Here is a 112,219-nt window from a genome sequence, read left to right on the forward strand (position 1 = left end):
GTGTTTTACTGTTTACATTTTGCCTGCAGGTTCCAATTGTGACAACATGCCCCGCTATTGGAGATGTTTTCTATTTTTAAATAAATAAATTTAATTTAATTTAATTAATTTAAATAAATATAAAATAGATTTTTATAATAATTATAATAATTATATTTATGATACTTATTATATTTATTTATATTATTGTTAATATACATTTTCAGATTGACTATATTGTAAATATAAATGTATTAAATATAATAGGCCTATTTAATTAAACATCTAAATAACAAAAATATCTGTCAATGGGGTAGGAAAAATAAAATTTATTCAAAGGGAAAACTATGATTTTTCAAACCCCATTGACATTTTTTCTTGTTTTAAGCAACAACACAATTCAGAAAATACGACTTATGTCTTAATTTAGCTTCTGAAGTAAATGTATCTTTATTTAAAAATGTTTAGATGTTTGTACTGGAAAACAAAAATACTGACTAAGAAAATATATTTTGCTGTGTATATCGAAATTGAAGCATTGCCTGATAAACATGAACTTTATGAACATTAAATATGAACATTAAGTTTGACAATTAGCTGCGTTATATCCTTCCCACTAGGAAAGTACATACAAATTAGGATCGAGCGCTTCAGAGAATGATAACCTGGATAATAAACTCCTCTTCGATTTCCACTCGGGTCCTGTGAGGCGCTTCATTGTTTGAAGGCAGATCTTTGAGGCATGAAGGGCTGTACTGTGAACGCTGAGATCTGAAAACCTTTGTGGTTCCACAGCAGAGAACGAGAACACAGGCGGCGTGTGCCACCACACACTGTCTGTACTGGTTCCCACTGGTAGAACTGGTGTGCCACATTGCAGCGTGCAGCAGGTAATTAGCCATCATGGGAATATGTGTGGGACTGAGATAAGTAGATGGATCCTTTTGCAGGGTCTGTCATCAATCTTGAAAACCCTCCAACCATCCCGAGAGCCAAAGTCAGACTCTTTTTGAGGACTAAACGTGCAGGAACATCATGTACTCACCAGTTGACATGGGGAAGACAGATGGTATACATGTACAATATTTGAAGAGGAAGATGCCCTGCTGTTTATGGGAGAGATGCAGCATGTGAAATCAACAAGATTTGCCACACAATTGATTGTCGAGGAATGCAACATTTATTTTTGAAAAATTTAATTTAAAAAAAAAATGTATTTAAAACTTAATTAACTTTTTTTTAATGATTTGATTTAATAATTTTAGTTTTGTTTCTACTTTCCAGTATTGGAAAATAGGAATATTTATAATCAACATTTCTATCTGGCATCTTGGATTAATTTTTTTTCACTAAGCTTGTCAAAGTGCATTATGGGATTACGCAGTATTTGAAGACCGAGATGACCTACAAATCATAGGCAAGAACCCTGCTTGCAAAGAGAAAAAGAGATTCGACTGATTTAACAATTGATTGGTGAGAGGAACAAAGCAATACGCAATAATAATAGTATTATTTATTACAGTATTTATTAAGATTTTTTTTTTGGTAATATTTTTACTGTTACTGCCAAGCCCAACATTTTCGGACAGGAATGTTGTTTCAGGATCAACAAAATATGATGACTCGGGAACGCATCTAACTTTGCAAAATCAGGATGTGTGTCCATGGGCGGGGATACTAAAATGCGGAAATATAATCAGAGCCCGTCTACGGAGAGCCTGGCCACTCTCTAGTAAGTCCTATTGTACCGAATTCTGGTTGTAGTTCCACCAGAGTTCCACTGGGGGCGATCGCCCGAGTGCAAAATGAATGCGAGTCTATGGAGCTAGACGGCTAAATTTGTCTCTTTCACCCGATTGCCGTTGAGAAATCTCAGATTTGATTGTAGGTTTTGCAAGTTCAACATGGGTTATAGGTCGAATGTTGAATGAACGAGTACTTATGTCCTTTCGATTTCTTACATATTGAGTTGTTGTTGCCCATAACACGCTAGCACTCTGCTAATGAACGCTGTTTGGTCAGTGAAGGACTGATTACGACCAGAGATACCGCTTAATGGCATCGTGGCATCCGAAGCGGGACCAGAATGTCTTCTAGCATAAAGAACATGTACCTGGGAGGCTGATTAGGCTAAATTAACATAAACTAGCGAGTCCAACAAGCAAGTTACCGGTAAGCAAGTTCACCAAGCTCCCGCGATCTCATTCCACAACACTGAATTCTTCATCCTCGGTGTCGCTTCTGAACAACTCCGCTAACTAGAGCGCCCTCTCGCGGCTGTAGACGGTAATGTTCTTCTCAGGCAGTATGAATTCATTTTGATATATAAGTCGCACCTGACTATAAGTCGCAGGACCAGCCAAACTATGAAAAAAAGTGACTTATAGTCCGGAAAATACGGGTACATATACTACCAACATTGTAACATTTCTCTTGGTTCATCTCCTTTTTGGATAATTTTTTTTCACTGAGAGTTATGCTGCAATGCATTAAGGGATTACATGCTTTGCTTCAACTTTTCCTCTTTGCATATCTCACAAACATGAAGGTTCTTGACCAGTCATCTTGCCAGCATCAATCAGATGTTTGAGCAGTAGAAGATGGACAAGGCAGTGTTTGTAACACCAGGTATCACTTGTATCTGAGTACAGACAATCAGGTTCTCAAGTCTTCAGATTTCATGCCATGTCTGTTAATCGACTCTCCAGTTCTCTTCTCTCCGAAGGTAGCGGAGATGATGGTCTTCAGAGAAAACAGGATAACTGTAATTGAGCTCAATCACTCATGGACATCCGACGGTCAATCAGTGGGTTTCTTTGGAGACCCGGAACATGTCGGCCTCATCAGAAGCACCCGAGAAAAGAGCTCAATTCCCTGCACATCCAGAGAAACTGTGTTTTAAGATGCTGATAAAATGGTAAGTGGGGATGTGTGAAATAAAATAGTTGTGCAATGTGATTTTGTCTGAGATATTATCTTTAATTTTGAAGTAGGTTGCTAAGCAGCTGATATAAGAAGCGTGTCTCATTATAAGCATCGTCAGGTAGACTGTTATTTTAAGGTGTGTTTGTCAAGATAATGATCCCGGGAAGAGACTGCCACTAATGCAAAAGAAATGGAAGGAATCCGTCAAGTACAGATTGCATGCTGGAGGAGGAATTGAGAAGGAGATGAGAAATGGACATCAGCTGGAAGTGGGAGAGGAATGGCTTGGGGAGGAGGAAAATCTCTGAAAGACAAATTCGTATGTCAGAAGTACTGTACATAGAGAGGTAAGCAAATGAGATTTGCTTTTTAAAACGCAGTACGCCACGATACGATTTGCACAGACCAGGTCAAATGTTTAAGCTCATACGCAAAACCACCAGTCACAGGAAGTGTGAAGTGATTTTGACTTTGTCTTGGAAATATGAGTGAAATCGAGAGAGATAATTGGAGTTTACACCTCACAGGGTATCGCTCAGTTCCCAAATTGCTTCATGAATGGTAACAAATGAACCCATGAACTGTTCGAAAATTACGGCTAATACGATTCAGTTTTTCTGAGTCATGTTGATTCCCGATGGCATGTGGCGTGTATCACTGTGTTGGCAGTGGCATCATATGGCACTCTTAAATGAAGAGTTCAGCCAAAATTGCATTCTCATATCATTCCATACGATTTCTTTCTTTCATGGAACTCGAAAAAAAAAGATATTAGAAGGTTCACTTTGCTTTTTCCAGACAATGAATGACAAAAAATGTCGTAAAAGTTGTCTGTATGAATCGTATGAAACATATTCCAAGTCTTTTGAAGCCATACAGTATGGTAGCTTCGTGTGAAGAAAAGTCGCTCTGTATGATTTTCTTTTTTTCTGTGGAGCACAAATTTTTTTTAGACAATGTTCATGCCTCTCTTTTTGCACACATTAAAAATAAAAAAGTGGCCTATAAAAAGTACCAGTAAAGTTGTCCATACAAATTAGGCTGTAAATTCCAAGGTTCTGTTCGAAATTGCCCCGTATATATTACACCTCATAGGACGAACTGCATCCAACAGGAGTAAATGTGGATGCAAAAGGGATGTAAAAGTACTTAGGGATCTAAAAGGGATGTCCAGCCTCTAACCCAGGTTGTATAAAAAAAAAAACATAAAACCACAGCTGCCCATGTCACTGCAGAATTAAACACGCACCTCAACTCTCATGTTTCCTCCAAAACTGTTCATCGGGAGCACATGGTCAATATTCACAGTCGGGCTGCTGTAGCCAAACCTTCAGTCACTCGTGCCAATGCCAGATGTCGGTTTCATTGGTGCCAACTGTGGAAATCTTGGGCTGTGGACAATGTGAAACATGTATTGTTCTCTGATGAGTCCATCTTCACTGTCTTTCCCACATACGAGAGAGTTACCCCAAAGAGTCTTAACACCCTGTTGATGCCCAGAGTGAAACACAGATGGATCAGTGATGGTTTGGGCTGCAATCTCATGGCATTGTGACTGTGCTTGATGGACACTTCACTGCCAAGGACTACCGAACCAATCTGGAGACCATGTGCACCTAATGCTTTAAACATTGAACCGGGGATGAAGAGTATCAGCATGATACTGCAAGCAAGACTTGTGACAGAGTGGTTTGATTCATGTGAAAGTGATCTTAAAGATCTCCCATGGCTTGCACAGTCTCCAGATCTGAATGTTATCGAGCCACTTTGGGTAGTTTTGGTGGAGTAAGTCTGGAAACACTTTCCTCCGTCAGCATCACATCGTGACCTGGCCACAGTTCCTCAAGAGGAATGGCTCCAGATCCCGCTGGCTACTGTGCAGGACACAACATCTTTGCACTTGCTCATTAAACTTTAGCGAGTAAATGCAAAGTTTCTCGGGAACATAACAAAAGCATTGAAATATTTATTTATTTTTCAGTTAGTTGCCCGCACAGCCATTTTCATTTTTCAAGTTTTCATCTAATATTAATAAAAATAATTTTGAATAGTTTTAGTTAACAATACCACCACTGATTGTAATACACCCAGCTTGAATATGCACAAATGTGGATGACAAACAGATTTGTAATGACGTGAGTGTGAGTACAGGATTTTGTTTAGTGGGGTACTGTCTCTTTAAATTGTTGATCTTCAGGCAATAACATTGTCATTTCATTCCTGACATCCTCGGAAACTACCGCCAAAATCTTTCCCGCTGTCTTGGAAAGGCATAATAGAAAAACTTTAATCTCTCTTTTTTTCATATCCTTCTCTGTCTGTCTCTCTTTGTCATCTTCTGTCTCTTTTTTTCCCCGGCTTTTTCCGCCCTTTGTGTCTGAAAACTGGATTTACTTCCAGCAGTCACTCTCAGTGCAGATTTGTGTGAATGTTTGAGTTCATGTGTCCATGTTGTGATTATAAACAGAGTCCCTGCATAGTTAAAGCGAGGCGATGTAGATCACGCTGTGACCAGCTGCACGAGTCTCTTGTTTCCATAGCACTCATTTACCAGCGGTTCTCTCGCTGCTGCATGAGCTGAGAGTTCACGCCAGTTTGGCAGTGTTGGGGAAGCTACTTTGAAGTAACGTGCATTGAAGTTAAGGCAATATTTAATAAATCCATGCACTTAAAATTCAAATAATATATGACTGTACATAATTCTGTATTCAGAGGATTTATCTGGCACAAAAACCCTGATTTAAACTATTGCATTGAATTTAGCATACTTTTACATTAAATACAAATAACTGAATTAGACAATTATTTTGCCTAATTAGTTTAGGCTACTAATTTTACAATATTTAATTAGGATGACACGGACGTAAATGGATCTGTACATTTGTTTACATGATGTGTGAATGAAATGATACAGATGAACATAAGCAGTTAACTAGTTATTTTAAAATGTTTAATATTTAAGTTGTTAAGAAGACACTGTGACTTAAATGAATCAGTTAATAATTTGATCTGTTATTCATTTATTTAAATGAACAGTGTGAATTATTTGAATCAGTGAACAGAATAATGAACTGATTCAGATGAACAGATGTATTTAACAAATTTTAAATATTCATATAATTATAAAGGTGACACGGGGACTTAAAATAAGGGGATCATTTGATCAGTGAAACATTGATTTACATGAGCAGTGTAAATGAACTGACTCAGATGAACAGAGGCATTTAACTAATTTCACTAATTTAACAATATTGTCAATATTTGATTAATTAAGGAGATCATGATTTAAATGAATCAGTTAATCATTTGATCAGCAATTCATTTATTTAAATTAACAGTGTGAATGAACTGATTCAGATTAAAAGAAGCATTTAACTCATTTCACGAATTGTCAATATTTCATTGATTATTCAGAAGACAGAAATTAAAAAAATCAATGAGTCATTTGACCAAAGAGTCATTAATTTACATGAACTGTGTGAATGAACTGATTCAGATGAATAGAAGCTGTTAACAAATTATTTCAAAGATTTTCAATATTTAACTAATTCGATGCAGGGGCTTAAATGAATCAGTGAATCATTTGATCAATTAATCATTTATTTACATGAACAGTGTGAACATTAAGTGATATACTAAAATGAATCCCTTCCCATCGCTACTGAACATCAGAGAGCATGTTTGATTTTTTTCTATTTTAAATTTACAAAAATAGAGCAAATAGGCCAAGATGTGTGTACATCGGGGGTCTGCTAACTGTCACAATTTTAGGCCCCGTTTACACCTGGTATTAGGTTGCGTTTTGGCTGATCGGATCACAAGTAGACGAGGGAGACACATGTTTACGCCTGGTGTTTTAATCCGTCTTTTCTGTCTGCTTTCAACCACTTCTGTCCTGAATTCTGCGAGGGGAGAGTCTATGGGTGGGTAAATGTATAGGTTTTTTTTTTTTTCCAGATCTTTCGATCTAATGGACAAAATAAGCCAGAATAATTGTATGAACGCAGCCGGAGACAACAGAAAAACACACGGAGAGCATCAGCTTTCATTTCTGATCTGACAACCGGAAGACCAGCCGAACGCTGTGAGCGTGTGTTAAATCGGGAATGGTGAAAAAAAAAAAAAAATGTGCTTGGTACGTTTTTTCTCTTGAAATCTTCAGCCAACAAAGTTTAAATCCTGTCTGATTTGCGCGCTTCGCATAACGTTATGCGAGATCAGTAGGCGGAGAGAGGGGGATCTTTTATAGCTGTTCGAACATTCAAATGCGTTTTCGTCTACCTTTGTAAGTGGACAAGCTCAAAACGTTTTATACCCCGTTTCCACCTGTATTTAGCGCCGCCCACTTGTGATCCAATAGACTAAAACGCATCTTAATACCAGGTGTAAACCGGTCCTTACGGTTGCGGAAGCTGTAATCTGCTGAATGCTCCGTTTGAATGTCTCACATTTGGGTTTTAGTCACATGGTCAAGGAAGGGTTAAAAGAAGATTGTAACAGTTGCTCTCTCTCTCTCTCTCTCTCTCTCTCTCTCTCTCTCTCTCTCTCTCTCTCTCTCTCTCTCTCTCTCTCTCTCTCTCTCTCTCTCTCTCCTCTCTCTCTCTCTCTCTCTCTCTCTCTCTCTCTCTCTCTCTCTCTCTCTCTCTCTCTCTCTCTCTCTCTCTCTCTCTCTCTCTCTCTCTCTCTCTTCTCTCTCTCTCTCTCTCTCTCTCTCTCTCTCTCTCTCTCTCTCTCTCTCTCTCTGACAAAATGACAAAACAAGATTGCAATTGTTCTTCGGGCTCTATTTGCTTTGGATGCTGAGCATGGTCTTGAGACAGAGGCTCTGCCTCTCTCTATCTCTCTCTCTCTCTCTCTCTCTCTCTCTCTCTCTCTAACCATCTCTCAGGAAACAGTTTGGGTACTGTATGTTTCAACATCTTGTACATGTATTTTGCAACCAATTCATGTGTAACCCATAACCAAATACTGATCCATTTCAGTTATAAATGATGTGCCAACTAGCTTTAATTCTGTATTAACTTTAAAATGCTACCTATTGCAATACAATATAGTCACACTATAGCAATGCTCTCCCACGTTTTGCTATTCTTAACTGTGCATATTTCAGTTGTTTGTATAAGCAGTGGGTGGTAGATAAGAAATGTACAGTTTTACACCATCATGCTTATAACGTTTCTTTAGTCCTTTTGCAATCCTGTGCCTGAACCACTAGTGAAACCACCCTTATAAGTTCATTTAGTAATATTGGTACTTTTAGTAAGTTACTCTCCAACATTGCAGGCTAATCCTTTGCGTTAAATTGTTGTGGCATTTGTCAATGTCATATCTGCCCTCGTCAACATTGCGCATTCACTGTGTAGCCAAATGTGGTTATCGAACTGCTGTATGACTCCCTCAAAAGAAAAAGCCTTGATGTTTGCTGCATTTTATTCATGTATTCAGACAGCACACCGCTGGGGTCTCAACTCGGCCTCCTCTCACACCGGAGACGTCCCGCTAAGGTTAACACCTGTCCCCGAACCGGTAATCTGCTCCATAATAAACATCTCAGTTAGACCGTGACCTGCATAATATTAAGCAATTATTATTTCACAGCAAGTCTCCGTGAGTGAGATTTTGGCAAGTTTTTCATCGCAAGGTGTTTTAGCTCCTATCACGTACGTAGCAAGAACGTAAGATAATAATCTCAGCGCTAATCACTAGTAACACCAAACTAATAAGTCTAAGAAAGGTACACAACAGTATGAGTGGGTTAGTGTTTAGAGGTTAGCACCCACATCAATACGAAGCTGCAAATTTCGACAAATGAAAGGCACACAAGCATTTGCTCTCTTGACAGGTCACCAAACTACATGATTTGTTGTTATATATTTTATGATCCCATTGAAAAGTCCATCAGATGTTATTAAATATTAAATGTCTAATAAATGAATAAATACCAAATGGAGTGGTGGTCAGCTCAGTCGTAACGGTGAATGCTAAAACAGAGCAAACGTGCTACAACACGACTTCACAGAGAGCTGAGAAAGAGTTCAGCACCTCCATCTCTCCGTTTACACGCTGGCTCAGGAAGAGCGATAATTGTAGAGAGGGAGATACTCACGCTAGCTGGAAAATGGAAGTTCACAAATTGACTGTCTTGAACAAGAGAATGAGCAGATGGGGTTAAGCACGGTTCGTCTTTTACTTGTTGCCACCTGCTTCAGACGTGCCGTTCTGTACGAAGCGAGAACAAAACCAAGAGAAACGTGCATCTGAAGTCTAAAATGAAAGCCATGCGTGGGAGGGAGTTATTTTGACATTGGAAGTATTTTACATGCACAAAGGTTCATCGTGTCAACAATATCTAATAATAACAGGTACATACTTATGAGTTTTGAGATAAATCCTGTCATTTTACTAGTTTTTGGCCTTCTGGCTGTTATATGTACCAGCAAAAGCAATATCTCCTTAAAAGCCCACTGAAGTGCCTTGAAACGGGCAGCATTATTCAATGTGTTGACGTGATTTCCACTGAAACAGGAAGACAGGGCGGGACATATCGAACTGCTCCTCCCCCTTTTTTTAAATAGCCAATGACGTTTTGTTTATCACAGCTCGGCCAGAGCCGTTGAGCTCCTAATCTCCTCCATATCGCTTTAAAATATAGCATTGTAGAATTAAAATGGGTCTGATATTTTCTGCTATGCGTCTACTCGCGGATATGATCAGCTCTGTGTTATCGTGTCTCTAGACCGGAGCAGACTGTGTGTGTTCACGTGACACTGACGTGAAACCAGACTTCATTTGTCCCAATGGAAAGCATTTACACTTTGAATCATTCCCTCCCCTATAAAATGTGCCATTCACCATAGTAAATGTGTCAACAAATGACCGATTTCAGGCACAGTTACAGCATCGATTTATAATGTACGGGGCGGGACGCTTTAGACTCTAGAGAGTCATTCGATTGGACAGAAAATCTGATGATAAGTGCAGAGTAATTTTTGAACGCTTAACGGTATATCTTCTAAATGCAATTATTATTATTTTTTATTTTTTTTGGAGCACACGACATTATAGATAACAAGGCTAACATACTAAAAGCCAAAAAACTTCCATTTTGATTTCATGGGGACTTTACGTGTTTTTGCATACACTAAAATGTCTCGTCATCCTTGTTTTATGGATCAAATTACTATAAAAAACTCCATAGAAATGAACTATTATTCAGTTCCTTTAAAGCAGATAAGCCCGCTTGAGAGCGTCACAGTATATATCAAATGAGGGGGAAATCGTTCTCATTTAATTAAAACTCTGTGCTAAACAGGCATCCAGGGAGCGTGACTCATGGTATTGTGATCACAAAGCATCGCTTTAAATACTGTGTTGGATAATAACTTTACATCAAGGATACATTGAAGAGGTGCGCTTTTTACAATTGGCTACCAGCATTATGTTTAAAGTTGGGCCAGCTTGTATAATAATGTGACTCATCTGGTTTAAAATAACCTGAAACTGATACATCCAAGAGTTTCCACCCTTGAAACGGTACTTGACAAAGCATTGTCGGATTTTGATGTACAACTCTAACTTGAAAGCTGATTTCAATAATTATGCGACCTGGGTGAGACATTCAAATAGTTTTTCCAAAGAAATAAAAGGTGTGAAATTTCATCAGTGTGGTGTACTGGACATAAATCCAAGACGGTTGCTTTCTGTTTGCATTTTTAGTCCAATAAATTCCTGTTCCATTTCAATTTGATTGTTTCCACAGTTTCCAGGTTGAGAATTGAACACCATTTAACATTGTGGGATTAAAAATGTAAGAATCTGTTTAAGATCTGCTGATTTTACATCCTGACATAACATTAATGAATAACTGAGGTACAGTACATTTGTATTTAGCATTTTAAGGTAAAGATGATGACATCATCAGATGAATGATTCTGTTAAGTTTTGAAAAAATGGTCGAAAGTGGACAAGCTCAAAACGTTTTAGATCCAGTTACACCTGCATTTAGTGTCGTTCGCTTGTGATCCGATCGACCAAAACGCATCTTAAAGTCCACTCTAGTCAATCATTTTATCCCTTAAAACTCATCTTTGATCACCAAAAATGACAACAAAATTAAAAAAATAATTATTGCAAAAAATTCTTCATGCCTTAAAATAGCTTGAATGTAATTTCACACCCTTGCCTAATTTAGTATACGCCGTTCTATGAATATGAAAAGGAGCCCCGCCTCCACTCACTCACACCAGCTCAGAGATCCACTGGTTGACGATCACACGTTGATCTGATTGGTTACAAGGTAGTTTGTGACGTCAGAAACAACCGCGATTTCAAACCGCGTTTTTGAGACGGTCTTTATTCACTGCAGTTTTAAGGAGAAAATACTCAGCAATGGTGTTGACTGATGAATTTACACATGGTTTGACTTAAATCATATTAAAAACACCACGTAGACATATAGACAACATTTAAAAGCTTGATTTTCATACAGGGGGACCACATGTGCCATGTGTGCCTTTAATACCAGGTGTGCCAAACCATGATACAAAAAGAAAACACTGATTCAATAAAATCCTCATGAAATAAAATCATTATTTTGGAGCACATTAAATGCTTTTATCTTCCTTTTAAAAAAATGCCTTGTTTGCAAGCTGTACTTCATGTTTGCTCTTATACTCGTGTAAACGAGTGGATCTCTGAGCTGGAGTAAATGGAGGCGGGACTAATTTGCATATTCATATAACCGTGCATACTTAATGAGGCAAGGGTAGAGTTACACTCAAGCTATTTTAAGGCATGAAAACCTTTAAATATTCCAATTTGGTGATCAAAGATGAGTTTTTAAGGGATAACATTATTGACTACAGGGGGACTTTAAAACAAGCACGCTTGCTTCTTAGCAGTGGGTCCACTGACACTGACACATGATATTTATGTAAGTTTGTTACGGCTCGGTCCAAGAGCCTCACTCCTCTCTCAGCGTGGCCCGTGTCAGACTCCGTCACATTAACAGCTAATTAAGATCTGAGTGATTTCCTGTGGGGAGTCTGTTCTACTTAACCATCTTCCCGAAGCCTGGGATTCCCACATTAATCTTCAGCCTCCCGAGTACACTTCTATCGATTTGCAGTTCCCTGGGAGGCCGTCTCATCTTGGAAGTGATGAACAGGATTAGACTGAAAGGAGCAGTCAGGGGAAGGAGGTGTTAATGCTGATGGAGAGGGAGGGATGGAGGGAGTGTTCAGTCATAGAGCCAATTGCTTGTCTTTGTTTTTCTTTTTAAGTGCTTTGCTCTACTTGATCTTATTGAGTGTGTGAAGGTTTCTAATCGGAAGTAATCGAGTGAATAAAAGTTTGTTGACCGAAAAATGCAGTTCTACTGACAATTATCTAGATCATAATCATCAGAGATACTGATGTGGACATGCATCTCCCTCAATATTCAGATGAATGGTGTGATCAATATAAGGTTACCAGTTTGGTAAAAATCATTTACACTTTGAATAACCTTGATTATTTGTTTGCTTTCTTAAATATTACATATAGATACAGATTGGAATATCCAATATCTGAATATCTATATCTCATGAATTCAGGGTTGTTTCATTACAAAATTAATGTGAGTTCCTTTTGAATTTTATTATTTTTAATTCAGCGTCATTATTCCTGTCATCAGTGTCATAATCCTTCAGAAATCATTCTAATATGCTAATTTGATGCTCAAGAAACATTTCTTATTATTATCAATGTTGAAAACAGTGCTGCTTAATATTTGTTGTGGAGTGATACATGTTTTTAAGGATTCCTTGATGAATAGAAATCGTTTTTTGTAACTTTCAGTTTTGATCAATTTAATGCATCCTTGCTGAATAAAAGTATAAAATTCTGTTAAACAATGTAATCTTACTGACCCCAAACGTTTGAACGGTAGTGTAAATATCAAAGTACCGTGGTATTATCAACTGATCTCATCACTGTACCACAGTACCACTGCAGTATGTTTATGTAAGGGTATAATGTTTGTGTGTGTGTGAGTTGTTGCTTAGTAACAATGCTCATAAGAGTTCTGGTTCAGGTGGATTTGGCTTTATGGGGAATATGTTGTTGTTTTGACAATGTTTCGTGAAGTGTTTGTTTACTCCCATATGGTAAAAACTGTAAGGCTACGTTTTCATGCACCTCAGCTCAAAACGATTTATCTCATCTGACAGGCCTGAACTCACCGAGGACTTCAACTTTATCAATATAACATCATGTTCTAGTTTAAACTAATTTATTTCATATTGAAACAGGAGGTTGGAGCATGGCTAATGCAAAGGAAATGGGCAAAGATGGATGTTTTCAATATAAAAAGGATTTGATTGGACAAAAATGCATACACCCATGCAAACAACAGTCTCTGTTTCCTTGAAAGAGAAAGTATTTAAGTATTTTAAGCCCATTTTTGCAAATTTACTTTACACTATAGCCTCAATGCTAATGGACATGGGCTAAAAGCCACGCACAAAAAAACTCATACATTTTAAAATAAATTTGACAATTTTAAGGTTAAAAATATTTTTCTAAATTTAAAATCTAAATTTTTCTAAAATTATTGGAGTATGTTTTTACATGAAAACACCATTTCAGTTTTTGGACTTAAAAAATTCACATATAAATCAATGTTACTCGCTGTTTCTTTGTAATTATTTGTGAAATTTACTAGTAATTTCTGAGTGAAAGTTAACTAAAACGTAAACAATACAAAAAAACATCAAGCTTTTATATTTAAATGACAAAAACCCTTTTAAAGCCATTACATCTTTTTATTAATTAAAAAATAAAAAGATTCTTTCATAGTGTGTGCATGTCATATTCTGGTTTGCAGTCCAGTTCTGAAGACCATCTTGAATATGGTCAGCAATGAACTTCATCTTCATCGCCATGTACCCGTTCTCTTATTTCTAAACTAATCGTGAAGATTCTCTCAAGTTAATATCAACTAGCAGTTCTCTTATGAGCTTTGTTCACTTTTCAGGGCAAATGACAAGCAATCTGTTAACATGGTCTTTAAAAGACCTTCATGTTACTAATAATGAGTTAATTGTAAATACTACCATCTACAAGAGGAAACGAGCTCCTCACCAGGGCACATCATCAATATTTACGCTGAACTGTGCTATACACTCAGTCAAATAAATGAATAATTTGTGAGGGTTGTTATACTAAACATTATTCTCATCTCAGCGGAGCGTGCGAGCCGCGGCGCCCCTCAGGGCTGGATTTATGCCTAACAAACTGATTAGCATTGCATTTCCCATCCTGCCTGCAGTAATTATTCATTTCAAAGGGAAACAATTGATTCTCAGAACGTGCTTATTAGAAACCTTCACATTTCTTTGTATTAAAAATTCCCTTGAAATCAAAAATCGAGATGTTTAGTCCATATCTGTTTTTGGAAGCCATATGCTTATTAGTGTATTAACTTTTAAAAGAGGTCATATTATGTCTTGATTTTGTTTTTGGTCAAGGTTTTCATGCTTGAATGTTCAAAAAGAACATTATTTTTACATATTTTTTTATTGTTGCAGCTCTTCTTTTTCCAGTCTGTTAGTAAAGAACCTGATATACTTTAAGCGAAATCGAAGAACGAAACTTGTGTGACATCACTTCGAACAACATCAGGGTAAAACTAAATTTGTTTTGTGTTGGTTTCGGATGTTGGAAACAGCTTGCCAAAGCGAACTTTCTGGAAAAGTTCTCTCTGGGATGCATTTTCCCGAAAGCATCGTTATGGTCGTAAGTTCTGTCGTTATCAGGTGTAATTAATTCACTGGAGGCAAGCTGGTTGAGAACCCAAATGCAACTTTAATTCCAAAATCAAACATAAAACAGCGGCTCGGAACTCAGAACAAGAACCTGGACAAACATTCAAGACTTGACAAAGACACAAGGCAAACATGAGGCCTTAAATACACAAGACTAACGACTAGACAACGGACACCTGTGAACAATTAAACAATGAACCAATGAAAACATGACACATCAGACAAGGGAACACATGGCAGGATCACATGACTAGAACAGTGGATCACATGACAGACAAGAACAAGAAACAAAACCCAAACCTTGACATCAGGATAGTTCAACGAATATGTGATTCCCGAAACCAGTTTCAACGAACATTCACAAACAGCATCGCAAAGTTGTGTGCTTGGACTTGGAACGACAGCTCTCGACCTGTGGTTAGAAGCTTAGTTTTTTATTTGGATGATATGTCGACTTAATAAATCCTTATCTTGATCAAAATAAGCAAGTTCTATATCTTTTATTTTGAAAATATACAAATGTCATTTACATCTTTTAGTTTGTCAAGAGATTTAAAGTGCCGTTTTTGAAGAGTGCGCATGTGCGAAAACGGGCTCTAGGAGGCAACAAAAGAACAAGCCTACGATTGAATCTGCAAATAAAGCAAAATATCACCCTGTAGCCCAAGACTGGTTGCCCACTGAAGCTAAGCAGGTTTGAGCCTGTTTAGTACCTGGATAGGAGACCTCCTGAGAAAACCAGGTTGCTGCTGGAAGAGGTGTTAGTGTGGCCAGTAGGGGGCGCTCACCCTGTGGTCTGTGTGGGTCCTAACGCCCCAGTAGAGTGATGGGGACACTATACTGTCAAAGAGCTCCGTCCTTCGGATGAGATGTTAAACCGAGGTCCTGACTCTGCAGTAATTAAAAATCCCATGGCACTTCTCGTAAAGAGTAGGGGTGTAACCCCGGTGTCCTGGCCACATTCCACCCATTGACCCTTATGTCATATGAAAGCCCATATCATATAAAAGCGCTATATAAATGCCTCATTCTATTCTATTCTATTCTAAATACGGAGAAAAATTAGAATTTGTGCACAGATGCCATGTCTGTAATTTATAGCAATAATCAAGCATTAATTCAATCTCAAATGGATTTATTAAAAAAGGTTAGTACTCTATCGCCTGCATGACATCTTTAACCAACGTGGTTGAACGACAAATCTGTGACAATATGTTTTTCAGGAAACAGTTATGACGAGCTAGTTGATTCCTTCAATTATGAATTGTACTATGGTAGTGAAGCAGCGAGGTACGTTGTTGTATGGAAAACACACCCCATGGTAAACGCCTGAACTTCCATTGGTCCATGGGGTGATGTAATAGGTGTTGGTCTGAGACTCCGCCTTCTTTGATGTGGAAATCTTCTCTGCTTCATTTCTTCTGTTCAGTTCATCAAGGTCAGACGTCCGCAAGTAAAAACATGAATGCACAGCAGTCGCTTCATAGAAGATTGAAGAAGTTGTAAATTTCAAGAGACACTGACACTGTTTTTTTCATGTTTAATACTGTAAAGCTGCTTGCTTTAAAGCATCTATTGTATAACGTGATATAAATAAACGTGACTGTACTTGAGTACTGAATTGCAGAGCTGGTGCAAACATACACATCGCTATTATCAGATGTTTACTTAACTGCTGCTTTCTTTTTGCATATTAATCGAAATGCCATTCTCAGCAGGATGGGCAGCACCATGGATGTTCGCTAACTGTTCACTTATTTTTAACTTAATTTTTTTACCCGTACGAGTTTACGAGTAAATTGGGGCCTTATCATTCTCTTTAGTTCCTGTTTCTATAAAGCCCATCCTTCCCATTGTGCAATGTGCTCTGATTGGTCAGCCGGACCAGTGTGTTGTGATTGTTTTCAGAAATGTCACGCCTCTTACCATAAGTTTCAAGTTCAACGCACTACTAACGCAACTCAACCAGGCCTCAGCCCCTTTTCTGCATTTGCCTTGGGTAGGATTTATTTAAATGAGAAATACGATGATGTGTTTGTACACTGAAGAAAACTCAAGTCTACAATGGAGGAGTTTCAGGGAGTTCAGAAACAGTGCGCACTGATATAGAGAATAACTCCTTTTGGAGTGACTTTGCAGACCTTTTTATGCTCAAATAGAGACATTACACAAAGAAAGTGAATGTAAAAAATAAATCATATCCTCTTTATCAGAGTCTTTAACATGCGGTGTGTGAACTACAAAAGAGTCTGGCTTCTCATAATTCCCCCTTATTTCTATTTATGGTCATTCCCACAGATTTCCAGTCTCTTTTTGATAACAACACAGGAGGACACTGACCCACTGTGTTCTTTCCATGATCACTCTGGATAATTGTCTTGGGCCTGTCTCTTTAAACTTACATTTTTCCAACAAAACCCTGTGGAGTCCAGCGATCTTAAGAAGCTTCTTTCAGATTGAGTTTAACGTTTGATGAAGCATATTCATGGACCATTGTGCTGTTATAAACCACCTTTTATTTCGAACCATGCGCTGCTTCATTTGTTTTAATTAACTTGTTTACAATTTGTGTGGCAGATTTTCCTGCTGCATGAATCTGAATGCAAAACAGCTGCTGCCCATCTTAATGTGATGACATGATAATATTTCTGTTGTTGAATTATGCATTAAAACGGTCTGCATTATGGTTATCAAAACCAGTTTTCTGTGAAAACATATGAACTTGGTGGTCTGAAAAAAAAACATTAGTTCACACTGGAATTGGAAAATCTGGACAGTACAAAGCCAGCATAGTCTACAGGTCATTTATGAATATAAAATGTGTATAGGTTAGTACAGACAGTATACTGCAGAAATAGTGAGAGATGAAGATTAGTATGGTATTTCGAACAGTACTTTTGAGTAATAAACCATTTGAATTTATCCACCTTATTTTGCAACGAGTAGCTATTTTCTGTGAATGTGTGTGAACTTTCGATTCATTCTGCTTTATAGTCTTATGCTAAATAACCAGAAGAATAACAAATGCAGTATGGTAAAATCATTTACAAACAAGTGCGTTTATGATTATGAATACGATAATAAATCACGCAAAATAAAGTCTCAGTTTTCAAATAAAATTTTTATTGCGAAATTCAAACAAAACCGTTTTGGCGCTCTTTAAAGGGGTGGTAAAGTATGATTTCACTTTTCCAACTTTAGTTAGTGTGTAATGTTGCTGTTTGAGCATAAACCACATCTGCAAAGTTACAATGCTCAAAGTTCAAAGCAAAGGGAGATATTTGCTTTTAAAGAAATCGTTTTTTTAAGGACTACAACAAACGGCTGGTAGGGACTACACGACATTCCTCCGGGTTTAGTGACATCAGCAAGTCTAAAATGTATATAAACCCCGCCCCCGGGAACACGCAGTTGAGGGAACAAGTCAAATATTTGTATTTGTAATATTTGTATAGTATTTTGTCACAGAAGTGAGTCAGCTCAAACTTTAGCATCCATCTTTTCACATGCAATCGAAAGTCACTCTGTGTGCATCTCACAACAGTTCCTATACGAGCGATTTATAGATTACCATGACAGAATATGCTAATTGAAGATAGTTAACGCCACATCAGCAACATAAATTCATCAACTAACCTTTCAGAGACGTCCTGTTGCATTCTACATGTTGTCTCTCCATCTTTGTCTGACTCCGTTTTGACATTAAAGACAGAACAGTTTCTGTCATTTTAGTGTGTCTGCATGAGGTAATAGGCCCTATGCACAGCTGCACTACTTCCTGAACTTGTGCAGGCTCCTTTGTTTCCTGTCTGCCAGGATTGGCCAAACTGATTAATCCAGGTGTGTCTGATTATTGTTGTTGGTCAGACACACCTGGATTAATCAGTTTGGCCAATCCTGGCAGACAGGAAACAAAGGAGCCTGCACAAGTTCAGGAAGTAGTGCAGCGGTGCATAGGGCCTATTGCAGCTGCTAACACACACTAACTCTTGAAACCCCGCCCTCTGCAGCAGCTCATTTGCATTTAAAGGGCCAGACACAAAACGGTGCGTTTTTGCAAATCCTCAAAAAGTGACAACTTTAACATGCTATATAAAAATATCTGTGGGGTATTTTGTGCTAAAACTTTACATACACACTTCTGGGGACATCAGAAATTTATTTTACATCTTGTGAAAATGGCATTTTAACACCCCTTTAATGTAACGTGACAGATCGCTGTCGTGCACCAGTTCAAGCGGGTCGTGAACCGATCATCTCTTCCGCAAACATTAATGAACATCGGTTGAATGACACAGTACAACTTACCAAAATGAATCATGTGTCATCGCCCAATCAGTGTTTCAACCACAGAAAGATATCAATAATACAGCTTGTAAACAATATCACGTCATGTTACATTTACCTCATAATTCAATGACCATAGCGCTACGGTTTTTAGCTAGAAAAATTAAGTATTTTGCCGAATATATGCACTATATTACATATTTATTATATTTTTACTCATATAATAAAAAATATGATAATGTTGTTATTATAAAAAACGCATTATATTAATTTGAGTTGTTAATTTTAACATTTAAAAATAACACCAGCTGGCAGGGCTCCCTGTATGTTTTATTTGAGAGATTTTTTCCCTTGAACATGCAGCTACAGCTGATTTCGAATCTAGGCTATATTGAGTTAAGATCGGAATCGAATCGCAAGCTTATGAATTGAAATCGGGAAATTTGTGTCAAGCACTAATAAAAACAGTAGCTGTTTAGTTACCAAATGTTTTGACAAATACACTTATTCTAATGTTTTTTTTTGGGAATAGTGAGGGGTTACAATTTGTTAGCAGCTAAATTTAGCCTATCACTTAATGTTTAGGTTCATACAATTAAAAGCCCTGATTTGATCATTCTTTTTTTACACTCTATTTAGTTAATACGATATGTTTTTTTTTGTGTGAAGGGAATAAGTGCACTAAAGTCATTTTTGTTTTCTCTCAGCAGTTAGTAATAGAAATGAGCCTGTGGTTGCAATTAAATCACAGTTTTCAGTGTCTTTTAATGTTCCAAATAATATAAACACAAGGGGAAAATTACTGCGATTTCAGTCAAATCTGGGAAAATGTCTTACTTTATGGCTGGCCATATTTCCTCTTGTCTCTTCAGACTTTATATAGAAGCGCATTATCATTATCAGTGCAATAGCTGCTTCTGGCAACATCTCTGTTTGTCTATTTCACTCTGGGATTCATCCAGAAATCAGTCTAGACAGGATAAACGACAAACAAAGTAGACAGAAAAGCTTAATGGAAATAAATCTGATCATTTGTTGCAGCGCAGAATGAACTGCCTGTACTTTGAGAGGGTTTGTAAAGGGCAGATGCTTATAAACCCACTTGCGTCATGAACTTTTCTCTTTGATTCGAGTAGCTACTTTACTCAGCAGAAATGTAGAATGCTAATTAAAGTGTGTGGATTAATCCACAAAGTTGTACGTTTCATCATTAAATAACAACACAAAGTATCTTTACAGCGCCACCTGCTGGCCTCATTCATCACAACTTCAGTTTGAATATATAGTTTGAGCTAGAAAGTACTGTGCTGATCAGATATCTTTAACACCTCACTGGAGATACGCCATGTGCCAGCCTGCTTCAAGACCTCCACCATCACAAGTCTTAGTGACCACAAACCTGTCCCGCTGACATCTGGTGAGGAAGTCCTTTAAGCGCCTCATTCTGTCCGACTTCAAATCCATCACAGACCCTCTCCTGGACCTTCTGCAGTTTGAGCCAACAGGTCTGTAGATGAAGCAGTTTACACTTCATCCTCCAGCGCTTGGATTCACCTGCGCCAGGATCCTGTTTGTGGATTTCAGCTCTGCTTTTAACACAGTCGACTCTGCTATAAGAGCGCCTGATTCTACATGAAGGTGGTTCACAGACTTTCAGACTGACATGAGGCAGCACATGATACTGGGAAAAGATGTCTCTGACTCCCGAACTGTAAGTACTGGTTCCCCCCAAGGCAGTGTTCTTTCTCCTTTACTTTTCTCCCTTTGCACCACCAGTCCATCAAACTAAGTTTGCGGATGACACCACCTTCATTGGACTCATCTCTGAGGCCCTGTTTACACCTGGTATTAAGATACGTTTTGGTCGAAGTAGACGAGGCTAAATACAGGTGTATATGGGGTGTTGAGCTTGTCCACTTTCAACCACTTCCAGAGATAGACGAAAACACATTAGACTGGATTGCTTTAGTGTAAACACTCATGTGAACGAATGTGTTCGAACAGCCACAAAATTCCGCCTACTGATCAAATGCATAAACATTATGGGAAGCGCACTAGCCAGACGGGATTTAAGCTTTGTCGGCTGAAGACCCAAGTTTTTTTGGAAGACAAAAAACATACCAAGCACAATGTTCTCTCACCATTCCTGATTTCTAACACACACTTGTCTTGCGGCTGTCAGAGCAGAAACGAAAGCCGCTGCTCTCCGTGTGTTTTTCCGTCGTCTCCGGGCGCGCTCGTGTAAATTGCACGAGCTTATTTTGTCCATTAGATCGAAAGATCTGAAAAGGTCTACATTTACGGTTCATAGACCCTCTCCTCGAAGAAATAAGGACACGGTTAAAAGCGGACAAAAGAAACGGGAACGCGTCTACCAGAACGCATCTTAATAGTCACATTTATTTAAGTAAGTAAATCATCAATTACACCTAATACCAGGTGTAAACCAGCCCCAGACGCCCCATCATCCTGCGTGACTCCCTAGTTGATATCATGGACTCCTCCCTCTTCCTGGGAACCCTCATCACCCAGGACCTCAAGTGGGCGCTGAACATCAACTCTCTGATTTAAAAAGAGCACCAGCGGATGAGCTTCCTGCAGCAGCTCAAGTAGTTCAACCTACCAAAGACAATGATGGTGCACTTCTACACTTCTGTCATCAAGTCCATACTCACCTCCTCCATCACCATGACACGCTGCTGCCACTGCCAAAGGTCTTCTGAGAATCTGCCATCTCTTCAGGACCTGTACACTATCAGGACTCTGACAATCGGGCAGTTACTGTGGCTAAACCTTCTCACCCCGGAGACACTCTCCTCTGAGTCTGGCAGGAGGCTGTGGTCCATCAAGACTAACACTTCATGCCACAAAAACAGATTCTTTCCATCCGTAATTGGCCTCATCAGCAAAACTGCAGGACCCAAGTTCTCTTATCTGCCTCCATGGACATTAACACATTACATTAAAAGAAAAGAAAAAATGATTGTTGTTTCATATGTATTACAGTAATGCACACAACTCATACACATTAATGCACACATAAAGTGCACTTCCTGCACTAATGTACAGCTAATGTGCCAGTTTTTATTCTTCCTGTTTATATTTATATTTATACTCCTATTTTTTCATTTCTTTATATTTATGCTTCTCTTTCATATCTTTCTTTTTGACCTTCCTATCTTATGTCTATCTTATTCATATTTTATTCCTTGTTTCTTTACTGTACTATTTTTAAGCACCAGTACACCAAGACTAATTCCTTATGTAAATCCACGGTACTTGGTAATAAAGGTGATACTGATTCTGAAATTATGGCAGAAAAGTCATAATTTATTTTTGTCACAATTATGTCATAATAATGATTTGGTATGTCGAGAACATCTACTTGTATAATCATAACTTTTTAATCTCATAATTAGAATGTCACAATTTCAACTTCAAACAGATTGGTTTTCTTCTCCAAAAATAGCATCAGGCGTCTTCACAAAACCTTATTTGTTCTCAATTAATAAAACAAATTCGCGAGCAGGACTGAGAACTGAATCAAAGGTGAGTTGAAATGGCCGTTTGTTCAAAACGAGACTCATGATGTGACCCACCAAGAAAATGATCTGGAGCGGTCGAGATAACATCAAAGTCATTATTGCCCATTAAGCTTGATGCAAACACTTATGTGATCCAGCAGACGAGAACAATGGCTTCATTTTCAACTCCGAATCAAAGGAATCAAAGTCTTCTTCAGGTTCACTAAACCAAAAGCGAACAGCCAGACCACAGGTCATGCCATGTGGCTTTCATGTTTCAGGCATAAAGGTCAAAGTGTTGGGAAGATTTGATTATTTTGTTTTGAAATGAAACCGTTTATTTAACCTTTAGAAAACCCTTTGTGTTTTTGTTGTTGTTGTTGAGTGTCATATTTCATACATCAAGCTTTCTAGGTTCATATAGTGTGAATATGCAGCTCAATATTCAGAGGCTCAAACTGAGCAATTACTATATAATGTGGTGTATTTGCTGATATTTATATGGCCAAAAAGTAAAATGAAATTCTGATAGCTTGTCATGTAAATGCATAAAAAGCATATAAATATCAGTTGTTACACTGTCTCATAATATTAACTTGGATTCAATTTAAATGCTTAGTTTTATGACCAAAGCTCTGTATTGACGGGGAAAAACATCAAATGAATGCAATAAAATGATGATTGACAGATGGTCAAATACATTTTCCTCAAAACCCTGATGTAAATTAAACAATGCATTGATAATACAGTAAATATAAGTTGCTTCAGTCCTTGAAATATCACTAACAATATAAAAGTTAATCTTACATTATAAAAAAATCAGTATTTCACAGCAAAACGACCTGAAGAATTAAAGGCCTTTTACTTCCTAAAAAAAAAGTATAAACTATCAGACGACAGAAGGCATTACGTATATTGTGTATAACAGGTTTTTCCAGCAAAGTTTTGTTTATCATGTTGATAATTTAGAGGCTTTATACATTTGTGTATCAAATATGATGCATGGATTGAGCGATTAGATGTGTTTTTTCATACGTCCATGCACTAATTAAATAGTCGCCCTTGCACCATTATTAAAAATGCATATGCTAAACATCATGTACTTACTTTCCAAAGGGATCTATACTGCCCTTGTCTTGAGGTCAACCACTGTTTAACTTGAAATGCATCATGTAGTGCCTGTCATATCTTAGCGCTCTCATCCACATGCTTAGAATACCTCATCCGGATTTATAATTCAGTATCTTCCTTTCTGAGCAAGCATTTATCAGTCTGACAATGTGAAGCAACTCACCCAATATGTTTGTGTACAGAATATATGTAAGTGTATGTAAAACAAAATGTTACCATTCACAGCACAGAGTAAAACCAAGAAAAGACACGTCCTTTCGAAATCTAGCTGCATTCTTTAAAATGTGCGTCTGGATGGCAAATAGCTCAGAGATCTGTTTTATGAGCTATGCAGACATTTTAATTGTGTAACTGAGAAACAGAATCACTCAGGAGACGGCCTGTCTTTGTGTTCTTTACAGCCCTGTTGTGTTGTAAACAGCCTTTTTTTCTTCTTTTTTTGAACTATGGTCATTTTAAGACACAGCTGAGAAGGTGGACCCTCATGCAAACAGACAGACATCGTAAAGGCTGTCATTACCTTATAATCGTTTCACTAATTACAGTTGTTCTTGATTGCAAACACACTATAACTGATTCAAGTGCATGGCCCAATTTCCCAAACCATTCATTCAGTTCTCGAAACAACACGCTTTCAATTTTCACATGTTCCAGTTTTCTGCAAAACTCTGCTAAAAAAATGTCCTTATTTTGCACATGTTCTCATTCAGAAAACACAAGTACACAATGTAATTACCTCAAGTGTCACACTGTGAACTCAGATAGCACACATTTATCCATGTGTAAACATTAAGTAGCAAAACTGATGACACTATCAGAAGGATAATATAAACCCTAACCCTAACTCGTAATTGTCAAACTGATTTGTAGCCAAGTACTTCTTACATTTGGTATTTTTGCAGCACTGAGAGACGACTGCCAGGGGAGGGAGAGAAAATCTTGTCAGAAGACTAAGAAACTGCTTTAGTATGACAAATATGGTCCTTTAGCTTACCCAATGTTATTTTGTACATTTTTACAATTTTTGACAGTAGCCTATGCATTGCATACCAAGTTTATGTTAAATTCTTTGGTATTTAAGATTTTCTTTTCATCCACTGCAAGATCTCTTTACAGAAGTGCAAGGAAAATAAACATTTCTTAAAGCTTATTGTTGAATTTCACTGTATCTGCACCCCTCTATTCATATGCATTGAGCTGTAAAATGATTCCTGGTTGCCATGGAAGGTTTTTGCAACCGTATTTTGAACTGGTCACACTAGTGTTCTCTAGGTAGTGGTGTATTTGTAGGTTTTGTGTGCCATATGAGGCTTAAATCTGACTAAAGACAATAGGCTATGTTTTTGACTCAAATATTTTAATTTGAAGTGGAAGCTTGAGGTTTGTAAGAAGCTATTGTGTAGTTTTGTATGGAGATTATGTTTAAAGTTGTGAGAAAATGGTGAATTGTTTCATTAATTGTGTGTTAGCAATCAAGATAAACTGCAAACGAATGAGTGTTACTATTGAAGAGACCGTCTTTAGTTACTTGCTGACACCTGTTGGACAGAAAAGTGAATTACATGAATACGTTTCAGTGCTTTTTAGACAGTTCACATTTGTAAATAAATAACTTAGGGATATTCAATATTATGATGCCATGCGATTTATTTATGCCTAAATTATCATTGTTATTATTATTGTCATTGTTATTGTTAAGAGATTAATATTATTATTATTATTATTAATATTATTATTATATACTATCCAATTGTATCATGAATGGCTTGGATTTGTTACACGGAAATAAAAATAGTAATTCTCCGTTGATGCCCATTCAAATTATTTTTTTGCACTAAAAAAGTGTATTTTAGATCTAATAATTACAATAATTTGTATCTGACATAGCAACCGCTACATATAATGATTTGTTGGCCTACGAACTGCATTATCCAATTGACTGTGATTGGTCCCTTCTGACCATAGACAGTAGGTTCTGACCAGACTGTAAAAAAAGACCAGCGCAGAGAAAGGTTACAGGAACCACAGGAAAAATTAATAAAAAATTTAAAAAAATTATTGAAGTGTAAAATTCACAAAAATATCAGTGCTAACAGGAAACGGAGCACCTAAATAATATACACAACTTTAGAGAGAAGAAAGTAAATTAAAGTAAAAAATAAATACAAATAAAATAAGTAATAAATAAAATAACAAAGGATAAAAAAAGTAATAAAACAACAGTTATGGGGGAAGAAAAATTAAAACGGGCCGGGGCTTCTGGGCCTCTAAGCTCCGGACATTTAGGTCAACGTTTTTCGTTTCTGTGGAAAAGGCTTTCTCCGCATAGATATACATAATAAAAGCCTTTATGTATCTATGTTTCTCCGTACTTTACCTTGTGATATCCTCCAGTCCAAAAGGGGGCAGTAATGATCCGTTAGCAGTCCCGTATCACCATAGAGGAAAACACCAGCGACAAAACAACAACAACAGCGTCTGGCAGCTGTGTAGTTATTGCCTAATGTGCGGTATCAAATTAACATCACACATTATAAACTCACTTTGATGTATTTGCCTACCCCCTCGTTGTGTCCTTTAAATATTTAATGGTGAGTGAGATGTTATGACAACCTGATTAGAATATAAGAGGAAGTTGTTTACAAGTTGTTGACTTTCGGAGCTCGTAGTATGTTGTGATTGCAGCTTTAACATGTTAAACCGCTGTCTCCTGCTCATCCAGGATGGTCAAATCTAGACCATATAACTGCTGAAGATATCAGAAAACCAGCGGTCAACTCTTCTCTCACATCATGGCCCAGCAGAGAGGAGTCAACAGCCTTCAGTTCAACCAGGACCAGAGTGAGTAACACACATTTCCTTTCAGAATCATTCTGCTATATAATAACTAATGCTGCTAGACATCTATCTATCTATCTATAGTATACTCCTATAATTAGTTTAGGATGTTTTCTCCTAGTTCACATTTTTGAAAACAGAAAAAAAGTGCATTGATTATTGACAAGGTAGATTTTGAAACCAACTAAAGGGGAAATAAAGCCAATAATCTAAAAGAATAGCAACATATCAGCCAAAATACTATTAATAATATGATCTGTACTGTATTCATGTTCTGATTTCCTTGTTGTTTAGGTTGTTTCTGCTGTGCCATGGAAACAGGCGTCCGCATTTATAATGTGGAACCTTTAATGGAAAAGGGCCATTTAGGTAAAATATTTTTGTTTGTTTTTTCTTCTTTTTTAAAAACAAAACCTATGTGTAGAGTTAGTTCACCCAGAAATAAAAAATTCTGTCATTAATAATTACTCACCCTCATTTCGTTCCAAACCCGTAAGACTTCAAAAAGTTCATAAAGAGATGTGAATAAAAGCTTAAATTTAATCTGTTCATCATATAAAGTGATCGAGTCTCTTCAGAAAATTTTGAACTAAACCTCTCAATTCATATGGATTGGTTTTACGATCTCTTTATGAACTGAAGCGTCGTCGGAGGGACAGAAATTGCTCAGATTTCATAAAAAAGATCTTCATTTGTGTTCTGAAGACGAACGAAAGTCTGGGTTTTGAACATGAGGGTGAGTAATTAATGACAGAATTATATTTTTTGGGTGAACTAACCCTTTAATTGTCTGTGATTTGTTTGCATATAGATCACGAGCAGGTGGGCAGCATTGCCTCGTGTTCAATGCTTCATCGGTCAAACCTGTTGGCTGTAGTGGGAGGCGGCGTCAACCCCAAGTTCTCTGAAATCTCAGGTACACTGAGCACTTTAATACTTGGACTTCCCTCTTAGATGGCTTTTGAAGCTGGAATAAACCGTTTTCCTCAACATCATCCAATGTTTCATCATATCTTTGGCAGTATTAATATGGGATGATGCTCAGGAAGTGCGAGACCCTAAGGACAAATTAGTTCTCGAGTTCACGTTCACCAAACCGGTCCTCGCTGTGCGCATGAGACATGACAAGTAAGATACGCGGCCATCAAGACAATAGTGCTGCATTTTTTAATGTAAAAATGTTGTTTGTGTCAATAACATCCTATTTCCTGTCCTTGTATGTGAAGAATCATCATTGTCCTGAAAAACAGGATCTACGTTTATAGTTTCCCCGAAAACCCTGTCAAGCTTTTTGAGTTTGACACTCGAGATAACCCGAAAGGTATTGAGAGCATTGCTTGTGAGAAGCTTTACTTGTTTTTGATGGATGTATTATTGAAATTAATATTTCATATTTCATATCATATTATTATTTTGTATTATTTCAAAATACGCTGTATTTTGGGGTTTGTAGGTTTGTGTGACCTTTGTCCTAGTTTGGAAAAGCAGTTGCTGGTTTTCCCTGGACACAAATGTGGCAGTCTACAATTAGTGGTAAGATTTATGTCAAACTTATATAATATCATATTACAGTGGTAAATATTATAAAGATTATACATTATTACAGTTGAAATTGAAAGGGATACTGATGAAAATGAAAATGCTCTCATCGTTTATTCACCCTCATGCCCTCCCCAGTGCATATGACTGTCTTTCATTAGATAAACACAAACAATTTTTAGGAAAATAATCAATATCTGAGTGCAAGTGAATGGCTGCTCAGTTGATGCTTGAAAAACCACACAGCGATCGTGACGGCAATCCAGTTGATGAATCAATGTCTATCAAACGATAGGTGTGTGTAAAAAAATTACTAATATATTAAAAAAATATAGAAAAAACTAGAAATCATTGCTTCCATTGTCCTGTCATACGAGCATTCATAAGAGGGAACATTATAAAGCTTGTGTGAGAAATGACAGTCCTCTTAAAACAGAGATTGATTCATTTTCTAAAAATGTTTGTTTGAATTTATCTGAAGAAAGTCACGAGGGTGTAACATTCTTAATTTTTGGGTCAACTATCACTTGCAGTCATTTATGAACACATTAGAAGTGTTATTACCTTTATTTAACTTTGTTTATGACTCTTTGACAGGAACTTTCCAACACAAAACCTGGCACATCTTCTGCCCCTTTCACCATCAACGCCCACCAGAGTGAGATCGCCTGCCTGGCACTGAACCAGCTGGGCAGCGTGGTGGCGTCGGCCTCCAGGAAGGGCACGCTGATCCGTCTGTTTGACACTACAACACGAGACAAGCTAGTGGAACTGCGGAGAGGAACTGACCCTGCTACACTCTACTGGTGAAGTGTTTGAGCTTCTTCTTTAAAGTGTCTCCCTGGGAGACTTTCTGAACAGCATTGAAGGAGTTCACATATATGCTGCTTTCCCTTCACTGTCAGATCAAACTATCTAAATTTATATAATCAATTTATATTTATCTTCGCTAATTAATTAAAAATAATAGTTTATTTATCTAAAAGATTGTATCTTATTGCATATAATGTTTTTTATTTCTTTTTTAAGTAAACCAACTCTTTACTAATAGTATAAATGTATTAATAATTAGTGATTGACTGATATACATTTTTTAAATATAGATATCTAGACAGCAGATTGGCCAATATATTTCAATAATATTTCAGCAGACGCCTTCAGTTTAACTTCATTGTTGTTTATCATATGAATATATGTGTATTGCTGTTTAAAAAAAAAAGAAAAACAACTCCAAATCTGCTTATAATTTAATTTTATTATATTTATTAGTCAGATTATTATTTATTGAATTCTATTGGTTTCCAGTATTAATTTCAGACATGACTTTATTTTACTTTATTAATGTCAGATTATTATTGATTGAATTCTGTTGTTTTCCAGTATTAATTTCAGCCATGACTAAATTTGATTTTATTATTTTATTCATTATTTGACTAATTTAGTTAATAATAAGATTATAATTATTTATTGAATTATTAATGATAGATTCTTATTTATTGAGTTCTGCTGATTTCCAGTATTAATTTCAGACATGACTAGATTTTATTTGATTATATTTGATTATTTTATTTATTTGATTAATTTATTTTACATTAAAATAATAATACATTATTTAATTCGGTTGTTTTCCAGTATTAATTTTTTTTAGCCAAGACTACATTTCATTTAATTTTATTAATTAAGTTTATATTAAAATGATAATTATTTATTGTATTCTGTTGTTTTCCAGTATTAATTACAGCCATGACTACATTTATTAATTTTGTTTATTAATTATTTGATTCATTTAGTTTATATTAAAATTATAATTATTTATTGAATTCTGCTGTTTTCCAGTATTAATTTCAGCCACGACTCATCCTTTCTGTGTGCGTCAAGCGACAAGGGAACTGTGCACATATTTGCTCTGAAAGACACCAAACTGAACCGTCGCTCTGCGTAAGATTTTCACAAACACTCCTAGCTGAACATCTTACTAATAAAGATTTCATTCATTTCATTACAGACTATTTAACACTTGTTTTTTTAGAAATATCCTAGTAGTTGTAGTTAGAGAATCACTGGCATTCCTGGCTGTCTTCTTGTCTTCTGTAGTTTGGCACGTGTAGGAAAGGTGGGTCCGGTCATCGGACAGTATGTGGACAGTCAGTGGTCTCTGGCTAATTTCACGGTGCCGGCTGAGTGCGCTTGCATCTGTGCCTTTGGGAAGAACACCTCCAAAAACGTCAACTCTGTTATTGGTATGTGTTTTTTTTTTTGTGTGTTTTTTCTCTCTCCAAGACCTTTGCTTGAAACATTATTGATCTATCCGTTTTTCTTATCACATGTATCTCTCTTTTAAAGCCATATGTGTTGATGGGACATTCCACAAGTACGTCTTCACCCCTGATGGAAACTGTAACCGCGAGGCTTTTGACGTGTATCTGGACATTTGTGATGATGATGATTTCTAAGGCTGAAGATTGAGTTGTATCTAATGTAAAATAGTAGTCACTTTAACAGTGAACTCTGCTGGTTGAAATCTTCCTTTTGCTTGTTTCTGTGAGTTTGTCTTACTGCAATGTATAATCAAATGTATATAAATTCAGTCTGTGTGAATAAATGTCTTGTCAACTTTGATCTGATCACTCCTCATGCAGAAGTTTAAAAGTTCTCTTGGTTTGCTGTTACTCTTGAGGAATAAGGTCACTTACACTTTAAGGAACTTTACTCATGAGCTCAATACCTTTGGGACTGAATGTTTAGAAGTGGATTTTAGGCTGTGCTGTTGTTATTTAATAACTTCTAAAATGATAGATTATAGGTTTTTATCAATGATCAAATCCACTTGTGCGTTTTATTATGCACTGTTATAAAGACAAAGTTTGATGACTAGTTTTCAGTGCATATACTACAGTTCAAAAGTTTGGGGTTGGTAAGATTGTTTTATGTTTTGGAAAGAAGTCTCATGCTCAACGAGGCTGTATATTTGATCAAAAATACAGTACAATCAGTAATATTTTGAAATATTTGTTTTTTTGTATTTGAATATATTTTAAAATATAATTAGGTCTATCAGATGCACAAAAATATTACGCAGCACAACTGTTGTCAACATTGATGATACTAATAAATGTTTCTTGTTGATAGATAGCAGACATAAACACCACAGATGTATAATACACGTCTGGATTTTATTCTCACTGGTTATGCTCACAGACATAAACATGATGTGTGTTGGGTATTATTGAGCTGAGTCAAAAGGAGGGAGCGTTTGCTGCTCATTATTACACGGATGTGTTGAACTGTCCGTGACAACCATCCAAAAACACGCAACACGACCCAAAGAGTGTGTCCAGAGTCATCAGAGACGGTGGAGGTGTCGTGTTAGCTTGTTTTTGTTGTATGACAGCTGAAGATTGTTGCACCGAAGGTGGGATTTCTCCTCAGAAAGTGAGTTTTTATCACGCTAGCATGCTAGCCGTCTACGCTAACACAGCAGAAGTGACAAGTGAAAAATATTGAAACTGTCTTTGTCTGAAAAGCGCTAAAATAATATAATCTGAGATTTAAACGTTTTCATTGAAATAAAAAAATGTGCTTATTTATAGTTAAAATGTGTTAACATGCTACATTAACGGGATGTTTACTAGCTTTTATTAGCTCTTCATAGCTTTAGCACAAAAAACTGAGATGCTAAATTGATTATTGGAAAACAATAAAACGGTTTTGGGATTATTTCGTTTGGTTGATCTAAATCAAAAATGTCTTGTAAACTTCAACACTGAAATGATAATATTTGACCGGACATTTGCTGCTGGTTAGCATGGATTGGAAGCTAATATTGACGTTTGCTCCAAGCATCAAAATTATTTTGGCACCAAGCATATTTGTATTGTCAATAAATGAAAAACATTCCACGGCTTATATTACACGCAATGTGGCAGATTTAACGCTTGGGCACATGACTGACATCTTGCAACCTTCCCTTTTCAACATGTGTGTGTTTGGCAATCACAGCCATTGCATGTCATTAGCATAGACGTTGCATACTGAACGACTTAATTGCATATTAAATTGAGTTGTACAGTTTATCTTTTTATTTTACTATTCAGGCACAGTTTAGTCCACAAGGATGGCTTCTCGTAAAAAGGTGCTCCTGAAGGTGATCATTCTTGGGGATTCTGGGTAAGTGATGGTCTTCTGAAACAGTCATGCCTGACAATGATATCTAGTTAGGTTTTGAGACATAAACTTTTAGATTATACAATAATTGCTCTTCTATTTATGTCCAACAGTGTTGGGAAGACCTCTCTGATGAACCAATATGTCAACAAGAAGTTCAGCAATCAGTATAAAGCCACTATCGGTGCAGATTTTCTTACAAAGGAGGTGATGGTGGATGACAGGCTGGTGACAATGCAGGTATGACTCTTTAAATGTTAAATTTTTGTTTAGCACATTTTATATTAAGTATTTTTGTTGTAAAAAGACTAGACTAACATTGTAAGTGGACATTAGGATAAATACATGCAATGTAATTTCCCCTTTAGAGCGCCCTCAGGTTTCCCTTAACCTTACCTGTGTTACTAAACGCTTTCTTTCGGTGAAACGTCATACACCCTAAGGATTTTCCTTAAATATCTATTTTTCCCTTAAGTAATCTCTTAAAAAACGATAATTGTTCCATAAAGCCCCTTTTATTTAGTCATTTTCCTAAGTATAACATAAGGTTTGGAAAACTTCACCTTAAGTGTTACATGGAGCGAGCAGGTTCAATCCAAGTATTCTAACGAGACGCGATCGGCCGCTTTATATGATAAACAAATGAAAATTTTGTCGTTTTTCACATGTAAACGCAAAGCACATCTTATATGGTTAACGGAAGTGCAAACGTGCGTGCGTCACGCGCAATAACAAGCCGCATTAGTTCTCACGCTTGCGCACATGTTTGAGCTTACCGACGAAACAGCGTAAAACATATGGATTTCTTTTATGTCTTTCAAGAAATCGACAGAAATGATGAGTGAATATTAAAAATGTCTATTTTTGTGTCTAAAGATGAATAAAAATCTTGTGGGTTTAGACTGATAAGACCTGGGTCGCAGTCGTGAAACACTTAAAGTCGACATGAAATCAAAATTGACCCTATTTACTTTGTTAGCGGATATTACTACTCTTGTGGAGAACAATTAATCCGTGCAAGTTAATACACGGAAAAAAATAGTTTGCCGAAGTTATCTTTAATCAAAGTCTGAAAAGTTACTTCCGGGTCTGGAATGGTTCTTTTTCTGATGACATAGGCTTGACCGCTTGGGTTGGTTAAACGCTTAACCACTCCCTCAAACCGTTACTCTGCTATGGGCGAGATGGAGAGGAGGAGCGCTGAAGTAAAACCCTGCCCTCTGTTCAATATCCCGTTTCACTCGGAAATGCGTCACAACACTTGAGAAAAGTCGTTTGCAACTTCCGGTTCACGTGGACTTTTAAGAACCTTTTAAGGGATTATTTGCAACACTTTTAAAGCAGGGCTATGCAGTTTCGGGAATTTCTTCGCTGTATTCTCGCTTCTTGCTCGCAGGTTTCTCTATAGAGCTCCCCCTACAGCTTCGGAAATAGATATTTGACAACACTGTCGAAAAACTCGTTGGCGACTCTCAGATACCAGAGGCTAGTAGATCAACGACAGCAAAGCAGACGGGACATTCTTTACAACGTCTTCTTCATTCGGGTTCGAACAGCGTGAGGGAGCGCAATAATGTCAGAATAAGTGAGCGGGCTAATGTTACATCTTGACGTCACGACGAAACGGCTTATGACTCGTGTGAAAAACAACTCTTACTTTTGAAAGACAATAACTTTATATACGGTTCACTTTCAGATTTAAAACTTTGCAGGATGTTTTCGTTCACTTAGAGCTATGTTACACACTACATGAAAGGTCATTTTCAAAAATCCATAATATGGGCCCTTTAAGGTGATTTATGCAACCCGATACAGGTATATTTATATACAGGTATAAATACAGTTATATTTATAGGCTGCTGTTACTTTAATCTACAATATTTTGGAAAAATTGGATCTGTGCATTAAGACCAAAATGCACAGATCCAATATAATGATACACATCCAATTTCTTTTTCAACTCTTTACGTTCACTTAAGAAATAACTGACTGTGTTTACGGGAATACTTGCAGAGACTGGTATTTTGACATACTTTTGTTTGTTTTGTTTCAAAAGATCAAAGAAAATGATATTTCTCATTATATTCTGCCCTGCAATATTCTCATGGCCGTTTCAGATCTGGGACACGGCAGGACAGGAGCGCTTCCAGTCGTTGGGTGTGGCCTTTTACCGTGGAGCCGACTGCTGCGTGCTGGTGTACGACGTCACAGCGCCCAACACCTTCAAAACCCTGGACAGCTGGAGGGACGAGTTTCTCATTCAGGCCAGCCCACGAGACCCGGAGAACTTCCCCTTTGTAGTGCTCGGCAACAAAATCGACTTGGAGAACAGACAGGTCTGTCTCCGTTTTAATCTCATTTGACATCAAAATCTGAAAAGATTTCCACCAGATGATTTCAAAATCATCTAAACAAAATTTTCTTGCGTAGTTTTTGAAAAGTTTGAAAAAAAAAAAAAAAATGTTTTATGTCTTTGAAAGAAGTTTCCTCTGCTCACCAAAGCTGCCATAATTTGATCAAAAATACAGGAATAAAAATAAATATTATTACAATTAGAAATAATTGTTTTTATTTGAATATACAGTATTTTAAAATGTAATTTATTCCGTTGATCAAAGCTGAATTTTCAGAACATTACTCCAGTCTTCAGTGTTGCATGATTCTTCAGAAATTTGCTACTCAGAAAACATTTACTATTAGTATTATTAATGTTGAAAACAGTTGTGCTGCTTCATATTTTTGGTCAAATAAATACAGCCTTGGCGTGCATAAGAGACATCTTTCAAAACCATTAAAAAAAGCTTAATTCTAATGGATAGTGTTATTGAAGTATCATTTAGATACTATTATTATTGGGGGGTTTTTGTTTTGTTTTTTATTCATTTTTGTTTTTACATTTTCATCTTAAAGTTGTATTATTGTTTTTGACCTTTTTATTCGATTTTGCTTTTTTTTTTGCTTTTTTTTTTTGGTCTGTTAATTATTTTAGTACATAAAGTTAAACTAAATGAAAATTAGAAATATTATCTTGCTAATTAGCTGAAATAAAATTAAAAAGTTTATTTATATTTTATTTTGTTTCAACTAATGAAAATGTTTTAGTTGAGCATAATAGTCAGTCAGATTCCAGAAGTAAAAACTCCATTTCATTTATTGAATTAACTTAATAATTAAATACTTAAATTTATTTTATTTTACTATTTCAACTTAGTTTTAAAATAATCTTGTTTAACAGCAGAATTTGTGATGGACAGCTACATTACCTATGATGCTGTACTGAAAATTCCACCAATCAGGGAGGGTAAAGAAGCTCCGCCCACTCCCATGAAGCACTGCAAATGACAGAGTCAGTCTTCCTATGCTCTCACTATACTTAATTTGAATATATGCAAATTTGTCGATAAACTTAAAATATGTTGCAAATACATCGACATTTTTAAATGAGTAGTTTTATACTTTTACATTTTTAATTCGATTATGCTGTTCGCAATGCTTCATGGGATTGTAGTTCTTGTCTGTTTTTCAAATACTTTTTGATTTTAAATCAAAGTTTGTAATGTTGTGATTCACCTCATATCTGATTGGCTTGGTTCATGGCATGTAACGCTTTAACAAAGACTGTTTTGAAATCCCTATGGGAGAATTGAATGAAAAAAATACTTCTGGGACCAAGTGGGCTGGCACTGTTGTCATATATCAATTTACTATATTGACTGACCAATTGACCGCCTTGTGCAGGTGACAACGAAACGAGCCCAGGCGTGGTGTCAGAGCAAAAGCAATATCCCATACTTCGAGACCAGCGCAAAAGAGGCCATCAACGTGGACCAAGCTTTCCAAACGATCGCTCGCAACGCCCTCAAACAGGTACGCACCGTTTGACGTGTCCAATAACAGCACCTCAACTCTGATACTGACAGCTGTTCACGTCACAGGAGTCTGAGGTGGAGACATACGACTTCCCAGACCAGATTAAACTGAGAGATGACAGACCCGTGTCCTCTGGTGACAGCTGCAGCTGCTGAGATGGGACGCAAGGAGACGAGAGGACCAGAGACGCAGGGGAGAGCCAGCGCGGGGCGGACCGATCCCGATAGCGCAAAGCATTCAGAAGAAAACACTTTTTTTTCCAAACTTGTATGTAAAGAACTGTTAGGAATTTAAAGAAGCTCCCTGCCACAGTATCAGTTTTAATATAACTACATTTAAGGATATTATTTCTATGAGAAAGAGCTGATAGTTATTCTATTATTTACAAGTGATTTTTTTTTTTCTATAGTGTATTCTTTCATCCATGCAGAATATAGTCTTTTAGACTCGTCTCCTGCTTGTATGTCTGTCCGTGCCTTTTTTTTTTGTAGGATGTAGAAGCAGTCACACTTCCTAATAATTCCTCTCTTTTTTTGCCAAATTATTTAATGTTAACCTTAATTGATTATTTAACTAAATCTACAGCGCATAAACAGCCCAACATGGTTGGTCAATCATGATATCTTCAGCATGATTTAAGAGTTTATCAGCTGCCAAGGCCAGAAAGAAAAAAATGGTTGTGCCTAAAGACGCTCACATACACGACACCTTCTTCAGGATAGGCTGAATGGCTCGGTGGTGGTGTCGAATGAACATGTTGGGAGATCTGGGAGCTCACAAAGTATTATTAAGTGCAATCATTTTAACCATGCAACATGTTTCTTTCACTTGACTGAAAGCGTTTCCCCAGTTATAGTGTATGAATGTAACAAATTAATGATTAATTCCTGTCTCCTGCAAACATGTCTTGATCTCATGCTGTTTAATTACTTATACATTTCTAACGGGCTCATCTCATTGGCCAAATTATGGGTTTGAATCATGCAGGTCAATAAAGGCACACAATGTGAAGAAAAGCAGAAATCTAAGGTCTGACAAACCCGTGAATCCATGTGATTTTTTCTTCTTTTTTTTACGTCTTTATTTCGATCAACCAGTATTGTAGATGATTATGTTTGAAAACTCCTAGTGATGTCTGCCAATAGAAACCAACATCTGTCCCTCTTTTATAAAACAATGACCTTTTCTTGACCACTTAAATCATCTCAGTATTGTTTTCTCAACAGTGCTCCAATAATAAATCTTTATTCAAATGACAAAACGCTGTTTTGGCTTCTGTTGCATCGCAAAACTTTAACACAAAACATTTTCTTAAGACATTATGATGCGTTGCATCTCTCAGACAGAGCAAAAGCACATTAATTGTGCTTTTTGAGTCCTCGCAGTCCATACTGAACACATGGGAGCTGATGTTTTATCCTCATTACATGGTGCAAAAACAGCATCTGCATCCATATGTCTCATCTTATGCTTGTATGAGTGTCACTGTGAAACGGGAGGTCCAAATGCATCCATGGTTTCCATCACCAGAGACAAGTGGTCCAAAAACGAACTTACAGAAACACGAAGAACACGTGCTTCGTCTGCAGTCCATCTCCTATAAAGGCATGAACAAAAATCAGATGTTTCATTTTGTGTAATAGAAATATTCAGTGTATTTCAACAACCACAGATACATAGTTTAATATTATATCTATCACAAATAGATAGGCTGGTGCTTTAAATAAAAAAGACTAGGTAACTGGGTCAGTGTGGGGAAATGTCGACCTAAATGTAAATTAGGACAACTATTTTGAATGATAGGTTTTTAGGTGATCGTTGATTGGGTGTTACTCACACAGACATTGTTTGTCCTGAAACATCCAGATGTTTACTGATTCCTCCTTTCCTGGGCTCAGGATCAGGAGATAAAGACTGCAGGGCAATAATCGCCTCTCTCTCAGACGGGAAAGGGACCTTTAAAAAGCTGATGTTTTTTTAGCGTTAAAGAAATCAGGACCTGGAAATATTTCTTAAGCATTAAGCTCTACTGTTTGGCTGCTGCTGCACATGGTGTCTGAACAAACCCCGCCGTGCAAACAGGTAAGAGCTGAATACGTCGGAATAAATCCTGCGATACAGAAGAAAAGTTTAACTAGTAATGTTTTGGACATTTAGAAACAACAATAAAAGGATACAATTCAAGTTTTCTTTCTGAACCGTTTTCACTCATGCAAGTCGCCATATTGTCATGTTTTGTTTGGGATTCGATTGAAAGCGGCACTTTCGTCAAGTTTTGATTAAACATAACCTTAATTTCATAAAATCACATTCGACAAATTTGGATTTACATCACACTTATATCAACATAAAAATTATATTTAATATATGTTTTACTGATTATTGTACTATTTGTTTAGATTATCACGTGTAATTCATATTTTTTAAGGTTATTTTTATATTTAAATAGAAAGTCTGCGTCTGGCACAAAATCAATATTAGGCTATCTATGTCCTCCATAAAATTGCCTACATTTGGAAAAAGTAGCAAACATAATTAATTACGTGAAGATAAGTTATTATTTATATAAATGTGTGAAATGGCTACATTTAAATTGTAATCCTTTGTTAAATTATTGTAATTAATATTATAGCTATTATCATTTTGTATTTCCCCTTGAAATAAACAACAACATAAATCCGGTCAACATAAATAAGTATAATTACTGAAAAATCTACATAGCCGAGCTACTGTCACTCTACTGAAAACATTATAGTAGCATATTCAATTTTACCTCAACAGTCCTCAGGTCAGTTCAAATGGATCAAACCTAATTATTCAGTCAGTAACAGACGTACAGCATCTTCACACTTCCATCACAAAAGTTATAGCCTACACAGAAATGTTCGTAAGCTGGGGTGGACGCGTCGATGATGCCCAACACAATGCTCTCTAGGTAGTGTGGGTAAAGCAGCTCACTGGGTCTCGACACACTCTCTCTCGCTGTAGTCTACTCTTGCGCTGGATCTGTTCAGTCCTCCGTGCTTCTTTATTGTCGGTAAGTCAGACACAACGGAACCTCTTTTATTGCATCCTATAGTTAAAGCGTAAACTTTGTCTTTTTATGAAAAATCTAAAATCCTAAAAATGAGTGCTAAATATTATTTTCCATGTTTCCATGTTGTTATGATGCCACTGATATTGTAAACAGTAAAGTGATTTTTACAAGGACCATAATAATGATAATAAATGATAATTTTGTCAGTTGGTTTGCTTTTACTATTGTATCTACCTGTATGCTTGAATATTGAAAATAAATGATTATGTAGGCTAACTGAAATGTATTCAGATAACATTGTTGCAGTGTAACTATACATTTAAGTAAGCTACTAATTACATATTCATTAACAACATTAGAGTTAGGAACAGGGTTTTGTTTAGGGTTAGTTGCTTATATTTATTTATGCATAATTCACTGTTATTGCTGCATTAACAAGGACACTGTAAAAATAAAGTTTTGGCATTTCATCTCTATATCTTTCTGTGTGTAGTTATTCATAATTATTTATTTTATTTTCAAATTACTTTTACACAATGGGTTTATTGAAAATCTGTGATTCAAAGATTTATTTAAAACTGAAAATAAACTGAAAGTCTTAGGATTTTGAAAATGTCAAACTAAGAAGTGTAATGGCATTAACTATAGGCCTATAATAATATAGTGAAGACCAAATAAGAGATTACGAACTGCATGTTAAATTTAAACTTGAATTGTTACTTTAATAATATAATTTGTAATGATGATGAAAACTGTATTTAATAAGAAAGCATTTACAAATGGATGTATGAACTCTGCTGTATACTGTTTTTTAGGGTTTTCCATTTCTGTTTAGACTGCAAAAAAAAAAAAAAGACTTCTTCAGCATTTTTGTCTTGTTTACCACTTAAAATATCTTCTTAAATCAAGATACATTTACTTGAGAAGCAAAATGACTCAAGATTTTTAATATCGTGTGTTTTCTTACCCTGTTGGCAGATATTTTCTTACTGTTTTTAGCACACACACACACACACACACACACACACACACACACACACACACACACACACACACACACACACACACACACACACACACACACACACACAAATCAGAAAACAAGACTTATCTTAAGTAATTTTGCTTCTCAAGTAAATGTATCTTGATTAAAAAAATGTATACTGGAAAACAAGACACTTTTTTTTGCAGTATAGTTTATTCATAACTCTGTCCTCATGATCCCAGCTGCTATAACGCCTTCATTTCTTTCTGGTATCAATAAAGTATCAGAAACATCCATTGCAAACACAGTAGTTTAGCTTTTAATGGTGTTTGACTGAATTTTGTGTTTGGATTTCATTGCATTTAAAGATGCATTATCCTCCAGCGGTGACTGTCTCCCGGGCTGATGGGAACTCTCCGTGACCTCCAGTTTGCCCTGCAGACCAAGATCGAGGAGCTGCGGCAACGTGATACTCTTATTGATGAGCTAGAGCTGGAGCTGGACACTAAAGATGACCTCATCAGACAGCTACAGGGCGAGCTGGACCGTCTCCGCGCCGCCCCTGTCACACACACCCCCTCTGGGGCCACGGAAATCACAGGTGAGCTGGGAAGACTGTGATTAACTACGGACACATGCTGCATTTTATTTATTGTTGCACTTTATTTTATTTTATTGGTATTGGAGCAGCGTCCCCAGATGAGCCCCAGCGCACTAAACGACAGGCCATATCAGCCGAACCCACGGCGCTGGATCCAAATCAACTCACCCACGTCACCCTAACCAACTACAGCAAGAGCGAGGAGTGAGTTAGAGCCTGTACACACCAGAAAAACACCCTGCAGCTTATAAAAGAGGATCTATCATACTTTTTCACATTTACAACTTTCTTTAGTGTGTGATGTTGCTGTTTGAACATTAAAAAGGCCACTCAAAAAGCACAAAGTCACTCAAAAGGGAGTTATTCTTTATATCAGTGCGCACTGTTTCTGAACTCCCTGAAACGCCTCCATTGTAGTCTTGAGGTTTTCTCCGGGAACGAGGACGTCACAGTATTGCTCATAATTCTCGCCCAAGGCATACGCTAAAAGGGACAAGGCCTGGTTGACTTGCGTTTAGTAGTGTGTTGTTGCCATGTCCCAGAGACGTTGTATTTCCCACCCCAATCTATCGAATTGATCAGGCAAAACTGATGCAATTGTTAGCGTTTACCCATTCTGTGTCCGAAAAGTATGCGCAAAACAGTACGCCAACAGAGTAGTGTGTCCGATATAAATACAGTACATTCGAAAAAATGTAATCAAAAAGTACCTGGATGATCTATTACTTCTGGCAGGATTCTGGAGTGCGTATTCGATGGACACTTTACTATCCCATGAGGCCACGGGAGAGGATTTATGAATGTCTGTAGCCACATTTCCATTAAAGATTTGCGATATTTTAAATTAATAAAAACGTTTGCGATATTTTCTAAATGTCGATAAAAAACTATTGCGAAATGACAGCGTTTCCATTAACCGATGTTATGCGACTAAAACAACATTTTTCCCTCTCGTGATATTAAGTCATTAAAAAATCATGGCAACGTGTGTTGGTAGGTTTATGTGTTTCTCCCTCATATCTGCTTCAAGGTCTTGATAAAATTGCATTTCTTTGTTGTTTAGAATCCAGTATTCCCATAATTCTGTTGTCTTTTATGAGTTTAATAAAGAACACTGTCTCTTCTTCTGTCCAAACATACAGCATCATCTTTAAAGAATGAGCTACTTTTACGTACGCCGGGGTGAACTATAAATGCAAAAATAAAAAAAATCCACTGCTGTTTTACAAAATATTATTTTTACAAATTGCCTGAAAAACCATCTCATGCATGCGTAAAAAAGGTTTTGCGATTAATGGGCGTTTTTGCGAAATTGACGTATTTCCATTGGGCGTATTTTCAATTTTCAATTTAAATTTGTTCAATTTGAAGAAATTGAAGAATTTGAAGAAATAATGGAAACGCGGCTAGTGAAGCGACGTTACGCAACTGATTCTGGTAGGTCATGTGACACATTAACAACATGGCGGATGTAGTACGTCTGAATTTCATTCATACTACCCATATTCGTAGAACTTATACAGTTTAATGATTACAAAGTAAATAAAAATTCATATGTAGTCCTTACTCAGACAGTATGCGATTTCAGCTTTTTGCGCTTTTTTGAAAGGAGGAGCGTTTTTCCGAAAGTTCAACAAAACCATATTTACAACGCACACTAGCACACTAGCAAAACAGCATCGCAAAGCAGATCCAACTCCTCCCACCTTACATATACCTAAACCTACCCATCTCCACCCCCAGATCCCTAAACCCACCCCTAAACCTACCCATCTCCACCCCCTGATCCCTAAATCCACCCCTAAACCTACCAATCTCCACCCCTTAGAGCTGGATCCAACTCCGCCCCCTAGATCTTGTGTACTGCAGTGAGGTGCTACTGGAAAGTTGTCTGGTTGAAACGGCAGCTCTTAGGTTAGAAGCATAGTTTATTGTTTGCATGATATGTGGACTCAATAAATCCTTATCTTGAGTAAAATAAGCAAGCTGACATTCAGTAACTTTTATTCAGAATGTTTACAAATGTCATTTTCATCTTGTTTGTTGAGATTTAAAGCACTGTTTTGAAGAATGCCCACGTGCGTGCGTAGGCTACGTGCTCTGGTACGCAAGAACAAACCTATGATCGAATGTGAAAATAAAGCAAAATAACTGAGAAAAAGTAGAATTAGTCCTCAAATGCCATGTCCCTATTTTATAAAAAACTATCTAGCATTAATTAGATCTCAAACAGATTCATTAAAATAAGTTATTACTCCTCCACCTGCGTGACATCATTAGCCAACGTGGTTGAACGACAAATTTGCGACGATACGGTTTCGGGAAAGTTTAGTTGATTTCTTCAACGGTGTATCGTACTATGGTAGTGAAGCGTGAGTTACGTCGTTGTATGGGAAACGCACTTCTGAGCGTTACTGACGGACTGGGAAGACAGGTGCTGCAACATTTGAAAATGTATGTGTTTTTTGAACATTCAAGCATGAACGCCTATTCTAGTAGATCCATTAGCATAATATGGCCTCTTTAATATTTTAGCTACAGGTAGGCTAAACATGTTTGATTCAACCCCATCACCCTGTGCTCGTCCCAGGTCTCGGGAGTTGATCCAGAGGGCTCTGCTGGAGAATGATTTCATGAAGCACCTGGAGGCCAGCCAGATCCTCACCATCATGGACTGCATGAATCCCACAGCTCTGGCACAGGGCAGCTGCGTCATCCAGGAGGGCGACGACGGCTCTACCGTCTATGTCCTGGAAGGTGAGGAGCATCTGCCTCAAATCTACAAGATTTGTATTAAGAAATTATCGTATGTGCTATTACAACTATTTTGAGAAACAGTACATGTAAAACTGTACTACAAACACTAAGTGTTTTTGTTTTTATGCTTGGCTCTGTGAAGTGGGCAGTTGAAATTGCTGCCTGTTCATCATGTGTTTGTGACAGTTATCCTCTGTGCAAAGGAAACACTTCACATGATGGGTCCTATTATTCCACGGCTTTGCACTGACTGTTAAAGGAATGGGTCAGGCAAGAAAAAAAAAATCATTTCCTCAACCTCATGTCGTTCAAAACATGTACTTTTTCTTTAGAACATTCAAGGAATATTTGAAGAATTGCAGCTCCTTTACACACACCACCTTTCAAAAGTTTGGGGTTGGCAAGATTTTATTTTGAAAGAAGTCTCTTGTGCTCACCAAGACTGCATTCATTTGATAAAAAAATACAGTAATATTGTGAAATATTACACGCATACATACATCTTCCTCTGTTTATCCGGGGCCGGGTCGCGGGGGCAGCAGTCTCAGCAGAGATGCCCAGACTTCCCTCTCCCCAGACACTTCCTCCAGCTCTTCCGGGGGGACACCGAGGCGTTCCCAGGCCAGCCGGGAGACATAATCCCTCCAGCGTGTCCTAGGTCTTCCCCGGGGTCTCCTCCCGGTGGGACGCGCCCGGAACACCTTCCCGGAAAGGGAACAGATGCCCGAGCCACCTGTGAAACATTATAACAATTTAAAGTAGCTTTCTCGAGAAACATCTCTTATTATTATCACTGTTGAAAACAGTTATGTTGTGTAATATTTTTGTGGAAACCATGATACATTTATTTCCAGAATTCTTTGATGAATAGAAATCTCAAATGAACACCATTTATTTTAAATAGAACTTCACTTTTCATCAATTTAATGCATCCTTGCTATTTGAAAGTATTTTAACGGCTCTCCTACACACATTGATTTCGTTGACAGACTCAAGGTTGTTGGTTTTGTTTGTGTGTGTTCTGTGCAGAGGGGTCGGTGGAGGTTACTAAAGGAGGGCAGAAGCTGTGCACCATCGAGCCGGGAAAGGTGTTCGGCGAGCTTGCGATACTCTACAACTGCACGCGCACGGCCACCGTCACGGGTGAGCTTCACTCCGTCTGTGTATTTCAGAACAACATATTTGTCCCACCGGGTACTGAAGGGCATTGAATGTTTCATGTTTCCTGTCTTAGACATGTTCAGTCTTTCTTTCGAATTAGTTGAGTTTTAATTTGGTTTGCTTTATTAGCCAACTGCATTTATACTGCTAACGTGTTTGCAGATTGGCTAGGCTATAGTGAAAGTGAATTTAAAGGGGTGGTATTCCCTTTTCACAAGATTTAAAATAAGCCTCTGATGTCCCCAGAGTGTGTATGTGAAGTTTTAGCTTAAAATACCCAACAGATATTTGTATATATCATGTTAAAATTGTCACTTTTTGAGGGTGAGCAAAAATTCACCGTTTTTGTGTCTGACCCCTTAAATGCAAATGAGCTGCTGCTCCCGGCACAGGGGGCGGAGCTACAACAGCTTGTGTCCTGAAAAATTCAAAAACGTTTAGCCTTTTAAGTTCAAACCAGAGTCAGACAAAGATGGAGAGACTCAAGAAGAAGTGACACCATGTAGACAACATTTCTGAATGGTTAGTTGATGAATTTATGTAGCTTATGTGTCATTGATTAGCATATTCTGTCATGATAATCTATAAATCGCGTTCACGGGGGTGGGGTTTATGTAAATTTTAGGGTTAGTGATGTCACTAACTCGGAAACAATGTTGTGTAGTCCCTACCAACCGTTTGTTGTAGTCCTTAAAAATCTATTTCTTTAAAAGAAAATATTTCCCTTTGCTTTGAACTTTGAGCGTTGTAACTTTGCAGTCTCTCTAATTCTGACCAACACAAAATGTATAAGCCTGAACTAATAAGTTCACGAATCCACAGTTTGCAGTCTTGAGTCTGAATTGCTGTTCATCCGTCAGGGCTTTGGGCTACAGACAATCTGCCATGGCTTCTGAGATTGAGTTCAGCCCTATAAACGGCTCTCTCCCGCGGAGTGAACATGGAGGAATTGTCAGTGTGTAATTGCTGGGATGTTTGGCCATATGGTTTTTCTAATAAACCCTCACCTTATCCTTTTGCCCTTTTTATGACACAACGGTTTAGTGTGATGGATTGGGGTGAAATGAGTTGACTCAGGTGGTGTCTATTTAATCACAATAATAAAAATGCAATTAAAATGGGGCCTTTGGCTGTCCCTGTTCATGCAGAGATCTCTCTGTAACAGTCTCACCTGTGAACCCGGACCAGATTTGCGGGATTGGAACAAATAGTACTACAAATTTGCTTTCTTTCTCTATGCAGCCCAAACATGTGTACAATTTAAGATGGATTTAAATTGCATTCTCTTTTAGCTAGCAGACTCTCCTCTGTTCATGGTTCATTTAAAACGGGTGATTTCCTGAAGGATTGAGATTTACACGTGCTATGTGTCAACCTTTTTCACTCATTGTGACAACTAACCTATGCCACCCCCACATGCGTCAAAGTAGCCAGAGCAACTTTTCAATATTTCAAGATATGACGACATACGCACGTGCAAGTGACGTATCTACACAATTTCCCCTGATATAGATAATATTCCACCTGAAATAGATTTAAACCAAAGGTATAAGACAAAAAAATTTTTTTAACAAAAAATGTACATAGTGTTCATGTAATTAGATAATAATATTAAGAAAATAGACATGTTCAAGACCAAATCAATGCATACGACATAAAGTGGAGTATATAATGCATACATACAGTAGTGTTTAAGATAGAATCTATAACAGTGTCGTAAGCATAGATTTGCAACGTTTGAACATTTCAGACAGCATGCTACTGTCAGAGTTGCATATTGTCACGTCTCTCTTTTGTGTTGATGGCAGATGGTGTCTGCTGTTCAGGGTCAGCTAAATGAATAGCTTTACAATTTCTTAAAGCTCTGTGCGTTCATTGTCTGCTCTCACGCCATCAGTCTTTTCTGAGCTTTCTCATTTTTCTTGCCATTTTTGTGAATGTGTTTTGGGATCAGAGGTTAGATCCATTTTCAAGGTACATCTGACATCACTAACTGACGATTAATGTTACGTGCATTAGACAGCGGCAAAATAGAATGATGTGAAGGTCTTCATGAAATGTCAACGGCTTCTCAAAGTAAAGGGCTTTCTAAATCTAACCTAAGGGTGTCTCTACTTCACTTTCACCAAAGTTGATTAGCAGTGATTGTAATCTTTTTAATGCATGCCAGATTGAGTCTTAAGTGGTTTATCATGGGAAAAAATAGTTTAGGCTGCGTCCGAAAGCTGAAAAAATTCTGCCTATATGCAGGGAGCATATAAAGCTAGGAAGGCAACAAGGCATATCCGAATCCAATGATTGGTCACATCCTGTCTTTTGAGATACCGTCATCCGATCTTTTTTTGAAGACATAGATGTATCCATCGCTACCTTTGATATCCCACAATCCTGTGCATTATATTCTGTGACAGTTGAGCTAAAAATTTAAATAGGTGTCTGCAACTTTTTTCACTTTTGATTGTTTTAACCAGTGAGTGGCATCCAGTAATCATCTCATAAAAAAATAAATGTTTACTTTCCATTTTGAATCCAATGATATATAATTAAAGCCTTTTTTTTTAAAGGAAATGTTAAAAACCTCTGGAGTTAATTTCTCATACTGGAAGATGAAGGTCAGGTTGAAAGCATTGCATGGTGGGATACAGTATTGTGCAGTGTACACTGTTGTATACAGCACGTTTTGTCATCCAAGTACCTGTGCATACTAATAATTTGCATACTTTACACAATATACTTATTGCATACAGTAACAATAGTACAATTTATGGGGTAGCAAGCTATTCTAGCCATTCACATTATGGAAGAATAGTAACCTTGGATAAAGCAGGAAGGATATTAATTCATACAATTACCGTCAAATAACCTTTTGGGATATAATGAGAGTGTTGTATTTATCACTATCAGGAATGTATTTATTGGTTTTGCAGGTTTTAATAAAATGTCTCTCAATGTCTACAAACAGTCTACATGAAACTGACTTGAGAGTTTAGGTGTTTAGAGAGGAATATTAACAGTAGGTGAAAGTGTTTGTGTGGGGTGGGCTGGCAGAATAATTACATTAAGTGGGACGTGAAGAGCTCTCAATGCAGCAGCTGTCACTCATGTTGAGATGAATAACGTTGTAGAACAAAAGTGTTTAGGTGAAGAGATTGTTTCCAGAGTTATATTTGCACATGTCCTTGTTTATGGATTATGAAGCAGAGAATCACAGCAAATCTGTCTGGTTTTAAAGGAACACTCCACTTTTTTTTTTGGAAATAGGCTCATTTTCCAACTCCCCTAGAGTTAAACAGTTGAGTTTTACCGTTTTCAAATCCATTCAGTCGATCTCCGGGTCTGGCAGCAGCACTTTTAGCATAGCTTAGCATAGACCGTTGGCATCTCTCTCAAAAAAATGACCAAAGAGTTTCGATATTTTTCCTTTTTAAAACTTGACTCTTCTGTAGTAACATCGTGTAAGACCGACAGAAAATGAAAAGTTGCTATTTTCTAGGCCAGTATGACTAGGAACTATACTCTCATTCCTGCGTAATAATCAATTAACTGTGCTGCCGTACCATGGGTGCAGCAGGCGCAATTATATTACATAGTGCCTGAAAATAGTTCCCAGTTTGGTATCTTCCAATGTGACCGGCACTAAGATTGTAAAATCATTGCGCCTGCTGGTACTGCTGGTTTATTTATTCTTTTTGGAGGCTTTTTTACTTTACTTGAAAGGACAGTTTAGGAAACTAAATGGTATGGAATTTGGATTCTAGTATAGTAATTATTTGCATGTAAAGCCTTCATTAGAAATACAATACAGGAATAATTTCCTCCTTCCTCACCATTGTCATCTTCTTTCCTCTCAGCCCTGACTGATATCAAACTATGGGCCATAGACCGACAGGGTTTTCAAACCATCATGATGAGAACTGGCCTTCTCAAGCATTCAAACTACATGGAGTTCTTGAGGAGGTAACGCAATTTTGCATTAAATAATCAAATTCAACATTTCAAACCAAAGTCAGAGTTTTGACAGTGTTTTGAGATTGGTACCAGTAATACTATCAACTGAATTGTGTTGTCAGCGTGCCCTCCTTCAAGACTCTCGCTGAAGATGTGCTGAGTAAAGTAGCAGATGTTCTGGAAGAGGTGAGGAGTTTTGATCTCTGCGCAGTAATTCTGAAAACAATTCCGAATTGATTTATGTGACCATGTTGTTTTGTTCTCCCTCTCTCTTTACTCTTTAGACTCACTACAGTGATGGTGACTACATCATCCGTCAGGGTGCCACTGGAGACACATTCTTCATCATCAGTGAGGGGCAGGTGAGTAAAGAGCCTTTCTGAGGTTTTCTTTTCTTCATAAAAAAACAGAACATTTATAATGAATTTTGTTTGTTTTGGCCCACAGGTGAGGGTCACCCAGCAGAAATCAGCCAATGAGGAGCCAGTGTTTCTGTCCACACTGTGTAGAGGGGATTGGTTTGGAGAACAGGCTCTCAAAGGGTCAGTGAGGAACTTTAAGGTTTTAAGGGCATAATTCTCATTCTAACCGTTGTAGTTAAGATTTAAGAATAACCTTTTGCATTCTTCATTTCTCTTCCCAGGGAAGATGTGCGTACAGCAAATGTAACCGCTGTTGGAAATGTGACATGTCTGGTTGTGGACAGAGAGTGAGCAGCTTGCAGAACAGTCATTAATATTACAATCAATATCACAACCATCCCAATCAATAACTATCACAATCACTGTTGAGACATAACTGTCTCAATCAATATCACAACCATCACAATCAAAATCATAACCTTTAAATTAACATCACAATCAATATCTCAATCAAAATAATCACATTTACTCAAAAATCATAACTATCACAATCATACCTATAACAATCACTGTTGAAACATAACTGTCTCAATCAATATCACAGCCATCACATTCAAAATCATGACCTTCAAATTAACAATCAATATCACCCCCCCCCCAAAAAAAATCATAACCATCACAATCAATATCTCAATCAAAATAATCACATTTACTCAAAAATCATAACTATCAGAATCAATATCACAACCATTACAGTCAAAATCATAACCATCTAAATTAACCATCCCAAGCAATCAAATTCATAACAGTCGATATCAATATCATATCGCAATCAGTATTAAACCCTTAATAATCAGTCAAAATCAGAATCTACACAAAAGAACCATCCCAATATATACAAATTATAACTATCACAATCATCATGATTAGTCAAAATCAGAACCTAGACAAACAAAATCACAACCATCCCAATAAATCAAAACTATCACAATATCTCAATCAGAATCACAATAATCACATTTACTCAAAATCATAACTGTCTCAATCAATATCACAACCATCACAATCGAAATCATAACCATAAAAATCACAATCAGTATCACAATAAATAAAATCATAACCATCACAATATCTCAATCAAAATAATAACATTTACTCAAAATTATAACTGTCAGAATCAATATCACAACTATCACATTCAAAATCGTAACCATCAAAAATAATATCAAGACCATCCCAAACAATAATGATCAGAATCACTATCATCATATTTAATCAGAATCATAACCATCACAATCAGTATCACACCCCTCATAATTAGGCAAAATCAGAATCTACTCAAACAAACCATCCCAATGTATCAAAATCATAACTATTACAATAAATATCTCAATCAGAATCCCAATCATCATATTAACTAAAAATCATTGACATTACAATCAATATCACAATCAATCAAAATCATAGCCATCTAAATCATTACCATTGAAATTAATCTTAAAATCATAACTATCATAATCAGTATCACAACCATCATCAGTCAAAATCAGAACCTGTGATTTTGTCACAATATTTCTCCATCTTGTTATATGTACTGCTTATAAAACTCTAAATTCGAACAGGTCTTTCAAGCAGCTAATCGGTGGACTGGACCATATGAGCAATAAAATGTACGAGAGTGAAGAGGTGAAGGCCAAGTAAGCACGCGATGAGCTCCTTCACATTCATTGTTCAGAAATGAGAAGCATTCTGGGTAATGACAATAACTGATATTTGTCGTAGGTTAGAGGCAGAAGCCGTGTTCTTCTCTAAGATGTCTCTCAGTGACGTCAGTGTGATCTGTACGCTGGGGCTGGGTGGCTTCAGTCGGGTACAGCTGGTACGAGAAGTTTCATGAAAACATGTTACTTCAGGAATGATTAGGACTTTTTGAGAGTATGTTTATATTGACTCTTTACAGGTGCAGCTGAAGAACGATCACAGTCGCTCCTTTGCCATGAAGGTCCTGAAAAAGCGTCACATCCTGGACACGAGTCAACAGGGTCACATCCTGTCTGAGAGACGCATCATGATGGAAGCCCACAGTCCTTTCACTGTCAGGTCAGTGCAACTCCAGCTGGGTCCCCGTGATAACTTAATCACATGATTTGATTGATTTAACTGTGTAATGCATTACATTTTAATGAGTTTTTGCAGAATTAAACTCATGAATAAGTATTTTCTCTTAAAGTATTGATTCATTACAATACATTTTGATGAAAAGCATGCGATAACAAGCGCTTACTGGTTTTATGCTTCAGACTGTATCGGACATTCAGAGATTCTAAATTCTTGTACATGTTATTGGAAGCGTGTTTGGGTGGCGAGCTGTGGACTCTTCTCAGAGACAGGTATCAAGAACCCTCTCAGTGTTTTGTCCAGCTCATCTGAACGGGTTGAGGAACTGACGGGCAGTTCTGGGACTGTTTCAGGGGGTTGTTTGATGACGGCACCACACGCTTCTACACTGGATGTGTGGTGGAAGCTCTCGCTTTTCTCCACTGCCGTGGCATCATCTACAGAGACCTGAAGCCTGAGAACATCATATTGGACCACCGTGGATATGCCAAGCTGGTAAAGAAAGCAGTGTTATTTTAGTATTATGCATTTAATATTAGAGTATGTATTCATATTTTTAATTTCAGCTTTGTTTTAATTAGCAGAAATGGTTTCAAATAGTTTGAGTTTTAGTTAAAGTGCCCCTATTATGCTATTTTAAAGGTTCTTTAGTTTAGTTTTGTTTGGGATGTCTTCTACAATGTTTACATTAATCCAAGGTCAAAAAATACTTACATTTTCTCATAACAAATTGCAGCATCAGCTCTTTTCTCACAGTGTCTGCAACGGTTTGATAAAGGATTTGGTCTTTCTAAACCCCTCCTTTCCTAGAGCCTGCTCTGATTGGTCAGATGGCCTAGTAGTCTGTTGTGATTGGTCTACTCTGCTCTGATTGGTCAGATGGCTCAGTCTGTTGTGATTGGTCTGCTCCGATTGGTCAGATGGTCCAGTCTGTTGTGATTGGTCTACTCTGCTCTGATTGGTCAGATGACCCATTCTGTTGTGATTGGTTTACTCTGCTCTGATTGGTCAGTTGGTCCAGTCTGTTGTGATTGGTCTATTCTGCTCTGATTGGTCAGATGACCCAGTGTGTTGTGATTGGTTTACTCTGCTCTGATTGGTCAGATGACCCAGTCTGTTGTGATTGGTTTACTCTACTCTGATTGGTCAGATGGCCTAGTAGTCTGTTGTGATTGGTCTACTCTGCTCTGATTGGTCAGATGACCCAGTCTGTTGTGATTGGTTTACTCTGCTCTGATTGGTCAGATGACCCAGTCTGTTGTGATTGGTTTACTCTACTCTGATTGGTCAGATGGCCTAGTAGTCTGTTGTGATTGGTCTACTCTGCTCTGATTGGTCAGATGACCCAGTCTGTTGTGATTGGTCTACTCTGCTCTGATTGGTCAGATGGTCCAGTCTGTTGTGATTGGTCTACTCTGCTCTGATTGGTCAGATGTTCCAGTCGGTTGTGATTGTGACATGTAGTGATATTACACACTACGTCTACATGAAAGGTAATATCCCAAAAAGCATAATGTGGGCACTTTACCAATAACAACACTGAACCAGATCTGAAGGTTGTAACCAGAAGGTTCTATGTTTGAACTCTGTTAATTAAATTTCTGTATGTTTTTGCTAGATTTATTATCCATTTAAAAATAAAAGTTTTTAAATAAAAATGAACCAAAACTTTGTAAAGAAATGTATTTATAGGCACACATTATATTAGTCTACAACGCTAATTTTAAGCATATATCCTAGCAGATGAGAAACCAAATGTTCCTACGTTTATGTACATTTACCAAACTAAATATTCAAAAAGCAAAGAATAGTCATTGTTTTTTAGACAGACTTTGGTTTTGCTAAAAAAGTTGGCTTGGGGACGAAGACATGGACATTTTGTGGCACTCCAGAGTACGTGGCCCCTGAGATCATCCTAAATAAAGGTCATGACGTGTCGGCCGACTGCTGGTCTCTTGGAATCCTCGTCTTTGAGCTGCTGAGTGGAAGGTTGGAGATTTACTAATGACATTATTAACCAGTTTAAAGTTTTCTGTTCCCAGAATCCCAGGAAGTGAAATTCACACTCTGCCTCTACTAATTATTAACGTTCAACACCATTTTCCTCTTTCCATCCAAGCCCACCTTTCTCAGGGTCAGATCCCATGAAGACTTATAACATTATTCTTCGAGGAATCGATATGGTGGAGTTTCCCAAGAAAATCACCAAGAGTGCTGCGAACTTAATCAAGAGACTGTGCAGGTACAGAGCTGGAGTGAGCACGTTTATTCAAAAAGCCTGTGTTTGAAAGCCAAGGAGGTTCCTAAGCATTTATGGGCACTATATCTATACTCTCGTTAATGTTAACAGAGACATAATCTTTTTCATCTGTCGAAAAATCATGAAATAAAACTCCTGAAATAACATTATTCGTATATTATTTTGTTTTTATGCATTTGTTATGGAAAGACAGACTTACGGAAGTTGCGATATTCTTTTCTTTCCTATTTTATGACGTATATCAAAGTGAAAACTTCTCGAACAAGAGAAAAAAAAAAGTAGGGCGGGGCTTGAGTTTGTCCATGTGGAATTGATTGGATAGTTGTGGTTTGCTTTCGCTGTGATGTCATTTGAGTGACAGGTTGTCCCACCCTCGCGTCGAAAACAAGTCATCAGAGAAGAGAGGAGGGCTAAGGGTTAGTTCACCCAAAAATTCACCCTCATGTTGTTCCGACCCCGTAAGACTTTCGTTCATCTTCGGAACACAAATTAAGATATTTTTGTAGCAGCGCTTCGTCAGAACGTAGGCTCACTATTGGCCGACGCTGGTCATGTGTGTGATGCTGGCCAATAGTAAGCCTACGTTGCGCTGTTACACTACGTGAACTCACTCAGAGGTCCACGCAGAAGAAAATTAATAGTTGAATAAAGTCGTTATTTTTGTGTGTTTTTTGCTCACAAAAAGTATTCTCGTCGCTTGATAAACGTATGGTTGAGCCACTGTAGTCACTATTGTTATGGACTATTTTAAACATTGTCTTTACTAACTTTCTGGGCCGGCAAGTTTCAATTACAATAGAAGCCTATGATGGAGTGATCCAGCTGTCAGATTTCATAAAAAATATCTTAATTTGTGTTCCGAAGATGAACTAAAGTCTTACGGGGTTGGAACAACATGAGGGTGAGTATTACTGACAGAATTTAAATTTTTGGGTGAACTATCCCTTTAAGTCCCTTCCATCGCTAACTTTCCCCCATCTCGTTCACTCGGGTCTCGGATGTACGGCATTGCATGAGTGCCCCCTACTGGCCGAATCCTTGAAATGTAATTAAATGGAACGGCTTTTTTATACTGTTAACGAGATTAGCACTGCTTACTAGATTTAGAAAAACAGCCTTGAAGTGTGTCATGTTTGCATGTGTGTTTATCCTGACAGGGACAATCCATCCGAGAGACTCGGCAACCAGAAGAATGGCGTGAAGGACATCCAGAAACACAAGTATAGATGACATGCTCTGGCATTGTCGCTACATTTGCACAATACTGCATTTATGGCTTAGTCATGATATTGGGTCAGTGCTGGTTTTGATGTCTCTTGCAGATGGTTTGAGGGGTTTAACTGGGATGGTATTCGTGAAGGAACCTTGACTCCTCCATTTATACCAAATGTAAGAGAGATTCTTCATCCAATAACACAAATTAATCATGTCATGGACTGTATTTATTTGAACACTAACTTGAAGGGATATCCAAAATACAGTCAAAATGGATGTCAACACTCCTAAAAAAAAATATTTGAGTTGAAAAAAAACAACTATCCCAGACATAATCCTACTTGGTCTGCGATAATACTAGACAGAATTGCTGTCTTGAGTGAATATATTTATTTGCTGTATGCTGCTTTTGGTACAGAGAAAATGAGTTTGGGAAAGTAATAAACATATACTGTTTGTTTGCTGCAGGTGGATGGGCCTTTGGACACAAGTAATTTCGACTGTTTCTCTGAGGACACAGATGAGCCGCCACCTGATGAAGAGTCTGGCTGGGACATTGAGTTCTGATTGGATGGACCAAATTTTATGAACGGACACATAAACTGTAGCCTGAACCCAGAATAGAACACAGACAACAGAGCTGTTAGTACCTGAAAGTCGTGTGCAAATAAAACCTTTTCTTCTTAGATTTTTTATTTAATTTTTTTGCTATTGCAGAAGAATTTATATATATATATATATATATATATATATATATATATATATATATATATATATGAGAGAGAGAAAGTAAAACATACACAAAACAATAAATAGAAAGAAAAAGTAATTTAGAAAATGTTAATTCAAAATATTAGAATATACTCCATACTCAACTTCTACTGTGAGCGCACACAACATTTTTAAATAAAAAAAATTATTGCAAAACTATTTTTGTTCTAATATAATTATATTTTTAATTTTGATAAGCATTTCCTTTCATTGCAGTTTAGTTTTACAGAACCACCATTGATCGTGTGATGTATCAAGACAAAATTACATCTGAAAGACACAATATCATCCAACTGCGGCCACAAATGGGTGTTCTCGTGCTGGTGGGGGTTCCCGTTTTCGCAGACTGAAACGCCCCGTTCTTATTCTTCGCCTTTCTTGCTGACTGTCAACATCCGGCCTCCTCTTCTTCGCCTCTTCTGCTGAACTGCTAACTGTCAACATCCGGGTTAATATAACAACATTCGCTAGTTAATTTTTCTCAAAAAGAAGTCTGTAACGTTACGGTTAGCATAAAACTAACGTTAGCAAGCTAAGCCATCTACAGAACGTTAACGTTAGTCCAATTACATCTTAATAAAATTACATTTACGTGTAGGACAAGTTATCTCAGTCCTATCTTTAAGCATAGGAAGACGTCAGCTAGCATCGAACTAGATGACTAAGCCAGCTTTCGAGCGGCTTGATTAAGTTTAATTTACTGATATACAACACAATTTTAGGGAGGCTCCATGGTAGCTAAATATAATGAGAATGTTGTGGTTGTGCAGTACGTTCATTATATTCTACGAGTTGAGGACACAGATCTCTCTATGGCCCTGCCCTAGATATAAGTTTGTTGCTTCAAATAAAGGAACCCTTTGAGATCCAGTCCGAAAACAATACAGTCGTCTTAATGTCTGAATTAAGTAATGAATAGATTAAATTAACACTTGGGACATTGTGCTGTTGCAGTCCAGTTAGCAGATGCACTTAATGAAGGCTCAAACAGTAGGCTATTTGACCCCAAGGATTCACTTACTTTTCCAACAGGCACTTTTGATGTTTTCAATAAAGACACAAAATACAGTAATTTCTCTTGAACAATTTACTTTTGAACATTGTAGTACATACAGTATAAAACAAACAGATTTATTGGCATGCAAAAATGAAAGGGATTACAAAATAAAACATGTCACAAATAAAATAAATGAGTAATAAAAGTGTTGACGTTGTTCTAACCACACAGACTCAGAGAACAACACTATGGTAGGCAGACATCTTCAATCAGATACCTGCCATAAGCCATGTGCCTCAGCCCCAGACGTGCGCTCGGCCAATTCCTTCTTTTGGAAAAGCCTTTGAGGCGTAGTGCAAGGCCGCTGCCACGGCCTGCAGTCTTATAAATTTTTCTAACAGTTATATGCATCAGACTGTCTTTCTTAAGTTTGAGGTCCCTTGCCAAACTATCATTAATATAAACGGAGGGGTGGAATGGCTTTGCGAGTTCCTGGAAAGTTTTCGAAACTCTGTTGAACACGCCAAGCATAGCCATGTCCATACTCAATGTCTCTTCAATAATACGCTGAAGGACTACAGGTGGTAAGAATGGACTGTCCTCTGTTGTAATGGGTGTGCCTGATGGACAGCTTCGAGATTGGAAGGTGTGGCTGAGATGGGGAGATGGAGAAGGTGAGATGGGTGTGTCAGCTAGTCCTGCAGGGCTAGAGAAAGAAAAGAGAGATCAGTATATTGGCTACCAATATAAGTAAATAGCAATATATGAACACAGTATATAATACCTTTCACTGCTTGGAGATTGTAAGGTGTGGCTGAGATGGGGAGAGGGTGAGATGGGTGTGCCAGGTAGTCCTGCAGGGCTAAAGAAAGAAAAGAGAGATCAGTATATTGGCTACCATCGTCATAAGCACCAAATATAAATAAATAGCAATATATGAACACAGTATATAATACCTTTCACTGCTTGGAGATTGTAAGGTGTGGCTGAGATGGGGAGAGGGTGAGATGGGTCTGCCAGCTAGTCCTGCAGGGCTAGAGCGAGAGAGAGAGATATCAGTATATTGGCTTCCATCTTCATGAGCACCAAATATAATTAAATGGCAAAATATGGACGCAGTATGTAACACCTTTCTAATGTAAAGGTCTCCAGCAGCTGCCCACACCACCACCTCCTGATAGAGAGCATGTCCACCTGAAAATAAAGTTATGCTTTAAATGTCTTCATAGCCTGATACAAATCCATGTTACAGTACTATTTACTCATTGATGGGATCTATGGCAGTGTACATTTTTACAGATGTTGCCATCTCCTTCAGCAAGTACAGTACCTACAGACAAAGTTAAGTGTAAGGCCTATTGGTGCATGTTAACTGTAGCCTCCAGATAGGACAAAATGATTAAAAGCCTTATATTTCACACTACAAATCTGATTGAGATTTGAACGAACTCACCTCACTGAAATCATATGGCTTTTGGAGGGTAGAATACATTGCATACTGAAATAAACATACAAATGTGTTAGTTGTTCTGCAAACTAGTAATCAGTTATCACTTCTGAAATTATTGCATCTCACCATCAGCATAAACACACCACAGCTGTTGCTCTGATGCTGGGGAGATGCGCCCTGTGGTGGTAAAAGGGGTGTGTGATTTATTATCAATGATTCTTATTATATGATGCCTACTGATATCCACACTCATTTTGTAGCCTTAAATCATACAAAAAGTGCAACACAATGTGCTTTGAACTTGCATTTAGCAGCAACTAGGGTCCATCAGCGTCACTTTATAAAATCATAATAAATAAAAATCAAGACACCTGCCTATGTACGCTACTTTACTAAATGCAATGAATCGTGCTCCAGCCACACGTTTTACCTCATCAGCCAAGTAAAATGACTTCCATGGTCCATTGGACACCGCATGAGCCAGGTTACTGAAAAGGTTTGGAAGACGAGTTAATTGCAATTCATGCCTTTCAAATTTAACATTGAACCCCTTAAGGAATTGCTGAATCTCTACCATGACTACACATACCCACCTTGAGCCCTAAGAGCATGGTTTAAAAATGGGGTTGAACTACACCTTCCCATGCTAAAAAGTGACCTGGGAGTAGCAGCAATTCCTAGTAGGGACTTAGAACGTATGGAACATATGAACCAAAACCATAAATGCAGAACTAAACAAAAAGGAAGTATAGTCCAAAACAGAACTACCATACTTCCAAAAAACATGATCATATCTAAGTTTTTGGGTTCTCAAAGCAGTATTTGGGTGGTCTAACTAAAAAAACAATTAAAGTAAAGATGCAGATGAGGTTTCTAGTGAACCAATGAAGAACTACTTTGGGGTGTAAACATGGAAATTGCTTTGAATAGAAAAATATAGTTACTGCTGCAAGACCCAGAGTTAGATATGAACATAGGGAACCAGTATTCAGCTTTCTATGAAAAACCTGAAGATTTCTAGGTAGCGGCCATCTCCAAAGCCACTAGGGTGTCTTGAATCAAAATACTGCATAATCCTCTGTCTTGGTTTGAGAACCTGTTAAGAGTTTTATTTCATGGAATGCCAAGATAAGGGTTGGTTAAAGACCCAAATCTTACGTCAAACAAAACAGTTATAGTAAATAGTGCATTTACATATATGTATGTACCGTATATGTATATGTGTATGCATGCATGTATGCATGTGTATATATATATATATATATATATATATATATATATATATATATATATATATATATATATATATATATATATTAAATGAATATAATTTTATACAAAGTGCTTTACAAGTGATTGCTCTCATTCATCCATTCTTTGAGGCTGAAACAAAATATCATTCAAATTTATGTTCAGCATGGCCAAAAACATTAATTTCATTGGGAGGTGGGAGTGTATGGTAAGAGTCTTCAACACACAATCCAAAATAGGGGGCATAGAGAAGTTGGAATTGATCCAGAAAAGGTTGGGTTAGATTCTTAGACCTGAAATCGTTATGCATATCAAAAATGTTGTTATGTACTGCATGAAATGTACCAACAAAGCATGAATGATGATTCAATAATAACAGCACAGTATTTCAGATAAAAAAGCCACTTCAAAGTGAGTTTACTCACACACAATGTCCAGTGCCCAGGCTGCCAGGCAGGGAGAAGCACCACGTCTTTGGATGCAAAGTCACACTGAGGAAAATAAAAAGAGTTCAAAGAGGAATTTGAACGTGAGGTTAAAGCTGAGGTACAAGTTCTGTTACATTACTACTCACAATCATTTTAGCAATGGGAGAAGCCTCATATGGAGGAAGCCAGGTGACCACCACATAGGCATCCACAGTCACGGTTGCAATGCCCTTTATTTGAAAACAGACGCATAACACACTTTGTGTAGGCAACAAAAGTATACAGTCAGGAAACTTGAATGCACAGATTATGTTAAATGTAACTTACATGTGCAATTGCAGTCTTGACGATAATGTTGAAACAACAATTTGCAATCTAAAAAAAACAATGATTAATTAGTAAGACAATTAATCATCTCACACCATAGGAAATACAGTTAAACACTTGGATCAGATTTACCGTTGCTTCAACATCTCGCTCTAGGCCCAGAGTCCAAAAGTCAGACCTTGTGAGGATCGAGTTGTTGGCTTGAACAATTTCCTCCTTAGGGTCACCCTTACTATCCAGCACATAGTCCAGCTATGGGGAAATATACAGAACATTATGAATGGATGTATATTTAAAATGTCTAATTCACAAAAACTAATCTCAAACTTACTAATTCACAGAGTCTTGCGTTTGGTTCTTGTTTCCAATCAGCAACTGTAAAGTTGGGATTAGTACGGTCAACAGCTGAGGAGAGCGACTGTAACCTTGAACCTAATTCAAAATAAAGAGATGAGACAAAAATGAGAGGAAATGTGTTATTGAATAAATATACACAATCACTAATACAATGCATAAAATATAGAAGATTTCCTTACGTTTAGAGGGTGGTGAAAGATCTGGGTCTGAGCTGAACCCCGTTTCTGCTGGCTGAGAGGAGGCGGCAACAACTGGGTCGGGGCTAAGTCCTGTTGGCTGAGAGGCACAGAATTCTGCCTGACCATGCTCATTGAGACACAGCTGAATTTCAGGAGTCACAAGCTTCTTTAATTCCTCCTTGATCTTCTTGTTCTTCCGCTGATTGTAATTGTGAATAACATTACGCATCATGAAAACATGAGCAGATGGCGAGAGCATGTTCATGTAATAATTGTTTTTTTTCATGGTTGAGAAGAGTTGTTCTGCAACCTGGCTGTTAATTCTCCCTGCCAGTTCAGGTACCATCTTTATCCTCCGGAGGATATCTTTCGGGTCTTTAGTGTTTCCCTCATGGAATCTGTCGTAGAGACAATAGTGGTCTGCTGACCCAGTCAATGGATGGCCACCCGGGTCCGGCACAGTTTTCTTAGTGTTAAGCCATGGTAAATTGACCATACCACCATTAGATGCGTACTGCAAGTTTTCATGGCTGGGGTCCAACAGCCTACCCTCATGAGGGCTGAAAGGCATCGTCTCGGGCTCTCTAAGGTTAGCATGCACTGCCAGACCTCTTGCAAAATCATATATGCATATGTTGGGCATGTGTTTCCAAGATAACAATAAATCAGTGAAGTCCCTTGGACTTTCTGCCCTAATGTTAAATTTCAGCGAGACAACCTGCCCACAGGGGCACATAACAACAGCCCAGCCACCTGAGGAGAACAAGTGTTCAAGGAAGTCAAACTAAATTACCTGCAGTAGCCCAATGAGAAAAGACATTGTTGGGACATTTTTTTTACTTACCAGATGCTCCCCAAACCTTTTGAAAAATTTTATCAAATTTGCTTCGGGTTTTCATTTCTTCTCTCAGCCTTAGAACTAATTCCATTTTGGAACCTTGGGAATCAATTCCGCACTCCCTGCAGAGCTTTCGGATGGCATGGACCTGTAATAGATTACCAAAATAAAGGTGTACACTGTAAACACATTTATAATAGCTATATTGATTATATAGAATAAACAACAACAACAAAAAACACATAGACCTGTTTACCTTCAAATTGGATACTTCATCCAATAGCCTGTCCTCTGTTATGTCAGTCTCTGTCTGTTCTTTTGGGTGCCTTGTTGTGTGGACCTTTTCATGCTCCGTATTGAGCACCTTGTTGGATTTGCGGGTGTGAGGTCCAATCCACGGGGCCCAGTGGTGGTACGTAGGTTTAACGGCAAAAGGATTTTGTTTATCACCTGAAAGAAAAACAGTCTGCATTGATGGCTAGAAATTAACTTTGTAATTCTTAAAGTGGAGTGAGAAAGACAAGGGGAAAAAAGGTAACAAAGGAATTATATATCTCTGGGAAACATTATATTTAAAAAGTCACTTACTTGGAACAAAACCACGTGCAATCCTCTCTAAACATAGAGAGTCCCAGAACTCATCAATGTCCACCTCCCCATCAAATCCATCTGGTGGATCCTCTAGTTCACTGACTAAAATAAAAAGAAATATCAATATACTGTAGTTAGACCACCTGGAGGGGTGGAGGGGTTCACCATACAAATAAAACCTGTATTGTACCTGCCAAGCTGAAGACACAGCTCTTGTGGAGATCCATGACCACCACAGGAGGGTGATGTCCACAGCGGACACAGGAGAAGTTATAATCATGGTCTGTCAATGCTTCAAAATGTAGGTATCCATGTATTAGGCTATTTTTGTTTGGGTACTGCTGTCCCGACGTCAGCTCCCATGTCTCGATGGCTCGACCCAGAGCTGTGTGAGTCTGGAATAAAACATCAATAATAAATTAGAAAATGTACTTCCATAAAAGTGTGCAACTGGGAAAGTTCCAATTATGTATTTAATGGCCTAATGTCATGACTGTCAGCTAAGAAGTCTCATCCTGCACCTTAGTTCTAATTACTTAATTAATGGCCTACTGAGCATAAAGATATGGAATATGAGATTTACGCATTTAACATACAGTATGGTCACATCATATTCATAAATCACAAAAATCACATGTATTGAATTTTTGAACATTTGACCTGGAGGCAGTTCCGAAGATACAGGCAAAAATGGAGGGTTAGAATGACTTTGTCATTAAAGTTATGTAAGCCATCCTCCCATTCCTGGTATCGCACCATCATTCCACATCTACTGCATTTTTTCCCATAAGTTGTCACACCTGAAATGAGATCATTGGAGCATTTAGTGGTATATACAACTTGGAAAAGGAAGAATAAATGTCAATTTTAGTTTAAACATGATACAGACCCTCGATGATTCCCTTGACAGTAATGATTTTTGCTGATTTGCTGATGATCAGGGGTTCACCAAGGGGAAGATCACCAGGACATTCAGGACAAACACACTCTTTGGGCATCAGATGTTTAGGCACTTCTGTCTCACTTGTCAACCCATACACCTTTGCTGGCAAGTCTGCAGGAAGCCTTTTCTTGTTGTGAATGTACCTAACAATTCTCCCCAAATCCTGATCTCGAGGGGGATACTGAAAATCACTTGAGGTGACAGTTTCCACCTTGTCTTCAGAGCCCTGACTATCTTGAGTATCCTCGCTCTCATCTCCCGTGAAGAGCTCCTTTCTTGTCTGGAAAAAGTGCCATTTTGCAATGGCCTTGTGGACACAGGCCTGTTTGGCTTTAACACAATGGCAATGCCACGTGTTATTTGCTGTGTCAAACATGACCATCACTCTGCCAAACTTGTTATAGTAAGACAGATTTGCCTCATAAATGGAAACATATCTTCTTGAGGAAGAGCTTCCCACCTCAACATCAACACTGAAGGGGATCCCTTCAGCGTTTGCCGCCGTTTTTTTCAGAAGACATGCCCTCTTCCGCTCCTCGCTGAACCACCTGCTACTGACAATGTCCCTCAGAACATCCTCCCTTAGTTCAATCTGAGGGCTGAGGGGTGGTGGGCAGTATTGCAGGGACTGCAGATGGGCACAATCAAAGGATATAAACCCACTCCTATGCATCACCTCAGTGTTGCGCACACAGGCATCCTGCTCACAACGAATTTGATGGCTTGGCCCCGATGTCCGCTTCTGTACATGGATGGGTGCGCTATTGCTGCTGAAGGACTTTACAACAGCAAATATTCCCCTTTCAATCTCTATTGGCTGACATGCCAGATGACGGTCGGCTGTAATGTCCTCCTTGACAGTTGAGTGGCGTCGTCTCATATGCTGCTTTAAATTTTTTTTATTTAGCACTAATTCACACTTTGTGCACTTAACCTTTCTGACCCTCGAACGTAAGCCAACAGTTTTTTTTGGTTGATGAAGCTCTACCATAGCCTCCACAGGGTGTAGCCGGGCTTCTACCATGGCCTCCATAGGGTTTAGTGGGCCTTCTAAGGCTTGAGGTGAAAAAGAGTGCAGTGGGCCTTCTGCTGGCTGGCGGTGGGGTTGGCCTTCTGCTGGCTGGCGGTGGGGTTGGCCTTCTGCTGGCTGGCGGTGGGGTTGGCCTTCTGCTGGCTGGCGATGGGGTTGGCCTTCTGCTGGCTGAGGGTGGGGTTGGCCTTCTGCTGGCTGAGGGTGGGGTTGGCCTTCTGCTGGCTGAGGGTGGGGTTGGCCTTCTGCTGGCTGAGGGTGGGGTTGGCCTTCTGCTGGCTGAGGGTGGGGTTGGCCTTCTGCTGGCTGAGGGTGGGGTTGGCCTTCTGCTGGCTGAGGGTGGGGTTGGCCTTCTGCTGGCTGAGGGTGGGGTTGGCCTTCTGCTGGCTGAGGGTGGGGTTGGCCTTCTGCTGGCTGAGGGTGGGGTTGGCCTTCTGCTGGCTGAGGGTGGGGTTGGCCTTCTGCTGGCTGACGGTGGCATGTGCTGAGGTGTCTAAGCAGTTGTTTTTTTCTTTGAAACATTAGAATACAAGCACAGCAGTGGTAGTGGGACTCCTTTCTGCAGCCCCATTTGCAGGTATACATCACAACCTCTGAAAGGAAGGTAAAAAACAAAGCAGGCTTTAATAACTGGTCCAAACACAAGTGCCTTCTTGACCACGGCTAGTGTCCTCAACTTATTCATATCAACACAAAGGTTATTAATCTAAACCAATGAATCAGCCAAAGAATCCTTAAACATACCTCCATGCTGTACCACTGTTTTCAGATGGGACTGTAAATGTGTTTCCACTTTTGAGTAGTCACCCTTATAAAGTGGGCAAAAGGGGCAGTGGAGAAATTGGCATCCTTGCTCAAAACTAGAGGTCGACCGATTCATCGGTTTTGCCGATTAATCGGCACCGATTGTTGACTGGTGGAACTATCGTTATCGGCAAAAATATATACCGATAGTTTTTCCTGGTTGCGTCCATTGCTGGAGCGGCTGAGAAGCGCACGCTGTCATTCATTACACTGTGTAAGAGCTGAGAAGGGTCTGCTGGCATGATGCAGTACAAGAGCGGCCTCTAGAGGTGTAATAAAAACTTGTGCCTCGTGTTGTTTATTTCGACACGTGATTCTGCGTGCTGCACTGAGAGCACATGCTGCGTGGAGAGCGCTGACATCAGATGCGCGTTTAAAGCACCGACAGCTCAAATGTATGTAGCCTATACAGTACATTTTGTCATATCATTATAAAGTGATTAATTTGTTGACTAAATGCTGCATTAGTAGAGACAGTAGGCGTTTGTTTGCCTTCGAGGCTGAGAGGACGCTAACATTAGTAGTACCTCAAGCGGTTAAAACACTGACAAACATAAACGTAAGTCCGACCCGAATGTTTAATGTCACAATTGTTACCTCTATTTGCATTAGTTCATATCCAGCTGGTCACTTTTATGCATTACATATGCAGATAAGTTGCATATTTAAAGCTAGAGACGTAAGCAAACTGATGTTCATACAGCCGACAGAAACATAAACGAATCAGAAAAGCATTCGATTTCGGTAATTTATTTTTTTCATCTTCACTTTAATACAAATTTAGTTACTTTTTAATTAATTAAGTTGGCTTGAAAAGAACAGTTAAATAGTTACATTTTGAATGTAACTGGTTTTATTTGTTATTTAGAGTATTACTTTTTGTTTCAGTTTGAATGAATGTCTTTTATTGACTTAAATATTTATTCACATTTATATATTTATTTCATTTAGCATGTTTTCATGGTTCAATACAGTTTTTTTTTTTTATAATAAAGTTCAGCACTGTTTTACTTGGAGTGTTATGTTTGTTTTTATCCAGTATCAATTTTAAAAACTATCGGTTCATTAATCGGTTATCGGCAAGTATGGCCCAACCTAGCTATCGTTATCGGTAAAATCCACTATCGGTCGACCTCTACTCAAAACATCTTGTGGGCTGGGGCTTGTGACCGCTCGGCAAAATTGACAGATGTAGCTATAGATAAGAGATATATGGAGCACATTAACCAAGCTCAACTTACTTTTCTCCCCCTCCTAGCACTAGCTACTACCTGCTGCGTTGAATCCAAGGAATCTTCAGGTGAGAAAGCTAAAACTCTGTTAAAAAACTAACTACGTGAAAAACGAAGTTAGTAAACAATGTGTGTTTATAAATTCTGTACCTGTAAAAGACTGTTACACAAAGTTACCTACCTCCACCAAAATTCTCCCAAAACAAAGCAATGCGCCCACCAATGTTATCTGTCACCATAAAGAATCAGCGTGGACGCTACATCATGCCTCTTTGCGAACACGTTAACAATATTAAATTCAAACCTGATAATACATTTCATATATTGAAATAAATGTAATAAAATAAAATTTCACTTAAATGGCAATGACAATTATTAATTGTCATTTAAGGGAAATTACTAACTTATATACAAGCTTGATAAAAATGATAATTCTAGAAAATAAATTCTGATGGCACTTAAAGGCTTTTGCATCTGAATATATATATATATATATATATATATATATATATATATATATATTCTGTTACTAAAACCAATATCCAGATCAAATATATTCTAGAATCCAGTAACACACACCCTTTGAAGTTTAGATGAAAAACTATGATTTTTAAATACATTTATTATCAGGTTGATTACAAATGAGAAAAATACCTACGTGAAAATCTTTTAGGTCCATGCAACTCTATATTCAGAAAAAAAAAGTTTTTACACAAATGTATTTGCACATCTGAATCAGCATTTTTTTTGCATCACTTTTGACAGTTAAACAAAGCAGTTATTTAATTATTTTAACAATATAACACTATTTGAATTTTGGGATCGAAAATGAATGGTGTTTAGTCGGGTGAGATTGAGATTTTTCCTCTTCGTTTTTTACTTTGTAGACGATCCCTATCTGCTGTTTTACATTACAAAATGTATAGGTTGCGATACAGTAAAGGCGATTAAAACAAACACTGTGTTATCGTCTACATTTTAAAACAGTTCGAACACAACCTGTTTTTCATTCTTATGCCAAATCGTACTGATGTAACTTATTTAAGTGTTTCGGAGCTGAATCTCTGACAAATGTCAAACTTCCAACGTCAAACCAAATTCTGTAGAAGACTATTTTAGACAAATTTAACGTTACTAAGTTACCACCAAAACGAGGCAACGCGCCCACCAAAGTTATCTGTGTCACCATATCGAAGCAGCTTGGCCGCTAACAGTTACTTCTTACCTCTTACCATCTAGCTAACACGTTAACATCCAACTTAACAATGTAACGTTATGTTAACTTAGTCTTCGCTACAAACTCTAGCTTCTAGCAACAAACATTCTTATACATTGCTTTCTTCTGGCTAGTAGCTATGGCTAAAATGAGATAGCATGACATTAGCGGCTACCGAACCATGCTTGCCGCGATTATTAATATCGGATTCGGATACATAACGTTACCATACAAGATTAAGAAGACACGACAGCTATATCAGTGATATAAAAGAGAATACTTCCCAGTCAATGTTGTAGAAATAAACAATAGCCTACTTACTGACATAATCTCTCATCGCATGACCGCTTGACAAACGTTACTTCTTCTTCGGCGAAACTTACGAGGTAAAATTGCAAATATGGAAGGGGAAATGACATCATACCCAGTGTGCCTTGCGAAACGCTTCCCGATTGGTCGATGAAACGCTACCAGGAACGCCCAAAGGGCATTCTTGTGTCATTACGGGAACGCCCAAGCCGCAGCTGGACCCTCCTCGAAAGACAGGATTACCACAAGACCTAGATCTCACACAAAACTCAAAGTGAATCATTAAAGGGATCATCCACTCAGAAACACAGTCTGTCATTTACTCGGCCTCATGAGTTCTCCAAACCTGTAATTAGTGGAAACCTTGTGACGCCTGTGGAAAACAAAAGGTGTTTTTTTTATTTCCTCCACGGAAGAAAAAGCCGTACAGGTTTAGAACGACATGAGAATGAGTAAACAATGTCAAGATGTTCACTTTTTCATGAACCTTGATTCACATGAAATTCAAGAACACTTCTGCCTTTACTAAATGTGTAGTCACTCAATTAAATATCCAAACTACGCTGTTGTGAAAAATATAAGCTTGATGACCGTCTAGTGAGGAACTCACACAGGAAGACTCTGCCAGCAGGATCTCGCCGTGACGTCTCAGAACAACAGGACTAGGCACAATTACGTGGCAAACTCACAATTTCCACTATAATTTCAGCACTAGAGTCTAGTAATCACCTGACGGTCATGCCTGCTATAATCAGGAGAATATATATATATATATGATATGATTCAGGGGATGAATCACAAAAGAGTCATTGTAGGTACAATGCTAAAAATTAAGAATAGTATTATTGGCTAAAAATTTGTACAGCGATTTGTACAAAACAGGTTTAGTTTTGTTCTTCGTTTGACTGTTCAGTGTTCCCACTATTCTGCTTTGAGGCGAAACAGTTTTAGATCAGTCGTTATCAATTGGTGTGTAAGGGAAAAACAGCTGAGTGTGGTTAATATAGCAAAATATTTAAAATTTTAATATTTGAAACATTAGAAATCTCTTTTGGTCTTGAAGTCGAATGTCTGCCCAAACCACCAATGTTTTTTTAACTAAAACTTATTCAAATGTTCCTGGTAACTAAAATAAAGCTGAAATAAAAAAAATATCGGTTAAACTTATTCCATATATGTATGTATTATATATATGTATGTATTATATATATATATAAAACGGTAACATGTTACAATAAAGTCCCATCAGTTAATGCATTAACTAACATTGTTATTAATCTTTGTTAACATTAGTTTGAAAAAATAATAATAATACAGCTGTTCATTGTTAGTTCACTCTGGTCCATTAAATAATAAAGATACGATTTGATTATTAATAATGTATTAGTAAATGTTGAAATTAATTAATGCTTCAGAAGTAGTTTTCATTGTTGTTCATGTTAATTATTGTAGTTGTGTAAGTAAATAATGTTAACAAATGGTACCTTATTGTAAAGTGTTACCAAAATGTAATAAAAAAATGACTTTTAAATGAAAACTGATAATCTAAATATAAGAAGCTAATTCAAAATGTACTATGAAAAATACTATATAAACAAGATTATAACACAGGGCCAAACAATGGTCAACCACCCAGTGTTCAATCCAATTGATTTTCATATGATGAACAATTTTGGCACAATGCTGCGTCACCATTTGTTGTCCAATGTAAAATCTGAGTTGTAAAGCAAAATCAATTTGGGAACCACTGATCTAGAATCTAGATCACTAAAATACACCAAGGGTTTCTTCACTGTTTTAAGATGAGATGCGTACCTGTTTTACGTACCAGCAAGAACGACTATAGTCACATTTGGTAAACATTTCACATTTAGACCTGTTTGGCGGCCATGCCCTACATGATGCCTGTACAGGACTGATGAGATGTTGATCTGAACCCAGCAGTGATTTCAACCCTGTGGAAAAAGCAGTCTCTTCAGATGATAGCAGAGGAGGATGAGGACGGAGAGGAAGATGACGAGGGGTTCGAAGGGGAGGGCGGAAGATTCCACAGCAGCCATTTACGCTTGCTCTGCCGCTTCTGCAACAGGTAGTCCTCCTTTTCCCGCGCCTTCCGTGCTCTCTGGTAGTGGTCGTCCTCCTTCAGGTACCAGACCGGAGGCCAGCGGTGCTTCTCGAAGTATTCTTGGTTCTCTGAAAATGCATCCAAAACAAAAACATGTTAAAAACTGAATTCTGGACAGGTAAAAAAAAAAGACAAAGTTTTCATGTACTACCTGCTGATTTGGCCCTCATGTCCCTGGGGAATGTGCGGCACACGTTGTTGTAGTTGGTGCAGATGTGGTGAAGGCACCAATCGGTGAGCTGGTAGGCACAGTGGAACTGAAATCACATGACAACATGTAAATTGAGTGTTCTTTAAAGGAATAATTCACCCAAAAATCATAATTTAGTCGCCATTATGTTTTTTTTTTCAAACACATATGACTGTGGGTTAGTACGTTTTTTGTTTAATTTCTCTTCCTGGTTTTCGTGTGTCCCGTTGCCAAAAAACTAGTGCCATGAAGCACTAATGGGATTTGAAAGATAATGGGAACAGCCATCGTATGGCTTCAGAAGACGTGAAATATAACCTTATGGATGTCTTAACGACTTTTCATGGTGTTTCTTTTGGTCCTGTGAACAATATGCTAAACATCTCCATTTGTGTTCCAAGGATGAGTTTGTAAAGACATTAGGGTGAGTTTTTTCACTGTCAGTCTATACCGGTTTACCAATGAAACTCAAGCTCTGTTAAATGCATTTTAGTTTCAGAGTCAAATACAGGAACACATTTTACTGCCTGAGACACAAAAGAAGAAATGTTTAGCGTTCCTAAGAGTCTTTAGTAAATCAGGTGACTCCGCTTCACCACTCAGGCATGACAGAATGAACCATGTGAACATTCACAGGAATGCAGCAAAAATGTGTCTGACTTCACATCAAATCCTAGAGCAAGACACGGGTTACTGTACTGTTTGCAGGAAACCCATTATTTCCTTAGTCAAGCAGATTCTTTAGTTTACTTGTAACATAATCGCAGGCAAGTACGACAGTCTCAGCTCTTGCTGCACAACAGCTTGGTTAATCAATAAAGGAAATGCTAACTTGAAAACTTCGCTTAAATAACATACGCACTAAATCTTAAAGGTAGGGAAGGCAATTTTCGGAAAGGCTAACATTAGCTTTGAAAGCATAAATACATAAAGATACATAAAATAAAATGCATAATACATTTAGACCGCCTAACTTGGTGATTGCTATCAGGATGTGAAGAGACTTTCAAGCAGCATAACAAAAAACAATTCTAGACCAAATCACCAACTCTGCCTTTAAACTTTACCTGAGCCATCTCCAGATATACCAGCACATCTCCGTCAATGTCCGTGCCCATGGCGGCGGACTCCTTCAGAACAGTCACAGTGTGGAGCTCTGCAGCAAAACACAATTAATACACAATTACATCATTTATTCACCCTGTATGACTTTTTTCCTCAGTGAAACACAAAAGGAGAAGTTTAGCACAATGTTCATGCTGCTCTTTCAATGCATGAAAAGAGTGAATGAATGCCATTATTAGTTCATTTAAAAGGGATGACAACATATAAAAGTGATATTTACACTACCGTTCGAAACTTTGGGGACAGACTCTGTAAACTCTATAATCCTTGTTAGTTCTTATGTACATTATTGGCATGATAATCAGTCGTCAGACCTGTGAGGGCGACCAGGTGAGGCAAGCAGAGGCGATTGGCCAAGATAATGAGCTCCATGGTGTCCAGGTCAGGTCTGGAGCAGAAGCGTCCCGTGTAGAGATACTCCAGCACAGCCTGCATGCTACTACGGGTCGTATTTGGGAACAACACCTATGAAACCACAACATACTGTATCACGTCTTTGAAGATAACATTAACTTCTACACAAATATCAGTGTAACACTGTTTGAAATCAGTGTTTTGAAAGGACGGGGAAAAGTGAACAAAAAGTAGAATTTCCCAATTGATTTATCTCTTTTGTTGTTTATAAATGTTGTGCATGAATGGGTCACTTCTGTAAAATGCAGCATTTACCTCTTTAGTACAGCTCTCGACAAAAGGCCCACCAAACATGGCTGCCATCCAATCGCAGCTAGAGATGAGCAGGGGTTTGTGGGCCTGGACGGTACCATCATCCAGTTTAAACACCACATCTGGGATACAAAGACATTTTCTTTGAATTTTTCTTTGATAAACTGTAATCGCGATATGGCTTAGTGCAATTATCAAATCGGAAAGGCTGTGATTTAATTAAATAAATATATGCGCTGCATGTTTCAGATTGAAGCGTGGCACTGTGTTCTTTTACACATGCGCAGCTCATGATCCACCAATTGCTTCGCAAAATGATTCACTGTTTCGAAGCACTCGAAACGCCACACATTGGTGACACCCGGCAGGTCAGAACGGCTTAAAAACAACGAAAACTCCACCCAACATGCATAAAAACATCTGTTACAAACCACAAGTGTAATATATTAAATGCAATTATGGTAATAAATAATCTAATACCATTACATTATGTGTTATTTTATTCAATTGTAGAGCTTGTTTGGTTTGTTTTATTGAGAGCTTGGTTAATCAGACCAATAAGAGACTATTAACAACAACCAAAGCCTTTAAGATGGTGCACTCGTATTACTATGAATGGGAGAAAGTGCAATGCGCAATATTGCAGAATAAGTCCCGGCTTCTAAATAAAAGAGCCAATCGCCAATTGTTAAAAGTCATTGTGTCACTTGCTATAGAAATTGTCAGTGTTGTGAGATGCACGCTTATGACAGCACATGATTTCATTGGTGATTTCAAATATGAAATGTAATTGTAAGCTTGATGAACAGCTTTAGAGAATTTGATGTTTCCCCTTTCAAAGAGATAGCAGCTGCATTTGTATGACTAAAATAGCTGCCAAGTTAACTTGCCTTAAAGCTGCAGTCCGTCGTTTTTCCTCTTTGTCGCCATCTCTGTTAGAAATCTGCAATTGCAGTTATTCGCGGAATTATTAACTGTGCGTGGGTAGTAAATCGGCATGAAACAGCGCGGATGAACACAATGTATTGAGGAGAACCTGTCGCGTCGCTGTGGATACTGTACTGTCATCAGCAATGTTAGAGTATGCCTTTTGAAAGTGTCAACATTAGAATTTTCATCGGTAAATGTCATCTGAACAAGTAAGTAACATTCACTTTTGTTCTGACCAAATTCGGGGGGTGGGGGGAAGCATTGCAGTAGGCTAACGTTATATCATGCTGATTAAATCTAACGATTGCTTATATCACGTCAAAACGTGAAAAATATATTTTTTCTGTAGCCACTCTGAAGTCCGAAGTCTTTGGGTTTTACAACTGGTGAATCTCCAGTTGTCACTGGTGATTGTCGCTTTAAACTTTCGGGATCCGCCATACCAAGTGGATAAATCTCCTCCATCATCCACACACGCTAGCCGGGGACTCCTTCTCTATGTGTACAGAAGTGACGTAATGACGCAAAGACATGCTCGAAATTCCCGCGGAAATCCACCAGTACCACTGGAATTAAAATCATTATTACAAGATTACCGTTTTGAATCGAGGTAAGGCAAGCAGATCGTTTTGAACACTGGCTGGTTACGTTTTTTTTTCAAAAATGTCTTTTTTTATATTTTTAAACCCAAAAAAGTGCCGGACTGCAGCTTTAAAGGGATTTTGCTACAACTCTTCCTTTTTATAATAAAAATGTTTCATTAAAATGACAACAAACTTATATAACTGATCCAAGATCAGGTAAAAACGACATAGACACTAGTTCATTGGTTCACAGAGACCTAGTGGTGAACCATTGAAATTATGAAACAGTATTGACGTAACAAATCCTCATTTACTAAAGTCATGTGACTTTGGCAGCCTGAAAACGCTGGTTCGAAACAAATGATTTGCAAAGGTTTTGAAGCTTCACAAAGCAGTGTTTCGGAAGCGCCCATTACTATTTTACAGAGAAATTTTACAATAGTTAATACAAAATTATTAAACGAATTCAATTATATCACCAAATTGTGCCCTGCTTTACTACATGAGATAAAAACAGCTTTAACCTGAGAAAGTTCCTTTAGCCAAGCATTCCTTCACCCGATTGGTCCGTCGCACATGGAAAGCCTTTGTGATCTCCTGGTTCATGAAGGCCTCGTCGTTGAGGATGTTGGCGACCATCATGCGCAGGTCAAACACTTCCAGCAGCTCGGCGATGTGGGCGATGTGCATCAGGTCCTTCTCGTGCTCGTCCAACTGTCCAGTGTATAGGTAACGCATGACCACGCGAAACGGCCCGGGCAACACCGACGGGTCCATGCGCACCACCGTCAATGGTCGGGAGAGGAACGTGACGGGGTCCTGGATCGTTTCTCTCCTGATGCCGACGAAAGCCCGACCCAAAGACGACAGAAGTCGCCCCCCGCGCCCACCCTCCAGGATCCCATCAGAGTCTGCACCGCTCAGGGTCCCGTCACTGATGCAGGCCCTGAGGTTGACCCTGCTTTCTTCATCGCTGCTCTCACACATGTCAAAGCTGGCGGCCCGTGTAGGGAGCTCGCGACCGGGAGGTTGCTTGCCGTCAGCCTCTGCCTTCACGTCCTGGAGAAAAAGGTCGTAGAATTTCGAAGAGGCCGTGGCGAGGTAGACTTTATGAGCGAAGACTCGCTGGTGCTCTTGGAGGACCAGAACCACATCAGCACACAGCGGCTCCCCCAGCAGCCGGGCCGGGTGCTCCTCAGTGGTGGACGGAGGTGGCGGGACGACTATAGCGGGCGGAGGAGGCTTTGGAGGCAGGAAAGGCGCCTGCAAAAGAGGCCGTTGGACGTCCCTCAAGTGAGACTTCCAGAACTGCAGGTGGCGCCGTGAGATCAGAGCAGCGCGAATGGCATTGTCAAACACGTCCTTCACTCCAAACTGAGCCACAACGCTGGTCTCGAAGTACGGCACACCCAGTTCTTTGGCCACCTCGCGACCTTTCTCAGGAGGAAGAATCTCATTTGCTTTGATGGGTCTGAAAAGTTGATTGATGGAGAAATGTCAACATAAAGGATGTACTGCAATATCTTTAATGAATGCTACATATTTGTTACATTCTTGCATTAATTAAAAAAGCCCCCAATACATGATGCTCGATTTAGCTAATTCTAATTTCTTGCTATTCCTACTCAGAAGCAGGTGACATTAATATAAAAACATTTATACTTATTAATATTTTTATACTCATAATTTAGAGATGTGATATTTATAATATAAAGACATGTATAATTATTAGATTTTTTATATTTATAATATAGATAACATTATATGTTTCATAAGTTAGAAAAACATGTGGTATTTGAAATATAGATATTTATAATCATTTTTTTTTTTTTTGTATGCAGTAAATTACTTTTTTTAAATACAGATTTAGTTTTTTTAAAGAAATTTATATTAATACTTTTATTCAGCAGAGATGCATTAAATTGATCAAAAGTGACAGTAAAGCCATTTGTAATTTTACAAAATATTTTGCTGTTGTTTTGAACTTTCTATTCATCCAATAATCCTAAAAACAATTATTATGGTTTCCACAAAAATATTAAGCAACACAACTGTTTTCAACACTGATAATAATAATAATAATAATAATAATAATAAATGTTTCTTGAGCAGCAAATCAGCATATTAGAATGATTTCTGTAATGATGCTGAAAATTCAGCTTTGAATCACAGGAATAAATTACATTTTACAATATATCCAAATAGAAAACAGTCATTTTAAATTGTAATAATACTTCAAAATATTACAATATTTACTGTATTCTTGATCAAATAAGTGCAGCTTTGGTGAGCTTTTGGCTTAAAAAATAATTTAAAAAATCTTACCGACCCCATGCTTTTAAATATAGATTTTAACAATAAATACATATACATTTTTAGACACAATTTCATTGAAAAAGAAATATTCATCTGCACTTATTAATTTAAAAAAAATCCAGGAAGAGAAAGACTATCAATTTTGAGAAAGACTATCAATTTTATATTAGCATAATGATCACAAAAACTCAAAAATTCTGGTTTCAATGGGTCTTTAAATAACAGGTTGAAAATTTTGATCAACAAGAATTCACCTGGCAAGAGGCCTCCGTGCCCGATTAACAGCCTCCAGGTCAGCGTAACGCAGGTCTAACTGGCAGCCCACCAGGATGACTGGGGCGCGAGGGCAGAAGTGCTTGATCTCTGGGTACCACATGGTCTTCACGTGGAAGAGAGAATTGGGGTTGGCGATGGAGAAGCACAGGACCACCACATCTGACCTGGTGCACAAACACAAGATAAAACATTTAAGATGTCCCCAAAAGAATATTTCAGATGTTGTTTCATTTCCAACAAAACGGTCCACAAACACACCTGCCGTAAGCAAAGCGCCGGTCTTTGTGGTGGTCTCCGAAAGTGTCCCATAATCGAAGAGACACGCTTACATCATCCACTACGTCTCTGGAGCGCTCCAGAACCTTCAAAAACAGGCACAAGAATTGGATTTATGGGTTACAATACTTATCTTATGCTTGTCATGAGTGGAAAGATAAAAGTCCAGACCTCTTGACAGACTCTATACTGGTCAATGGCCCAGACGGTGGGCACATGCGTGGCGAGTAGCTGGTACTGGGTAAGAGTGGCGTTACATGCCCGGGCACAGATCATCCGCGTTTTGCCCACAGCGTTGTCCCCCACCACCACACATTTAATGGTCTCGACATTAGGCCTCTCATAGTCCATGTCAGTATCTGTAAACTGGGACCTAAAAGCAATGGATAAAGATACAATTAACACTCATAAAACTTGAAAAAAAAAATGTAATCAAGTAAATTAAATTCCTTACATAAAATCAAGCATGATACTGCAAATGATGTCTATAAATATAAACTCTTTTTTTCCCTCATGTTCAACGTGATAGCAAGATTATTAATCAAAAGATTAAGTATTGCATGTGATTATGTAGACATAACATCAAAAACACAAAAAGAGTAAGACAATAACTTAAATGGCAATAAAAGCTTTGTGACGTAACAATAATAATAGGTTATAATGCAGTAATATTTATATAACCAAATAGGCTAAATTCAATCTGTTTATCATAAAGCGATCAAGTCTCTTCAGAAAATGTGGACTAAACCGCAATCTCTTTATGAAGCGTCAAAGTGTCAGATGCGTAGCTATCAATGGAGGAACAGAAAGCTCTCAGATTTCATTAAAAAGATCTTAATTTGTGTTCCGAAGATGGACAAATGTCTTACAGGTTTGGAACGACATGAGGGTGAGTAATTAATGACAGAATTTTTAATAACCCTTTGATGGGTGGGCTAGCCAGCGTGTATGAGATGAGTGGTAGAGATGGTCAAGGCAGAGAAAGAGAAATTAAAATGCTGGAAAAGTCAAGAAATTAAGCCAGGACTGTTAAACAGACTATGTGGTTTGTACACTGTTTTCAGAACTGGTGTGCCAAGAAAGATCTGGCTATTAATTTTCAAACAATAACCTAAATTGACGTAGACCAGGCTCTCCGTCAGTTGCCACCGTGAAAAACGGGTTTCAGCTGTTATGTCGGCCTATGTGCGGGGCTTAACCGTCCACCGATCAACTGAACCTGGTGTCTGTTGAAAGATCCAGAGTTTATCACTAGCAACAATGCTTTCATTGGCGTAGTGACAAATCTTCACCAAGAAGCACATGACAAAACATCCATACTAAGTTAACGGAGGAAGATTTTCAGAAAATCGAGCAGTCTTTGTAGAATGTGATGTTTCCCCATTCAAAGAGATAGAGCTGCACGTGACTAAAATAGCTCCCCGAGAGGCGTTTTAAAGATGGCCGGCGAGTGAAAAGAATTGCCTTAAAGGGATTTTGACATTGGGCGTAGAGCTAAAGAGGGCAACCGCCAACTAAAGCCCAAAACATTTCATCCACAAAAACGGTACAAAGAAAGCATTTTATGTTTGAGCAGTCTAACGTTAAATCCACTGTCCTCTCGCCTAGCTCATTGGCGAAATATCACCCAATCTACATTTAATCTCCATTCAAAGCGACAAACATTTAAATGGCACATTAAAATCGTAATTTTCACAACAGGGGGTCTTTAAGAAAAATAGTCCAGTAGCCTACATTGGAGCAGCAAAAATCAATTACTACTAATAGTTAATTAGCCTAATTAATAAAATTGTACTTTTCTGTAGCGAACAATTTTGGGGGAAAATGACTCTTAGGCTATCATTTTTTTTTCTAGACATATCTCGAAAGTTATGAAAGAGATTAAAACAAAGGCTGGTAGCCTATGTAGCGGCGAAATATCCATTTTAGCGATCATTTTAAAATAACAATTTTATGCACCATAAGTCGTCGCTATTGACCAATCAGAATCAAGCATTCCAGAGCAGTCAAAAACAGGTGCGACGCTCTCTAAATCGGCTGCACTATTCGCCTACGATGCCGAGCGAGCAATGATGTATAAGTAGGCAGTTCAGTAGGTTGAAACACAGCCTTCACACTGAAGTTATGTAATCCTCATGTCCGTATAATGCTCAAGACAGCAATTAATGTAGCCTACACAATCGCTTGCATTTATGAACACACGAGACCTTACCGAAGTGAACTGAAGGGATGCATCGGGTTGGCAGTCGTTTGTGGTCTTAGAGAGGAAGGTGATAAAATGCCCGTTGTATGCGGCGTGCACCTGAAACGAACCGGGCATACACTTCATTTTCCCGGCGGAGAAGCAGAAGATACAGAATTAGGCTATGTCACCGTAGTTTACCGCATCCAGACCTAAGCTAACTCATGTTACCACCAAACGCCCTAACTCTTAAGACCATTTTATTCAAATCCACCGACTGAATGAGCAGAAAAGCGCGACGGCTGTATAGGCTTCTGATTCGTGACATTCCCGGTGGTTCCTTGGTTTCTCTTCCGCATGTAGGCAGCGCCATCTGACGCACCACACTAAGGTGTTGAGAATGGGGTGGCTGAAATGAAAGAGTCGTAAAGACAACAACAAATAATTATAGGTCACACAGCCTATAGTTACCTCAAGCTTCATAACTACCAACCTGCTGCCATCTTCTGATAATTATCTTAAAATATCTGCGTTTTCCACCATCCTCACCTCAATGTGCGCTGCTTCTATTTGTATATCCGACACTCATTGCAAACTAGCCAATACTTTCGTTGATAATGAGACTGATCATTAATAAACCTTCTGTGTATGGCAAGCCGTTTTGACGTTTATTCATTCATACTGATTTTTTACTAGTTGAAATTCCAATTTCACATAATTATCATTAGAAATACAATTCTTACTAGTAAAAATCATATTTTTTTATTATCTTTAATTTCGTGGTAGCAAATGTCTATTCTTGAAATCAACAATTGAATTGCTACTATTAAAAATGTTTATTTTTTATATCAATTCGATTGTCATTAGTGACCATGTTAATTTCTGATATCATGAATGATTGTTACTAGTAAGAAAGACATTTTTGATATCTGAAATTACTCTCCTAAATATTGATATCAGAAATACATATTCAGATATCAGAAATAACATGTTGAAATATTCAGATATCAAGAAATAACATTTCAACATGCGTTTGTTGCTTTGTGTTGATCATTAAAGCGAGCCATCAATGAAGTCCAGAAGTCTAAGTAAAATTATTTACATTAATACATGTTTATTATAATATCAGCATTTGGATTAATACTTTTTACAGTTCTTATTTGTTAAGCCCGTTATTCCTTTTTTTATGAGGACAGTATGTGATCCAAGTGATGATGATCCATCTTATCCAACAAAGCGTCTTGTTCTTTTATGGAAGAAAGAATGTACACATGCTCATTTTCACTAATTTTCTTAATAGTAACAATAGTAAAAGTTTTTTTTTTGTTTACACTTTATTTTAAGGTGTCTGTTTTACAGTGTATTTGTACAAGTACTGAGTAAGAATTGTTATGTTTTAGGGTTAGTTGCACGTAATTATGCACAATTTATAGTACTAATTACATATAACGTGTGTGGACACTGTAAAATAAAGTGTTACTCAGTTTTTACTCTTCAAAATCAACAACTTTCGGATTATTTCCAGGTTTCAATTGGAGAAAAAATATCCCAGATTTCCAATATCATCTCAGACTTCTGGAGCCAACTTTCTTAGATGAAGATTCTTCCTCATTTTATGGGGAAAAAAAAGGTTGAGTGGTGCAGGTTGAATTTACTGAAGGTGTGATACACACATTTACATGTTCTGCTTAACACCAACTTGATGTACCTGCTAAAGGCGTTTATGGCACAATCATCACATTCAGCTTCTTTTTTTGTTTTGTTTTTTGAAAAATCAACATTTATGACTTCATTGTCATGTAGCCTGAGATTCAACGGATTATTGGAAAATTAAAGGCCATGTGTGCGTGTGTGTTTTTTCCTCAATCATGTTATTCAGTAAAGATGTGGGTGTGAGTTTTCCAGCCCTACTTCAGTAACAAACTGCAAGCATTTGTGTGAACAAAGGTAATAAAACCAAAATAGCTGCGTCTCCAGCCCCCCTCTAAGAAACCAGTGAGTGCTTTGATCATTATCAGTAATTAACCCTTTAGGGGAGGAAATTTCTTTAGGCTAATGAAGTTCATCATGGAAAACACATCACTTCCTATAGCCTTTGCGAGATCCACTGATTAGACACTTACAAACGCTTCTCCTTCAGATCCTGTGGGAACGGATGTTCAGTCAACCACATGACCAGCTCTGACAAGCTACATGTGTCTGTTTTGATGAAGCTTGTATCAAAAAACTCCCTGAACCCTCTTTGAGAACAACAGCAAAGAGCATCAAATAAGAGAGATGTGCATACAGTAAATCAAAGTGAAATTAAATTCAAACCAAACACTGAAGTGTTTTCTACAAAGAAGCCATTGAGCATGACTTGCTTGAGAGGGATATCATCGGGAATATCATAATATTGTTACAGAACAGGGTAAATCATCATGATCCTCCAGATGAGAATGTGAAGCGAACATCATTTAGGATCATATGAAATCTGAGGTTTTTTCTATGATAGTTTGTGTTTAATGAATTAGATATGCTAAGGTGACATTTGAAGAAATGGAATAAATAAATAAACAATTAAGTCGGCATGAAATGTAAGTGCCCTATTGTGACATATCGGAGTAAAGCGGCTTTTCGAACAAGAGAAAATGTAGGGCAGAACTTGATTTTGTCCATATAGGTAATTGATTGGACGCCATTCCTATTGGTCGATCTCATGTGAGTGACAGGCTGTGAGTGACACACCAGTAAACATATCATCAGAGAAAAGTAGAGGGCTGCCTACTATATAGTAGGCGAAAAACAGTATGTGACAAAAGAAGTGTGTCCAAATTCACACACTGTTAATGATTTTCTTGTATTTTTACAGTACATTACTGGCAGCACGGTTGCCAGCAAGTTACTGTATTTCGATTTACAGTAACTGTACTGTACTACTGCAGTATTCATAAAAGAGTACACAAAAAGTACCCGGATGGCCTACTTCCAGTATTTTCTGAAGTGTGTATACGATGGACACTTTACTATCCCATGAGGCCAGAGCGAATTTGTGAAGCAACTGACGCTGGTAGATCACGTGATGGCGAATGTAGTATGTCCAGATTGCATTCATACTACACACTCATGCTATAGAGAATGTTTTTTTAGCTGTCGTGAAGTAATTACTTATTCAAAAAAAGTACCTGCAATTTCGGTCACAGCCCATATGTTGCAAGACAGAGGGCAAGTTATTTTGATCAAAGATTATGATGGCACATTAAATACAAATAATAATAATGTGCACAGATAAATCATTCATAATAAATACTGCAAAATACATAAAACAAGAATTGTCTATGATGATTTAATGTTTACGCCACCATTTGCTTATAAGTAGAAATATAATTCTCTCAAGTATCTGAAAGAATTTAACTGTCTAACTGGAGATAAAATCATCAGGTGGGTCTGCATTAACATCAGCCCATGAATATTTACAAAGAGATGGAAAGTTTGAGCTTTCGGATCCTGCGTTCTGATTGGTGATGGTGGGGATTTATGAGCCGTCAAGCTCAGCTGAAGATCTGTATAAAGCTGAGGCTGTCATCAACCTGAAACACAAACCCACAGAATCAGCAAACGTCTCTTGTTTTCATCCCTTGTTTTTGGTTCTAGGTGCAGACATGCTTCTGAAAAGCGGATTTCTTTTGCTCCTCGTTTTGGTTTCATCTGCGTTTGAAACCGATCAGGAACCTGCACAGCCAAGACGGGCACGATTCTCATCCAACAGCCCTAGTAAGTATTATTTTCTTTATTGAATGGTCACTTTGTTTTTGTTTTAAGAGTTGCCAATGCATGATGTTCAAATCCTTAGTGGTTATAAGGTTGAAGGTTGTAGGTTCAATTCCAGAAGAACTTCCTAGCACGTTCTTTTTTCAGGTTTGTTTTTGGTTAGCCAGGAAAGTTTTCTTATTGGATTGTAGAACATTATCCTGACTAAGGTTCCCCTAACGTTATGTTATTTTTAGGTTATAAAAAAAAAAAAACTTGCAACATTCTTTTATGGTTGCAAAAATAAAACCTAAAAAGAACGTTATTATTTGGTTCTCAAAATAAAAATAAAATTAAAAAAAACCAAACGAGAATCCAATAGCCTAACAACGTTATAAGAGGAACGTTCTGTGTTTGCTGGCTTTCACCTTTGAGTAAAATATATTACACCCTCAGGACTGTCTCTGTAGCAAAAAGCTCTACTTTTACACTGCTCTGAATAAAATTGTTTCTCAAGAAAAGTATTTTCCTTCCTCCAGGTGAGGTTGCCCGGTGCCTGAACGGAGCTCTGCAGGTCGGCTGCTCCACCTTCGCGTGTCTGGAAAACTCGACCTGCGACACTGACGGCATGCACGAGATCTGTAACGTCTTCCTTCACACTGCTGCTGTGTTCAACACAGAGGTACAAAACATCATTAATCAGAACCATTTATTTACTCCTCCTAGTAAAGGCCCGTTCACACCAAGAATGATAACTATATTAGCGTTCAGACCAGCAGACGAACTAGTTCTGTTTATTCTATGCGCGTGCTTGTCTGCCTCTTTAAATGCTCGAGCTCGTTATCAGGGTGGATTCTGATTGGCTGTCAATGTTTGTATCGTTCATTAGATGGATAACATTCTGAAAGTGATTTCAATTATATCGTTTCTCTGTGCCGTTATCGTTACAGCTGTGGTGTGAACTGCTATTCTTTAATACTGAGAACGATTAAAGTTTTTAAACTATATCTTTATCTTTATAGTTGTCCTAGTATGTGAACGGGCCTTAATATTGCATTTCCCCGTTTGCCTAAAGTAATTTTCGATTTTTTTCCACCCCCCCAGGGTAAGACATTTGTGAAAGAGAGCATCAAGTGCATGGTCAATGGTATCACCTCTAAAGTCTTCCAGAGCATCAAACGCTGTTCCACCTTCCAGAAGATGATTGCTGAAGTGCAGGAGGAATGTTATAAGAAGCTTGACATCTGCGAAGTGGCCCGATCCAACCCCGAGGCCATTGGTGACGTGGTCCAAGTGCCCAGCCACTTCCCGAACAGGTAATAGCGTGTGAGGTGTGTGTGAACTTGCTTTGGAGTGAGTGATGATCGGACTTAAAGTGATAAAACACAGATTCAAAACATAAGAGTACGTCATCATTTACTCACATTTTTATGTTGTTCCAAACCTGTATTAGTTTCTTCTGTTGAATATTTTGAAGAATGTTGGTAATCAGTTGATGGCACCCATTGACTTCCATAGTGGGGGGGTTTTCTACTATGGAAGTCAATGGCTGTCAACTGTCTGGTTACCAACACTCTTCTTTTGTGTTCAACAGAAGAAACTCATAAGGGTGAGTAGGCTAAATGATAATGATGTAGGCTAATTTGCTTTTTTTTTTAAAGTGAACTAACCCTTTAAAGGGATAGGCCTACACGTAAAAAATGAAAATTCAGATTTTTTCAGTTATTTTGTACATTTTTGCTTTACATACAATATTGCATAATCAACAACACACACAACAAAACAAACAGTGAAAAAATAAAAATATTAAAATAAAAATAATGAAATGATGATTATGAGCCAAATAAGGTTTTTCCAAATAATGTTAAAATAAGGTTCCAATATAATAATTTACAACACAATACAATATACAGTACATTTTAAAGTTAATTAAAATTAAATAAAAAATGCCATTTTGCACTATATAAGTCTTCTGAAGCCATATAAAAAATGCCATATGAGAAACAGACCAAAATGTTTTGTTGTTGTTGGACCTTTTGGAGCTTGATCAACATCAGGATCAAAAGAGCTATACTTTTTTTACATTTTAGAGGAAATATTATTTTATAAAACAAGCTCACTCGACTGTACACACTAATCCTTCTTTTTTTTTTTTGTCGCAGGTACTACAGCACGCTTCTGCAGAGCTTAATGGAGTGTGAGGAAGACACCGTGGAGGTGGTGCGAGCCGGGCTGGTGTCCAGACTGGGACCTGACATGGCCACGCTTTTCCAGCTGCTTCAGAACAAGCCCTGCACATCCGAACCTGCTGCCGCCGGGCCTTCTGGGATGGAGGGCCACTCCGGCTTCCGCTGGCCTCCCATGTTCAAGATCCAGCCCAACCTGCGCAACAGGGACACCACTCACCTCTTCGCCAGGAAACGCTCAGTCGAAGGAAGCTCTTAGAGTCGCACGTGGCTCTCCATTTGATGTGTGTAAGCGGAAGACGGTTATTAGTGATTAGTGCATTAAAAATGTAGTTTTATAATGGGACACAGCGGAAATCTTTGCTTAGTTCACAATAACCAACAACTACTTGATTTTTTAACTGCATTACATTGAATATACAAGCCAATGTCATGTTTTAGACTCTTAATACTGAATTCATTTTTGGTTAATGGCCTTATGCAAGAGAAGCTAAATTACGATGCACAGGATATTATCATAAAAAAAGGAAACCTGTCACCTTGAACAACTTGTAGTGGCAGGGCAGAAATATTTATTAGTGTACTCTGAAAATAATTTATATTTATTTTTCCTACCAAATGTAATTTATATAGTTTATTATTGTTGTTATCTGAGTCTGAAAAAAAAGTCTTTATTCTTTAAGTGAGAGAGAAAACGACATATTTCTGGATATGTTTCAGATATGTTTCCTATGCTGGCCATGGGAAATATTATACGTGATTTATTAAGAAGGGCATTCTTTGTTCATGTTGGTGATATTGTGTAGTTGAATGTGCTTGGATAGAAATAAAAATTTTAAACTGCCTGATATACTAAATGGTTTCATCTTTCATTGCTTACGGTCTGACATTTGTCCATTGATGTGGCCATACCAATCATATTCTAAATTTCAATAGAATCTAATAAAGACATCAAACTGCAATGTTTTCTGTATTCACAAGAGGGCGCTGCTTTCAAACACATTACCTTCTTACAATTTTTACCAGACAAAAACAATTTAATTTGCTGAATAAGAAGTTGATACCTCACGATCACACATCACCTAACAATGAGCTGAGAGCTAAGTGTATTTACACATTCGTTTGTATATTTTTGCATGTTACGTTAGGAAATCTTCTCATATGAAAACTGCACAACTTAGCTAGTGCAACGAAATGTGCTAGAGAGGTTTTGACCCAACACAAATGCTATGTTATACAAATATTAAGATGTATTCTTCCCTGCATTGCACTATATTATAATGCTGCTCAATTATCAAGTTGTAGTTAAATGTTATTTAATAGTAGGCTACTGTGTTTAGGATAGGCATACCCATAATGCTAGCTAAATTAGCCTAGAATTGCTTTTTTACGTGGTTTAAGAAAGATTAATTTCTCCACAGAGGACAAAAGTGTCCGTAGAAACATCAAATCCAACTGGACATAAATGGAAAACATTAGTTGTGTTCAACTAAGCCCATTTGCACCACATAAGAAACAAAATCATGTTTTGGTAAATCATAATTAAGACATACAAAGTCAGAATTATGACATACAAAGTCATAAAGTCGAATGTCAATGTCATAATTATGAGTTTATCTCATAATTGACAAGACTAGTCTTCTAAATTATGACAAAAAGTCAAATGTATTGTCATAAGGACCTTTCATGTCATCATTTTGACTTTTTATCTCATAGTTATGACTAATATCTTAATGTAGACTATCCGCCGGTTTCACAGATGAGGCAAAAAACTAGTCCCCGACTAAAAATGCATGTTTGAGCTGTTTTAACTTTTACAATGTATCTTAAAATGTCAGTGCCATTGTTTTGTCTCAAGATGCACACCAGTAATGTTTCTTTCTAAAGCATAAACTATATGAAGGCCTAATCCATGGCTTAATCTAAGCCCTGTCTGTGAAACCAGGCCTATATGTCATAATTATGACTTTTTAATGATTTACCAAAGCATACTTTTTTTTTTCTTATGTGGTGGAAATTGGCTTTGATAGTGAGGAGTGGATAAAAACACAACACAAGATCCATTTATCTTGCCCTTCAACCTTTGTGTTCAAATGAATTACATCATCGACAAGAGATGATTGTAACCTAACCACACACTTTTCTAAAACAAAAATCCAGTTTCCGAACTTCCCAGAATCATTGCCTAAGACAGAAGTGGTGTGGCACTGTTGCCGAACTGAGACCGAGCAAATAAACATCTAATCAAGCGATCTAGAAAGCAAAGTTTGCTCTTGGGTGTTTTGCGGGCAAAGGGAACACAGGGGGAACAACTGGTATAAACAGACAGACGATACTGTTATTATCCTATAAAGTTACATCACAAAGCCTTTTAAATTTAGTCCTTCCTGCATAAATGATGATTGGGGGAACGAGCAAACAGACGGATAAAGTTACACGTGTGAGAGTGTTTATGAGACATTGAAAAAGAATGAAGCTGTAAAATATGAACACCCTCTCATTCATGAGGTCATCTCATTACGCCTCGGACATGAACACTCAATAAAATGTGATTTATTATTCCATGCACATTGTATCATAGTCTAAATAGTTCAGTATAGCTCTTATTTTCTTATATTGATTTGTATTACTGCTGTCTGCTAATAGATATGCATTTTTATCTGTACTTAGCATTTATAAACTGCCTGTGCTTGCTAGGTCTACCTTCATTTATCCTTTCTTCCCTTGCCGTGGATGAACAATCGCTCTCTTTAAATCTGCATTTCCTGCCTCAAAATGTGTCAGCACATCAGCCCTATCGTAAACACACACACACACACACACACACACACACACACACACACACACACACACACACACAGATGTCATGACACTTTGGCACCGAAACTAAGAGAGCTTAGAGAAATAAACAGAATGAATGGCAGTGTCATCACCGGCACCTGAAGCCAGCGACGTATCAGACAGCTCTCAAAACACTGAGTGTGTGCAGGGAATGTAGAAAGATGCATTATCTAAAAAAAAAAATGCACACTGAGAGTTCAAGCATTATTATTTATGGTAATTCTGACCTAATGATGACCAACTTCCGTTTTAATGCAGACTTTCAAACATAATTCAAATGTTGTTGTAGAATAAAATGTGAAACTCTCTTTAAGTAATGCTAACTTGTACTTAAAAATCTAAAACCGCTATTGTAAAAAACAATAAGATATTCCTGAGGGAACCCATGTGTTTAAAAAAAAAGAAGAGTATTCTCTTCGGTTTTAGGACTGCAAACTGAACTGATCTATATCACACAAGCACAACACACATGGAAGTGGCATTAGATATGGCCTTTGGCCTACAGCTTGGTAACGTAACACCTTTATTGAGCCCAAATAATTACATTTGTTTGCTCAAATGTTTGTCGAGGCCGTTGGTTGTAATGACAGCGCTGCCACTAGAAGAGCACTCGAGTCGTTTATCCAAGACTTCCCTGGACCATCTGTCAGAGGTGATAATGGCTGATGGTTAACTGCACCTCATGGCCCATTAGCTGCTCATAAAGGCAGGTGTGTAGTTCAGAGATAGCTTTTACAGGGGTGCAGTGGCACAAACAGACTGGCAGATGTGACTCGTTGTAACGGCTCCTCTTTCAGCCATTAATGCAATTATGACCCTTTCCTGCCCAAAGCAACACGATTACTGAGAGTGAAAAGACAAAAGATGCTGAAAGAGTTCTGATGGATCAAACCAGTTAAACACATGCCTATCATCTATCTATCTATCTATCTATCTATCTATCTATCTATCTGTCTGTCTTTCCGTCTCTCCATATCTGTCTGTCTGTCTGTTTATCTATCTATCTATCTGTCTGTGTCTTTCCGTCTCTCCATATCTGTCTGTCTGTCTGTTTATCTATCTATCTATCTATCTATCTATCTATCTATCTATCTATCTATCTGTCTGCCTGTCTGTCTGTCTATCTATTCATGTCTGTCTGTCTATATCTATCTATCTATCTATCTATTCATGTCTGTCTGTCTGTCTGTCTGTCTATCTGTCTGTCTATCCATCTCTCCATATCTATCAGTCTGTCTATCTATCTATCTATCGGTTTGTCTGTCTGTCTGTCTATCTGTTTGTCTGTCTGTCTGTATATCTGTCTATCTATCTATCTGTTTATCTATCTATCTATCTGTCTGTCTATCTATCTATCTATCTATCTATCCAATCATCTGTGTATTTTGAGGTGATAGAAACATCTGAATGATTGAATATTGAGCTTGGAGTGTCGATAGATTGTCATTGGATTCAGTCTGAAAAACTGCTTAGCATTCATAAAAGATCTAAAGACTCGCCAAAGTGCTTCAGCTGTCTTGTTTCCCCGCTGTGAGTGTTTCCTCCTGATATACAGCCTGATGCTGCTGTGTTTGCTCTTGGTGTTGGCGTGGTTAATCAATGAGGTGCCGGCGGAGAGGGAAAGCGCTTTCTTCCCACCGTTAATCATTTACTGAGCTCTCGCTCATGCTTTCAGCACGAGTGGATGGTTTGCATTGAAGTCAGCAGCTTCTTACGCACATCTGCCCCCAGACAACCTCTGGACCGGCTTGCGAGTAGACATGTTGGTTCGCACGTCATTTATTTCCTACGTGCATGGGCTTATAAACAAATGTGAGCTTCAGATCATTTTATTTTATATATAACATTTTTTTATTTATATCCCCCCAGGAAAGGCAATTTCAGTCAGCTTATTGACAGCCTGAATATAAGTGCATGGCCACCGCCTCAAAATTCACATCAGGACATACATAATTACACAAGCATCAAAACTCTATTCGAGAACTAATTTACACCATTCCTCACAACAAGTTGCCAATCCGGTCATATAAACCCTGTCGTTTGAGAGTCTAGCTTAAGATAATGTAGACATGCTATGCTTTGAAACTGGTGCAAACAGATTGTCAACCACCATGCTGACACTAAACAGACATACATATTCCAGCTGTTTCATATTAATAGTTACTTAACATTCATTCACATTACTGGAATTTAGCGTTGCAGGACACCAAACAAACAGTAATCGCACCTTAAGACCATAACAGCAAGCAATGAGTAACAGATTTCATTTGTAGCTTATTTCAACATATAGAAACTCCCATAAATCTGTGTGACACCATCTTCTAACTAGGCACAACATTACATTTATAACCATAAGTTAATTTTTCCACATTGAAATTTTCCCAAATGGCAAAAATTACTATCAAATAACTATTTTCGAACAGGTTTCCTAAACATTCACTTCATCTGCCATTGGTCAAACAAGCAGATAGTCCCGCCCCCAATTCAAGCTTTTGATCAATATAGCCAATCTTCCTATGTCGAGCTGGTCGGATACAATTTTTCAGGGAACCTGAACTTACAAACGGTGTTGTTCTTATCATAAGTTAATGACACAAATGAGTGTGACACAAATGAACTTAAGTCACAAATGACACACTTCTGTTAAATTATTATATTATGTGTAGCATGATTTTGGACCAATGAGATGTCATTGTGGGCGGGGCTATCCAGAGCCACACTGCAGAAAGTGACAAAATGCTGCTTGTCACGGTCACAGCTGGTTAGGACACGGTATGGCGGATCAGGTTTCATGAACCAAAAAAGGAATAAGCTCATACAAAAATAATAATTATTATATAGTAATATAAAACAATAGTGTTTATATAATTTCATATTTGTACAATTTAACCGCATGTACACAGCCAGAATACTCTAATGGGTAACACTTGCAATTACGATACTTTTCCAACCCATTGACTTTGTTGGCAATGACAAGCATTATTTCCATATGCGATGCTTTTTGAACATCTTATTTGTGAGGATCAACCCCTCTGAAGGACAAAACGTCTGGTAGTTCCCCACACAAGCCTCTCGGTTTTGATCAGTCTTGATTTTGAGAGTTGGCTGGTATTAAACGTTTCCTCCTGCTTGCGTTTCTGTGCTAGAACGGCCCAGGCTGAACTTCAGTCTCTGAGCCTGCAGAGTTCATGAGTCAAAGGAAGCAGAGAAATATAGAGATCCTCTGTGAAAATAGAGGTCCAGGTGTTCTCTACTGTCAGCGTTTCTTGAAGGACCGAACAGTTTGTTGTGGGGGAACTGTTGGGGGGATGCATGGCTCTTCAGGTTCAGACTCTCTTAAGAAGACAGAGTCCGGCTCCGAGGAGCAGGTGGAACTTCGTTCATTCAGGATGACCTGAGAGTACATGGGCTCCAGGGGCACACAGAGGTCCAGATACTCCTGAAAGGAAACACATATGTTAATAAGTAATTCCCATAATGCACTGGAATGAGAACAGTGAACATTGTCATAAGTTTGCGGTGTAGGATGCTTCAATTTTGAGCCAAAGCCTTAACAGAGTTGCCCACGGTGCGCATTTCAAATCAGTACTTGTGAGGATTCATTTTGAGTAGGATGCTGACTTGAAAAGTAGCTACCCACACAGTCTGCTGGCCTTACCTGATTGGACATCATGGACAGGGTGCGATCAAGGTCTTCTACCAGCTGTTTAAAAGTCGGCCTGTGCGTGGGAACCGCATGCCAGCAGTCTTTCATCATCAGGTATCTGAACAAATAATAATTGCATAACTCAGTCATTATGTAAAGACAACCTGTAATAATTTATTTTCTTATTACATTTCATTGTGCAGAGTGCAGTACATTCTAAAGAAAAATATTTGAATTACTGCTAAAGTAACCGATATTGGAAAAAAATATACACTTGTACAAAAATTATTTTTGCCAGATTTTTGAAAGATGTATTTATTAAAATAATAATAATAATCATACATTTTAAATATAATCATTTAACTTATATTTAAAATATATATATATTATATTATATATATATATATATTTTAATGATAGTATGTCATCGGTTTATTTATTTTATTTTAATGATCATATTGCTACTAAAATAAATAAATATTAAAATAAATACAATTAAAGTCTATTTCTCTCAATAATGTGTCATTATGGAAGTTAAATGTCCTTACATTTTAATACAAGTTACTTAAAGTTATTTGATTAAATTCAGAAGCATTTTAGTTGCAAATTAATATATCTGAAAGAGCCATTTTATTCAAAAAGAAAAGTTTTCATTTCTACTAAGGCAACCAAGAGTGGAAAAATTATTATTATCATTATAAAAGCAAACAAACAAATAAATTATATAATATTTTCACTCAAAAATGTGTCACTACGAAAGGTTAATTTTTTTGTTAATGCCATTATTAAAGATTCCATTTAATAAAATAAAAAAGAGGCATATTTTAGGCCATGTCCACCAAAGCGTTTTTAGCCAGCTGAAAATGGCAGCGCTCTTCTGAAAACGCCTAGTGGGCGCTAGAGAGCGTTTCTGCTACGCAGCGTCTTCTTCAGTTAAGTTTTCTGATACAGAATATCCACGGAAATGTTACTAGTATCTGATTTTGAAAATAGTTTGTTTCTGAATATAATGACGTTGTATTTGTAAAGTATATAAAGTAAAGTATTTGCTCTGGTTTCTTGATTTTGTTCCACTGTTTGCTGCTTGTTGTTTGTTGTACAAGCAGGATGTGGTGGTTGGTGTGGTATTTGTCCCGCCCCTCCTCCACTGTGATTGGACGGCTGGGTAAAAAGTGACAGTGACTGTGTTTTGCCCAAAGTTGAACATTCTTCAACTCTCAGCGACCGTAAAAAAACGGTGAGAGTTCAGTGTTAAAGAGACGCTCAGCACCTTGTCACGCTGCAGCCGTTTGAAACAAACCCACTGAAAACAACTGGAAATATACGCTAGCCTCTGGAAAAAAATGCTTTGGTGGACACGCGGCCTTAATCACAAATTAAAATATGTGAAAGGGACGTACAGCTCCTGAGTGCAGACTGAGGGTCTGTCCATGCGATGGCCTTCTCGCAGAAGCTTGAAGAGCTCTTCCACAGGGACCCCGGGATACGGCGAGCCCCCCAGAGTGAAGATCTCCCACAGAAGGACCCCAAAAGACCACCTACAAACCGAGAGCACTTCATCAGTACCAAGACATAACCCAGAAACAGAACTTTTATAAAGCGAAAGCATTGATGTGAGGATGGAATGGAAAACAAATGAGCCATCTTACACGTCACTTTGATGTGTGTAAATCCTGTCAAACAAAGCCTCAGGTGCCATCCATTTGACAGGCAGCCGGCCCTGAAGAAGAAATAAAGATGTTCACTTGTCATAAATTGAATATTTGGACTGTAAATATGACTGTTTGAAGAACTGGCTGCTTACATTTGTAGTCTTCTTGTAGTAATCTATGTGATGAACGTCCCGGGCCAGACCAAAGTCTGCTATCTTCATTACATTATCCTCTGTTACAAGTACATTGCGTGCTGCCAAGTCTCTATGGATACACTGTTGAGGAGTACACAGAGCAAAATATTTATTTTAGCCCACCCTTTAAAGACATTATGATTCGAAAGCTTTGTATGATTCTTTTTTTAAATAATGAATAATGTGACAACAATACCTTTTTGGATGCCAGGTACTCCATGCCACGAGCCACCTGGTAGGCACAGGAGACCAAGTCTTTAATAGACATGCTCTCGACAGAAACCTGGTCAGGATTGTAACAGTACTCCATGCCAAGCGGTCGGCGGGCACGCAGGTATTCCCGCAGGTTTCCTTTAGAGGCGTATTCCACAATGACATAAAGAGGGCCTGGAGGAAGGAGATATAAAACAAACATTTCCAGATGTTCCAGCGTCTTCAAATGCCACATGATTGTGAGAATCCTCAGATGGGCTCTTACCATCCTGGGTACAAGCTCCGAGCAGGTTGATGATGTTCTTGTGTTTTCCAATCATCTTCATCATTTCCATCTCCGAGATGAGGTCCGACAGGTCCTTCTCAGTGGCGTCAGCTAATAAAAACATGCAACATGTTGATGAGGTCTGGTTCTACACAAGTAAACGTCTGATAAATAATGTGGTTTGGTCTTTTTTGTGGATTTTAGTCCATGTATGTTGGCTCTACACTCTCAAAAGTCATTTTCGTAATCAATATTTTTTCATAACTATAATAACGATAAAGATATAAAAGTCCACAATACAACTATAACGATAACTGCACAGAAAAACGATATTGTTGAAATCACTTTCAGAACGATTTTTTTCCAGCTGATGAACGATAAAAGCATTGAGAGCCAATCAGAATCCATCCTGCTTTAAAGAGCTCGAGAATTTAAAACGGCAAATGATAATTGCAGCGCGCTTATAATAAACATAATAATGTTGATCTGGACGCTAATATAGTTATTGTTATTGGTGTAAATGGGCCTTAAACCTTAAAATAAAGAGAATATATTGTATTATATTATTAAACATGATTATTAGTATTAAAATAAAGAAATGTGATTATTTTAGAAAAATATTATTCTGGATATATTACATAAATAATTAATAAAAATAAAAAAAGAAATACAAAACAATTTGCCAATGGTGTATGGACAATTCACTTAATTCAAGATATATGTGACCCTGAGATGTATACATAATCTGGAAGCTGAATAAATAAGCTTTCCATTGATGTATGGTTTGTTAGGATATGACAATATTTGGTCGAGATGCAACTATTTGAAAATCTGGAATCTAAAGGTGCAACAAAATCTAAACATTGAGAAAATCGCCTTTAAAGTTGTGTATATATGTTGGCGATTGTGCTGCATTCACTCACAAAAATAAATGTTTTATATATTTATGGTAGGAAATTTGCTAAATATCTTCATGGAACATGATCTTTATTTAATATCCTAATGATTTTTGGCATAAAAGAAAAATCGATAATTTTGACCCATACAATGTATTGTTGGCTATTGCCACAAATATACCCTTGTGACTTGTGACTGGTTTTGTGATCCAGGGTCACAAAAATCAAGTAAGAGTATAAAAAAAGTAAATTTACCTTGTTTTAAGAATTTTTTACAGAAAAACACGACAAAACACTTTTTTTTTGCAGAGCAATATATTCTGGTCCCTCTTTCAATGTAAATGTAAGAGTTTTTTGTAACTTTATCAAAAATCAGACCCCTTCATGGAGTCTTTTAGGCTGTTGATTTGCAAAACCACATACATTTCAGCATCTTCACAGCGACTTTAGTTATTCGGTTGGGCTTGTCCTTGTCCACTCCAATGGCTTCCCCCATCACCACCAGACCAAAGCAGCCCTCTCCCAGAGGTTTCCCAAGTACTAGCCTGAAACAAACATACAGATGAACAAAATGATTTCAAAGTTGACCCTTGTACACAGAAAATTAAGTGAAAGAAGTTCAACTTTCAAATGAGCAGAGGTCGTACCTCTCTCGGGGCACCTCCCAGCACGGGTCCTGGGGCAGCTCGTACTCAGAGACCCCTGACAGCATGGGGGTCCCGCTGGAGGAAAGTCGTGAAGGTCGGACCAACATCACACCAGAGTTCAGAGACGAACTGGATTCCACCGACACCTGTAGGCCGTGGAAGCAGAACAGGTGTTTATAAAGGCCTTAAGATGGACACAAGGGTCTTTCTTTAGGATACCAGTACGTCAAAGCCCTTATCTGTTACCTGTCTGCGGAGAGGGATGCTTTTGGCCAGCTTATGGACGGCCAGCTGGCTGTTGAAGTCGCTCTTCTTGGAGGAGCTGCGGACTTTGACGATGGTGGCGATTCCTACCATGAGGAAGATGAGGAAGAATCCCACGCAGTAGATCAACACCTCCAGGTAGGACTGACTGGGAACTGCAGAGGGAGCGATGGGTGCTTATGGGGCAAACACAACGCTATGGTCAGTAACCAAAATTTATATCTCTTCTGAAGAATGGGAAAAAATATTTAGAAAAAAAATATTTATCATAGTGATGGTTGTCATAGAAAGCTGCATTAATCTAATTATACAGTTTCAACTGACATCAAAAACACCTCTGTTACTGTGTCTACAGCATTAAACAGTGCTTTGGACTGACACACACTGGTAGATGCTGGTGACAGGCACACACGCACACGTATCCACACATACACACACACACACCGAGCTCTGTTTTATTTCAACCAGTGCATTTGACACTATTGGCACCGAGAAGAGAGCACAAGCTCCCTTTGTTGCCACATAATGGCTCCTTTGTGGAGTAGTATTTCGCCCCACATTCTCCACCGGCATGAGGCTGCAGTCGTCCCATGCACAAGTATGAAATGGAAACATCCTGGCCAAATTGTCCTGGGAGGCCAAAGAGACACATAACTACACCTGATGGGATGTTATTAAATTAAAGCATCGTATATATATATTTGAGCTGGAATGGTTGAAATAAAACAAAGTCTCCAGGAGATAAGGAACCTCATTTTTGTGGTGCTTGATCATTAACAACATCATATATTTTAATGATGCAGTGATAACGCACACCTAGTCACAATTAACTCAGACGAACCCTCCAGTCAATAAAATGATAAAGCTCTTCCAAAATGATACTGTTACCCATATGGCAGATTTAAGGCATCATAACCATGCTCCACACACAATGGTGGTTAAAAGATTACGCTGCCTTATAAGATAACTCATTTTTGATGAATTCTAAGGCTGCATCACGTGCATTCTTTCCAAAGAAGGCAATCCCATTATGCATTGCGACTAGCTTGTTCAAAATAAATAATCCCAGATGGTGCACAAATGTTATAAATATGTTTATAATTTATTTGAATGCCTATTTAGAGCATAGGTTCTCAACCGGTGGCCCTCAGCAAACTTCCAAACGAGTCCTTAAGATGACTTAAAATTAGGGCTGTGCGATATTGAAGAAAAATGCGATATGCGATAACTCATTAAATAATGCGATATTCGATATGCGATACGATAATGCTAAAAGTGTGTAAAATAAACTTAAATTAACTTTAAAATATATTTAAAATGATATAACCTACATGTGTTTCACATTCTTTTTATGACAAGAAAACATCCTTATAACTTCTGAAAGTGAACATCAGTGTTTACTGTAGCGTAAGAAGTGTTATTATAACATCAGTGTAAACCTCAGGTCTTCAGGTTATCCTACATTAGCTTTATTTAATAAAATATACTGAATCATAAAATTTAAAAATAAAACATTGCTTAGTTTTCACTGTATGAATTAAATATATCCTGATTAAAGCTACACAACTTTGTCTTTTGTTCATGACCCCAGTTATTGCAAGCTGTTGCGATATGCATTTCGCGATATATACATTTGCGATATTTCGATAATTTCGATATATTGCGCAGCCCTACTTAAAATCATTAAAATAAGCCCAAACAAGAACAAAAATAAAGATATTTCTTATTTGAATTCAACCCCTCAAAAACTTTTATTCCCTTCGAAAAACCAGGGTTCCCACGGTCTTGATACATGGCCTAATTCTAAAAGTGTGATTACTAGACCTGGAAAAGTCATGTAAATTAAAAAAGTCTTAGGCTAAAACTGCGTAAGAATTTTATAATGAATATACTTTTTTTCTTTTATCTCAAGCTCTAAAATCGCCATTTCTAGTGGAAGTGATTGCAAATTTGTGGGGCGCAAGTCGTCGTTGCCTATATTGAGTTTTTCAAATATGCTACTTATAAGGTTCAATCACATTTAGGATGCTGCCTTAGAACACCAAGATAGCTTGCTAGATATTCTCATATCATAGTCTGCTTCACATAACTGATTTAATCGGAGTAAAGGTGACTTGGTGTGCACTAACTGCTCATTAAAACAACAAAGATAGCAGGACAGAGGAAGGATTTAGAGGAAGAAAAGAAGAAGAGGTGAAACAGTGCCATAACTGGTGTCATTTGCCAGGTCGATGAGAAGTAAAACCTACTGAGGGAACCTTAGTAAGATAATACTTCTATAGGGGAAGATGTCACTAAAATCCAAATGTTTGGTCTACTCGTCATGCTGGTGCCATGCATGGGTGGTTTTGCACCTGTGGACGGCCACACACGATCCCATAAAACACCTCGCCCTTTGTCAACGGTGCAAAAGATACACCGGCTAAAGTGACAGCTGAGTAAATGCTCTTGGACTTAAATGTGGTTCACCTGAAACTGGCAATTGACAAACAAATGGGCACTGTTGGGAGTGATGGACGAAAAGGAAAGGTCTTGAGAGGACAGGAAAGAGTCGCCGGATACCTTTGACAACGGTCAACCATGCTGAATGATGGGAGATCCCGATAGAATTGCCCGCCAAGCAAGTATACTTCCCAGCATCCTCAAAGGACACATTCCTCAACTGGAGCATCTCCATCTCCTTGTCGGTGGTGTTGAGGCCAGCAGTCTGGAAGAGAACGAGAAAAGCAGACCCGAGGCCCAAGATGTGAGGGGAAAGGAGGAGGAAGCGGGACCACATTGAGCTTGGGGAGTTGTTGTTTTTGGTTGTTTTAAAACCAGTTAGACGCTCCCCAAGCCCAGAAAGCCACCTGAAAACTTTGCATCACCTGTAGAGAGACCAAATATCACTGCCCAGCACCATCACCACCAGTCTACCTCCACCTACATCAGGCAAGCCACATGGAGAGTCTCTCCAGTAAGACCCAATCCATAGCGAAGGAATTATTGCCATTGTTTGGGTCAACTGGAAGTTTCCATGGCATTGATTATTGAATAGGAAAACCCAAAGCATGAGAGAAACCCAAAGCAAAAACCTCTACAAAGATCATTTCAGACTAGCCTGTGATCAAGTTACCTTGTCTAAGGACAGTTAACCAGGCTGACTGATTAGCTTCTCCTATATAATTGGACACTTTGCATATATACTCGCCGCCCTCTTCTTCTGTGATATTGTAGAGTGTCAGCACCTGGGTGTCCGAGCTATTGACCCCCGAGTGCTGGAGACAACAAGAGACCAAATTCATGACATCCAGTCCCAATCCACCACATCCTAATATGCGTGGATCACTTATACGAAACCGCTGCATACAAGTCGGACTTGAGCAAATTGTCTGCATTTCATTGTAAAACCTTTACCTTTAGGACGCGTACGTAAGGAAGTCCATCAGGTCCCAGTTGGCTTCCGTTCACCAATATGTGTTTGAGCCACTGGATGTGAGGCTGGGGATCGCTGAAAACCTTGCATACAAACTCTACGTCACTGCCAACCACAGCCGTTCGGTTTGCAGGGAGACCAGCATACAGGATGGGTCTGTGAGGTGATCGCTCTGCAATATACACAAGGGGGTTTTGTGAGGCTTGAATTTAATTGCAATATTTATTCTTGAACTGCCACTGGTCGAGACTGAGACGTGACTGACCCACTACATCCAGCTGATAGGTGTGATTGATGCTTCCGTATTCATTCTCCACCAGGCATGTGTAGTTGCCCTTGTCTGAGGGCACCACAGACTCCATGATTATGGTCCACATGTGTTCCCGCAGCTGAGAATGGAAGAAAATAAATATTATTTCAAATAGATTCATAAAATGTTTATTTTGAATATATACACTTCCAAAACAAAAGAAAGTCACTGTTTGGATTAAATTGGAAAATGTTTAAGAGTCAATGATTGGATCATTGCATGTTAAATGTTTCGCAACAGTTCTTCTAACCCTAATTGATGGAGTGTGTAGCTTTTCATTTCTTAATGTAGGAAGACACATCGTGGCCATATTCCAGGATGACAATGTCAAGATTCATCAGGCCCAAATTGTGAAAGAATGATTGGGAGGAGCATGAAGAATCAGTTTCACACATGAATACAATATCTTGACCAAAAATGTATGCACCTTTGATGGAAATAAATGTTGTGATGTTATTTCAATCAAGAGGTATTGCATTGACAATGCAAGAGTCCAGCACTGTAAAGTCTCCTCCTGGAATATGGCCATGATGTGTCTTCCTACATGGTCGTTTAAGAAATGAAAAGCTACACAAAAAAAGCTATATATATATATTTGTGTGTGTTTTTTTAAAGTGATGAATCAGGGTTTGAATCAGTTCAATGAAACAGATTGATTTTGAAATGGATCATGATTTTTAAACTGATCACAGAAATGAATCAAACTTACAAATGGATATTTTTGCTTAAAGAAACGGTATTTCTCCCCCTATACTTGGTTGGAAATGGCTGATGTAACTATCTTGAATCAGCAGCAAAATAATCAAATATTTTGTGCATATTCAGCATATCATAAAGCCCTAATCACTACGGCGATCTACTAATAACCAGACCTCTCATGTTGCCTGCCCGTTTAAATCAGGGTGTGTGTATTCAGGTGTCGGGTTCAGGGTGTCGAGATTCAGGCTGTGATTTTGGCCTATTGTGAGCTTAGGTTTCAGCTTCCCTTCTCTCGGCTCAGGTGCGGAGTAAATGAGGGTTGTATGTCCTACATAACAGTGATATCACAACAGAAGTCAGCTACTGAAGTCTTCTCATGTGCGAGCGTACCTTGTAGCCCCCGATGCGCTGGTCTCTTTTGAACTCTTTTCCATTCTTGAGCCAGCGTAGTTTCGGAGTTGGGTTTCCCTCGGCCTGACATCGGAATTTCACCGTTCTGCTGGCCGGAACGGCATGAAGCTTTTTTTCCATCTTTTCAGGCTGAGCCCAGTGAGGTGCCATCGCTAGAGAGAAAATATGGTATTTAACAAAACAACAAACATTTCATAATTCGATTTTCTTCCTGAAAAAGAGAGCGCATGCTTACGTAAGAGCTCCTGGCTACTTGACGGCTTGTTCTCTTCTGACGATGACTCATCGTCGTCCTCATCCTCGGAAGACGCTACTGCGTGACCTGTGACAAAGTCGACAGGATGTGTGTCAGAGAATAAATTCATACAGCCGTCCATAAAGGTCAGAATGTAGATTTTTCACCATGCGCAATTACAAACGTCACAAATTCAGAAAAAAACATGTGATTTATTTATTTGTCTGTCTCTACTAGAATCCTGGCCAGGGAGCAAAGAATAGCAGCAGATTAAGAAAGGAAAGGTTTGCAATGCTTTTAATTTTTTATTCACAATACTGTGCCACATTTTGTAGTCTTGCTTGATCAGGTTAGTTAACGGAATAAACGTATCCGTCCTTCACAGAGTGCCGCTCCAGATCCATACCCACACTCGAATCAAACAGACGCAAACAAGCGCACACACACACACACACACACACACACACACACTCTAGGGAGCTGTCTAACAAATTCCCCACTGAACACCTGACACATTCCACAGCTGAACAGGGAGAAAAGACCTCACAAAGACTCAGTTGCTCATCTATGACAACAATACGGCTTAAAAAAGCAAATTAAATGAAAGTGACTTCTTGTTAATTTGCTACTACTTTCTTCTACATCATTTCAGATATCATTTATGTCCATAGCACAAACGGTGAGGGACAAGTCAGGGGTTTAAAAAAAATACACCATCAGCCATACCCCCCAAAAAAATAATAAAAGGTGTCATTTGCAGAGAAAATTGTTTCTTCGATATAAAAAAAGCTCATCCTCTCTAAGCTCCTACAAGACGTACCCGTCACATTAACTATGAAATAGGCCGAGTGGTTGCCCAGAAAGCTCTGGACAGTGCAGGAGTAAAGCCCAGAGTCTGTCAGCTTTACTGACCCGATCTCCAGCTGGCCCCCGTTCACCCACATGTGGTCACTATTCAGCAATGCAGCGTGGTCTCTCGTCCAGATGACCGCTAGGCCTACAATCGGGGTCTCGTCTTGAGTCAAGCACTGCAGCACCAAACGCTCCCCGGGGAACAATGTGTACAGCTCCATTTTCACCTCTGTTCGGACTAGTGGTGGAACAGAAGACCAGCATGGAATGTTTGGCAAAGGGGGAACTGGATCAAAATCGGCATTTCAAAACAAAGTGTGAGACAAGAGACAACGCTGGTCCAAAGGAAACTGAAGAACCACTAAACTTAAATAAGGGCCATGACTAACACAAAGACGCATGAGTTTGTAAAGCTCTATGGAGAAAGAAAACTACATAAGGAATGCTTAAAAAAAAAAAACGAATGAAATTAGTTTAAAGAAACCGATGCCACAAAGTCAAAAAAGATGAAAAAGTTATGCAAGTCAGATATTCGGAAATAACAATCAAGATCACATCTGGGGAATATTTTAACCAAAAATTAAAAGAAAATTATTATTATATTTTGTGTAAAGGAAATTAAGCCTTTAGCTTTTTTTTTAGCATTATGACATTTTAATGAGTATTTATTACATTTCAATTAAGCAAATTCCAGTTATGCCAAAATAACAATATCTTTCTTTTGACTGATATCATGATTTGCAATAAGAATGTAAAGACAACATTTGTTGTTCTGCATTTAATCATGCTTTTTTATAATAAAAATCAAGATAATCATTAAAAATAAATAAAATAAAAACAATTGAGTTTTACAAAAAAGTAAAATATCATAATTTAGAGAATATGTTTATATGCCAATTAAGAAAAAACTGAGAAAAAGAAAAAAACAGTTTTCCCCAAGAAAAAAAACTGGCAATACAAAATATCCAAATAGTCTTAAATATTATTTTCTTAAATAAACTTATATAATTAATCGTAATATAATTATCATAAAAAATCATTCTTTTTATTTTGTTTTTGATGTGCAATGGGGCCCAGAGTCTTTATCATGAGATTCACCCATGAATTCAATATTGCACTCTGACGAAGGACCAGCGCCAGGACACGACGACAACGCAGTCCTGAAGTGTCAACTAGTCTCTCCCCTGTGAAGGCCTCCTTCCCTTTACCTCTATATAGATAAAACGTTATCGGAATAATTTCGGTTCGCGTGGCTAAGCAGACGCGACAACAATTTCTGAATTATAAATTAAGGCCTAACAAGTAGTTTGTTGAGGGTTAATTTGTGAAGGACTACACGCCTGCGCACATATATATATTCAAATGAGCATAACTATCGACTAAACACGTGATGCGCAGAAAAAACGGTGAATCGTTTGCACCTTCGAACCTATTTCATGGAGAGCGTTCTCGAGACACCAGACACTTTTTGTGCGGATGGGCGGCCGGTGCGCGTTAAGGGTTTTCTGTTAGAACGGTGTCGTGTTAGCGGCCCCTAAGTTAACGACTAATGATCTTCGCAACTTCACTGTTGCTCTAATTTCTATTATCACTGTAAAGCTGGTTTAAGCTGCTATATAAATTAAGGTGACTTGACTCTGCTCAAACACTTTCAATCAAAAACACAATCCTCTCAGGAAGAAATGCAATACTTCCTTTACACAAGAGTTGGAAGTTCTGAGGTTAAAAATGAAACAGTTTAAAGATTAACCTCCTGTGACCCACAACACTTATTAGGACTGAGTTTCAGTACATACAAACAAAAGCCAAAAACAAAAACCCTGCCGCCAGAGCATACGACAGTTCCCATTCAAAGAGACCCCCCACCAACCTTAAGTCACCTTAATTGTCAAACAAACTAATCCTTCCCTTTTGTCCTCCGCAATGTTTCCTGACAATGCGAGCGGATCCGCAAGAGATGGAAGGGGGAAAGAGAGTCAGTTTGGAGAGACAGAGAAGAGCCTGTAACAGCAGGTTCCTCGGCTAGTTGTCATGGAGATCTCACTTGAGCCAACTGGAGGTATTTCCTGGATCACAGGCCCCTTAATCCCAGCAAGGAAACGGGACGAGAGGGGGGTGGGATCAACTTTCGTTTCAGCCCAATTTAACAACAAAAAAAAGCATGCCGAGCAGAAAAAGTAGAGGCAGGGGGAGATGCTGGACTTGAAATGAGTCCTGATGTCTTATCGTATATACTTCCATTCACTTGATTTTCAATCATTCCAATCACTTACTAGAGCAGAAACAGGACACACACCTTAAACCTCACATTTACAAGAAAAACAGCACATATAACTGGAGTTAAAAGGGTTGACAACTCCCAGCATGCCTTTTGATAAACGTCTGGCTGTTACTAGTGTTGCAATTAATCCAGCAAATATATTTTTTAGGAGTCAACCATTCGTAAATACTTCAGTCTTCATAAACTGGTTTTGCTTCAAGTGCAACAAAAATAAATCTATAAAAATATCAATGTAACCATGAACATTTATAGGCCAAATGACTATTACTGAGACACAGAGTTGTTTTTTAATTACTCTTGAATTTCAATGGTTTCATCAAGTGAACTGGTATTTAATGTAGTCTGAGTAGTACTGCTTTTAGTTGCTAATATTGTTTTTTTCCTCTCTGATCTGCAGAACCACTTAAGAACAGACCCATTTTTGGGGTTTAAAACGAGGCAATCACAAAAGCCTTTTTAAAAAGGCTAATGTAGTGAATGTTAAGTAAGAATATCTTACAAAGCTATTGCACAAGCTTCACCTTAAAGGGGCTTTTTGCACATAAAACAGTGAATTAAAATTTGGTCTTCATCATGCGGGAATTCAAACCATTCCTCTGGTCAAATTGGAAGCAGTCGATAACAGGAGGAGGAGCGCACCACCTCTATATGGCCGAATGGGGAAACTGTCAAATTAGAAGCACATTTTGTTTACGGAAGAAATTCCACAAAGCAGAAAGAATCATCATTTGTCCCAGTCTGAAAGACCCAAAACACAAGCATGATTTCATCACAAGCTGCACCAACGCACATCTGTGCGCTCAGATTTAGACCGCTCCGAACTGGCTTCTTGGAGAACCGAAGAGAATGTGTGTGTTTTTTTCCAGAGGGAGGCGGAGGCCTGACCCATTTGTCTTGGTCAGTCAGTACAGGCTGAAGTGAACAACATCTGTCATCACCTCATTATTCACCCAACGACATCTTTAAAAGCCCAAAAGTCGTTTCATTTCAAATCATTACAACCCTATTAATGAAGCAAAGCTTCAATAAAACAATCCTCGAAACCTTATATCTGTCCTGTCTCTCCACATCAGCCAGGATTGCTGCTAAGCTCTGGACTTGGCTGGGAATCAATAGAGGAAGTCCTAGTCTAGATGGATTGCTGCTGGGATTTCCTGCCTGGCTAGTAATACTGCTGGGCACCGAGTTACTACAACAAGTCAATTCAGGCAAGAAGGCAAACAGACAGTTCGATCAAGGCTCACAAACAATGGACCAAGAGTTTATGCAGCAACAGGATACTTGCGATGGCTGTTTTCACATGCAGATGAGCTCTACGGCCCACAACTTAGTGCAACATATTAGTGTGTTAAGCAACTGTGAATGGACACTGTCGACTTGTATGCAAATATGCATCAATAAGTATGTAGACAATTGAGACTGTAGTGCAAGTGTTGGTGTCAGGCCGTCACATCAACAATTCTGACCGTTCCCCTTACTTACACTCAAAGGTTAAAGCAAATTATCCAACCACTTCATTTCACAACTATCGGGATGATTGACGTATTAAAATTCAGACAGAAATGCTGATAATGATTTTCATGATAATGCTGCAAGACAGACATTTTATTACTTAACATTTCAACTCAAATTGTATACTAAAAAATTAAACAGTAAATTCAGGCATCAACATAATGCACAGTGTGAAAATGGATATTCATTTTTAGAATTGCTAAATATAACATTTAACAATGTTAATCAATTATTTGATTCATTCGATTAACTTTAAGTGAGCATTAGGCCCTGTGTACATTTACTATTAATATGCGTTTTGGTCGATTGGATCACAAGTGTGTGACGCTAACACAAGTGTAAATGGGGTCTAAAATGTTTTTTAGCTTGTCCACTTTCGACCAATTCCAGAGGTAGTCGAAAACGCATTCAACCGGATTTCTTTCGTAGTGTAAACGCTCATGAAATGCATTTGAACAGCTGCAAAAGACGCCTACTCTCTGCAAACTGACTTAATGCGTAACCATTTTAAACATGATTTAAACTTTGTCGGCAGGAGACCCAAGTTTGGTTTGAAGACGAAAAGCGTACCAAGCACAATGTTCTCAACATTCCTGATTTCTAACACACAGCGTTCGGCGTGATCTTGTGGCTGGCAGAGCAGAAATCAAAGCTAATCCTCCCCGTATGTTTTTCTGTTTTCTCCGGTCGTGTTTTCACCGGCATTTTATCCTTTAAATCGAAAGATCTAAAAAAACATACATTTACCCACCCATAGACCCTTCACTCAAAGAAATCAGGACAGGAGTGATTGAACGTGGACAAAAGAGACATATTTAAACACCAGGTGTAAACTGCATCTTAATACCAAGTGTAAACAGGGCCTTAGATGACAGTATAAATGTAAAAAGCTTTTAGCAAGTTAAGGATTCTTTGCAATGCTGCACATTCTACCATGATCCATCTGAACATCTAAGGTTTCAAGAAAGAGTAAAAGACCCCAAAGCTCCATGGATGCATAAAGGAAAAGCATCTGTAGTCCTAGAGCACAGCACACCAGACCCTAATGAGTTCCAGCTCCACAAGTTAACATAAAAAAAACAGAACTCTGCTACATGAGGTGGAGCCTATTGTAAGAGATGATTCATAAATGTGTCCATCCTTAAATCACACAAGTAAAAGATTTACTGCTTTCATTCATTTGCTTGATTTTGCGCCACCTTCGATTAAGCACATCCTGGAAGTGAACACTAGAAAAGGAAAAACTTACCTTGTTCGGTTACTGCGGGACGTGAGTGGGCCAAGGGGAGGTGAGCTAGAACGACCCACAGGAGAAGCAAATGCCATGACTTCATCATCCTGAGAAAAGTCATGCCACGGCAGCTGGGCGAAGAGGGTGGGCCGAAACAGCTCATTCACACAGCTGTGGGCAGCGCTGGGCCATCAACACCAGCAGCATAGAGCTACCTGCCAAAAAAGTGAAAGAGAATGTGTTCAGGAAATAGTCTAATATGGTATGCATGAAAAACAAACTTTTCAAAGGAATGATCTGGCTTTTTTGAAAAAAATTCCATTAAGTAACTATGCTAGGGTGCTAGAGAGTTCTGGTTGGTTAGGATGGTTGCTTACACTCTTAAAAATAAAGGTTCTTTATTGGCATCTTTGACTCCATGAAAGACCTTAACATCCATGGAACCTTTCCTCTGCAAAAAAGGTTCTTTATAGTTCTTTATACATGTACACCAACACAATATAAATACCACTGGGAAACTTTAATTTTGGGAACATGTTCATTAAATAAGCGTAGCAATCAATTTTGTAATGGTAAATGCTGACTGCTTATTTAAGTTTGTATGACTTTTGTGCATCATTAAAATAGCTACAAAGTTCACTAGAAAATACTATTCATCTAGCAAACTGAATGCAGACAAAACTCCATGCCCCATAATAATTCACTGAAGCAGCACGAGAATGATAAAATGCATACATAAATTTCTAATATGCAGGCTTTACTCTTAAATTTGTGTATAGATCAATTTTATTCTGACCAAAATCACTTGAACACACATCACATCACAATTATGATTTGCCAACTCTTAAGTAGGAACCATCCAGAAGGACTAAATAATGCAGTCTTTGAAAGCATAAGAGACTTCTTTCAAAAACATACAAAAAATCTTACCGACCCCAAACTTTTGATCACTATTGTAAATTTCCACTTATAACTATATCAAAGAGCCACAAAACATTAGCCAACTACACTCACGCTCTGCTTACAAAGACCAGACCCCTCTCATTTACTGAAATAATACGTCACCTGGTCATAAAGTCCATCTGGTAGTCATTAATTTGACTTCTAAGGCTCCTTCATTGCTATTAAATATTACGTTTGATTAGCATTGACAACTGTTTATGCATCAACTGACCACACCAGAAGATAAATAATTAAAAACAATTCTCCTTATTTCAATGCAACAAGCCTCCTTTGACATAAAATTTGAATTTAGCTGTAAGGAAAAGCGACAAGCCTACGTAAAACGGTAACTTTGAGACAAGAGAACATCACAAATCCAAAACTAATTTAAACATGGTTTTCCCGCACAAGTATGAAGAGAACAGAGGCCCCAAACCCCTCGACCCCTCACCCGACAGCAGCTGGCCCCCTGAGTAGGTGTAGAGAGGCCATCCCGGTGGTGTGAAACACATCTGTTAATGCTATGCCCCCCTAAGACTGGCCACTTGACACTTGGCTTTCCTTGGGATCCCAGTCACGCCTCCATCCCTGCCAAACGTTCCCCAACAAAAGACCCGTAATCTGGCGGTTGTTTTTGTATCCCTTCCTCCAATAATTGCACTGCAAACCATTTGCTCTCGCACCTTCAACTCTACCCACAATCTGATACAAAACAACTTGGTGCCATATGTTCAGCTCTCATTACTATAAGAGTGTGGGGAATTAGAGTATTAGTGAATGCAAACAAAGACAAAGTTGTTTCAACTGATAGATTTGCAGCGTGGCGGCATTAGCACCTTCGTTGCGTGGCTCAGCCTTGCGCAAGTGCGTTTAAAATACTCGACCGTGATCCGTTTTCATCTGGAGTTAAAGTACAGCAACATCCCATTTTGTTAATTGTGATCACCTAATTAGAATGATAAACGAGGGGTGTCCGTCCATTACTGAGAGCTGTCGTGCGGTCTTCATGCCAAAGTAATTCAGCTAAAGTGCGACCTCTTGGCTACACGAAGAGACGGTCGCTCTGCGGTGGGTGGCGACCCTGAATGAAAAATCCTAAATGCTAGTGTGCAGCAGGTTTATGATAAGGCCATAAACGCAGTTCATTTACCTCACAGGCGCTGTCCATAACCATGTCAAAGTAGTAAAATTTAAGAATCTCTTAAACTGATGAGAATGTGGAGTTTTTTGTGGTACTTTTCACACGTGAAACTGCGGCACGCTGGCGAGATTCAAAGAAATGTTATTGGATAAGCTATAAAAGTGTTTTGCAACAACAGTCACGAAACCGTATAAAAAATGTGTGAAGTTCTAGAGGGATAATAGCTAACACGTTACATAGTTCCACCAGCAGTTTGAAGGATTTTGCAATCACGCCTCATTGCTTGTGCTTTTTCATACTTGATGTTCAGGAAACAAGCCATTTCCAATTTTATCACCACAAAAAAAAGAAAAAGAATTAGCCCTACTACTCTACTACTCTCTAATGTATGGAAACTTGCCACGTAACAAATCAAAAAAGGTCATTGTGACTTTATCTTCCATTTTCTTGCAATTGTGAGTTTATCTCACAATTCTGACTTTTACTCTCAGAATTACGTGTTTATATCACAATTCTGAGTTTATATGTAAACTCGCAATTGGTAGAAAGTCAGAATTGTGGGATATAAACTAAATTGCAAGAAAAACATCAGAATTGAGTTTATAAGTGCAATTGCAAGTTTATATCTCACAATTCTGAGAGAAAAAAGTCAAATATGAATGGAAGCTTCTTTTTTTTCTCACAATTGAGTTCTCAATTCTGACTTGATAACGTGCAGTTGCGAGAAAAAAGAAGCTTCCACACTTATAAAACTAAAAACAAAATTTTAAAAACATTATAAAAAATAATGCATGCACATTACAGATTATTTTTTAAATGTATACACTGCAAATAAAACAGATAATAATAAAAAATAGTTTTAATCCTTTTCATATTTGGCCCTAAAAAACCTTGGAGTAACTTCTTATACTTGATACTTGTACTATTCTCTAATGGAAGCTGCGTTCGATGAAAGCATCTTCTAAATGGATAAACACAAATGAAGAAACTTCTACGCAACTATCACTATCAAAAGTGGAAAACAGCATTGAAACCAGCAGTCCTTTCAGTGCTCTCCACAGTAATGCAAGAAGCATTTGAAAAGCCCATTGTGATAATTAAAGGTTGGGGTTTGCTCTGTTCCCTACCCCCCTGAGAGTCCAGCCCGGACCCTTAATTACTATGCTGCTGCATCCATGCATGACATTCCTCGACTCTGTGTTTGTTTTGGGAGATAGTCATGCAATCCACCCCAGGACCCCACCAACCCGGAGCAACCCCCTGCTCTCGACCGCCTGGGTAGTTATCAGGCTTTACACCTGTAATTGCATAGATTAGGGAAGGAAATCCAAGTGAATTATTTTCCCATTTCCCTTCCTATCCACACCTCCGTTGCCTGATGCAAACCAAAAACTCCCCAAAAAATGAAAATAACATTAGTGTGCACTGCAGTGAAGTTTCATAATGAGAGGGAATCATGGAATATCTAAAACTCTGAATATAAAGCTTCAGCTGCATGCAGTGAATATCCAGTTATGCTGAAAGTGATATTGAGAAGATTATCACGAGGAAACCAGTCGCAGCGGGTGATTCAGAAGCCTTCTGACCAGGTGCATGGATGCAGCTTGTCTTTCAGCGCATCCAATATTACACATTCATTTTGGATGGACTCCAGTTGACACAGTCGACTGTGAGATTCGGCTGTAACTCAGCACGAGTGCCACAATAAGTCAAGATGGGCTCCTAGGGGAGGGGGGTTGCGGTTTTGATTATATCAGTTTCATTTATGAATCATCTCTGAAATGAAAGCCTGTGAAGGAAGTAGTCATCCTCAGAGATGCTGACACATGTTAGAGAACCAATTCAATGATTCGCTCTTGATCAGAAAGTGGCCCTAAAGGCAAACTAGCATATGGGACCGACTCAATATTAATGGGTTCTTGACTAAAATGTTTTGACTGACTCAATTAATGTCTTTCCCCCTCAAGTCGACAACAGAAGTTAGCAAGCGAACATCAGCTCAGTTGTGACACAAACCCCCCTGATTTATCATTAACACAGAAACAGATCACCCTGGAAAGGTTTGTTTCCTCAAGGAACACAATACATCCATAACAAACACTGGACAGACAATGCCACCTAGGGTTTTACAGCTCAAAATAGGTCACTTTTCATATTCATTGATATGCAAATTACGGGAACACAATGTAGCATTCTTATTCTACTCCTGCTGTGAGCACCTATTCAAGGTTTGTCTCTTCATGAATGTGCAAATACAATGGAAATGAGAATGATTTACTTAAAAAAAACACGTAGGCTACATGTATATGAGGTTACTTACTATATAAATATATAGGCTATAAGAATACTTATGTAGCCTATTTACCCATCCACCCCACTATATAACCTTTGCAAAACACGTCTTTGCAAAAACACAAAAACAAAAACTTTCTTTAAAATATGCAGATAAGAGCGACTTAAGATACATATCAAGTTTTTCTTTAGTGCTTTTTCTATTGCTAGGGCTTGCAAACCATGTTCTCTTTCATATAGCTACATCAATAAAAAAAATAACATTAGGCTACAAGCATCATACCTACACGCAAGATGTTGAGGTTCTTCCCAAAGTTAAAGACACTCACCTCTGGATGTTATTCTGAACACTGGGTTGTGTTGAAGTGGACTTCTTCTTGGAGTTATTTTGGTTTGTAAAGCATTACTCCACAACAAGCGATCTCCGAAGAAAATGCCCCACGCTGAAGTGAATCAAAACAAGCCACCCAGCCAGATTTCTCTCGTGCAACGCGTCTGTTTTTGCTAATGTAGCGAGGGGGGAAACAAGAGTCACGTTTAAACTAGCTGAAGCAAACAAAAGGTTTTGGTCCAGGTGCGTAGATGAACCGAGAGAAAACTTCCACGTCTTTGCTGTTTGGGAAGTTTTCAGTCATAAACTCGCACAAGTCTCGCGGCATACGAAAATGTACGAGTCAAAAACTAAGTAAACTGCTGCAAATGTTCGTGTTTGTCTTGCGCTTTCTCTGTCGCTCACAGCCGCGCTTCTTCCTCTCGAAAGGAATATGAAGGAGTTTTTTTTTCTTCGTACCTCCCACTTCCAGGATTTGAGGATTCAAGAATTCCACTGCCCCTTTACACACACACACACACACACACCTCTGAAACTCAATGCAGATAAACTGCTGCTTGTTATACCAACTCAATTCTGCTTACTATATATTTACCAAATAATAGATAGATAGATAGATAGATAGATAGATAGATAGATAGATAGATAGATAGATAGATAGATAGATAGATAGATAGATAGATAGATAGATAGATAGATAGATAGATAGATAGATAGATAGATAGATAGATAGATAGATGGATGGACGGACAATGAGGTCATTGAATAAGTCTCAGCTCGTAATTGGATTCTTTGGAGCAGTTAAACACAGATGTGGTCAACAGTGAGCACTTAACGTCAGATAGGGCTGAAAATATGAACTGCAAAAACAAATAAAGACTCCATTTACTGTTAAAGTCAATAATTACAGTCAACTGTATTCATCAATGTCCCATGAAGTCCACAATTTAATAATGGACATTGATACATTGTTTCTTGCATCCAAGTACTGTCTCTGAGCAACAGTTTTGTGTAATATATATATTGGCCAAATGAAAAGAATCACTTACATCTCTTGTGAATTTAAGATTTGGTCACACAAAATTTCTGATCACAAAGAAACAGAACAGAAAATCAGCTCAACTTTTAAAAGACTTAAAGTGGGTTTTTACTGTGACACCGCTGTATTTTTCAAACAGCTTCCCATGAAGCTCTTCACATCAACATTCAAGTCCATTTGCTCGCTTCCTTTTAGAGTGAATGTATCTCCATCTGCTGAAACAATCCATCTCTCTCAATACACACATCGCAAGAGCCACCTGCTTTATTTATGAACGTCTGATGTGGTAAAAGGACGGCGTGGATCATAGAAAAACCACCTAGTTCGAGTCTAGGTCCCACAGCATTAACATCTGGAGATCCATTTACAGGGTTTTCCAAAGCAGCGTGTATGTGTGCTGTGTGGCTGAACTCAAGAAACAGATTTCTGGTTACAATTACATGTTTTGTGTTTAATGTGTATGGGAAACAAAAGTTTTAATTTGACTCATCTCAGTGAAGTGTCATCAATACATCATGTTATATACTGGGGTGTGATATTTAATGTTGGTTACCATTGATTTCGAGAGTTAAGAGAAATATCCAAAAATCTGTCTATATCCAGAGATTTAAAAAATATATTCCAAAAGTTTGGGTGTGGTTTTTTTTGTACTTCAACAAAGCAAAATAAATATGAAATTGTTTCCCCCTACACCAATACATGTAGGCTACTTAAAGGGATAGTTCACGCAAAAAAATAATTTACTCACACTCATGATGTTTAAAACCTGTACATTTCTTTGTTCTGCTGAACACAAAGGAAGATATTTTGAAGAATGTTTGTAACCAAAGAGTTGTGGGGCACTATTGACTTATGACTTCCAAAAAACAAAAAACCTCCCTTTAACTCAAATGGCTAAATCAACATTAAAATGTCTAAAATATTAATTTTATTCTCTCAAATTAAAATGCAATGTTCAGATTTTGAAAATAACAAAATGGTTCGTTTGATTTGTTCCAATCAATAACCCGAGTAACACTTCCATTTAGTTTGGACACAGTCCTGCATTACATTATAAGCACTCAAGAGGAAAGACGTTTACTGCTGTAACTGCAAGG

General features: G+C 38.1%; 8 protein-coding genes across 17 annotated transcripts; 4 read left to right on the forward strand and 4 right to left on the reverse strand.

Annotated features, from left to right (window-relative positions):
* The first annotated feature begins 26,032 nt into the window (after positions 1-26,032).
* Positions 26,033-30,651, forward strand: wdr45 (WD repeat domain 45). Its single transcript, XM_079599483.1, has 11 exons — positions 26,033-26,241; positions 26,373-26,491; positions 26,783-26,857; positions 27,300-27,404; positions 27,511-27,616; positions 27,715-27,809; positions 27,942-28,021; positions 28,625-28,833; positions 29,864-29,965; positions 30,122-30,267; positions 30,371-30,651. Exons 2-11 carry the CDS (start codon positions 26,443-26,445, stop codon positions 30,478-30,480), a joined length of 1,077 nt encoding a protein of 358 aa, XP_079455609.1. The 5' UTR covers positions 26,033-26,241; positions 26,373-26,442; the 3' UTR covers positions 30,481-30,651.
* Positions 30,652-31,144: 493 nt separating this feature from the next.
* LOC306991539 (ras-related protein rab7) lies at positions 31,145-37,316 on the forward strand. Of its 2 annotated transcripts, none has more exons than XM_079599486.1 (6): positions 31,145-31,459; positions 32,122-32,194; positions 32,305-32,431; positions 34,309-34,527; positions 35,930-36,058; positions 36,127-37,316. In XM_079599486.1, exons 2-6 carry the CDS (start codon positions 32,142-32,144, stop codon positions 36,214-36,216), a joined length of 618 nt encoding a protein of 205 aa, XP_079455612.1. In that variant the 5' UTR covers positions 31,145-31,459; positions 32,122-32,141; the 3' UTR covers positions 36,217-37,316. The 2 variants fall into 2 exon arrangements, with proteins under 2 accessions (XP_079455612.1, XP_079455613.1); XM_079599487.1 differs by having other exon boundaries at positions 31,212-31,459; positions 32,097-32,194; positions 36,127-37,157.
* On the reverse strand, positions 37,293-38,375 carry lage3 (L antigen family member 3). The gene is made up of 3 exons (XM_079599488.1): positions 38,239-38,375; positions 37,899-38,027; positions 37,293-37,658 (listed from the first exon to the last, which is right to left on the reverse strand). The coding sequence occupies exons 1-3, from the start codon at positions 38,346-38,348 to the stop codon at positions 37,544-37,546; spliced, it is 354 nt and encodes a 117-aa protein (XP_079455614.1). The 5' UTR covers positions 38,349-38,375; the 3' UTR covers positions 37,293-37,543.
* LOC306991536 (cGMP-dependent protein kinase 1-like) lies at positions 37,895-55,205 on the forward strand. 3 transcript variants are annotated; one of them, XM_079599481.1, is made up of 20 exons: positions 37,895-38,143; positions 40,468-40,684; positions 40,774-40,888; positions 43,275-43,441; positions 44,471-44,584; positions 48,454-48,559; positions 48,673-48,736; positions 48,835-48,912; positions 48,998-49,092; positions 49,194-49,259; positions 50,535-50,609; positions 50,695-50,791; positions 50,873-51,012; positions 51,213-51,302; positions 51,384-51,525; positions 52,856-53,019; positions 53,150-53,272; positions 54,448-54,510; positions 54,613-54,679; positions 54,974-55,205. In XM_079599481.1, exons 2-20 carry the CDS (start codon positions 40,489-40,491, stop codon positions 55,070-55,072), a joined length of 2,061 nt encoding a protein of 686 aa, XP_079455607.1. In that variant the 5' UTR covers positions 37,895-38,143; positions 40,468-40,488; the 3' UTR covers positions 55,073-55,205. The 3 variants fall into 3 exon arrangements, with proteins under 3 accessions (XP_079455607.1, XP_079455606.1, XP_079455608.1); XM_079599480.1 differs by having other exon boundaries at positions 37,897-38,143; positions 40,452-40,684; XM_079599482.1 differs by lacking the exon at positions 37,895-38,143 and adding an exon at positions 38,932-39,098 and having other exon boundaries at positions 40,452-40,684.
* Positions 55,206-56,351: 1,146 nt separating this feature from the next.
* Positions 56,352-65,664, reverse strand: LOC306991258 (uncharacterized protein). Of its 2 annotated transcripts, XM_079598949.1 has the most exons (20): positions 62,584-65,664; positions 62,355-62,494; positions 61,885-62,089; positions 61,692-61,796; positions 61,360-61,553; positions 61,110-61,251; positions 60,266-61,018; positions 60,061-60,161; positions 59,862-59,981; positions 59,730-59,777; positions 59,549-59,632; positions 59,400-59,465; positions 58,731-58,819; positions 58,154-58,211; positions 57,850-57,900; positions 57,727-57,771; positions 57,403-57,467; positions 57,230-57,307; positions 57,058-57,135; positions 56,352-56,979 (listed from the first exon to the last, which is right to left on the reverse strand). In XM_079598949.1, exons 1-20 carry the CDS (start codon positions 64,250-64,252, stop codon positions 56,520-56,522), a joined length of 4,551 nt encoding a protein of 1,516 aa, XP_079455075.1. In that variant the 5' UTR covers positions 64,253-65,664; the 3' UTR covers positions 56,352-56,519. The 2 variants fall into 2 exon arrangements, with proteins under 2 accessions (XP_079455075.1, XP_079455076.1); XM_079598950.1 differs by lacking the exon at positions 57,058-57,135 and having other exon boundaries at positions 56,358-56,979.
* Positions 65,665-68,538: 2,874 nt separating this feature from the next.
* On the reverse strand, positions 68,539-78,485 carry rhobtb2b (Rho related BTB domain containing 2b). 4 transcript variants are annotated; one of them, XM_079599477.1, is made up of 10 exons: positions 78,370-78,485; positions 75,888-76,089; positions 75,699-75,802; positions 75,419-75,604; positions 73,373-74,319; positions 71,338-71,456; positions 70,983-71,133; positions 70,611-70,699; positions 69,505-69,610; positions 68,539-69,421 (listed from the first exon to the last, which is right to left on the reverse strand). In XM_079599477.1, exons 2-10 carry the CDS (start codon positions 76,065-76,067, stop codon positions 69,204-69,206), a joined length of 2,100 nt encoding a protein of 699 aa, XP_079455603.1. In that variant the 5' UTR covers positions 76,068-76,089; positions 78,370-78,485; the 3' UTR covers positions 68,539-69,203. The 4 variants fall into 4 exon arrangements, with proteins under 4 accessions (XP_079455603.1, XP_079455605.1, XP_079455602.1 ...); XM_079599479.1 differs by having other exon boundaries at positions 78,392-78,442; XM_079599476.1 differs by lacking the exon at positions 78,370-78,485 and adding an exon at positions 77,929-78,263.
* stc1l (stanniocalcin 1, like) lies at positions 76,490-84,791 on the forward strand (the record flags this gene model as incomplete). 2 transcript variants are annotated; one of them, XM_079599485.1, is made up of 5 exons in its annotated part: positions 76,490-76,605; positions 81,532-81,651; positions 82,167-82,309; positions 82,732-82,943; positions 83,790-84,684. In XM_079599485.1, 5 exons carry the CDS (start codon positions 76,497-76,499, stop codon positions 84,070-84,072), a joined length of 867 nt encoding a protein of 288 aa, XP_079455611.1. In that variant the 3' UTR covers positions 84,073-84,684. The 2 variants fall into 2 exon arrangements, with proteins under 2 accessions (XP_079455611.1, XP_079455610.1); XM_079599484.1 differs by lacking the exon at positions 76,490-76,605 and having other exon boundaries at positions 81,402-81,651; positions 83,790-84,791.
* Positions 84,792-88,490: 3,699 nt separating this feature from the next.
* On the reverse strand, positions 88,491-110,540 carry fgfr1b (fibroblast growth factor receptor 1b). Of its 2 annotated transcripts, none has more exons than XM_079599898.1 (17): positions 110,082-110,540; positions 105,396-105,592; positions 99,502-99,588; positions 99,246-99,418; positions 98,112-98,235; positions 97,828-98,018; positions 96,994-97,138; positions 94,414-94,607; positions 94,168-94,313; positions 93,944-94,065; positions 92,625-92,735; positions 92,343-92,533; positions 92,105-92,227; positions 91,950-92,020; positions 91,701-91,838; positions 90,313-90,418; positions 88,491-90,093 (listed from the first exon to the last, which is right to left on the reverse strand). In XM_079599898.1, exons 2-17 carry the CDS (start codon positions 105,538-105,540, stop codon positions 89,911-89,913), a joined length of 2,250 nt encoding a protein of 749 aa, XP_079456024.1. In that variant the 5' UTR covers positions 105,541-105,592; positions 110,082-110,540; the 3' UTR covers positions 88,491-89,910. The 2 variants fall into 2 exon arrangements, with proteins under 2 accessions (XP_079456024.1, XP_079456023.1); XM_079599897.1 differs by lacking the exon at positions 96,994-97,138 and adding an exon at positions 97,547-97,688 and having other exon boundaries at positions 110,082-110,516.
* Between the last annotated feature and the right edge of the window lie 1,679 nt (positions 110,541-112,219).

This window comes from Phoxinus phoxinus (assembly GCF_949152265.1).
Source record: "Phoxinus phoxinus genome assembly, chromosome: 23".
Classification (NCBI taxonomy): Eukaryota; Metazoa; Chordata; class Actinopteri; order Cypriniformes; family Leuciscidae; genus Phoxinus; species Phoxinus phoxinus.

What these genes read in the sequence shown, in the direction of transcription:
- LOC306991536 (XM_079599481.1), top strand. Translation starts at nt 40,489, where the DNA reads ATGGGAACTCTCCGTGACCTCCAGTTTGCCCTGCAGACCAAGATCGAG. An exon ending in TACATGGAGTTCTTGAGGAG is followed by an intron (nt 48,560 to 48,672) that starts GTAACGCAATTT and finishes TTGTGTTGTCAG; the next exon opens with CGTGCCCTCCTTCAAGACTC. An exon ending in TTTGAGCTGCTGAGTGGAAG is followed by an intron (nt 53,020 to 53,149) that starts GTTGGAGATTTA and finishes TTTCCATCCAAG; the next exon opens with CCCACCTTTCTCAGGGTCAG.
- LOC306991258 (XM_079598949.1), bottom strand. Translation starts at nt 64,252, where the DNA reads ATGTATACCTGCAAATGGGGCTGCAGAAAGGAGTCCCACTACCACTGC. An exon ending in GTGGTGTGTTTATGCTGATG is followed by an intron (nt 57,772 to 57,849) that starts GTGAGATGCAAT and finishes TGTTTATTTCAG; the next exon opens with TATGCAATGTATTCTACCCT. An exon ending in CAATCTCCAAGCAGTGAAAG is followed by an intron (nt 56,980 to 57,057) that starts GTATTATATACT and finishes TTCTTTCTCTAG; the next exon opens with CCCTGCAGGACTAGCTGACA.
- wdr45 (XM_079599483.1), top strand. Translation starts at nt 26,443, where the DNA reads ATGGCCCAGCAGAGAGGAGTCAACAGCCTTCAGTTCAACCAGGACCAG. An exon ending in CAAGTTCTCTGAAATCTCAG is followed by an intron (nt 27,405 to 27,510) that starts GTACACTGAGCA and finishes TATCTTTGGCAG; the next exon opens with TATTAATATGGGATGATGCT. An exon ending in CACTCGAGATAACCCGAAAG is followed by an intron (nt 27,810 to 27,941) that starts GTATTGAGAGCA and finishes TGGGGTTTGTAG; the next exon opens with GTTTGTGTGACCTTTGTCCT.
- rhobtb2b (XM_079599476.1), bottom strand. Translation starts at nt 77,951, where the DNA reads ATGCATCCCTTCAGTTCACTTCG. An exon ending in GCACGGAGGCCTCTTGCCAG is followed by an intron (nt 74,320 to 75,418) that starts GTGAATTCTTGT and finishes TCAACTTTTCAG; the next exon opens with ACCCATCAAAGCAAATGAGA. An exon ending in CATGAGGGCCAAATCAGCAG is followed by an intron (nt 69,422 to 69,504) that starts GTAGTACATGAA and finishes ATGCATTTTCAG; the next exon opens with AGAACCAAGAATACTTCGAG.
- fgfr1b (XM_079599898.1), bottom strand. Translation starts at nt 105,540, where the DNA reads ATGAGCTGTTTCGGCCCACCCTCTTCGCCCAGCTGCCGTGGCATGACT. An exon ending in AAGTAGCCAGGAGCTCTTAC is followed by an intron (nt 99,419 to 99,501) that starts GTAAGCATGCGC and finishes TTTTCTCTCTAG; the next exon opens with CGATGGCACCTCACTGGGCT. An exon ending in CTATCAGCTGGATGTAGTGG is followed by an intron (nt 98,019 to 98,111) that starts GTCAGTCACGTC and finishes TGTATATTGCAG; the next exon opens with AGCGATCACCTCACAGACCC.
- LOC306991539 (XM_079599486.1), top strand. Translation starts at nt 32,142, where the DNA reads ATGGCTTCTCGTAAAAAGGTGCTCCTGAAGGTGATCATTCTTGGGGAT. An exon ending in TCGACTTGGAGAACAGACAG is followed by an intron (nt 34,528 to 35,929) that starts GTCTGTCTCCGT and finishes CGCCTTGTGCAG; the next exon opens with GTGACAACGAAACGAGCCCA. An exon ending in CTCGCAACGCCCTCAAACAG is followed by an intron (nt 36,059 to 36,126) that starts GTACGCACCGTT and finishes TTCACGTCACAG; the next exon opens with GAGTCTGAGGTGGAGACATA.
- lage3 (XM_079599488.1), bottom strand. Translation starts at nt 38,348, where the DNA reads ATGTTTAATCAAAACTTGACGAAAGTGCCGCTTTCAATCGAATCCCAA. An exon ending in TCAGAAAGAAAACTTGAATT is followed by an intron (nt 38,028 to 38,238) that starts GTATCCTTTTAT and finishes AAAAAACATCAG; the next exon opens with CTTTTTAAAGGTCCCTTTCC. An exon ending in TCAGGACAAACAATGTCTGT is followed by an intron (nt 37,659 to 37,898) that starts GTGAGTAACACC and finishes ATGCCTTTATAG; the next exon opens with GAGATGGACTGCAGACGAAG.